Below are 144,179 nucleotides of genomic sequence, written 5' to 3'. Positions count from 1 at the left end.
GTATCATCGCCACATCTTAGTAATGTCAGTTTTTTCCCTTGGTGTCTCACAGAAATTGGCATGCAAGTGTTTATTTTTCTAGCACAAATATCGCTGGAAAAATGATTTTTCTGTTCTTTTTTGTAATTGTATTTATTTCTTATTGGAGCATTTTCTCAGTGCTGTTGTTGATGTAATTTATTTAAACTAATTTCCTTTTCTTCTTCTTCTTCAACAGTTTGTCTCATCTGTAGCAGACCCCCCCACCCACCTATTCCTCATGGTAGATAAAGCTGGTCAATATCACTTCATGGATGTAATGAATAATGCCTGGTCATTAATTTTTGAGTTTTGCAATCCAGTTTGTCAAATCGACTATGCCAGTTGTGTACCAATCACTGGTATAGTCCAAGAGTTCATTGCTTGAATTGTGTTCAACCGATTAAGTTTTGTTCTCAGAATATTCTTTCGATCTAATTTAACTGCTGCTTGTTGTTTAACCTTCAATTGGAGAATTTTATTTTTTATTTGATATATATAAAATAAAAATAAAATTCTCCACTCGAAAGTTAAACACACACGCACAACACATGTATTTCTGCCACACATGAAAGGCAGAAGAGCCTATAGTAGTAAATGCCATGTGTGGGTAGGGTAAGAAATACAATAATCTGTTGATATCTTTCTTGAACTATTGATGATTGTTGTCCTTTGGAAATGCTTCATGAGGGAAGCTGTTCAACAGAATTGAGGCAGAAGGAATGAAAGATGACTAAGAGTAACAGGTTCAGTGGGAATATCACTGGTTTCTAATATTCTTAAGTATTTATAGTGTTCATTACTTGAAATTGCTTTTATATATTTCTCCTATCAAAATTAAAATTTGCTAGTGTCATTAATTTTTCCTCATTTAATTAGTTGGGGGGGGGGGGAATTGCACATTCATCCTAACCAAATTCCATTTTCATGTTCTAAGTGAAAATACAAACTGTGTTCAGTAATGAGTATTTGCTGTGCTGATATTCCATATAACTTCAAATCATCCATGTACAGCAGATGCAAAATTTTAATATTATTTTTAGGAATATCATATCTAATTTGTGTATTTCTTCAAATCCATGTTGAAGAGTAATGGTGATAGGAATCACCTTGAAAATTTTCACATTTATTGCTAATATCTCCGAATTTATTGATAATATGTCTGTTGACTATTAAAGTTGTTTTTCACGATTTATCACAGCAGCCAGAAACTAATTCTGAATATTGACACTTTAGCAATTTATAGTTGATACCAGTAGGTGAATCCTAATATTGGATATGTCCACTTTTGGTTTTGATCACCTCCTTCCATTGAGGGAGGCTTTTCATGTGCAGCAGACTTCAGGTGGAATTTGTTTCGATTCCTCAAGAAGTTATATTGTTGAGTTAATCCTTTGTCCATGTGTAAGCAAACAAAATTTGTGTGTGAAGTATCTTCACAACTAGGCTGCTTATATATAGAGGCTGATGACTTCTTATCAATTATCCCATAATGCAAAATACATCCCCTTTCAGAAGTTTATAATGCTAACTCCTTGGAAAATATGTCAGGGGGAAGACTGTTCAACAGTACTGCAGGGATGAATGAGGAGGAGAAGAAACTTGTTCTGTGGGTTTCGAGGTGTACTGTAAAAGGTTGTTGGGTGGCAGCATTATGGGAAGTGCCACTACCTAGACTGAGGCAATGATGTGAAGTCATTAGCTTCTATATAAGTAGCCCATTCATGAAATACTTCACATGCAAACTTTGTTTGCTTACACTTAGGCAAAGGATTAAACCAAGAATATAATTTCTTTAATTTAATTCGTAATTCTGAATGTCTAGTTATTTAAGGATCCAGGTTTTTTTTTTTTTTTTATGTTGGGCCCATATACAGGAGGTTGGCTGGTAAACCTTAACCTATAGTACATTAGTACCATATATGGGTGATAGGTTGTAAAAGGAGAAACTTGTTTACATTTGATTTGAACGCCTGTATATTGTATTCCTTGGAAAATATGTCAGGGGGAAGACTGTTCCACAGTACTGCAGTAGCAGGGATGAATGAGGAGGAAAAGAAACTTGTTCTGTAGGTTTCGAGGTGTACTGTAAAAGGTTGTTGGGTGGCAGCTGTACGTGTTCCAATGGGCTTAGTACAGGGTGAGGGAATTATTGAAGCTGTTTCAGATGAACCTTTCCCATGAAAACATTTATTGAATATACAGATTGCAGAGACCAAGCGTCTATGTGAAAGTGGGGGGAGTGGGTTGGTGAGGGGATGGATCATTTATTAATCTAATTGCTCTCCTCTGTATTAAGTTGAGCATTTTGAGGGAGCTTTTTGGAGCCCCACTCCAGATGTGAGAGCAGTATTCGAGAGCTGGGCAGATTTGTGACTTGTATAGTGTTAACAGTTGTTTAGAGGTGAAGTAGCATCTTGAGCCAAAGAGAAGACCTAGTTTTTTGGAAGCTGAGGATGCAATGGTTGTGATGTGTTTATGCCAGGAGAGGCTTGATGTCAGGGTAATTCCGAGAAGAGAAATTTCATTTTGTCTGTGAATTTGAGTGTTATCGAAAAAATGCTGGGGGAACATGGTTCTTTTTTGTGAGAAATAAGACAGAACTTGGTTTTACTAGCGTTGAAGTTGACAAGGTTGTCTGAGCCCCGTCAGAGGATGGCTTGGAGGTCAGAATTAAGGGCAGTGGTGGTTGATGTTCTGTGGGTTGAAGTGAGTTGTGTAGGGTTTGTCAAATGAAAGGGAGGAATGTAGTGTGCTGTCATCTGCAAAACTGTGTATTGGGTTAGAGGTCAACTGAAGTAGGTCATTGATATATAGAAGGAAGAGGGTCGGTGAGAGAACTGAGCCTTGAAGGACCCCGGCATTAGTTGGATGGTGAGAGGATAGGGAGTCATCTACCATCACACAGTGTGCATTCAGACAGGAAGCTGGCAATCCATCTGCAGAAGTCCTGAGGCAGTCCAAATGATGGGAGTTTGCTTAGTAAACCTTTGTGCTATACTCGTTCGAAGGCTTTGGAGATATCAAGTGCAACTACTTGGGATTTGCTGAATTTCTCCATAGCGTTTGTCCAGTGATGGGTGATGTATGAGAGTAGATCGCCTGTTGAACAGCTTTGGCAGAATCCGTACTGGTGGTCGCTTAATAGCCAGGTACCTTCAAGGTAGATTAGGAGTTGAGAGTTGATGATTTTCTCCGTTACTTTAGATGGGACTGAAATGAGTGGGATAGGGCGGTACTTAGATGGCAGTGATTTGTCACCCGTTTTAGGAATGGGTTGAATATAGGCCAGTTTCCAGGTTTTGGGATATATATCAGTGGAGTAAGAGACATAGGATAGGAGTCAGTTCAGATGCACAGACCATCAGGATAATTGGAGGAATTCCGTCTGGGCCAGGAGACTTTTTTGTGTCTAATTTAGACAGCGGGTTTGTGATGTCTTTTTGGCAAAAGGATATAGGGGCATTGTGTGTTGGGCAGTTGGAATGACTGGAGGGTATTTGCCATTGTTAGTTATGTGTGCATTGGAGGCAAAGTGTGATGCCAGGAAGTTAGCTCTTTTTATAGGTAATGTTGCAAATGAGCCATCTGGGTATGATAGAGGTGGGAATAGTTTAGGGCAAAAGTTATGGCCAATTGCCTTAGCAAGGGATCAAAAGACATGGCTGCCGTTTGGACAGGCTGCAAGCTTCCTGCTTTTTGCCTGTTCAAAATCTGTTGAAGTATTGATAGTTTTCTTGCATTTGTTTCAGGTTTCAGTGTAGGCATTGAATGAGGATGGGGTTCTTGATTTTGAGCCAGTTGTGGTATGCCTGATTTTTAATTTGTACAGCCTTGGCACATTTTTTGGAGAACCAGGGTTTAGTTAGGAGACGGCAGGTCTGAGTAGTGTGGGGAATATATGCTTTCATGCTAGCGAGGATCATTTTGGTGATGCGTTCGGTGCATATGTCTGGACTTGAAGACCAGAAACAATAGTCTAACCGTTGGAATGAAGTATAGTAGTCTCGGAGACTGTCCCATTTGGCACTATTATAATGCCAAACTACTCTTGTGTGGGAGTAACTGTGTAGGCGTTGTTGCATGGGGGAGGAGATGAGCACTAAGTTGTGGTCAGAATTACCCAGGGGGCTTGCTATATTCACTGCATATTTGGAGGGGTCAGTAAGGATTTGGGGAGTGGTTTGGGTTATCTGGTATTCTGGTCGGTTTTTGAACAATTTGCGTGAGGTCATTAGTGACTGCAAATGTTTCAGCATCTCTGCCTGCATGATCTGTATGACTGGAAGAGGAAAGCCAATTGGTGTTATGGACGTTGAAATCACCCAGGAGAATGATTTTGCTGTTTGGGGAGTGGGACTGAAGAAAATCAACTTTTAAGGAGAGGAAATGAAAGAGTTCTGAGTGATTGGTGGTATTAGGAGAGCGATAGAGACAGCAGATGAATTTGACTGAGTGGGGGGGGGGGATATCTTTAGCCAAAGAAGATCAAAGTCAGGCGATTCCAAGCTAGTTGTTCTCTGGCAGGGTATATCAGAGCGGATATTCACAGACACCACCCTTGGGTCAAAAGGAGTTAAATAGTGTATAGTTAGGAAAGTTGAGATGAATAGTGCTGGGGAGGAGGTGAGATTTGAGTTTCGGTTAAAAAGAGTAGGTGGGATTTGATAGACTGCAGGTGGTAGTGGATGCTGTTGAGGTTAGAGTTGAGGCCACGGATGTTGGTGAATTGGATATGCAAGGTTCTGTGAGGCATGGATTTGACCCCAAGGGTCCTGCATGTTTCCTATGCAGTGCCTGCATGCTGGTGTTCTTGGTGGCTACTGGCGTCACTTGGTTGTTGTACTAGTTTGGATTGTTTGTAGTCTAGTACCAACTGTTGTCTTCATTTTGGCGTTTTTCTTCTAGTTGTTTTTGGAGTTAGTGTCTTTGTTCTCTCTGGGCAAAGGTTAAATCAGGTCGAGCACATGTGAGCGATTGGGAGCAAGTGTCCTTTAGCTTGTTGTTTATTTCTGTTATAAATTTGGTCGTGTTTATTGGTGAGTTGCAGGTCACTTTCACAAGACGTAGATAGTTCGTTCTGCCCCTTCTTTTGTTTATGGGTTCGATACGATGGCATTTGACTGTTTCTGGGATCGAAATTGCATTCTTCTGCAAGTTTGCTGATGTCTTCTTTTAGGGATTTACCGTTTTCTGCCGGAAAGTTCAGGATAACAGCGTTGAGTTTCCTATTTTCAGCCTCAAGCAACTCGTGTACCGATAATGTGATTAGTTCACGAAATTCGTTAGCAGGAACAGGCGCACTTCCAGTTGCGCACTGATCGTTGAGCGTCTCGAGCTTAGTTTCCAACTTTTCAATTTTGGAGGAGAAGGTATTGATCACGACATTAAGCTGCTGCTTGAGGTTTGTGACTCTTTTGCCTAGGTTTAATATCTGTTTTACAGAAGGGAGGCACATCGTACAGAAGTAGGGCTGGTTTAGATCGTTGAAAAGCTTGTGCGCCAATTTGCCTTCTTGTAGTCCATGTAGTTCATGCCATGTTTAGATAATTTTTCATCTTTTTGAATTTCTAAGGATCATTTTATCAATAAGGAGCTGGTCTTTTGTTCCTCTGACTTTTTAAAAATTTTCCCTTTTGTTCAATTGAATAAATATGATTGTCTAATAAGTAATGTATGTAGAATTTGCTATGGTTGCAGTCAGGAGCGTGCCAAGGGTATTTGCCGCCCGGGCGCAAACTTTTATCGGCTGCCCCTTAAAAAATAACTAAAAGAAATTGCATGTAGCATTTACTACAATATATAAAATATCAATGTTGCCACTCAGTTGTGGTGCACCCTTAGCACCCTCGGGTTGGCGGGACCCTGGTTGCAGTGAATAACTTGCAGTTAGCAGGCATGTTATTGGATAATAGTTACTTTGATATGTCCCTTGTACTTATCTTTCCTGAACAGAAATGTATGCCCAGATATCATCCAGTCTTCGACTTAGCCTTACTGAAACACATAATTAAACTGTTCTGCCATTTAACCATGTAAACTGGTTAGATGCTTTAATCAAAATCCATGTTATTCACCTATAATCATCTACAGGTATGCTCTAGTTTTTTAATTTTCTAGCTTATGCACTGACCATTTCTTCAGTAATGATAATTTGTGTGTGTGTGTGTGTTATTTCTGATTCTATTCCCTTAATCCATGAAGCATTTTTACTATGTTCAATAGGATTATCCCAGATTAGCTTCCAAAATTCGAGTGTTCCTTCTTTTTCTGGCAAATAATTGTTTGCACTTGTATTTCCCTGCAGAGATTGAAAGAAGTGACACTGGTTTGGTGAAAATTTAATATTTTTTGCATATTGGTTGCTTCTTGCTTCATATCTTTTAATTTTTGGTGCATTCACAATAATTATATTTTTTAATTCTTCAGTAACTTCTGCAGTTGTTTCATTGATCAAACTACATGTATTTATGTTTGTTTTTTGGTGCTATTATTTTTCAGCTGTCTTTCTTTAAGAGTTGCTAAGATCAGTTCACAATTTTTTAACTTTTCTTTCCAACTGGATTTCATTCCATGGGGCAGATTGCTTATATCTTCAGCTTTTGCTGTGGCAGTTCACAACCAAGCTTCATTTTAATCATATAGCCTATGCTGTATAAGAACTGATTTTTTTTTCTTTAAACTTTTAGTTGTGGTTGTTTCTCTAACTTCTGCAAAAACATTCAGGGATATGTTGTCAGCTTGATAACAGCTGCCTCCTGATGATTTGCTGCTACTGGATCTGTTGATTTATTACATAACTCTTGAAACTCAAGTTCAATAAATTTTTTGTCCCTTGAAACTCAAGTTCAGTAAATTTTTTGTCCATAAGTCTTTGTTCTATTACTGAAGATTCTGGGAATTTTTGTTTCCAAATCACGTGCATACACTATCTAAAGCTCTGTTTTTTTCTGGTGTGTTGATCTCTAAAAACATTCCATAACTTTCTTGTTTTCTCCTATAGTCCATTTTTTGCATTTGGTTTCTTCCAGTCGAATTTCTGCTTCCTTCCTGTCCTAGTTGCCCAGCAAGGAGAACTAGTCACTTGATGCCCAAATCCCCAGCATCAGGTGCAGTCCTTGATGACCAGGACATTAACTGATCTAGTATATATTTCTTCTTGCTTTTTACATGAAAGGGGAAACACTGTTAGTCTTGCTCCTAGAGTTGAGACCTGTCTGACTACAATGGCCCTGTTGGTTGCTATGCTACCACCAGCATAGCTCTCAACATCATTGGAGCATGCAAGCCTCCCTCCCTCGTCACCAAGACAAGGCCGTGTTCCTTATGTGGTATTATTATTATTAGCAATCTTTATGTTATAATAATAACAATATTAAAGATGTTGCATTCTTTGAGTCCCAAGGAGTCGGGGGGGGGGGGGGGCTCACCAGAGGAGGCCACATATCACCCACACCAACTATGCTACTGTTTCATGAATTCATTCCCATTACTTGTGCTCACAATTTCTTCCAAAGGCAAGCCACTCCAATCTGCACTGCTCTATGAAAGAAAAATTTAGCTCTCAGCCCTTTCTTGAATGCATTTATTCTCAACTTCCACAGATGTCCATCATATCACCCCTCTTCTTCTGTTTGCTTTTTCCTGTGTGTCTACAGCTCACAAATTCTAATGTGTTATAAGAAATCTACATTCCATGGTCCTGATATTATCTTTAACATTCACCATTTCACCCTCTCTGTTGTATCCACATCACCTCAGATACCAATAGACCAGATTGTACAATAGTGCAACTGAGGTCGTATCAAGGCATTGTACTCTCTACTAAATCTGCAAGATTCCCTAGCCTGATCCGTTTTTTCTAGGCTAATCCAGTTAACATAATATCCCATTGGGTATCTCATACCATCAAAGTTCATAACTTTACAAACATTATTAAACTGATAATCATTTACGCATGCCCACAGTTCCAGACTATTCAAATCATTCTCTAAGTGCTGCATGGTGTTAACATTCCTGATTATGCAGCCTATCTTTGCATCATCATCAGCATCCATCTGTATGTCTGTTAAATCCTTCCCATTGTCATTAATGTAAAGACTGAATAACAGTGAACAAACCTTAAATTACCTTAAATTTTTTGCAATATTGTTTGCTTACCCCCATAAGCACCCCTTTTTTTTTATATCTATAGTTAGCCATCCTCTTATTAAAGTTAATAGTTTAGAATTCAATCCCATGTCCTACAAGCAATGGCAAAAGTATTATGGCATGTCCATTCCTTGTCTAACTCAACTGTAACATTATTATAAAATGTGATCAAGTTACTCAATGATCTCATCTTAGTGAACCCATTCTGCTCATGAAATCATACCATCATTTCCAAAACTTTCACCAACACTCCAGAGATGCTGATAGGTCAATTGTTAGACACATTGGTCCTTACACTAATTCTTGTGCATTGGAATTATCGTACATTCTTTCTATTCCTGTGGAATCTTCCCTGTGTTGAGAATCAAATTATACAAACAGGTCAATGGCGCAGCCAGTTCATTCAGCTGAATGCTCTTTTAGCATCCATATTGATATCTCATCAGATCCCATTGCAAATTTTTATTCAGTTTATGCAACTGCTCTAGTACCTTCTCATATACTTGAGTTTCTTCATTCAATTTAGAGGTAGCATTGAGCACCATGTTACATACCAGGTTAATGGTTCTTAGCAAAATGAGCACTCATTAGTTGAACATTCTCTTCTAAAACTTCCACCCACATACCATCTGCACTCATTAGAGTTATTTTTTTATATTCATTCTTTCTTTAATATAACACAGGAATTCTTTTGGGTTGCTTTTAGCTTGCAGAGTTTCTTTCCATATTCAGACTTAGCTTTCCATTATAACACTTCTGGATTATGCCTAATAATTTTCATGACTGATGTCATCCTTATGCACTCAGTATTCTTTCCATATCATCTTTTACTTAAGAATCTCTGGCTTAATAACATTACATTACATATCCATTTCTCTTCTACCCTATTTATTTTTCAAACTCTAGGATCACATTCTGATATTGGATCATTTAATATTTTTTGTAATCCTTCTCACGCACTGCTGATATCCTTCCTATCCAGCAACCGATACCATGGTACCATACCTAGTATTCTCCTCAATTGATCATAATTTCTTGCTTCATAATTCAATATATAACCTTTTCTGAATGGTACATCCATATACTTATGTGCTTTCCACGTCCGTACAACATGATTACCCTCACAAACCAGATGCAGACAGTTACCTTTTTAACTGAAATTCCCTCAGCCACTATAATCAGGTCTAACTTATTAATACTGAGTTCCTTCTGTCATGGGCTGCCTGAAGAAATTATCTCTCAACAACTCACTAAATTCGGCTTCATTCTTCGCATGATTACTGACATCCATTATTGTTCAGATAATTAAAGTCACACCCATCAAGTTCATTTGGTAGTGCATTTCATCACCAGCAGTTGCAGCAACATCTCACCATGTATTTGATCGTATTAAACTCCACCTCACACCAGATAACCCCAATCTCGCTGCTACATAAATTCCAGGTAATTGTTATTAATTCATAGTTTTCTACCTTATCTGGGCTCAAATCATTTGCTGTTAGAGGAGGAGAGGATGTGAAGTACGTCCTCTCCTGTCTATCATTCCTAAAAATACTGTACCCTTTACACTTGATTTCAGTTAGTATATCTGTCTCCAAGAGCCAGGTCTCACTAATGCCTATAATCTGTAGCCACAGCATATTCACAAAGGCAATAAAATCAAGGGTTGTTGCCTTGTGAATATGTTGGGGCACAGATTATAGGCATTAGTGAGACCTGGCTCCTAACCCCTTTATTCCTAATACTGTCACAAACCAGATGCAAACAGAAAAATGATTGATTATTGAAGGAGGGAAAATTATTATTATTATTATTATTATGAGAACTGTTTGCTAGTTTAAATATGTCACTGAAAGTGATTCACCACAGCTACATTTGATCTGGGTTAAGAATTTGAAGATGTGTTCAGTTACCTGGAATTTATGTACAGACATAATAAGAATTAATTTTACTTTGTTGTAGGAAATTGATCAATACATTACTACAATAATGCACTCTAGTATTACTGTAAGGAATTATAATTTCTCCATTGCTTTCAAACCTCATCTCTGCTCCCTACACCCCCCCCCCTCTGTTTTAGGTATTTACAAGGTTCCTTGTTCTTGTAGATTATCTTATTATGGTCAAACTGAAAGATCTGCCAACATTCACCTAGAAGAACAAAAGAAATACATCTGCCACCATAACTATGGTCAGTTTGATCTAGCTAACCATGCCTTGATACCCTGCACAGAAACAAATGGCAAAAAAAAAAAAAAAAAAAAAAAAACTACTATGCTTTACCACAACAAATATAAACTTGATGGACTTTTCTTAGAATTAGCAGCAGATTTGAGAGAGAAATTTTAGCTTTTACCTCTCTCAAATGAAATTATGTATTATTATAACAAAAGCTGACAAAAGATATACTATTATAGCGGAAAATAAAATAGGAATATTTTAGAAATTCACATTCTTTTATGAGATCATTCTACTTACTACTGCATTTCCAGAGATCCTCTGAAATTAATAAACTGAATAAGCTCCTAGATAAGATCCAAAGCTGAATGAAGAGGGGGGGGGGGTATCATGCTCGAGTTCAATGACTATATGGGTTTCTCAGAATGCTTGGAAATTGTACCTCTGAAACTTGCAGTGAATTTTTATGCATTGCTACATACACAGTAACCAAAATATTTATCTACAGCACTTTCTAAGAACATCAAAAAATAAGATCTCCAGTGTTGTTTTATTACTTGCTTTCCATTTAATCGTCTTGGATGTTATTTTCCTTTTCACTAATATTTCCCTAATAGTTGCACTGAAATTATTACAAAAAGATTTCCTTCTATGAAATTGAGATCACGCATGTGATATTCAGAACTGAAAGATAAGTCATATTTTGAAAATAACTTATGATATTAAATTCGTTTTTAGTGATTTACTGTTTTTTGAGCATTTGTTTTTTTTTGTTTTTTTTTTTTTGTTTCTAAGAGTTAGCTTGTGTATTTATTAGAACAAAAAGCTCTTACTTGTATTATATATTGTTTGTTATAGTGCCAATGCAAAGTAGAACAGTGATGGGCAAACTTAACAATATGGAATTTTGTTTGCTAGAATTGTATGAGATTTATTCATTACATAGAATAAAAGATTTGTGGAAAGAGAGTGAGACTAGTGAATGCATATATAGGAAGTGTTTTGAATGTGAGTTCCAGAAGTATGGGGAAAGCAAGAGGTATGACAGTGAAGAGATGACAAAGCCATTTTTTTTTCTAACATTTCATAAATGATATTTTAACTCATTATTTATACATCTCCCAATGCTTTTCCTGATTGCTGGCAGGTGTGTGTGGGGGAGGGGGGAGGTATTGCAGAAAACAAAAAGAACCTGTTATACTGTGGTATGGCCAATACGTTATATAGTGAAATGCGTTACATACTGTTTTTTTTGCACAAGGCAAGATGGCAGGTGTAGAATGCATTCTACTAGCACATGGCCGAGATTGCTAGATCTCCAATATTAAAGTGCATTGCATTTACTAACCTTTTACTGGAGAGTGACCATATGCAATTTTCCAAGCAAGATCAGGGTATCTTTGGAAGTTCGTGGCAGAAGAGGTTAATATTTTCCTATACTAGGCTGTGCTGTTATTAATGGAAAGACTGTCAGAATAATATAACAACAGTCTTAGAGTTCTTGTTGTATTCAGGAGAAGTTGCAGGTCTTGGGCCACTTTAATCATTTATTCCAAATAGCAGGAGATGAAAACGCAGGTAGTACTGGAGAAGTGAGAATTGGTGCATTGCTTAAGTAGTAGAATTTTAATAATGGAAGCCCTGAACTTTCAATCTTTGCTAGTTGAAGAAATTCCTTTTTAATTTCCTGGTATTGGTTGGGCCAAAAAAAAATGCACAAGTTTACTATATAATTTTTTCCCAGCTTTTGTAATGCCTATAATAATTATTATGTACAACTGAGCAAGGAAAATTGTGGTTTTAAGTGCTATGGCTTTTAGAAGAAAAAGAAAGTGGCCCAATTTTCCAGTTCTAAGGCTTCAATGTGTTTGTGTACAAGTTCTTGAACTGGTAGTATTGAACAGGTGGAGAAGGAAACTCCAAGTGTGGTGAGACATTTTCTCTTAGAGGAATCTCTGTAATAATGTATTGTTAATAATGTCAGAAAGGATCTTGTAGTCAGTATTAGGTAGAAAAATTGATTTCCAGCTATTAAAGTATGAATCTCCATTCGGTTTTGGAATGAGAATGGTATGTCCAGGTACAAATTCACTTAATAATATGACCTGTAGACAGAGAGAAATTAAAGATTTTAACTGGAACGGGAAAAATAAAATCCCAGGCCTTGTGGTAAACTTCTGTCTCTAGTCAGTTTGGTCCTATGGATTTTATTTTTCTGGCATTCTTTATAGGCTGTAGTAATTTCAGCTGCCATAATGAATTGTTGAGGACATCTTGAATGGAACAGGCAAGGCCTTAATGTTCCAAGAGTCATAGTTTTTCACAATGCTAGTGTCTTCAAACAGACACTGATAGTGAACACACATCCATCGCACAGATTTAGAAGGGTGTTTTTTTCACTGACTTTGGTGAACTATCTATTGAAGATTGCATATCTGCTAAATGCGTCTGTATTCTTATTTTAAAGTTTCTATCTTCCACTTGTTTCTGTCTTTCCAGTTCTATCTCGATGCCATGTTTCTGATAATGTTACTGCATTCTATACCATTGCATCAGTTTACTACATACCAGCTTCTGTCTTGTAGTTCTTTTAACTTTTTTTTTTCCTTTTGAGGAAAGCATATTCCTTTCCACATTCCATGTTCTGTTTTACTGCTTCTTTCATTTTCAACCATATATCCCATTCCCATGTAACAGCATTCCAATTCTAACAGAAGTCTCCATGATCCAGAATTAATCTCGAATGTGTTTCATGCAGTGAAATACAAGTAGGACTGGATTATGATCTGCCATGTTGATGTGAAGATGTTTGATCTGAATTACTCTGTTTATAAGAGAAGAGGAGATATAAATTCATTTCAAGCTGGAAACCAGTGCCTTGATTCATGTACCTATTTGCATGGAGATTAAAATTGTGATTCCTCCATATGTCTACTAGTTGATCATTGTCAAGACCTACTATTAATTGCATATATCCTGCTTTTCCACTTCTTGGATTACCTCCTGTTTTGTTTTACAGTTCTAGTCTCCAGTTGCTATGATGTAGTGGGAACATATGGCTACAATTGCTGTAAAAAGAATCATCATCATCTAACTGTTCCTTTGAATAGAACATATATATTTATGAACATTATTATATATTCATGGTATTTCCAATATGTTGTCAAGATTCACCCACCTGTGCCCCATTAAACAGTATAGAAAGATCCATTGGAGGAATGGGGACAAGAATAAGAACCCCTGCTCCAGCCCTGTTAGACCTTCCATAGCTCCTATAAAACAGGAGCAGGTAATTATCCACAGATTGATACCTTTTCCTGCCAGATTGATAGACAAAAAATTAAAAACCCAAGAACCTCAACTTATGTACAATAAAAGAAGGGTTGTCGAAAAAAATTGGAGAAAGAGACACAGTATGAGTCTCCCTTGTATTACAAAGAATGCACAGTTTGGCACCAGAACTACTGAAAGTGTTCATCCACTAAAACACTCCTTTCAAGATGTGAAAAACCTGATAACCGAGGCAGACATACTTTGCACTTCTGCAGACATTATTGATGTTAGTTACTTTTCCCTTCTTTAGTATTTTCCCAAGATGGTATTTGATTTCATTGATCAGAAAGATGTAAATCCTGTGTTTTGCTCAGATCAGGAATTGAAGATAGAGGACTTCACCTAATAAACTGGAATTTATAGCTTATTCCCCACTTTTAACTATAACCAATAGTGTGGACAGGAGCTAAATAGGTGTTCAGTTGTTTCCATGCAATTGCATGCATGACCCTCCAAGCCAAGTCCCTACACATTGGATATCTATTACTGTTGCTGAGATTTTTGAAGGCAGTTTGAGTATTGTTATGTTTGGAAAAATTTGATAAAAGAGGTCAAATAAAAACTGATAATCTTTTGTGGTTCTTATGTTTGCACTATGGATATTCCATTACTGTGTAGTTGCCTGATGCATTGTTGTACAGTAGACTAAATTTTAAGTGTAGTCTTTTTCTGGTTAATGGACAAGCGAGGATGTTGTTAAATTCTTCTGATAATTTGAAGATATAGTATACAGAGCTGGATCTCATCAGTGGAAATCCATGGAAGATCCCCCAATCATATATTTTCTATATATAAGTTGTAAAATGGAGTATTTCCATATTATTAAATACTTTAAATTGGAGATAGTTGTAAAAGTTTAACTAGTAGGTTAAAAAAGTGTATTGTTCTTAACAAAAAATTATATTTATATTCTGTTTCAATTCTTTACAACTATCTCTGATTCAGTATTTAATAGCATGGTAATATACCATTATATTACTTGTATATAGCAAATATATGACTTATGCATTGATTTAACCTTGGTATCTCCCTAGTTCCATGTAGCAACAGTTCAGTTTTTGCATTATGGACACTAAGGCAATTCATGCAAAGTCTGCAACCTCTAAACACTTGTAGTGAAGATACTTCATGTACAGACTTTTTTTTCCTTATTCTTGGTAAAGGATTAACACAAGAATATTTTTGTCATGTGTAATATACTCCATGACCTAGTAGAAAAACTTTCTAAAAATAGCCATGGTGTTTACAGATTTTTATTATTTTTATTATTATTTATCACTGACTCTTTTTTTTTTCCAAAAAAAATGACATTAATGCAATTGCAATTAATAATACAACTGCACTAGGATTTTTCATATTACATCATTCATATTATATTATTATTATATTGCAAGGGCACCTTCATGGAGTCCTAAAACTCATCGTGGGAGACCCAAACTATTAACACAATATCTGTCTTACCACTCCTTAATGCCATTAACAAAGCACATACAACTGACTCAGGCAACCCATTCCATTCATTCACCATTCTCCAAGCAAAAAATCTAGTCCTCACACCTTTGCTAACCTCTTGTTGGATGAACTCTTGTTCTGCTCCCTCTAGCCAAGTGTTGAAACATTTCCCCATCAATCAATCATATAAATATGCATGAATCCTTTAAGCAACTCATGTGTTTCTATCATATTCCCTCCCCTCCCTTTTTTTTCACCTGTCAACCAACTTATGCAGTCCACAAACCCTCAACCCATCCTCATAAAGAGCATTCCACAGACCACTCACCTTTGGATCCTCTCTGCCACTTCCTCATCCACAAGAAACCCAGGTGATCAGACTTGAGCACAGTAAACCAGATGTGGTCGTATCGAGGCTTTAAAAAGAGGATTGATAACTCCCTTATCTCTATGCATTTTTGAAAATTATGGAGACAACTACCGTGTTTGAATAAAAACTGTAGTTTAATATAACTAAAATCTACATTCGATGTTTCGACCTTTATGTCAAGGTCATCTTCTGGAGCATACAACTATACACAGAAAACAAGCTACACTGCAATCAAACTGGTTTGTTAAAGATACTGACCAACCGCTGCAACAATTGTTGGCCTGACCTCTGGTGAAAAAAAAAATAAAAATTATACATCAATGCTACAGTCCTATTATTAGTGTTATCTGTTGGTTGTAGAAATACATTGGGCGTAACAAGTATCTATCTATATACATATATTAACATCATGATTATACTTGTACATTCCAGCCAGTTGGTATGGAATGGTTTCTAATACTAGCTTAAGATTGGCTAGAGTCCTGACTTATGCTGGATCTTATATATTAGGTAGGCTGAAGGTGTGCCATCCAGATCCTTGGAATTTTCATGCCATCTTTGTTGTTGATACTTGGTTGGTTTATCAGCATTTTGCAGGCTTCCTTAAATTTCCTTTCATACCAGGATTTTGTGTGGTGTAAAGAGCGGGTGCTTTTACAGTTGATTTGGTGTAAGGTGTTGAGCGCGTGGTCTGAGAGGCCTGCTTCACCATAATGGTTAAATTTAATGTGTTTAATGTGTTCTTTCTTGCGATATAGGGATTGTCTGTCCTGTTTCACCAATGTACGGTAAGTTACAGGTGCAGCGGATGCAATAGACTCCAGGATGTGCTAATGGGAGGAGAGTATCCTTAGAGGAGTTGAATATGGTTTTAAGTTTAGCGGGTGGTTTAAAGGTGGCATTGGGGTTATAATGTTGTAGAATTCTGTCGATTTTTTCTGATAACCCTTTAATGTATGGGATGGCTATGGTTTTACTGTAATCTAGATTCGTTTTTGTTATTTTATGGAGTATTTTATTAATAGTATTTTTGTTATAGTCATTATTGATGAATGTGTCGGTAGTGATTTTTAGTTCTTGTTTCAGGGCTTGCTGGTTAGAGCAAATTGTTGTAGCTCTGTTTTTAAGGGTTTTAATAACTCCATATTTTTGTGATGGATGGTGGTATGAATTAGCATGTATGTATTGGCCAGTGTGTGTCGGTTTTCGGTAGACGGTCTGATAGACTACCTGAAGGAAGGCGTGTGTCTAGGAACGGGAGCGAATTTTGGTTTTCGATTTCGATGGCGAATTGTATGCGTTCGTGTTGTTTGTTTAGGTGGCTAAGGAATGTGTTTAGCGTTTGTCGCCCGTGCGGCCAGATCGCGAACACGTCGTCAACGTATCTAAGCCAGATGGTCGGCCTTAGCGTGGCTAAATCAAGAGCCCTTTGCTCAAAGGTTTCCATGTAGAAGTTAGCGATTGTGGGGGGGGGATAGTGGTGAGCTCATGGCTGTACCGTCTTTCTGTAGGTAAAATTTGTTTTGCTACACGAAGTAACCGGACTGTAGTACGTGGGCAAAGAGGGCTGTAATGTCGGGTGGAAATTTATTCTGTAGTAGGAGAATTGTGTCATTGATGGGGACATTAGTGAAAAGGACAGAAACGTTGAAACTGACTAATAAGTCGTCTTTGTCGAGTGTTATGTTTTTAATTTTGTTTATGAAGTATTGTGTGTTTTTTATGTAGGAGGGGGAATGACCTACCAACTCTTGAGTGTTGCCGCTAATTTCTTGGCTAAGTGGTAATTGGGACTGTCTATTCCTTCTACGATGTTGAAGGGGCACATTTTGTTTGTGTATTTTCGGGACCCCATATATTCTGGGGGGGGGGGGCGTAGTGGGGTGGTTTGAGTTTTTTAACTGTGTCTGGTGTCCAAGAAGTGATGGACTTGAGTAGTTTCTCTGTTTTATCCTTTATCCTTTTTGTTGAGTTATAATTTACCAGCTTATATGTGTTGTTATCAGCTACTAGTTGATTCATTTGAAGTACGTATGTTGACCTATCAAGGATGACAGTGGCATTTCCTTTATCTGATTTCATTATTATTATGTTTTGTTTGGCTTTTAATGACTTAATTGCTGCTAGTTCTGTTTTTGTGAGATTGTTCTGTATGGTTTTCTCAGTGTTCAGGACATTACTAGTTTCTAGTCGTATTTTATCTGCTATATTGTTAGGTAGGGACCTGATGCCTCTTTCTATGTGGTAGATAAAATCCAATTTGTTTACCTTTTTTTTTTAGGTGCTATTGCGTAGTTAAGTCCTTTATTCAGGCGTAAGTTCGCTGTTGTTCAGGGTGTGGCTTGATAGGTTGATCATATGGTTCTTGCTTGCCGGTGGTTGGTCGCTCCTTGTCTCCCTTGTTTGTTGTTCATTGTTGGTGTTTATTGGGGAGGAGGTCTTCTGATTGGATGGATTCCTGTGATTGGTCACCATATTTTTCCGTTGTTTCAAACTGTGGAATTTGGTCTTGAGTTTTTCTTTATTCTTTTCCATGGTATATTTGGCCGAATTGTCAGTAATTCTTTCAAGTACTTGTAGAATGTCTGGATTAATATAGTTTGATAGTTCGGATTGCAATTTTGAAACCAGATTTTGTATTGTTGCTAGCTTTTGGCAGGCTGCTTGGATCTGTTCTCTGAGCATTGCTTTTTCTGTGCTGTCATAAATATGGAGTGCCTTAGCGGACATAATCAGCCTGATGCAGATAGGAATAAGGTTATTGTCTCTGCATCTGTTTAAAAAGGCCAGCCGATTGATCAAGAGAGAAATACGAATCTTTAACTTACCATAGCGATTGCAGCGCTTGTGTTTATCATTTCCATGGATGATCTGAATCCTTTCTTTTAAGCTTACACGGTTTTTTTTTCACCAGAGGTCAAGCCAACAATTGTTGCAGCGGTTGGTCAGTATCTTTAACAAACCAGTTTGATTGTAGTGTAGCTTGTTGTCTGTGTATAGTGTATGCTCCAGAAGATGACCTTGACATAAAGGTCGAAACATCGAATGTAGATTTTAGTTATATTAAACTAAAGTTTTTATTCAAACACGGTAGTTGTCTCCATAATTTTCAAAAATGCATTCGGATCACTGTGTAAGCTTAAAAGAAAGGATCCCTTATTTCTACTTGTTAGTGTGTGTTCTTCAATAACTAAGCAATCCTGTGAGTCCGCATCACCTTTGACATACAATATCTTCACTTGGATAATATGCGCTTGCAAAATGGTCACTTTTGATGGTTGCTCAACAATTTTGTCCACCTCTGTTACTTCTTTACCATGTGCACTCATTAAAGTTATCCTTCCATAGTTATTCTTCCTCTTACTTGCCACGTAACAAAAAAACTCTTTGGGATTCCCTTTCGCCTCTTTGGCTAATTTGTTATCATGACCTCATTTTTGCCTTCCTTACCATCTGGTCACCTTTCTTGCCTGATCCTTGTAGTTCATGAAGCAATACCCTACCCCCCATCCTATCTACTCTATCCTCCCTGAAAATACTAAATCCATCACATTCTATTCCCATAACCATGTCATTTGCTGTTAGCCAAGTTTCACTAATGCCTATAACTTTTGCCAAAGTTGAACTAACCAATATCTAAAATTCCTTCTTGTTCCTGATACTTTTGGCATTAGTATTTAGAAACTGCAGCATCCCTTTAAGCCCCAAATCACCTTTAGTTCCTGAATTGACTAACCTATTCAGTATTATTGTGTGAGAGACTAGACTCTGCACTTGTTTCAATGTTACATTCAGTCACCTCATGGATACCTTCAAACACACAAGCTCCTCTGCATCCACCCTAATTGCTTTAGTTTTCTTGGATTTCTACTACCACAGTCTCATGAATAAAGCTCCTTCCAGACATCTAACTCCAAATTCATTTAAATGCATTCCATCAGCATTGTGCAAATCTTTCTATCCGTCAAACTCTGACCATCGGTCCACAAACTCTACATCATTCCTTCTGTGCAACCCATGTACTGATTTATTAGCTATCATCGCTCTCCTGCTCAGTTTGCCTATATTGTAGTGTGGCAGCAGCTCATAAACTTAACCCTGTTGCTCTTCATTTTTGCTTCTTCTAACAACTCTTTTACATCCTCCCTCATACAATATCTCTCACGTCTCAGGTCATTGATTCAGCCAAAACAAATTAATTCTTTCAATTTCCCTTTCTGCATTCTGACAGCATTACTAATATTTATTTATTTTTTTATTTTATTTATTGTACATACGTATTCACAAGAATATAATAATTTTATTACTGCAAATATTCAACCAGAAACTAACTGGTCATCATCAGTGCATCAGCATGATCACAAGGTGAAGCTAGAACAAAGAATGCCAATCCTATTTACAGAGCTGAGCCATGTTCCACAAATTTTGTAGTTTTGAATTTGTACTTCTACACAAATTCATTCACTCCCCTTATCATAGAATTGTCATAAATAACTATTTGCTTACCCTCATTCTCTCAATTATTCTTACAATTTTCTTTTAGCTTTGGACTTCTTATTTTTTTTCTGATTTCAGTTCAACTAATCGCTTGCCATTTCTGCAGCCTTTCAGTCTCGTGCTTTGTTCTTTGTGAGTGTGCAATTTCCTTATTTAGGCCTTATATGTTCTCCTGAACTTCCGTCACCACACTTTCAGTATTAGCACTGATATTTACATTTTCTGGTCTTGTTTCAGTGCTCTCCAATCTACTATCACATAATTTATTCTCTCCATATTCACTTTCAAAGCATTTATTACACATTCTCTCACAACTTTTGCTCACCTTCTGCAGTTCTTTCAACTTTCACAAGTGCATCTCACAAATTTTACACTGCACAAAATCACACAAATTTAGCTCACTCGATATATATATTTTTATAAAGAGATTTAATGACCAAAACCGAGAATAATTGTAGGGCTTTAATGATATAAAACACTGCTAGTTTTGGCTTTTGACAGCCTTTTTCAGGTGTCATCTAAAAATAGTAAACAGCAATAAAAACACTGAAGTTTAAAACTGAGAAGCACAGGAAAATTGCAGTACATAATTGACATGAAAAAACATTGTGTTTACGTTTAAGTTGTTCTTTCAAACGTGGCATTGTTTGTTGAGTGCGTGCTTGCAGACTCTCGTGAACACCAGTACTGAACAACAGCAGAGTGGTTATCAGGGATGTTGTAGCTCAAATTGTTATTTAAATGTTTTCACGATTAAGGATGATTTCTCTGGACTCCACAATTTTTCTTTCAAACTCATCATGGCAACGAAAGATGTTTTCGGATCTATCCCAGCAGACTGAATGACCATGGTGTTCATCATCAGGATTGTTCGAGAAAAGAACATGACTAGACAAGGCACTGGCATGTGTTCTTTTGTAAGAGATGTCTCTCTTGTGTTTCCTCCATATGTAATTCAATAGATTTATTTGTTTGACCAAAATAAGGAATATTACAATCACACCATATCTTATATACGCCAGGATATTTCAGATTATGATGATGAGGCTTTGGATGGCTTACTAGCAAGCGAATAAGGGCCTGATGTTGTACTTCTTAAGAAATTTAGCTAATTTTTTGGAAACTGAACTGATGTATAGGATGGAGATGTTACCCTTAAAGTGGTTATTTCTTCAGTGCGGTGGGTAGGAGGATTTAGAAGAAATTTTTTAATGGTTTTATCAGAATATCCATTTTGTCTAAAGACATGTGAGAGGTAATTAATTTCTTTTTGAAGTTCATCTGGGTCATTCAGAAGAGAGCATGCCCTACGTCCCAAGGTAGAAATAGTTCCACGTTTTTGTGGAGGAAAATGATTGGGCTGACTGTGAAGATATCAATTAGTTTGCGTAGGTTTTCTATACATTGAGATTCTAAATTTTTATTGGACAACCCTTTATCTCCCATTCTTGCGAACATTTACTTGGAGGATTTTGAAACAAAAGCTATATCATCCTTCTCATTTAAACCAAAACTTTGGAAACGCTATGTAGATGACATTTTTATTATTTGGAGTCACGGCCACAACTCTCTCATGGATTTTCTTAATCATCTCAATAATCAGCATCCTAATATAAAATTCACGGTCAAACTTGAGTATGACAATTCCCTACCATTCCTGGATATAAAACTTTCACGCTGCTCTGGAAAATTTAGAATCTCAATGTATAGAAAACCTACGCAAACTAATAGATATCTTAACAGTCAGTCCCATCATTTTCCTCCACAAAAACTTGGAACTATTTCTACCTTGGGACATAGAGCACACTCTCTTCTGAATGACCCAGATGAACTTCAAAAAGAAATTAATTATCTCTCACATGTCTTTAGACAAAATGGATATGCTGATAAAACCATTAAAAAATTTCTTCTAAATCCTCCTACCCACCACACTGAAGAAATAACCACTTTAAGGGTAACATCTCCATCCTATACATCAGTTCAGTTTCCAAAAAATTAGCTAAAGTTCTTAAGAAGTACAACATCAGGCCCTTATTTGCTCGCTAGTAAGCCATCCAAAGCCTCATCATCATAATCTGAAATATCCTGGCGTATATAAGATATGGTGTGATTGTAATATCCCTTATTTTGGTCAAACAAATAAATCTATTGAATTACATATGGAGGAAACACAAGAGAGACATCTCTTACAAAAGAACACATGCCAGTGCCTTGTCTAGTCATGTTCTTTTCTCGAACAATCCTGATGATGAACACCAGGGTCATTCAGTCTGCTGGGATAGATCCGAAAACATCTTTCGTTGCCATGATGAGTTTGAAAGAAAAATTGTGGAGTCCAGAGAAATCATCCTTAATCGTGAAAACATTTAAATAACAATTTGAGCTACAACATCCCTGATAGCCACTCTGCTGTTTTTCAGTATTGGCGTTCACGAGATTCTGCAAGCACACACTCAACAAACAATGCCACGTTTGAAAGAACAACTTAAATGTAATTACAACATTTCATCTCAGTTTTAAACTTCAGCGTTTTTATTGCTGTTTCCTATTTTTAGAAGACACCTGAAGAAGGCTGTCAAAAGCCAAAACCAGTAGTGTTTTATATCATTAAAGCCTTACAATTATTCTCGGTTTTAGCCATTAAATCTCTTTATAAAAATGTATCAAAACAACCGAGTCAATGTTCCTGAACACATATATATATATATAATTTAAGGAAATATGTTTTACTTACATCTAAATAACTCAGTCTATCTTGCACAGTTCTAAAATGATAAATACAATAAATTCACTTAGTATTATAAGCAAAAATTAGAAAAAATTACTTATCTTTCTGCAACTTTACAAATCAGTGACATTCACCAAATATCCTCAAACTCCCCCCCCCCCCAAATAATTAAAGTTCATTCCTGTTTAATTTAGTGACTTAACTTTTTTCTTGAGAAACACGTATCCTCTCTGTGTTTAAATTTCAGTAATGTCTCAAAAATGTATAAATAGTGCTGACTTGTTTTATTGTGTGTGTGCGTGTGCACACGCACCATCACCTAAAGGGTATACTGCAACTGAAAGAGTATATTATAGACAAGTTTGTATTTCTGGAGTGATTGCTTAAGGATTGGAAAGTTATGGGTACCAAAATTCAAAAGCAGATGAAAGTGATGTGAAACTTTATATATTTATTTATTGTGATGGGGGGGGGTGAATTTGTTAAGGAAAAAATCATGTCTTAGTAAACTTACATTTTATAATAAAGGGACAATAGATTGGTTAAAGGCATTGCCACTACACATTGAAATTACTGAATTTCAATGTGTAGTGCCATTGATAGAATACTTCACTGTAAGTTATTGTGTAAATTAAAGGTATGATTGATAATAAAGTGAAGATCTGACATGGATAAGAGAGTGGCTCTCTGACGAATAACAAAAATTGGTGTGCAAAATAACAGTCAAAAAGAATCAAAGGGGTGGCTTATAGGACACTGTCTACAGGTCACTGCTATTTAATTATATTTATACTGGGGGGGGGGGGGGGGGGCTAAGCCCTCCTGGCACCTACACCCTCCCCCCATGTACCGGGCTGGTAGGCCAGTTCTCCTTAAATTCTGATGACTCGAAAGGGGTTCTCCCAGCGTCCATGCCCCCCCCCCCCCAAGTTCCGGACTAGTAGACCGGTTCTCCTTGAATTGTGAAGACTCGAAAGGCCCCCCCCGGGAGTCCTGGACTGGTAGGCCGGTTCTCCTTGAATTCTGATGACTCAAATTTTGAAGACTCAACACTCAGGGTAGCCCTGAGTTTCAAAACATGACATAAAAAGGCTTATCATTTTATATATATAAGGTAGATTAATTGTATTTTTATATTTTTTTGATGCCTTTATCAACCTCTTAATTCTGTTCATCCCTGCTAGCATACCATTCATGATTTTGGCTCACCATCTGAATTCTAATTCATGTTAATCTTGTACATTCATTTGCAAGAAAAACTGTTTATTTTTGTATATTAAATATACAAAGGAAGTCTTTCATTTAATATTCTTTTCACTTCCATGTATTTTGCAACCAAGATAAGTTTACATCTGACTGTCCACAAAATGTCATTATTCTTTTCATTCCCTGTTGTTCTGCTGTAATGTTTAAATTATATACTGTCCTTAGTTATTTTTTATTATTTGATATATACAAGGCATGTTCAAAAAAAAAAGACCTAACTTTTGCTATAAAGATTTTATTGCTCATTTTACAACATTTTAAGCACTGTCCCCTTTAAAGTAGGCCCCTCTACTGGCGATACACTGTTCTCAACGTTTCTTCCATTGTTGGAATTCTTCCTGGAATGCACTTTCTTTGATGGCATGCAGTTCTCTTATTGCATTTTCCTGAATCTCCTCTATAGTTTAAAAATGACATCCTTTCAAAGTGGTTTTATGAGAAACAGGAAAAAGTCTGCTGGAGCTAAGGCCAGAGAATACAGTGGATGGGGCAGTTCCTGACTGATTCAGGATCTGCCCCATCATGGTTCAACATGGTTCTCTTTATAATCGTCAGTCGACAAACACGGGCTGAATTTTGCACTGACGCAGTACATCTGAAGTTTTTCAGTTCAGATATTTAAACAATGATTTCCACAAACACAACACAAACTCTGTTGATGTGTCCAAGCCTGGGATCTTCACCAACCAACGTTCTGCCCTTTTTAAAACACTTAAACCACTCACAGCACTGTGTTCAGCTCATACAGTCCTTCCCGTATGCTTGGTTAAGCATTTGAAATGTCTCTGTAAAATATTTACCAAGTTTTGCAGCAAAATTTCACACACACACATACACATTATTCTTCAATCTCTTTCACTGTCACTTTGTCACTGATCCAATGAACAGCTTGTGCACATGCTCACTTCAGCACGCACACAAGTTTCGATGACTAATACTTATAGCAGAAAGGGACAAATGGTAGTTTGTTGTCAAACCTGCTGCTAGGTGTGCTCGGTAGCCTCAGCATGCTCTCTGTGCCGGTTGGCATGCTATTTAAAAAGTTCGGTCTTTTTTGAACATGCCTCATATGTGAATAAAAAGTATCTGAAATATAATCTGCCATTCTCAATTTGCCTTAACGGTAGTGAATGTATTTCTTATGTTCTCTGTGATAGGAGATTGCATTCACTATCTTCTTTATGGCAAATTGGGACTGGATGCCTTTTCTTTATTGTGCATTTTTATAAATAACATGTCATTAATTGTATGTTCTTTACACAAAATGTTTATTGTGAAGATCCTTTATCTTTGTTATTTCTTATATATTATATTTTTACATAATAACTTTTCTCAATTGAGACTTGTTATCTAATAACTGATTATCTTCTTTTGTACATGTGCCAGTGCTCTGCCATCCCTCATATCCTACTTCTCTAGGGAGGGAGATTTTTTTTTATTCATTCTGAATGGTCAGTTTAGGGAATAAGAAAATAAAAAATAATAACAACAGGATGGAAGTCTTTGTTTTTGACTGTCTCATATAATTACATTTTATAATATATTTTCACTGTATTTTGCTACTTTTTTACGCTGCAATAAATGCTTTTGACATATTTTAGAACTGAAAATTAACTAAAAAATTGTAATTATTTCACACAAAATTTTCATTTTCAGTTGACACCTCATCGCCCATTACGATCAGAAGCTGAAAAGCGTTTGAGCAGACCATCTAGTGGACACTTTAAACATAGAGCCACACCATCACCAACAAGGCAGTGTAAGTTTTGTCTTTTTTTATGACATTTTGCATCAGTTAACATTAAATACTAAGCTGATTTTAAACATCCTGTAGCATCATGCATTTAATTATTGACTATTAATTCTTGTAGATATGCTTATACATTGGTAACACGTGACTATTAAATTATTTAAGGAATTTATAACATATACTGGAATATTAATTAAAAGAAACTTTAATAAATACCTCCTATATTTCGGCAATGTCATATTGCCATCTTCATGGGAACATACAACAATGACCCATGCACATAGGCACTACACAAAGCAAATGAAGCAGAAGAGAGAAAACTACTGTTGTTCCTAGAGTCCTAAAGGTGCTCCCTAGCAGGCTGTATTGGGTTATCTTGGTTGTTGGACGGAAGTTCTCAAGATGTAAGCTTCCCAAATTTGGAGCAGTCTCATGCACCCAAATTTGTTGAGGTTTGGAAAGTTTTTTAGAGCTGAGGCTGATTCCATGAACAATCTTTCATATTTAAATTTGCTGCGGTGCATTAACGTGACTTTCTTCCAACATATTCTGCAGCAGGTATCCAGATCACGCATTTAAATTACTCTGCGTTGATGAATGGTAAATCGTTTACATTCGTGTTCCATAGTGGTATACACTAAATGATTTGATGTTTACAGCAAAACCAAATGGCTTGATGTAAGAAGGTCATAATAGTTTAGAAATAAGAAAACATTGTTCGTATCTGCTTCTAACGTAATGAGGAATGCGATTAGTTTTGGGGGCTAAAATACAACTCTCAAATGCATTATCAATGTATTTCAGACTTAGAAATGGAAGAAAATTCATGTTAAAACTTATGTATTTGTAGAATTTTTGCCTAAGTTTCATAGGCATTTTCAATACAAAAAAAAAAAAAGTCAGTTAAACAATAGCAGATAACTCTAAGAAGCAGCACATCTTAGTAGCTAATTATGACAACTAAAGCAATAAATATTTTCTAACTAAAAAAAAAAAAAAAGTAATAATAATAATAAATAAATATATATATATAAATATATATATACTACACCTCACGGTTAGCCTAGTGGTTATGCCTTTGCAACCATATGCCTGGGGAAGGAGTGTCCTAGGTTTGATTCCCGTTGATGATGGGAGGAGTTTAAGAATCTTTCTCAGCCATAGCTAAGTTAGCCAGTCTTGGGCATGGACAGCAGAGTTTTTCCCCCAGTTTATCTGGGGTTTTTTCATCCCACAAGCAGGCAAATCGGCCCCATGAACACACACACACGAATTACAGTCATGAACATTGCCCTTAGGAGATGCAGCAGAGGAGTAGCAAACCGGCTACATTAATATGCCAGTAACCCCTCATTAGGAGGGGGACTCAACCCGTCCTAGATATATATATATATATATATAAAAAGTTAGAAAAGATTAGCAGATTTAAAAAGTACTATCGCCCATAAAGGGGATATCTGTTTCAATGATGCTGCTTTGCCAGTGAACTCACCTACCTTTCTCATTCATTTTTAGTTAATGACTATAATCCCAAAAAATAGATGAAATGTTAAATGCTTACCCCCCCCAATCCACAGGACCACAGAAAAACTATTCCCATCCCTTATATCCAGCACATCTGAAAAGATAATCAGAGTGCCTAATAAATATAAGCTACACACCACATTCAGACTATGTATCAAACTAGAATTTGTTCACCAATGGATAAACTCCATCCTTTGCCACATCCAGCAGTGTGTGAAATGCCCTGAACTTGTTAACTTGCTTATTATGGATAGGCAGATCTATTGTTATCTACCTCAGGGAACATCTTTATGGTGGTGAATGTATTTCTTGTTTTCTTACTATGTGCCAAGTCACACTGTCAGATCATGCTTTAGACATCTCTTCACACAGGATTAGATGGAGGAAGACTAAAATGTTACATAGATGTCATTACAAGTAGGGGAGACTGTTTATGGAATAGCAGCAACTTTGAAACATTCCCCAAGCCTCAATAAGTATGACTGTATTAATGTACCAAAAAACTGAGATACAGGCATTTTAAGATCACCTTAATACTTTGTAAACTTCTCATTATCTGCAATCTGTAGTACCAAATTAGTACCTGTCCATTATAACTTTTAAAGGTTATAATGGACTGTTCTCTCTAATAACTGATGGTGTTTGCATTGTGTGTGACAAACTGTTTGTGCTCTAAAGATGCTGGGTATAAAAACAGCAAAATATTCACAGCTACATAAATAAATATTGTATTTATTTTGTTCCTGTAGTGTTGTGAATTAAACTACAAAATTGCAAATGAATAGAAGGTAGAGCACCTTTGTAGGGCAATCACCAAAAAATAAATGTCGTGCATTTCTCCTTTGGTTGGAAAAACCTGGGTTTGAATATTGTGTAGAATGTGAGGAATTTTTCTAAAGGATTTTTGAATGAAGTTGAGTTAGTCTCATATGGAGGTGGCAGAACTTTTCCTTTCAGAAAGTTAGTATTTCATCCAACAAAATAGGCAAACCAGCTGGATAACACATGCAATTAACAGATACAGATAATACACTTACATCATAGCTTAATTCCTTCAACTATAATGTCATCCAGCAGTATAAGATGGGATCAAAATAGGAAATCATGCATAATAGAAAAAGATTTGCTCATTCATAAATTCTAAAATAAATAATTCTAGGATCACCTCAACAGTAACTTATCCACTAAGAGTAGTCTCATATCAAGTTCTTTTTAGTGATTAGTTAGAAAATATGTGGGTGGTCTGAAAACTTCTCAGCCTCGACAATATATGGCAACACTATTGGCAAGATTTTTTTTTTCTAATTTGTTACATCTGTCATAAGCATCCATGTGAAATTGCAAGTCATTCTATCAGGTAGTTTGTTTTATACAGCTGTCTGAAGCAAAAATATTGTCTGTATTCCTGGATTATAAATTATGTTTTTCTGGATAAATTTCAGGATTAACTCAATTTTATCCATTTCTGGATAAAATTGAGTATCGTACAGTTATAAAATTCTTTGTAAAAGAAGGTTTAACGCCAAAAGAAATTCAGAAGTTCATAAAAGTTTATGGGCACTCTTCTCCTTCGTTTTCGACAAATTAAGAAATGAACTGCCGAGTTTAAATGTGACCGTACCATCCTTGAAGATGATCCATGTGAAAGATGTCCAAAAAGTGTAACACCAGAAATCATTGATCAAGTGCACGATATGGTATTGGATGACCAAAGAGTCAAAGTGTGTGAAATTGCTGAGACTATAGGCATTTCAAAAGAACATGTAGGATATATTTTGCATGAAGAATTGCAAATGAAAAAGCTTTCTGAAAAATGGGTGCCACGCTTGTTCACAGCAGATCAAAAATATACTCACATGAAAATCTCTGAACAGTGATTGGAGCATTTTAACAAGAATAAAAGTGGTTTTGTGCATCAATTTATTACTATGGATGAGATTTGGATTCACCATTATACACCAGAATCCAAACAGGTCAAAACAGTGGACAGAAGCCGGTCAGCAGAAAAGGTCATAGCATTGGTGTTTTGGGATGCTAAAGGCATTTTGTTTATTAATTATCTTAAAAAGGGTAAAACAACCAGGTAATATTATTCTGATCTTATAACCAGACTAGACGAAAAAATTCATGAAAAAAAGACCCGATTTGCAGGAAAAAAAATCATCTTTTATCAGGAGAAGAACGCAACCTGCCCACAAAGGTGTTTTGGCAATGGGAAAATTAAGGGATCTGCACTATGAATTGTTGAAACATTCACCCTATTCCCCAGATTTGGCTCCCTCTGACTTCTGTCTCTTCCCAAAACTAAAACTCTTCCTCGCTGGTCAGTGTTTTTCTTCGAATCAAGAGGTGATTGCAGCTGTAGAGGGCTATTTTGCAGAGCTTACTGAGGACCACTACAGAAACGGGATAATGGTGCTGGAGCATTGCTAGAATAAATTAGTCTTAAGGGAGATTGTTGAAAAATAAAAATTATTTTTGGCTGAGAACTTTTCAGACCACCCTCATACTTATTATATCAGAAATATAAATAATTAATACTTCTTTTATGGTAATGAAAGTATTTCTATTCACACCTGTTCTTTTCCTCCCTTGTATTTGCCATTCTCACATGGCTCATTAATAATGGTTCACATATTTACACCTTTTAGTAATTCAGATATATTCTCCTTAATTCTTGTTTTCTAATATATCCTAAAACAAACACATTAGTTCCTCCTCCCCATGCAGAGTTAGTTACGATCAAAGAATTGTCACGATATGTGGCGCACCTTCCAAAGTGCACAGAATTGCCACAGGACACTGTTTTCTCTCACCCCATCTGATTGTCCCAACATGAACATGTTAAAGCCCATAGAAAAATTACTCAAAATCTTGTAGACCTGGTATGTTGATGATATTTTTGCTCTTTGGAAGCATACACATCAAGACTTTCAAGTACTTCTACAAATCACTCAATCTTCTTTACCCTTGATGTTGTTGAAATTGCAAGGAGTGTCATCCTTTCTGAATGTTCATCTCTAGCATTAAACTGATGGTTCTTTCTACATTAGTCTATACCCCTGTATAGGCTAATGTGAGGACTATACCCCTGTCCTCCAGACATCATCCATTTAAGACATACAGAGTAATTATTCTCTGTTGACAACAACTCATGACATTCTTCACCTTGACATTTTGTCCATAAAGCAAACTTTGTATCTCAATGTCTACAATCCAGAAAGGACTGAAAGGTCACGTTTGGATTTCATTTGTTCAAAATGGAAGTTGCAAATTTCATTCTGATTTAGTAAAATTATTTCTTGCCACATCAAAATGAAATGTTTAAAATTCCTATTCCATATGTGAGAATTGCCTTCAAATATGTTATAAGGACTCTCCGGAAGTTTCAGCTGTGCTGTTTCAAACCTATGGGGGGGGGAGAGAATAAAAATTGCTGGCTATCGCTTACCCTTAAAAGTAAGCTTGCATCCTTGTTACTACCAGATGTTTATCATATCCAACATTATAACTTATCTTACTTTGATAAAAAGACCGTTCAGGGGACCCTGTAACCCCTAGAGAGCGCGTCCCCTGGGTGGCGGATAGGGGAGCCCACCATGTGTGTGAGTGTGTACATGCACGTGCGTGTGTGTGTATATATATATATATATGGTGGGGTGGTCCGAATATACTGAATAAGGACTTGTGGACCAACAGGGCCATAAGGGGCAATCATCTTGATTGTAAGGGAAGCGGCACTCCCATGGACCCCTAGCTGGATCTATCCTCTCCTTCTTCTACTTTGAGGAAGACCCACTTACTTTAATCTTTCCTATAAGGCCTTATCTTCTTACTTTATGACCCTTGTGCTATTAGAGTACTCGAGGGCCATGGGGTCTTTTCATTTCTGGCCTTACAACTATGTCCTCTCTATAAACCTTACTATATTTCTTCTATAATCTACCCTTTCCCCTTCAATATACCCTATTCCTCCTATGGGTTTAAATTTGGAAGAAGGCGAGTTCAGAAGCCTTAAGTTAGCAACCCTACCACTGAACTATTCCATCGTCAGGCTAGTCCCCTGACATGGAGAACATAACCATACTTGTAAGCTGACAGAAAAAGATAATCGGATTGAATCTATGGGAAACAACCCTGGAATGGAAAAGGGAAAACGAAAATGGAAACGACAAAATATAATACACATAGCAAACTGGAATGTAAGAGGAATAGCATATAAAGAAATAGAATTAGACCAGTTATTAAATGAAAGAAACTTTAAAATAGCAGTAATCACTGAAACAAAAAAGAAATTAAAAGGAACTATGAGAACTGAAAATTTTAATGTGATATACAGTGGAGTCGACAGAGACCAAAGAGCACAAGCAGGAGTCATGATTTGGATTCATAACTCCCTTTCAAAACAGTTAAAACATTATAAATTATGGAATGAAAGAATAATAGAAGCTAGAATAAAAATAGATAGAGGCTATTTAACAATAATTGGTTTATATGCCCCAGAAGAAGGAAGAGAACAGGATAATATTGATTTTTATAATCAGCTACAAAACATATATAATAAAATAAATAAAAATTATTACATAATTTTAGCAGGAGACTTAAATGCAAGAATTGGAAACACAAAAATTAATAATAATATAGGAATACATGGAGAACACACTCTAAACAGAAATGGTAAAAAATTGATTGACTTTGTAATTTATAATAACCTAAAAATAATGAATTCCTTCTATAAACATAAAGACATACATAAATATACTTGGGCAGCAAGAGGATGGAAATCAATATTAGATTACTTCATATTAAATGAAAAGACATCAAAATTTTCTCTAGATGTTAGAGTTCACAGAGGATATGAAATAAGCAGTGACCACTTCCTTGTTAAAATAAAATTAAGATTACCACCTAAATGGCTACAAGTAACAAGAACAGAAAGAAAAATTGAAACATTTGTTTATAAAACTAGACTATTGAATGACACAAATATACAATGGCTATATGAACAAAGAATTAACCAGTATCTAGATAAAATAAAATAAAATGAAGAAATAGAAATAGAATGGCTTAATATAAAAACGATACTAAATACAGCAGCAAATGAAAGCTTAGGAAAGACCAAAAAATTCAATAAAAGAAAAAAACTGAAGATCTGGGATGATACAATCAAAGAAATAATCAAAAAGAAAAAAGAAGCTTATCACAAATGGTTAAGCAGTAAAAGATTAGAAGATGAAATAGAATATAAAAGAATAAGAGCCATAGCTAAAAGAGAAGTCAGAAAAAGACATAGAGAATCATGGAATAAATTTGTTTCTAATTTAGAACATGATTTATATAAAATAAGACCCAATGTATATAAGATTTTGATACACTTAAATGCAGATACCAAAGAAAACATAAAATTAAACACTGAATTGAAATTAGAAGAATTTCTAAATTACTACACAGAACTGTGGACAGACAAATATTTTAAAAAAGACAACTGGCAAACAATTAACGAAAATGGAAAGGAAATAACTGAAGAAGAATTAGAAATCAGCCAGAAAGAAACAAGAAATGGAAAATCACCTGGAGAAGATAAGCTAGATTCAGAACTATATAAATACACAGGAACAAGATTCAAAGAAAGACTCTTATTATTTTTAAATAAAATTCACTCAACTGGTATCCCCCCAATAAAATGGAAAAAAGCAATTGTGATTCCTATCTTTAAGAAAGGTAATAGAGATGACCCTAAAAACTATAGAGGTATCAGTATACTAAATTCATGTTACAAAATATACAGCAGAATCTTAAATAACAAACTAATGAAATATTCCGAAAACTTTATTCTAGAGGTATAAAATGGATTTAGAAAAGGACGATCATGTATAGACCCAGCCTTCTGCCTAAAATTAATAATAGAGAAAAGAAGAGAATATAATTTAGAAACACATATTGCATTTATTGACTTTGAAAAAGCATTTGACAAAGTTAAAACAAACATATTATTTAACATATTAAAAGAAAGACAAATACCAAATAATATCCTAAATGCTGTCACAAGCATATATGAAAATAATCAAATACAAATAAGATTAAATCATGAGCTATCATATACAAGAGAGATAAACCAAGGGGTCCGACAGGGATGTCCCCTCTCAGCAACTCTTTTTAATATCTACTTAAATGAAATAATAATAAAATGGAGTAAAAATTTACATCAAGGAATTAAACTTTCACCTACAGTTAACTTAAACACTCTCCTCTTTGCAGACGACCAAATAATAATTACAAATTCTGAAGATAACTTACAGAAAGCTGTTTTAAATCTAAATGAGATATCCAAAGATTATGGTATGATAATATCAACGGAAAAATCAAAAACTATGGCCTTTAAAGGACAAGATCCAGCAAGAACTAAAATAGTATTAGATAACAAGATCTTAGAACAGGTGAATTCATTTAACTACCTAGGATGTATGATCACTTATGAAAATGAAAAAGATATAAACATAAAAATTGCAAAATATTTAAAAATAACAGGAGTAATTAACTCTATATTTAAACCAAACCTAGTTCAAAAACAAACCAGGCTAAAAGTATACAATACATTAGCCCTACCGGTCTTAATGTATGGAAGCGAAATCTGGACAATAAAACAAAAAGACAAACAAAGATTAACAACAGAAGAAATGAAGTTTATGAGAAAAACTGCAATGTATACCCTATTTGATCACAAAAGAAACGAAAATATTATGAAAGAGTTAAACCAAGAACCAGTAATTGAAAAAATTAAAAAATATAAACATAGATGGATGGAACACGTTCAAAGAATGAAAACAGAAAGATTACCAAAACAAGCCTTAAAGTACAAGCCATTAGGAAAAAGAAAACCAGGACGTCCTCTTAAATGATTCAACGATGACTTCTAAGGCCGGAACAGGCCATACTAGGCCTAAATCCTTGATACGTATGATGATGATGACCGTTCAGCTGAGAAGTAATTCACTGTACATCAGTGCTATATTAAACTGATTAAATCTTAACAGATTGGCTCAGCATGGAGTTGTGGTTAGCCAGGGATCTTTTGTGGTAATACCAAATTGCTTCATTGAAGCCTTTTTAAATATGAACATCCATTCAAAGAAAGCTTGGAAGTTCAGAATCATCAATCTTAACTGCATCAATGGATTTTCTATTCTGAAATTTTAGGAAATTAGAATTTCTAATTATGCAAAATTATGCAAAATTTCATGCCATCTGGGACATAGCCCAGTTAAACAAGGCCTCCATTGTTTTCGTCATGCAACCAGGGCAAACAGTCGGCCACTGGAACAAATCCCAGAACACATCCCAACTCAGCATTAGCAGAATTCAAAATTGGTTCTATCAACATAAGAAGCATCAGTAGAAAAGAGATGGAACTAGCAAAAGAATTGGATAAGTACCAAATTGGCCTAATAGGCATTACTAAAACAAAGAAGACAAAAACAGGTGAGATGATCTTCATCATCATCATCAAATTCCTGACATTTACCTTAAGGGTGTACAGGATATGATATTACTACATGAAAAATTTACTTCATTACTAACTTCCTATCTATAATTTACTGCCAAATCAATCTTTTACCTGTCAAGGATCGAACATTGTCAGATCTTACATTTCTCTCTTCTAAGGCACTTTTTACCGTATCAATCCACCTATATCTTGGTTTTTTTCTGGGTCTTTTTCCTGCCAATCTGGCAGAGAAAAGAACACTTCTTTTGCTAATCTTTCCTCTCCCATTCTGTTTACATGACCATTCCACCTGAGATTAGCTCTGCTAACACATTCCTGGATGCTGACAATGTCGAGTTCTTTCCTAATATCCTCATTTTTAATATGATATTGCCATTGATGCCATCTGTTCATGCTCCTAATCTTTATCAGGACTCTCGTATCTGCAGTCTCTAGTCTTTGGTTTGGATAAGTATTTTACTTCTGACCCAGCTCTCAGATTCATAAGTTAATATTGGTTTGAACACTGTCTTGTATACAGCTAATTTAGTGTTTTGACTAATTTTCTCTTATTCCATATAGATTTATTCAGTTGACTTCCTGCCATACCAGCTTTGTTGATTCTGTTGTTTATTTCCATATTTAATTTACCATCTTCACTAAAAATCGTGCCTAAGTAGCTGAAATGTTTTACTTGTTCTATAGGTTCTCCATTCACAATGCAGCTGATATTTTCAATGCTTCTGCTTATTTTCATTATCTTTGTCTTGTTATTGCTGATCTTCATACCATATCTATTACAACAGTTATTCAATTTAGTCAGTGAATCTTGCAGACTTGTACTGGATTTATTTAGAAGTATAACATCATCTGCATAGAGTAAAGAGCTGACATTAACATCTCCAATTTTGATATCAGGTTTAATACCCCTTTCCTTCACAATGTGATCCGTACAGAGGGAATAATGTACATCCTTGTCTGACACCAGATTTAACATTAAACCTTCCTTCGATTCTAACTGCTGACTTACAACTGAAATAAAGACTAAGTATTGCTTGATATAATGGTCTAATGACACCACAATATCAAATGATGGTACAACCTGACAAGTGAGATCTTTCTAAGCAATAAATACAAAGTGTTATATTTGGACAATAACAATCGAGGAAAAGAGGGAGTAGCTATAGTATTCAACACTGAATATGAGGATAGTCTTTAGATATTATTTTTCTGAAATTTTTCATGCTACTCCTCTAAGTAGACATCATTACCTATATACTATTTGTTTATTTTCTAGGGATACTCCTTTAGAAAATAAGCAAAATGGGCTATAAGTATTGATGAAGATAATCTTCTTGAATGACAGGCAATATCAAGTAGAGTAATGTTGGTAAAAATCAGAATGGGGAACTAGACAATGAGACTTATTTGTGCTTATGGTCCCACAGAAGGTTCTGCCAAGGAAGAAGTAGAGCAACTTTTTGAATCATTAGAGAAGGCAGCTGACGCAATGAAAAAGGAAAAGTTGGTCCATGTTGGAGATCTAAACAGTAGAGTAGGAAATGATTACCAGACATTATAGAAATGTTCTGGGAAAATTTGGAGAAAAAAAGCAAAGCTAATAATAATGACATTGATCCTGGATTTCTGTTCAGGACATGAACTAGTTATTACTAACGCTATGTTCCAACATAAAAATGTGCAGAAAGAAGATACAAACCTGGAGGAAATAATAATAGACATAGAAATACTGACAATGCATCGATGTTTTTATAAAAATGCCAGAAGTATTAAGAGTGAAGGAAATTAATTGGTGGCCTTAGCCTGTCCAAAGATTATTGGAATCACTGAAACTTAATACACGAAAGATATTTCCTGACAGGAATAAAAGTTGAAGGGTATAAACATATTTTGGCAGGACAAGAAGAGTAAATGCAGTAGTGGCGATAAGTGATTTCTCAAAGTGGAGAATTTGGAGGGAAATGGTATCAATGGTTTTTGAGAGCATATGGTATGAGGTGGGCAAGACAAGATATTTAGTGTGATATTGCTATTCACCAGGAAACACAGAAGGTGAAGAGCAGATGTTTAGGCAGTGAATTTGGTAAGTGCAAAATGAGTGATCATTATGGGAGATTTTACTTACAGGGGAAGAGGGAAACAGCATGTAGTAGTAAGAGAATGAAAATTCTGGAATTCTGAAAGAACAAATGTCTTGGCCTACATATAGTAGAGGAACATGAAGTCAGAGGCTTTGGATCTGGTCCTGGCATCAGAGAATCTGATTATAACTGAGACATCATCCTTTTGCCTCGGTTGGAGAGAGAATGACCATATTCTCTTGATTTGGAAGATGAATAGACATGCAAAAGTATCAAGGAGAAAGGAATTTATATGGAATTTATAATAATCTTGGAAAGTACCTTGGGACAGTTCCATTGATGGAAGAATTAACAGATGTTACCAATGCATGGGAACTAGTGAAGAAATATTTATTAGCAGCTGTGGCAAGTTGTATAACTTAAGTGAAAAGATGACACAATTATGAAGTGGATGACCATTAAAATTAAACAGGAACTGCACATGAAAAAAGGTGCTTTAATTATAAAGAGAGAGTGGTGGAGAGTACTTGCATAAGGAATATAACACTCAGACTAGGAAAGTGACTAGCATAGTAAGAAAGACAAAACTGGAATGTGAGATTAGCCCTGATATCCAAGGAAAATTTTAAGGAAATCTTTTGTTATATGGCCAGTAGGAAGAATGATTGTGGAAGAATGGCATAGTTAGGTGAAAATGGGAGAAGAGTGATTGATGGAGATGGCATAGTGGATTTGTTTAATGATTACCTTATAGTATTTCATCCTCAATAAGTAGGTTTTATTACTGGGGGGGGGGGGGGGATTCAAAGTTTCAAATACTAGTACTCTGGATATCAGTATGGGACTGGACATTTGGACAGTTCTCTAGCACATTCTCTAAAATGTGGTAGAGAACTGACAGCTTCATTGACCTGATTTTTCATTGAAAGTCTGGTTACAGGAAAGGTGTCTAAGGATTGGAAGGAGAGTAAAATAGTGCCATCCAATAAGGGTAGTTGTAGAATGTGGGTGGCTAACTGTAGACTAGTTTGTATTTCTTCTGTAGTGTTGAGATTCCTAAACAGTTGGTGAGAGATCATGTACAACAGGAAAACGAGGATAATGTTATATGTGAGGGTGTCAACATAAATTTGTTAAGGGGCATTCTTGTTTTAATGATCTGATTGTCTTCTATTATAAAATAAGAACAGCTGTTGATGAAAGAAATGCATTTTCTGCTCTTTTTTACAAAATCATTTGACAGTTACCACAACATTGTCATACAAGGGAGCAATAAGGAATCAGAATGTCACAAGTAGGGTTCCACGGGGCTTAGTATTCTGGGCCTCTGTTATTTAACCTTTATGTTAGTGACAACACTGTCAGTGGATTGCAAGAGGATATTCAGTTTGCAGATGATGTGAAGCTGGGAAGGATTATTAGTGATAATGTCAATGTTGTTACCCTTCAGCAGGAGTTGAATAAGCTAGGCAGGAAGGGTAACAACACTGACACTATCACTAATAATCCTTCCCAGCTTCACATCACTGACAAAAAGGTTAAACATCAGAGGCCCAGAATACTAAGCCTTGTGGAACCCTACTTGTGACATTCTGCTTCCCTACTGCTCCCTTGTACAACTGTGCTGTGGTAACTGTCAAATGATTTTGTAAAAAAGAGCAGGAAATGCATTTCCTTCATCAACAACTCTTCTTACTTTATAATAGAAGACAATCAGATCATTAAAACAAGAACGTCCCTTAACAAATTCATGTTGACCCTCACAGATAACATTATCCTCGTTTGCCTGCTGTATATGATCTCTCACTAACTGTTTAGGAATCTCAACAACTACAGAAGAAATACAAACTAGTCTACAGTTAGCCACCCACATTCTACAACTACCCTTATTCGATGAATCAGGATGTCACTTTAATACAACTAAATGTAAGGTCTTCAAATTCGTGATCCACCAATGGAAAGAAATGGGGGTAACAAAGGAATCTTGGGATGATGATTGATAGAAATTTGAAGTTTAGGGAACATATTGCAAAGATGATTAAAGTAACCCAGATTGCAGCAATAAAGAGGATGTTGACCAACAGAAATGGAAGAATGGTAATTCCATCGTATAAAGCCCCGATAAAAACTCCCAAATTCTCAGATCTGGTCACCAGGATTTGTAGGGGATAAATTAACCTTGGAGAGAATGCTGAGGCAAATAAAAATTGATATTAGTAATTATAATGAAGAGCCAAAGGCTTCAATTCGGCAACATGAACTTATTTAAGTTAAGGAATATTATATCCCATATTGTTTCTTAGCCAAATAAGAAACTCAAAGAGTTTCATGCCGAATATAGAAACTATATAAAGTTCGGCAATTCCAAGCTTAAGCAAATACCTGGATAATGCAGCACCTGACCCTTGAAGATAGTGCAAGCAGGCAACTCATATAAAGGGTGGAGCAAGCTCTGATCACTATTCTTGATATTTACCCCTATATTTGGCTAAGAAACAATATGGGATATAATATCCCTTAACTTAAATGATATTAGAATTGCATAGTGGTAGTTATGAGGATTGACTGAGGGCATATGGACTGCAGAATTTGATTGATAGAAGACAAAGCGGTGATGTCATTGAGATATTTAAACTGTTGAGAAATAGTTACAGGTAGAAGTGTCTTCTTTGCATGGAGGGTGGTTGGATCATTGAAAGCATTACCTATGGTGGTTAGAGTATGAACAGTGAAGGATTTTAAGTAGTGGTATGATAGACTTTGTGCTGTCTAAGATGGCTCATGACTCCGTGGAGATCCTGAATAATAATAATAAATTCAGCAGTAGGAGTGAAATAGAAACATTGAAATGAATATTGAAATTAAGTCCATTTTATGGAAAAAGGAGTTCATTTGAAAGATGTGTGTAAGATGATATGCAGTGGAACAAAAAAGTGAGAGGACATTGGCTGGTCAAGTCAAAGGAAATTAAAGGGAGTTCTTTTACTGGGTGGAAAATAGGAATAATGATTATGGAAGAGAAATAATACAATTTGTCATGCCATAGTGACCACAGTAAAGGATGTAGTGGAATCATTCAGTGAGAATATTTTACTGGTGAGAGTGCTGTTTTGAATGCCAATAAATTAAACTGGATGAAGTGACAAAAATTATTTAGGGCAAAATTTTTAAATAAGTATTGGGTCTATCTTCAGACAAAATCTCCAAGTGGTATAAAAGATTGAACAAAGTAAAGACCAAAAAAATAAAATTAAACAATAATTATGCAGTGTAGTATCATTGCACTTATTGTTATATGAGAGACATGGGATCTAAACTGAAATCCATACATTAGAAACTAAGCAGAAATAAGGGTACACGACAACTGGGCGACGGAATAAAAGATCAAATATGCAATTCTATTCTATTGATCTATTACCAGGTGAATTTAAATAATATTTTTTTGAGAAATTAGTTAAAAGAATGGTATACATTAAATTTGAAAAATCTCGCTTATAATTTATTTTATTTTTATTGTATAGAAGTTATATTGAAATTTTCCATACAAAAAATGAGTCAGCTAGTTAATAAATATTTATATTATATATTTTCGTTTACATCATATATCAAAATTTGTAGGATCATTTAAGAAAGAGATGGTTAAAAAGAGTGGTCCGAAAATGATTTAAAAATGAAAAGGTATAATTGCACAATATTAAAATAAAGAAAAAATACAGTTTTCTAATTCATTTAATAATTTTATTTTGTGATTAACAAACATAATTTGTAGTTTAATTTCCAGTAACCTAACCTAACTTAATCGAACTACACAATAAAAATAAACTTAAATAAACTTAATTATACGATAAAGAATCAAGAGGCTATTTTTCCGGCAGCATAAATTAAGTTAAGGGGATAATAAATCACTCATTATTTTAAAGCCAGATACAAAACTCAGAGATCAAAATCTAAGAGTTTCATGCCGAAGAACTATCGGCGAGTCCAAGCATAAGTCAACACTTGGGTGGTATGACACTAGGGCAACTCGGAGCAAAGGTGGAGCAAGCTCCATCACTATCTTTAATATTTTCTCATAATGTAAAATGCAGCTCCTAGGAGATGTATTACTGTTTTACATTATGAGGAAAGGTCACTGCCCAGACCAGTTTCAACCTTTATTAAGGTCTCATCAGTGAGTAGGTAGCCAAACTTAATTATAAGTGAGATTTTTCAAATAACCCAACCTAACTACACAATAAAAATAAACTTAAACTTAATTATAAGTGAAATTTTTCAAATAACTTAACCTAACCTTAAACTTAATTATAAGTGAGATTTTTCAAATTTTATGTTTATACCATTCTTTTAACTCATTTTTACCTGGTAATAGATCAACAGAATAGAATTGCATATTTGATCTTTTATTCCGTCGCCCATTGACCATGTCCCAGAAATAATACACTAGTGGCCAAAATTGTGGAAAAAACCTTTTGGAAAAAGTATTTTTGAGGTTTGATGGCTCATAACACTACTTTTTTTTTTTGGTGTAATACCATAAAATTATATATTAATGGAAAGATAATTTAATCAAGAATGTGATGCAATAAAGTTTGTTAAAGTTTGTTCAATTATCTGTATTCTGAAAAGTTATAACCAAATAACCAGAAAAAAGAAGCACAACTTGCTTAGGTTGATATGAAGTAGCTTTCCTTCATTTGAATGTAGCCAATGAGCATGAGTGTTTAGAGAGCCAATCAGGTGTCATCTTGTTTTGGCAATGAGCCAATAAGGTCACAGTAGGATTCAGCTATTGATGTCATGTATTGGAGCTGAGAGGAGGACATTTGTCAGTGTGTTATGTGATTGCTATCAAGTTGGTTGGGGTTTTTCCTTTCATTTAGTGAGCTTGTAAAACATAATAAAATTAAAGAAATGGTGCAAAGAGTTGACTGGTCACCCAGAAAGTGATATAAAATAGTACTATTAAGTGAACAAGGCTACAGTTATGCAGAAATTAGAAGAAAAATTGGTGGAAACTTAACGAAAGGTGGCATTTCTAAATTTTTGAAGAGGTATAAGGAGACTCAGTCACTACAAAACCAGACTTGTTGGGGCCGGTTTTATCATTAGACGAACCTAGGCAGTCATCTAGGGGCACTAACACATGATAATTCTAGACATATTGACGGAACATTTATATAGTGGATTACAAATAACAGCAAGGCGAATTCCAGAAAATACTTCCTCATTAGATGTCCTGTCATTCATGTGCAAAATTTATTTAGAAAATAGTGTTCCAAATGTGTTTATTACTCTGAGAATTTTTTCAACATTGCCAGTATCGGTAGCAAGTTCAGAAAGGAGTTTCTCGAAATTAAAACTTACAAAAACTTACACTCGCTCTACGATGGTTCAGGAAAGACTCACTGGTCTAGCAATAATATCTATAGAGCATGAAATTGCATCTACAATCAATAAAGATGGATTAATTTTTCATAATTTTTGTATTTAAGATGTAATAGTTTTCTTGCTATACAGATATTTGGAGTAATCGTATATGTATACAAATGTATTGGTTTTTTATTAATAAATTTACACAAGCACACGTACACCTACATGTGTAGGTGTACATGTGCTTGTGTGAGTATGACAAAATATATAGAGAGAGACAATGTATAGGGGCGCCTAAATTTTCTTTGCCTAGGGCATCAGATACCCTCGGACTTACCCTAAGACTGGTAAAGGCAGGAAAAGGTGCACAACAGCACGTGATGATAGAAGAATTGAGAGACTGTGCCTACGTGACAGAAGAAAATCATCTGGGTGTATACAAGATGAAATGGCGTGATGTAATGTGAAGTTGAGTGCAAAGACTGTTCGGCGCAGACTGCAGGAATTTGGTCTAAATGCTAGAATTCCATGAAAAAAGCCATTTTTATCTCTCAAACAAAGTTTGAAAAGGTTAAACTGGGCTAAAACCCATGTTAACTAAACAGCAGAACAATGGGACAGTGTTATTTGGAATGATGAGACCAAAATCTCACTGTTTGGTAGTGATGGCATAAAATACGTAAGTAGAAGAATCGGAGAAGATTTGCATCCTGATTGTATTACACCTACGTGAAACACGCACTTAGTGTTATGATCTGGGTTGTATGACATCAAAAGGTGTGGGCAGAATTTCGCGATTAATGGGAATATAAATGCCCAAAAATATGTAAAAGAAATACTTGAGCCCAAACTGAAGCCTTCCACACATGATTTTTTCCAAGATAATGAAGCATTTATATTTCAACATGATTCAGCTCCATGTCATGCTGCTGTGTGCAAAAAATGGTTTCAAGATAATCATATTCCACTACTGGAATGGCCTGTGTGTATGTATATATATATATATATAAAGTTTTTTTACCTTGGGAATAATGTATATTAGATATACATATACATTATTCCCAAGGTAAAAAAAACTTATTTACATCTATATCTCCTCCAGAGATTATTCAAAATAAAAACACCTTGTAGCAACTTATATAGGTAAAGTTGATAAGGCTCTGTATTACTAAAACCTTGGTATTTAGGGTCTAGCTATTCACTGAGGAGACCTCAAAAAAGGTTGAAACCAGTCTGGGTAGTGACTCCACTCATAATGTATTGCGGTAAAAGAAATTCTTGAGCAAAATAGTGTTCCAAATGTGTTTATTACTCTGAGAATTTTTTCAACATTGCCAGTATCGGTAGCAAGTTCAGAAAGGAGTTTCTCAAAATTAAAACTTACAAAAACTTACACTCGCTCTACGATGGTTCAGGAAAGACTCGCTGGTCTAGCAATAATATCTATAGAGCATGAAATTGCATCTACAATCAATAAAGATGGATTAATTTTTCATAATTTTTGTATTTAAGATGTAATAGTTTTCTTGCTATACAGATATTTGGAGTAATCGTATATGTATACAAATGTATTGGTTTTGATTAATAAATTTACACAATTTACATCTCTTAGTGAGATGTGCTTTACATTATGGAAAATACTAAGAATAGTGATCAGAGCTTTACCCACCTTTATAATTAGTTGCCATGGTGTTGCACCACCTTTAGACTTGAACTACGTTTCAGGTGTAAACTTAACTGTTTGCTTACTTGGGATTAGGAGTAAAATAACCAAGTTTATAAAATTACTTGGTAACCCTAATGTATATATATGTATATATATATACAGGTAACCCTCGTATAACGTGGTACTTACACAACGTTTCGCTATAACACTGTCTACAAATTGTAGTAACCCTTTATCTTTTCATATATTTTTCATTGCGTGACTGAAAAATCAAATTTTATCTTCTTTAAATTTGCATTAGGGGAAATACCCTTTAGCATGCATTTATGTTAATTGTTTATCGTATAAAGTGTTTATTGTTGAAAAGTGTCTTCGTTTCTGCCAGGAAAGCACATTAAAAATCATAAGTGCATTAATTTCTAGCCGAGCACTTTATTTTCTGCTGAGTTACATACATATGTAATGTTTTTTACATAAAAATTTATTTTTATAGTAATGGCCACTTAGAGGATTTTGCGATATAGTTGAAAACGAAATTAATGAATTAATTGATGAGGAAACAGATTTAAATGAGGAGGAACTGGTACAATTAATAGATGACGTTGAACCAAATGATAGGGAAAGTTTTGCCGAAAATTCTGATTGTGATGAATCCGTTAAAGAATTCAATTTAAAGAAATTAGCAGAAGGATTGAACTTGGCAAGGAAGTTATTTTACGGATAATGAACCCACAATGGAGCGCTCTAGAAAATTCATGAGACAATTGCATATTTGTTTAGCTCCATATTATGAATTTAATAAAAAAATTGCAGCATAGTGGTAAGCAAGATTCTTATTACTGACTTCTTGATAACTAAAGCAACCAAAGTGTACAATGAGAATTATGCAAATGATGTCCAAGAGAGTTCAAGTGATGACAACGTCTGGCCACTCGTAAATAAAGAACATCTACAAAATGTTAGTTTTGAAGACAGTGATAATGATTAAAATATTCAGTTTATTTTATTTTGCTTAAAACATTTATGCATTATGTGCAATATCTGTTATCTTAATATGTTATCTTAACTTACATGAATTACCTGAATGAAATAAAAATATATTTTTGCTGGATATGTCGTTGTTTATATAATTTAAAAAAAAAATGATTTCGGAACATAACCTTACTTTTTCTATGTGATCTGAGTCTCGCATAACGCGATTTATATAATGCGGCATTTCTATAACAGGTAACCCGCTTTATACGAGGGTTACCTGTATGTGTATATACTGTGTATTTGTTTCATAGTTTATACGTTATCTTAACTTACATGAATTACCTGAATGAAATAAAAATGTATTTTTGTTGGATATGTCGTTGTTTATATAATTTAAAAAAAAAAAACGATTTCCGAACATAACCTTACTTTTTCTATGTGATCTGAGTCTCGCATAACGCGATTTATATAATGCGGCATTTCTATAACAGGTAACCCCCTTTATACAAGGGTTACCTGTGTGTGTGTGTGTGTGTGTGTGTGTGTGTGTGTGTGTGTGTGTGTGTGTGTGTGTGTGTGTGTGTGTGTGTGTGTGTGTGTGTGTGAGTGAGAGAGAGAGAGAGAGAGAGAAAAGTTTTTTACCTTGGGGATAATATATATTAAGGATACCAAGTAATTTTATAAACTTGGTTTTTTTACTCCTTCTCCCAAGTAAGCAAAACAGTTAAGTTTGCGCCTGAACGTAGTTCAAGTCTAAAGGTAGTGCAACACCAGGGCAACTCGTCGTAAAGGTGGGTAAAGCTCTGATCACTATTCTTAATATTTCCCATAATGTAAAACACATCTCACTAAGAGATGTATACTATTATACATTATGAGTGGGGGGGGGGTCGTTACCCAGACCAGTTTCAACCTTTTTTGAGGTCTTCTCAGTGAGTAGCTAGACCCTGAAATACCAAGGTTTTTAGTAATACAGAGCCTTATCAACTTTGCCTATACAAGTTGCTACAAGGTGCTTTTACTTTGAATAAGAAACTCTGGATGAGATAAAGATGTGAAAAGTTTTTTACCTTGGGAATAATATATATTAAGGATACCAAGTAATTTTATAAACTTGGTTTTTTTACTCCTTCTCCCAAGTAAGAAAAACAGTTAAGTTTAACTTAACTGTTTTGTAAAGGGCAACTCATTGTAAAGGTGAGTAAAGCTCTGATCATTATTCTTAGTATTTCCCATAATGTAAAACACATCTCACTAAGAGATGTATACTGTTATACATTATGGGTGGGTGGTCACTACCCAGACCGGTTTCATAAGGCTCTGTATTACTAAAAACCTTGGTATTTCAGGGTCTAGCTAATCACTGAGGAGACCTCAAAAAAGGTTGAAACCAGTCTAGGTAGTGACCCCCCCCCACACACACACCCATAATGTATAATGTATAACTGTTTACCATTTCTTGACACGTTAGTCACCCGCCTTTCAGATGGATCACTATCTTTTTCTATTTACAGAAAGCCTACACACACACACACACACACACAGGAAGATACCTACATAAACAATCACATCATCATCCAGTCCAACAGTACGGCATTTTAAAAACACTTACACACAGAGCCAGAGTCATTTGTTCTAACGATACAGCTCTGACCACTGAATTCCAATATCTGCGCTATACGTTCTTAGCCAACGGCTACAATCCCTACAAAATAGATAAAATACTACATAGGCCCATTACTCTGGCCTCCCCTAATACACAAGAATACAACATGACCATTTCTATTACCTATATCAGAGGTACATCGGAAAAGATAGCCAAAGTATTGTTGAAACATGGCTTTCGCACCACTTTCAAACCTCATGTCAAGCTGGTGACTCTGATCCGCTCGCCTAAGGATAAACTTCACCCTTTAGCACATCCAGGAGTGTATGAAGTGCCTTGTGACTGTGACTTGTCCTATTATGGGCAAACAGGAAGATCAGTGAACATCCGCCTGGAAGAACATGAAAGATACATTCGCTACTATTACTATGGCAAGTCAGGACTGGCAGACCATGTTTGGACACTCCTTCACACAGGATTAGATGGAGGAAAATGAATGTGCTATTTAGGAGTCGTTATAGATCTGAAAGATTATTTTTTGAGTCAGCAATGGCTTTGAAGAATTCTCCCAACTTTAACAAATATGGTTGTATTAATTTGCCAAAAATTTGGGAGACGGTTATCGTAAAAAAAAATGGATAGCTGCTGTTTTTTTTTTTTTTTTTTTTTTTTCCCGTTATAGGGTGCCAAAAAAATAGGACTTTAGATCTTTTGTCTTTTACAATTATATTGTTTCACTCACTCACTGTCGCGTTTACAAGGTGTTGTGCTCTGATGATGGTGAGTTGAAAATGAGCGAAATATAAGCATTAAAAAAAACATCTTTGCGATAAAAGTGTGTGTGGTGTTGTTAAATACCGTGAAAAATAAGTCATGAATACATTGAATGAGTTTAAGGCATGGTTTGATGCGCTTTGTGTATAACATTGTTTGCCTCCCACATTGAGTCTTTTGACTCCATGTCAAAAGACTCAATGTGGTTTGTTGTTGTGTTGATAATAATAATCCAAGGCTTCTGTGGTTTTAATTTTGTAAATACTATCAATTTGTTTGATGATCTTTTAATTATTTCCTTAGTGGCCATGCAGTGTTTCTCACTGTTCATCTCAACCATGCAATCTGCTTCTTTTTTAAAATTAAATCTTAGGTTTCAGTACTTCAATATTCCATTTTGTTTTCCTTATTCTATGTATTGTCTTATATTTTATTTTACATTTTGCAATAACAAGTGAGTGGCCACTCTATTTCAGCTCCTGGTTAGCTGTATCCTTGAGTTGGTTTCTGTATCTTTTTCTGGACTAATATGTAATCAATCAATCAATCAATCATTCATGCAACATCTCCTGATGATTTCTCTGTATAGCATCTTTATTTTGGTATTTCAAAAAGCATGTTATGACTATAAGGCCATGTTGTTTATAGAAGTCTAACATCTTTCTCCTCTTGCATTCTTCCTTTCTAGTCCAAATGGTCCAATTTCTTCACATTCACTGTCCTCTTCAGGTACTGCATTAAAGTCACTCATTATAATTAAATTATCTTTAACTGATTATTAGTTCCTCTAGTTGTATGAACAACTAGAGACACTAATAACATCAGTTAAAGATAATGCCTCTTCAGTCTTATGTTCTTCCGAATTTGTTGTTGCCATGTATATTTGAATTGTGGCAACATTGCCTGGGGTTGCCATTAGTGTTTTGTCCTTCAGTGATAAGTATTTTTTTGCTTTCTTTCTTCAATCTTTCCTTATTAACAAATCAACACCATTTTGTCCTTTCTCTCCTGCACAATAGATGATTCTGCAGCTTTCACTCCAGTTGCCACTACCCTTTCATCAGGTTTCACTAACTTCTAGAATTCCTGCATCTTTTTTCCTTGTTTGTTCTTTCAGTTCTTCTAATTTTTCTGCTTTTAATATTATTCTCACATTCCAAGTTCCAATTTGCATTGGTATTTCTTTACATTCCCAACATATTTTTTCTCTTGCTAGGTAGTTTACTGTATTTATTCAGAAATAATGAAGTTTACCATATTTATTCATTATTTCTTCATCTTCATTAATATTTCAATGTTAATTCGAAAAAAGTAGCAAGAAAATAGTCTTATGCACATTGCTTGGGGGGGGGGGCATTTTTAATAAAATATAAAATTTGGCTCTGTGAAGATGTTGTCCCGCGAAGAAGTAAATAATGCATATTTGATGAGAAATACATTCACTGCTAATTTTGATATTATGTAGATTTTTGAAGTAGATGTGCTCATAGTATTGTTTTACATTTAAAATGTATAGATACATGCTACAAAAGTGAGATAAACTATGATCTTGAAAGATCTGTAGTTTGAATAGGTGGTTGAATGACATATGGCTGCACTTTTTTTTAAAATCATTCTTTCCCACCAGATAATTGTATTCAATCGTTTATACTTTTTCGACAACAAAACTGAAGCTGTGGTATTATAAATTAAAAAATTATATGATCTTGGGATGTAATATTAGGCAGAAATAATTTTCACAAAAATACTGTGCCTACAAAAAAATATAATTATTCTTGTTTAGAATGTTGAGTAGTCAATCAAAAGGATAAAAAAAATAAGAGATTTTTGATATATATATATATATATATACACACACATACACACATACGAGGTGGTATCAAAAGGTTTCGAGACTAGCTCTGTTTACGAGAAATTACTTTATTTATCTACGTTTACACACTATCACCTTCAAAATAGTCCCCTTGCATATCAATACAGCACTCCCAGTGTTCTTGCCACTTCTGGAATGTGTCCTGGAAGTCTTCTTTTTGAAGCATGTAAAGCACCTTCTGCGATTTGCACTGGATCTCCGCAATGGTGTCAAAACGGTGACCTTTAAGCTGGATCTTCATCGTCGGGAAGAGGGCGAAGTCTGCAGGAGCCAAATCTGGCGAGTAGGGTGGGTGCAGAAGTGAGATCATGTTGTTTCTGGCGAGAAACTCGTGTGGGACAGCTCAGTGACAGGGTGCATTGTCATCGTAGAGCATCCAGTTTTTCGCATGCCACAGATCTGGTCACTTTCGCCGAATTGTCCTCCCTCAGACGCCTTAAAACCTGGCAGTAGAACTTACTATTGATGGTCTGGCTCCTGAGGACGAATTCTCGATGCACAATGCCTCGAATATCGAAAAAGAAGATGAGCATGCACTCGGTCGAGCTGTGGACCTGCCTCTCCTTTTTCGGTTGTGGAGATGATGGGCTCTTCCACTGTGAAGACTGTTGCTTCGTCTCAGGGTCGTACCCGTACACCCAAGTTTTGTCACCGGTAATGATCCTCGAATTTCACGTTTTTTCAAACATGAATTTCACGTTTGCTCTTTGTTTTAACTTGCTGTCCATGATGAAATCGCAGATGTGGTCAGAATAGCATCAGTTGCACAGCTCCCGATGTACACAGGACAATGTCTTTGGGCACACTGACTTATGAAGGTAGATGCTCCCTGTGACTGTGCATGCAACCTTGTGCTGCCATCTGTTGGCATGTTACAAACCTAGTCTCAAAACTTTTTGATACTACTTCGTATACATACTCACTCACACACACAGGTATACTGCTTTGGGCTCTGTAGTGTGACTTCTGGGATGTGTTCTTTCTTTTCATTCTTAATAGTAATAATAGGTAATCTCATTTAGCTTTCAGCCTGTTGCAAGAGCAGAGAGGATTATTAGCTAGTTTTCTAAGACAGCTTATGACAACCAGCAGCAGGTATAGTCTATAGTGTAGATATGAACTACCTACACTACCAATAAGCAATAGATGCATCATGCATGCAAATCACTGTTAACTCTAAAAATTACATGGGTCAAAAAAACATTTAACTGTTATTCTTTTCAGGTTGCTAGGTATTTTGACATTTTATTTTTTCTAGTTGCTATATTGATTCACTCTAGTGATGTTGTCAGGGGCAGAAAAAAAGCAATGAAACATGTAGGTGTTTTAGATGAAAAGCCGAATGGCTATTTTTTTCTGGCGAGGTTGATAAGTTAAGGGGATAAAAATCCCTTATTGTTTTTCAGCCAGTAAGCGAAAAAATATCAAGAACAGTGAGGGATCTTGCTCCACCTTTGCAACGAGTTGCCGTGGTGTGGCACTACCAAGTGGTCACTTACACTTGGATACGCCAACAGTTCGTCGGCATGAAACGTTCAGATCGTAGTTTTCAATCTTAGTTTCGCTTACTGGCTGAAAAACAATAAGGGATTTTTATCCCCTTAACTTATGTAGGTGTTTTGTTTAAATAAATTAATAAGAGCATTCCTGGTGTCATAATATATTGGTTTCCCCATAATATAATTAATTCAAAATAAAGACTTCTATTTGTTTTAGCAGGAATAATTCAGGATGTATAAAATGATCTGTTGTTCACATCTCTATATTGGTTACATACATATTTAGATGCTTTTTGTATTATGTAGATGAATTTTTGTATTAGCATTTTATGTTAGATTGCTTTTGATTTCTTTTGCAAAACATAGTTGTACTCAGGAGTTTTTAGATAGCAAACAAAAAAGATTGCAGTCCTTTAAATAATTAAGATGGGAATGACTTGAAAAAAAGACTTAATTTTATTTTAAAACAAGCAGATATATAAAACACATTAATTTTATTAAATAATCTGGATTTCTGATCCAATCTCCATGCTGATTAAGATTTTTAAAAATTGCTTGTAACTTTTAAGTTTCTTTATTTGAATAAGCTAATTAGTATGTATTTTATTGTTGTAATATAGCATATAAGGAAACATTAGTTTCTCTTATAATTGAATAAACAATTTAACTCTAGTTTTTCATTGATTTTTAATCTTGATTATTTTCAGTGTATTAAAGAAATAAGAGTCAGTGTGTTTCATTTCTGATAATTTAAATTCTGATATTTAAACATTTAAATAAAAACTTCATATCTGTGGTCTCTAGTCTAGAAATTTAAATTTCTAGACTAGAGATCACAGATATGAGGGTTCTGAGAAAATTTCTGGGATTGAACTGATAGCATCAGTGGTAGAATCGTATTAAAAATGAAGATATTAGAAAGGAACTTGACATTATTAGTATTCAAGAATGTGTCCGAAGAGCTAATCTAAGGTGGTACGGCCAATTAAATAGAATGGGTGAAAGAAGGTTAACAAAACAGGTGTTTGATGCCAAAATGCAGGAATGAGACCAAGATAAAGACCAAGGTCTAGGTGAATTGATTTAGTCAGAAGTGCCTTAGAAGCACAAAATGAAAGGTATGACAATATTGGAGTGCTCACCAGTGATAGATTGATTTAGAGGAAAATTGTTGATAGGAGATTAATAATAATCTAAACTTAATTGTGTATTGCTGTCATAGTAACCTGAGCACTCCTTGGGGATACATATCAGGAAACATGATGATGATGCAGAAATTTCTTTTTAATTGAATATTTTATTATTATTTAAAACTCACTTGTTCTACCACTTAATTATTTTGATCATTTTATTAAATCATCTTTATTTTCATGTTATAGCATCTTCAAATTCATTCACATCTCTTTCTGCCCCATCGACACCAGGATTTTTATCACCTTCTCCAAGCCTTGATACTGGGATTGAGAAACCTCCACCTCTTCCTCAGAAGCAAGCATATGCAGATTATAGCAATATCACAGATGATGTGCAGTTCAGCACAATGAGAAAAAGTTCTATTCCATTGACACCACGTACAAAAAATAAGGTTTGTTGTGAAAAGCATTATAAATGTCTCTGTATAATTATATATACACATAAAGAATCAAAGAGTGTAGTGGTAGATCTCGTGCTAGAGACTCAAGTTTTTCATTAACACACTGGCCTCATAACCATAATCACCATTATCAAATTCTTGACATGTACCCCAGGGATGGGAGGGGCACAGGGTATGATAGTACTACATGAAAAAGTTACCTCATTACTAACTTCCTGTCAACAATTTTCATTATCATTTCCTGATATGTACCCTCAAGGGGGTGTTGAGGCTGCTATGACAACACTACATGATTAAGTTTACATTACTATTAATCACCTATCAACAAATTATTCTATTACTTGTCAGAACTCCATTATTTCTGTATCATTTCGTTCCTCTAAGGCATTTCTGACTGAATCAATCCATCCACCTAGACGTGGCGAACCTATGGCATGCGTGCCAGAGGTGGCACGTCCAAAAATTTTGCTGGCATGCCAACGATTTACAGGTAATATCCTTTTATACGCTTATAAATTATTGAACCTTTATTTTTTAAATTGTTACAATACATACAAGTTAAATTTTGTTTTACACGAAAGAAACTAACCAACAAACACAAAGCCTACTGTAGGAACAACGCCCAGCAGCTGAAAACTACAACTGATGTTAAGAACATCTAGCCAATGGCTGAGGGGCATAATGACATGACTCAGCTGATAGAAAACAACTGTGTTTAGTTGCCAAAACTTTTCATTATTTAAAAGCTTATTAATTAACTCAAGTTTATTATCTTTAATATTTTTAGCATATGAAAAGTCACCAGCTGCAACTTTGTTAAAACAAATGGCTTCTAAACATATGATATTAAGAGTAACATGGCAGTCATATCTCTCATATCTGACAGGTCTTCTTCCTACAGTGGGCTGTGAACAAACACAATTTTTATTTGTGTCAGTTGACTCATTGTAGATCAGGGTTTTTCAACCGCCAGGCATTTTTCATGAATAAATATCATTTAGTCATGAAAATATTCTGAGGGAAATTTCCCTCAGAATATTTCACAAAGAGAAATATTTTGAGGGAAATAATATTCATTAATGTATCAAATTCTCAGACCCAGAACGCCTAAATAACATCAATGTAGGAAATTTCAGTGACGAAGCCATGTATTTTTAAACATGGAAGTATTCATGAGTGATTGGGAATTTTCAGACATCGAAATCTTTCAACATTCAGAAGTTTGTTGGCTGTTCTGCAGTGAAGTTCTCGAGAGGTTATATGAACTCCGAAAGGATGTTGAGCTGTTTCTAATTGATAATTAATTAATTCTAATTAATTGATTGACTTGTCCCATTATTTCCAGGATAAGAAATGAGTAGCCAGGCTGGCATATCTCAGCGATATATTTTCTTACATAAACAAGTTGAATTTAAAACTTCAAGGTCCAGATTCAACAAAATTTAATGCTTGGAACAAGATCGAATCATTCAAAAAGAAACTCAAACTCTGGTTTAATATGATTGCAGAAAGAAATAATGAAATGTTTCAGTCATACTCAGATTATATTATGGAAGCAGGTGATTTCTATTCACGGAATTCAGTTTCAGATATTATTGCAGCCCACTTGAAGATGTTGTCATTTGAAAAGTGTTATCCCGAACATGAGGATCCCTGGAGGCAAAGTATGTGAACCCCCTTTGTTGAACACAAAGAGACAGCCCTTTCCCATGAAGAAACCCTTCAACGTATTAAATTATCATCAGACAAAGATTGGAAAGTAATTTTAATTCTACGAGTAATTCAAAATTCTGGATAAGAATGAAAAATGAATATCCAAATTTACATGAAATATCAATGAGATTTCTTTGTTTTTCCACCACATATCTTTGTGAAACTGCATTTTCTGTCATGACTGTGCTTATAACGAAACATAGGTCCTGCAATATATATACAACCTGCAACTTTTGGCTGTCACTTCAATTCATCCCAGAATTAATAAGCTAACAGACAAAAAACAGCAGCAAAAGTCTCACTAGTCTAACTAAAACCTTCAAAAACTCAGTTGTAATAAAAGAAACTAAGTTTATCTTTTTCAATAACTTTTAATTGCTGCATTAAAGTGCTGTGTTTTTAAATTCAAAATATTAATTAGTGTTGGAACTAGTGTTTAGAATTGAGAGATTCATTCATTTTTATTTATTAAATTACATACTTTGCATATATAAATGTTTGGCGTGTGTATGTGATAATAGTGATAATACCCTATTTATTCGAATATAATTCTTACTTTTTTTCCCCATAATTAAAGCTAAAAATTGTGTGAGACTCGTATATGCGGGGATTTTCAGAAGCCCAAACAGCATCATTTTTTTTCCCATTATTCCAAGCAAAAATTATTAGTAATTTACAAGACTTGAGATTTAAGAAATGACTTGGAAATAATTGAAAATGATCGATTCTTTAGTGTAATTAAAAAGAACGCAGAAGAGGAAATAATGAGAACTTGGAATGCCATTCCTTTAACCTTTAGCTGTTTAAAAAAAAAATTAGCGATGGCTTTATTATCAATTTTCTCCTCTACATATAGGTGAGTCATTATGTTCCAAAATGAATTTTATAAAAGACAGTTTAAGAAATGGACTGATGAATCTAGTTTGGCATGTATACTACTAAAAGTGACAAAATATGAACCCGATATAAAGCATTTGGCATCTAATGTACAACAGCAAAAATCTCATTAATAAATTGATAATAGATTGATATTGATTTGTATACAACAGTTTGTATGTCAAATTGAGTTCATTTTTATGAAATTCTATGTTAATTTTTTAACTTGTCTCAATAAAATTCTGCAATTAATTTTCCCACCTATTAAAAATTGCCTGGCATGTCAGAAACTCAATAAATATTATTTGTAAATTTTTGAAATATGCACATAAAAAGGTTTGCCACCACTGGCAAACCTTTTTATGTGGAGGACCTTGGTCCTCCTCTGGGCGTTGCTGTGTATTTCCTATCGTCCTTGTCATCAAACACCTGTTTTGCTCACACATTCTTGACTGTCTTCAATTTTAATATGATTCTGCTATTGATGTCATCTGTTCAGGCCCATAATTTTTCTCGGTGCTCTCATATCTGTGGTCTCTAATCTTTGATCAAGTGTTTTATTTCTAACCAAACTCTTACTGTCTTATATACTGCTAGTTTGGTGGCTTTTGCTAATTTCTCTCATACTCCATATGAATTTATTCAACTGGCTCCCCACCATACCAGCTTTGCCTATTTGTTATCTGTTTCCAAATTATTTTGCCATCTTCACTAAAAACTGGCTAAATAGCTGAAATATTTTACTTATTCTATAGGTTCTTCATTCAGCATGCAACTGAAGTTTTCTATGTTTCTGCTTATTTTCATAGTTTTGTTCTTTTTATTGCTGATTTTCATGCCAAATTTCATACTGCTGTAATTCAGCATTATGAAATAGTTTGAGAATCTTGGTGACTTGCACTGCATGTGTATTTAGGAGTACATCATCCTGCATAAAGTAGAGAACTAAGGTTCACATCTTTAATTCTAATATCAGGCCTAATGGTGAATAAGAGTATAGATAATGTACATCCTTGTTTTACCTCTGATTTTACATCAAACCATCTTCCTGTATTTCCTTCAATTCTAACTGCTGACTTACATCTTAAATATAGACTATCAATGAGTATTTCTCTGTATATTCCATTTAACCCATATAATTGTATAATTGTAGTATTTTGAAAAGGATTTCTCTGGGCACATTGTCATATGCTTTTTCAGATCTGCAAAACTAAGTACAGATCCTTGTTACATTCCCATGATTTCTCAACTACTTGTCATAAAGTGAAAATCTGATCCTTACAACCTCTATTTGGTGGGAACTCAGCTTGCTCTTTTCAAGTATGCTTGCATAAATCTTACCTAGAACACTTAGTAGAGAAATTCCTATGTAATTCTCACATCCAGCTTTATACCCTTTTGTATACAGCCCTTCCCATAATGCACAGCATTATACATGTCCGTAAAGATGTGCATTGCTGTTGAAAGTTTTTTCACTTGGTTATACTATAAATTAAAGATACCAAGAAATTATATTCTTGGTTTTAATCCTTTATCCAATATAAGAAATATAATATAATAAAGTTTGCGCCTGAAGTATTTTCAGGACAGGGGAAACTCGTGGTAAAGGTGGTGTAAAATCGCGTATAAAAGGAATTTTATTTAAAAACACCTTATATTCCGATTTTACTGGTTAACTAAATTCCACTGAAAATACTTGTGTTTTAATAGAAATTTTTGATGTTAATTAAATTGTAAATAATGTTTTTTTGAGTTATTGAATATTGTAATCTCAAAACGTTTTGTATAAGAACAAAGGAAAATATGTGTAAGGTAAATTGTGTCTAAGTATACCTCTAGTTAACTAAAATTCCAGACAGATTAAGGGATTAAGTCATGCCCTGAGGCCACTCCAAATGCGAAGGTCGACATTACACAGGGGTTTCCCGTCTGAGTGCACCGATCGATGAGGGTGATGGGTGCAGAACATCAAGGGTCCCAGGGGATTACTACATAAGAAAGGATGAAGGTCATCGGAACCAAATAAATAGCAGTGTGCTATGTCGAGACGGGGCCTTTTTCTTGGAGTTCGAGTTTGAGTCGATCCGGTGTGCAGTTCCCGTTCGTGGGTCAGCGTGGAGCTTCGATGAGAGAGTTCGGACTCATGACGGTATCAAGGTCAACGTAAGCCAAGGAGTTTGGAAGAAAGTACGATGATCGTTAACGGCAGCTGAGCTTCAGTAGAATCGTGGGTGATGAATCACTATCCTACTCGAGACTTTCATTCAAGAAGCAAAGGTCAGGAGAACGATGCAGCTGAAGCAAGTCGTATTAGGAGGAACCAGATGCCGAATGTCCAAGCTGTAGGAATTAATTTGTCCACTGATAACAAGGAAGAAGTCTCACAATTTTCGAAAGGGATGTCCTAGTGCAGTGACAAGGTCTAATCAACTGCTCGAATCAACCTGAGAGGACCAAATTTCGTGAAAAGTAAGAACTTTCCATTATTTAGTCAGAAACCAACTTAGATTGTGATAGTGGTTTGAATTGATGAAATTGGTGTAAAATTAATGTTGCAGGACTTTAGACCTTGAGCTAATATCTGTATTAATTAACTCTATGTAAGAAAAAGCCTAGCTCGAATTATTGTGAAACTGTTTGGTTTTATTAATGTAGAAATTCCTTAAGCGTATTTTTATTATATGTTGATGATTGGAATGTATGTACAGTTAAGAGGTGGGTAAAATTCTAGACACATGGTCCTAAATAGAAATGTTCAGATGGTTGTGGGATTTGAGTGGATAACTTTAGAGAGTTGTTAGTTAGAGCTTACTTACAAAAATTAAGTGAATTTAATATCTGTAAATTGTGTATCTTTACTTAGTGATGCCAGTGTAGCTCAGTGGATGTGGCGTTTGCACACCATCGCGCTAGGCCGCACGAAGGAAGTCTTGGTTTCGAGTCTAGTCGGCGACTAGAGGAAATTTTTCTAAGCCTTTTTTCGACCGGTTCCCGAGTTAGTCGATCTCTGGCACGGGCAAGCAGGTTTTTCCTCCCGGAAACTCGGGTTTTTCGTCCTGTAAACTCAAGAAAATCGACCGTAGAACCCACATTATTTCAGACATTAAATATATTGTGTTAGGGTTAGTCACCACGAGATGGCGGCACATTTGAGCCGTCTCTCTTCACTGCGTACCGCTTAATTAGTGATAGGCTTGGGCCATCTGTCTCTGATTGGGTACCAGTGGAGATTGAACTGCCCACTCAGTCTCCAAAAGTTAGATAGGGCTAAATGGCCTCGCCTACTCCCGTATATACGGGAATAAAAAAAAAAAAAAGGCGTTAGCTGATTTTTTTTTTTTTTTTTTTTTTTTTTTTTTTTTTTTTTTTTTTTTTACTTAGTGATGAATAAACTGTTTTATTGTCAAAATAACTTGCCTGATCTCTAAGTCCAATGCACTACTCATAAAATCGAACCTATGTGTCTTGAAGTAGATATTGCCACGACTGCAGAGTAAGAATTATATACAGGTAATTTGGTATATAGATTAGTTGAAGAGAGAGAGAGAGAGGAGCCGTGTGTCATACTGGGCATTCTATTCTACAGAGGGAGATATTTATCCTTAATTTTGGTGGTGCAGCTGACTTACAAACAAATTTTCCAAAATTTAAAATTAGATATAACACTAATAAATCAGACAAAGAATTTGGCTCCAGCCCGAAGCACTTTCTTTGTTCTTGACATCTTGCACACATGATCCTTATTATTTGTGGCCATAAGATAGAAGTAACTTAATTTACAATAAAGCAACAAGGAAGTTCAGTTGGTAATCATACAAGACAAATTAAGGTATAGGTATTAAGCAAAAATTAAAGTAAGAGAACACACACACACACATGGATTTTTACAGTGGTATGACTTCACGTCACTTGCCTTAGCATCCCATAATGCAAAGCACATCTCCTTGCAGACATGCATTACGGGAAGGGTCACTACCTAGACCAGTTTCGACCTTTATTTAGGTCTCTTCAGTGGGAGCCAGAGGTGAAACTAAGGTTGAAGTAATACAGAAGTCATATTTTCATATACGAGTCCAAAAGGTGTCACACTTTATTACTAAATTACTCTGGATTAGTGGAAGGTTGTTGGAAGTTTTTTCACTTGTCCTGAAAATACTTCAGGCTCAAACTTTGTTTGCTTACACTTGGATAAAGGGTTAAACCAAGAATATAATTTCTTGGTATCTTTAATTTATTGATGTACATTGCATTGTGGGATACTAAGGCAGTTGGTGTGAAGTCATCAGCCTCTACATGCAAGTAGCCCAGTCGTGAAGTTACTTCACACACAAACTTTGTTTGCTTACACTTGGATAAAGGATGAAACCAATAATATAATTTCTTGATATCTTTAATTCATGTTTTGATGGGCTTTGTGTGCAATAGAGTACCTCCCATGATGAGTCTTTTGACTCGGTGAAGGTCTGATATTAATAATAATAATGCTGTTCAGCAGTAATTGCAAGCTTTGGTTGTGACCACTTATAAAGTTAACTAGCTGCTAATGGTTTCAGATTATTTTTGATTTTAATGGCAAACTGCATTTATTGAGTTTATTATGAAGGTTTCAGGTAAGTGACATTCATTTAAGCTAAAGTAACATTTCATGAATTTTTATTGTTATATTTTCATACTTTTCTGGTCTCTTTTTTATTGCATGTCTCCCATTTTATTGTTTATTTGCATTTGTAGTCATCAACTTGCAATATGAAATTGAGTCAGTAGTGCATTACTCTATTTCTTTGTTCATTTGTTTTATGTGTATGTGTTAGCCGTTTTTGGATGAAACATAATTTTCCTTGACATGCAGGAGAATATCTTCCTGATTTTAGACAAAAGTGCTACAGAATTTTTGAAATGAAATGAAAATGAAATGAATTATGAAAACAAAATGCATGAGGTAACCATACAAAAAAAAAGGAAAATTGCATTTCTGATACCCATGTAATGCAAGTGTGGTTTCCAGATGCACTAAATGAAAACTGACTGCCCTCATTAAAAATTTTCAAGTTTAATTTTTTTAAAAAAAACTTCATTTGTTTTATGTTTAAAATTTAATTAAATATTTAAATAAGTTAGAAATATTTCAATTTTAATAATACTGAGTCTTTGTAAAAAAAAAAAAAAAAAAGAGTGCCTTTCTTTGATATCATGGATATACTTACTACTTTTTCCTTGTTTATATAGCCTCCTCCTCCACTACCCATAAAGGAAGGTACACCAACACCAATGCCAAAAAAGCCTCAACGACCCACAATGGAGAGTGTAGATACCCCTCCACTTCTTCCAAAAAAGCCACACAGGACAGCATCAGAAATGACAGGAAGTTGACCGGAAGTTTCCTATGATACAAAGTGCCTTTTTATGTTGCCTAAAATATTGATATATATATATATATATATATATATATATATATATGCAGATAGAAGGACATCTGTATTTATAATTCCTTTTCCTAGAAAGAAATGCATAACTGAGACAAATGTGTCTAAAATGTATAGAAACTAATTGCATAAAATAAGGAACAGTGCAGTTATATTTTCAAATGCAATACCAGATTGTACATTTTCAAAGAGGACTGTTTTGTAGATATTTCTCCTCTTTGCTCACTAGCTCAAATGACTTTATGCATTTATTTGTGTGTGTGTGTGTGTGTGTGTGTGTGTGTGTGTGTGTGTGTGTGTGTGTGTGTGTGTGTGTGTGGAGAGAGAGAGAAATATAAATACAGATATAAGTATGTGGATATAGATGTTTATATGAACACTAAAAATACAGTAGATGTTCACTATAGCAAATCCCTTGGGACCAGAGAAATCGTTTGTTGTGCTGCATGGTTTGCTATAATGAATTCAGATAAAAAAAGTTTAATCTCCATTCCCATAACACAAAGGAAACAGAATAGAAGGGTGGGAAATTCTACACTGATGACAAACAATTATATATTGCAGGAACTAAACATGAATTCTGCATTTTCATTTTTGTAATTTCATGCTCATCTAGTTCTTTCTTATATGTCTCCCATAACTCTTTGCATTTGCACTTTTTCATGTTTTGTTTTTTGTTCTTTATGTGTGGTTCTTGAAAATCTTTTGTGTTCTGGCATCAATCTGTAATTTCCTCTGTTTACTGATTGTGATGTAATTTTCTAGGAAGGAAATTTAGTTCACTTTTATGAAGGTTTGAGCTTTTACTGTTTGTAATAGCAAGCTTAAATAGCACTGGTTCTGTGGGATAAAGCCGGGACTTTTACATAGTTCATTATAGTGTACATCTACAGTATTGACATCTTCAGTTTCACTTGAGCTCGATTGCCATTATCTCAGGTTTGAACATTACTTTCTTTGATTCTTGAGGAAGATTTTTCTTGTTTCTTCACGACAAGAAATTTCTTATTAAGATTGGCTTCTTTTCATAATTTATTTTGTCAATTAAAAAAAATAAAAGATTTTTTTGTCCCTTTTAATAATGAAGGAACTTAATTTCTAATATATGATTATTTTTTTTTACTATACAGAGCTGTTTCACTGAAATATAACTTTTTCTGTTTTTGTTTTATCCATTTTACTTACAACTATTGTTTTTAACATACTATAAAATTTAACATACTATAAAATATTCAGAATCTGCATTATTTCAAAATCGTTAATACAGTTGACTATAGTGAGTATCCTTTAAAACGTCATTTATGCTTAGGAGACTTTGATCATGACTTTTTTTTGGTAGTTTGTTATAGTAGTATTTACTGAAATGAATATCAGTTGTATAATTTTATATATATATATATATATATATATATTCCCCCCCCCTCTTTTGGTGAAAATGCATATTTGCACAAGTAAATCAGTTTCTTTATTATGAAGGTGAATTACAAATTTGAAGCACTGCCATCAATATCACATCAATTTTTTATTTAAAATAACACTTTTTCAGTGATATGATACATAACTCTTGATTTACTGTTTTGAAAATAGAGTAAGTCACATTGTTATTCATCTGCTGTCTTGCAACTTAGTTTCTGCCTAATATTTAAAACCAGTAATCTTTGAGAATGGTCACTAGCTGTATAATTTTAATGTTAGTATATTATGTTTGATTAGTCTCAGGGATAAATAGTTTTTAATTCAAGCCAGATACTAATTTGCAATTAGGCAAATAATGTTTGATTTACTGTATATACTGTTTCTGATAAAACATTTAAAAAAAAAAGATTACAGTTGTTTCAACCTTTTTTTGCTGCTTCTTGCTATAATAATAACTGACACATTCTATTCTTTGTATTGTTATAAGAGGTTAAAAAAAATCCTTCCTAAAGACCTACACATTTACAAAATATCAAATTTAGTTAACTGAAAATACAGTACGGTGTTAGGTGGGCTTGAATCCAGGAGACCATAAACCACAACTGAACAAAAAATCAAAATTAATTATTTAAAAAAAAAAAAAACTATTTTTAAAATGGAGATTTCCATAAAAAATAAATAAATTATTTTTTTTAGAAATCACAATACTTTGAGAGAATAACTTTATATTTAAATTATAAATGTACAACAAAGTGTGTTTAATTCAATGGTTTCATCATCCATGTCATTGATATCAAAAGTTACAAACTTAACAAGCAATGATTGTTACTACTGAGCAGAAGAACAATACTAAACTGGACTAACTGTCATCATCAAAATAGCAGGACTATTTTTTTTTACCATTGTGTTAATTGCTTAAATTTAAAAATTCACATAGTCATAAAAAAAATTGTTTAAACAAAATACCGTTAAAAGAAAATGTAAGATAGTAACAGAGACTCTAATACATCAAACTGGTGTTAAATAAAATTAATGACTTCTTAAAAATATCAAGAATAACGACACGTCTCTGTTTGGACAGATTCCAGGAAGCCATTTGGAAAGATATGACATAATAAGCATAGAACCTCTGGAACTTACTGCAACAAAGGATGATGGATCACACAGACATCACCTTGCTTGATATCAGGACTCTTAGAGTACTTCTCCTCATGAAACTTCCATGAAAGCTCCCATGTTCTCTTCCCACCTTCCATACAATGAAAAATTTCATTAGATGATATCCTATAATTCAAAAGTTTATAGACCTTCATCATATCACCACTATTTCTCCTGTTAACCAGAATCTGTAATCCACATACTCACAATCTGTCCACATAATCTAGATATTCCTGCACCCTTTTCACAGCTTTTTTTATCTCCTTAGAACACGGGAAACCAAATCTGCATACAATAATCCACGTGCAGTCTTATGAAGACCTTATAAAGAGGCAAAATGACTTCCTTATCTTTACATGTCACAGTTCACTTCAACATCGCAATTATCCTCCAAGTTGTATTTGCAACTTTTGCTATGTGACTTTTAAACTTTAAATTCCTATCCCATTATGCCAAGATTCCTAGCCTCATCATTTTCTTGTAGCATAAATCTGATAATATAATGTGTCACTTGAAATCTCATCACACCAAAGTGTACACTTACTAACATTAAACTGAAGCCATTTTCGTTTGCCCAAATTTCCAACCTATTCAGATCATTTTGTAAGTGCTGGATATAAGAAGCCTGATGTCCCGTGTATTTTAGCATCATTGGCAAACAATTGTACATCTCCTCTTAGACCCTTCCTAATGTCATAAAGTATGTTAAAAGTTATGCAACAGCTCTTTAATGTTGCATAACTGTTGCAAAAAGGATTGCTTTTAGCCTGCATAGCCAGTTTCTTTTCATACCCAGATTTAGCTTTCCACACAAGACTCTACTTTTCGCACTGCATTTTATATATTTCATAATTCCTCTCACTCTTATTCTCACAATATTTTTTCCACATCATCCTCTCCTTGTTGATCACTTGCTTAGAGATTGCATATCCATTTCATTTCCAACCTATTTATTCTATGAACACTAGGGATACTGCCTCATTTAAGCACTTTTTCAAAGGTTCCCATGCAATACTGACATTTTTCTCATTCAGTAACTGATACCATGGGACCGAAGGTAGTATTCTCTTAAGTTGATCATAACTTCCAGCTTTGTAATTCAGCACGTAACTTGTTCTAATGGGAATATCCATATAATTAGATAATTCCCAAGAAGTATCTTTTCTCCATGCATGTTCAGTGCTTTCCTGTCTCTTATTGTTCGAATCCTTTTTCTTATCCTGGTTTTGTTAAACGTTTTTTCACTTTTTCTAATTCTCTGGTCAATTTTCTAATAATTTCTTTTAATTGGGATATTTCCAATGTCAGATTATCCTCGGATATATTATCATCATTACTGCAGCAACGATTCTGCTCATCAGAATAAAGGTTTTCCTCAGTAGTAACAACTTTGACTTGTGCTTTAGACACTGTCCTGTTCTGGCAAGCTTTCAGCCTATTCTTAAGAGTAGTAAAAGCTAATAATATTTCTACAGTTATGTTATTAAATGCTGTAGTACAATAAATACCCCAGTAAATCTAAGAACATACTCAATAAATCGACAAAAATCGCCAATCTTTCAGGAGCTTCCTTACAGCATTTTTTCACCAGATATCCTCAAACCCACATATTATCATCAACAGTAGCTCCACTGAATCATAACTGCAATGTTTTCTTACAACAGTCACTAAGAATATTTCTTGCATTCTAAATGAAACATTGATATACAGATCTGTGGATTATTATTATTATTTGACACCTCCAGGGAGTCCAAAGGACTCATCAAGGGAGGACACCTGCTCTGCAACTTCGTCTCCACCATTCAATCACCAACCGGCTGCAACTACACCAACACCATCTACCGCCAACCACCACTGATATTTCCAGAGACAGTCACCTACTTCTATGCCCACACCGGGATTTGAACCCGCAGCCTTTTGGCTGGAGAGCAGATACGCTATCCACTCGACCAACCATGCCGGCATTTTACACAAATAAAAAATACTGGTGACAAATTTGGCTACCAGAAATTAAAACATACTAATTCTAGACTTGTAGGTTCTTTATCCATTAATAATTGGCATCCAGTGTGATTATTTGTTCAGATACCAACCTGAATTAACTTTAATTAATTAATGCAGGGAGCTATGTGAATCTTGCTATTTTCAGGACTGTTGTCATCCAAGATGAGTATTGTTCTTTTATTTACTGGTAATAATAATGATTTATTGATGTTATCAACATGGATTGATAAAGATATTTTTTAAATTAATCAAGTAATATTTTTTTTCCTAAGCTAAGCCATTGTGCACTGCTTCCAGAATTCAAAAATTATGAATCATCTCTGTTTAATACATGTTTAAAAAAAAAGCAAATAGTCCAATGGGAGGCGTTGAAAAGGATGCACAATGTTTATGCTATATTATTATCAAACTTGCCTCTCTCTCTCTCTCTCTCTCACACACACACACACACACACACACTGGGAACAAGGAATTTTATGTGCATTTTGATGTGCTGCTATATGAATCAGTTTATAAAGTAAATGTTTTGTTCATAAATAGTGATAAGAGAGTAAAATAACTTAAAAAAAAAAATCCATTACCATAGATACAAATGAACTTAACGAAAAAGGGATGCAGTTGAAAGGATATTCACTATTACCAGACTTCTTTCTAGGTAACATTTCATTTACGATACGCTTCTGAAATAGCCTACAGTTGCAGCATTTCTGTCTCATAGAATTCATTGCATACTTATGATCACTAACTGAATCCATCAAAATGATGGATGCATCTGTAGCCAATCTAAGGAAACTTGCAAATGAAGCATCACTGGGTATGATACAATTTCCCTGAGAGTATGGTACCAGCCACATCATGGTTACCATTGATTATGTAAATGACTTTATTTTTTGCATGATTTTTTGAATTTATCAAAAAAAAAAAATTTTGATGCAGCCCATGTTTTTACCAGACCATGAAGGTCACATTGCCTTTACAAACAGTGATTTGAGAAAAGATTTCAATTCATACTTCTACATTCAGTATTTTTGCTATGAGAAAAGTTAGTTAAAATATAATGATTTCAACATTTGAACATTGTCAAGATTATTAGCATTATTTCTAGACCCTCCATAGAGTCAAAAGACTCATAGTGGGAGGCCACATTGTCCATCCATCCATCGACTCATGGGATATCATCAGTAACCATATGGACACTCTGTTCTTCAGTGATGTGCCACACCAGTCCTTGCCAGGTGGTCCTATATCCAAATTTTCACAGACCAAACTACACATCATGCTTTGAAAATATTCAACATTGGAGTATTCACTATAGTAATGCATTCCACTCATTCAATACTTGCTTCCTACTTCCTTACTGACACTCTTATACATTTTCCAGGGATGACCTCTTTGATGTTTTCTTTTCATGTAAGTCTCAATAATATCACCTCTTATCTTCCAGGCTCTACAGAGCATATGCCCTTAATTTTTCCTGATATTCAACATTTCAGTCTTGAGATAGTCACTCACCTCTGCACTCTCTGTAATATTTACTTATTACACAGATGTCTAAGTGACCAGATCTTTGCACAGCAATCCAGATGTGACCTGATTAGTGCTTTATACATTAGAACTACTATTTCCTTATCCCATACTTGTCAGTGTCCTCATTATTGTGACAGTAGTTTTTCTAAGTCGCTTTTACAACTTTTGTTAGTGATCCCTGAACTTCAGCTCCCTATCAATCAACAATCCCAAATGCCTCATCTTCCCAATCTTGCAAAAAGTTAGTTAGGGCTAAATGAGCTGAACCTACTCCCTTTGGGAATAAAAGGCATTGGAGAAGAGGCTTATATTGATCTTCTGTCATTATTTTGATTGTCATTAATTAAATTTCATGTTCATAGACATTGTAGTCTTAAAAAGAAAAAAAAAAGGCATTTAGGTGGGTGCAATATTATAAACTGATAATTTCTGAATATATTAATAATAATCTCTTAATTATAATCAAAGAAATAATTTATTATTTTAATAAGTTGGGACATACCAAATTTATTTTATTATGTTTATTTATTTATTTTATTTTTTATTTATTTATTATTATTATTATTTTTTTTTGTAACTGCCTCACCAACTGAAGAGTAGAAACCTATTAATACCTTGGGTGGGATAAGTTAGACATGCAGGAAATTTTGTTGATCTGAAGACCAGACATGAGTTCTTTTTAGAGTACTGTAGGCCAAGCATTTCTTTAATGCCACTCTATGCTGTCAGTGAACAAAGTCATTGTTCACTGGCAGATGATTATGAAACTTAAGAGTTTCATAATCATCTGTACTATAATAGGATTTTAACCCAGTAAGCACAATAACTAGGATATCAAAACTCAAATAGCACTATTTAAATGTCATGTTACTGCTACATACTCACCTGAGAAACATATGATACTGTTATCAAAAGTTTCAGTTTTTTTTAATTTTTCATCATACTTGCCTGAAGGGAGATAAATTGTTACAGAATAATTCTGATTAAAAATAATCAGCAGTAGCTTCAAATACCACTGAGACTTTAGGACTTGGATGTTTACAGAATTTTTTAACATATAACAGGATTGGAAGAAAAAACAACAGTCCTAGAAATTGATTACAGGTTTGAGAATACACTTTTCACTTTGAAAGTAGTGAATAAGTGGCATGTAGAGTAGCGTAAGCCTTTTGTGATGAGATTTGGGATTCCATGAAGATATCCAGTTAATAATAATATCAGCAAAAATACTATACTGTTGGAGACCTGAAGAGTCTCCAATAGTATAGTAGTACTTTATTGACACGTTAGTAATATACATCATATTGTACTAATGTGTTCTAGGTTTCTAACCATTCTTATGGTGTATTGTCATTAACAAAAAACAAAAAAAAGTGAATGTGTTCATTCCAATAATACACTAATTGTAAACTTCCTGCATTTTTTACCTAGTATGTTATTTTTTATGTAACTCCCATGCACAGAAGGCTCTAGACGTATAGTACATTAGCACCAAGGATGGCTTAAGGATTTTTTCTATTTTTATAAATTTTTGTGTTTTTTTATTCATTTTTATCTGGTTCAGAAACCCTGTTCTGGATACCAAACATGGAACTTTTGGTGTTGGTCCCACACAGGGCAGTGAAATTCTTCTCCCACCTAAAGACAAAACATTCATGCCTGCAATGGGATTCAAGCCTGTAGCCTGCTAGTTGAAGAGTGGATATGCTAGCTTCGCTAAACAGGCCAGCAGTTTGCTCCTGAATTAATACTGAGTGGCTACTTTCTGTCATTTGTGAAATATGAAAGGTGTGGATCAGTACACCTTAATGTACAACCATTTGTCATGTTCAGTGGGATTCATATCAGCTCAGTAAAGCAGATGGAATCATTCTTATAATCCTGGAACCATGTGTGATGTGAGTCCATTAACATAATGTTACAGTCAGGCAGTTGACTAGTATTCCTTCAGGAACCAAGTATCTTCCAGGGAATGAACACCTTTGATCTTTTAGTGGACAAGTGGAATCTCAGGATTCAATGTATAAGGCTACTCTTTTTTTTTTTTTTTCCCTAATCTATAAATGACCATTCTTAGTATTCCTTGCCCACTATAGGTGCAATTTTCTGCTGGCATAACTGCCACATGACAGAATCATCTGCTTTTACAAAATCTAAATGAATAAGAGTACAAATGAATAAATGTTATACTCTTGTCTGCAGCTGGCTATACTGAAATGTTATTTGGACCACTGACATATTTGCACAGTTATATAATTTTTTTAACTTTTCTTTAACCTCATACTTCAATTAATATTTTCTGACCACATGCATTTTACTGGCTACTTTGGAGATGCCTAAGGCTCTTGTGTGCCATTCTTTTAAGTGCTTAAATGTTAGTTAATGCCTGACCAGAACTGGTGTTAGCAGAATACTAGTATATCCACAACCATACCAAACTAAAAATATATTAAAGCACTTCTTCATATGAATATCTCTCTTAAACTATTACTACTTGTTTATGATACAAAAGTAGTCTTCATAGTCTTTTAAATGTTGTGATAACCAATATGCAGTGTGATATCACAAAGCAGCAATATTCAATATAAATCATTCTTGATTAAGTGACCACTGGGTATATCTGTATCTAGCCCATTAGCTATTCATATAATAAAATATGAATTATTGTGTTGCCTGGAAATTAGATTTCTTATTTGTAATAACGTTTCCAAAAAATAAACATACATATAAAAAGAACAGCTAATATACTTACAACATTTAATATTTGTCATCACCATTTCTTCTTATTTCTGCTCTAAGAAAAATGCCTAATATCATATTGTATATTTCATATCAGTTGCAATTCAAATCTTACTGCATCTTTAGAAAAGTTATTGAATTGCTCACCCACTTCTTGAACATAGCAGTAACTTACACTAGATACTTATTTGTTTAAATCCAGTACTAGTCATCAGAAAGCAATGAAATCTAGATCAGAACTATTTTTGCCTAATCTGTAGCATTAGAAAAGTTGAGAATTGGAAATGTAAATTAAATTAAAATCATAATCCAAAAACTAATAAGATTTACAGAATATTTTGTATATAACTAAGTGCAGTTAAGACTGCTACACTCCAAGTGCAATGTTAAAAAATAAAATAAAATAATCAAAATTGAACTGTATGTCCATGTAGAACAAAGTCAAGGTCTATCTCAATAAACGTTGTATTTCTGTAAATATTGTAAATATATTTTTATAGTAAATTGCAAATTGTTTAAAAAAAAGCTAATTAAAACTATGTTTGTGTAATTTTATATTCAAATATATATATATATATATATATATATATATATATGAGTGAAAAAAAAAGGTTGCACATCTGCATTTTATAAGTTTTGTTTGTATAATGTCGTATATAATAGCCAGCAATGTTTTTTTTTTTTATCTGTAAATATAAAATTCTGTATGTTTCTTGTGTAAAGTTTCATGGATTCATATCATTCCATTGCAACTCAAAAGGTCTTTTAACACAAATACTATATGTGTATTATCTGCAGTGTATTGATTTTGAGGAATTTATTAAAGAAAAAAAAAGCTATAAAATTAAAAGAATATATGAAATACTACCTCATTTTTATGTTGTCTTTTAAGAAAGATGTTAAATATATATATATATTACTTTGTGAAATAATTCAACATTGTACATTAATTTCAAAATTAATTTTCAATGGTTATGTTGCAATGATATGACAATGATAAAGATTAAAATTTACATTTTATTATACATCCTTCTTTTGTAGTTACCTTACCAAAGAAAAGTATATTACTCTGACCAGAAAATGCTAGTTAATATTCAAAAATGGATTTTAGTTCAGATGTATTTTGTTACTTTGCACAAATTTTTTACATTCGGAATCATGTACATTATAATTAATGTTTTTTCTAGAAATAAAACAAAAATATATGTTTGCTAAATAAAGGTTTACTGTCTTCATTTTTGGTCACTTGGGTTCCATGGGGATGAGAAGAAGGTTCAGCACAAAGAGAATCAGACTTGTGGTATGGAATATTGCATATGAGTACACATTGGGAGCATGCACATCAAAGTTTGATGCTACAGGAGAGGAAAAAAGATATAAGAGAAACATAATGTAAAGGCAAATTTTATTGTATAAATTAAACAGATTTTTCATTTCATAGCAAGTGGAGTAGAGAACAATGGGCATCCTTCCTTGGAAACTGGGTAAAGGATGTAGAATTTTTTTTTTTTTCCATTTAGTTACATACTAAATTATACTTACCAAGAAATTATATTCTTGTTTAATCCTTTGACTATGTGTAAGCAAACAAAGTTTGCACACAAAGAATGAAGAAGGAAGAGTGATTGTGGTAAGATGCTGTAATAAAGAGGAGGTTTATTTATATATATATATATATATATATATATATATATATATATATATATATCTTTAATTTCTCTTTATGAATCTCCTTATGCTATATATGATTCTTATTACAGTATATATCTTTTATATATCTCTCCTTTTTCTTATACATTAATTTGCTTTCCTTATCTCACTTTAATCTCATATATATGTTTAATGCAACTTTTGTTATGTGCTTCTAACTATTCTTCCTTATCACTCTTTGGTTTATCTTTAATATCTCCTTATGCTAAACTGCCTTCTGCACTTGCCTTCTTATTCTTCGAACACCAGAAAATTTATTTGTTTAAAACTGCGCCACTGATGTTCGTTTTCTATTAACAAGAAATGTAACATGCATCCAGTAGTTTTCTATTTACCCTCAGGATATCTCCAATTTAATTAGTATCTGCAGTCGTGTCTACTATCTATTCTTTGCTATCCTTTCTCTTGGGTTCCCGCTAATAGGCTCTAATATTTTTTCGGAACAGTGCATCAAATAATTAAGGATCAGGTGACACTTATCTAATATTTAAACAACAAAAATTTAATTCACATAAGACAAATTTACACTGCATTTGCAATAATAAAAAAAAAATCTCAATTCAAATCTGCATAAATAAATTAGTTAAGTTCCTGCATTTTACTCACACAAATCATACCACATATTTAACTAATTTTCTTAATTAGTTAAATATGTTTTAACTAACTTCTAATGATTTATACTGAACAATGGTACTTATTACTTAATTGTTAACTCTTATTCATCGAAAAGATAAACCATATCTTTTATACACAATTGCTCTTTCCTTTCTATGCTGGGAATATTCTATAGGCAAGTTTCACCATTTCAGCAAACAGTTACACTATGACTTATTTCAACTACAAATTCCTGACAATTAATTACTTTATAATCTTCAACTGTTAAATATGCCTATTTAGATCAGCCTCTGCTTTACAGTCCACTAATAAAAGGTCTCTTAAAAGCTCAAGAAAATTTAACAACCAGGTCAACTCACTTTATAGCTGCTACCCACTGTGCACTTGGTTTCAAACTGGACTTCTGTTCCCTTTTTCTTCTGTGTCAGGTTTTTCTCTCCCTCCTTCGGTGATAGATTTACTGACACTTCTGAGATGCTGTACTCGCCACACTTCGGACGAAGATTATCTGCTTGTGGAATGCACATTGGACTAATGGAGCAATTTCTTCCCTCTGGTTAGCAGCTCCTGGTAAGATTCGTCAGTTCGTCATCAAATATCTGCTTTGCCTGATGGATCGGCTCCTCGTCATCTTTCTTTTAGATCACTGGCATGATTTCTCCTGAAGTCATGAAGTCCTGAAGTTCCCGATGATGCACATCTGATGGATAACTGCCGATGACTTCTTGACGACTGACCAACGACCTCTGGATCACTGATGAAAATTTCTGGAACCAATGTTGCAATCTTTTCGCCAATGCCTTTTGTTCGGTCACTTGCGAATCCTTGCACGGAGATATGTGACCCCGAACATTTCGGTGAAATCCCTTGATCCTTTTCTCAGACTGACCCTTCCTTTGTTTTTCTCCAACACTCCCTAAATCCTATTCGTTCTGGCAGGCGACATTCATTTGAAGCTTTTGTCAGTCCACCTAGCACTGACCTTGAGTGTTTCCATGTAGAACACACAAAATTTGACATCTTTACAAAGAGCTAAAAATATACTGTTTACTAGTGGCAAGATATTGCCTTAATACTACACCTTCTAGAATATTCCCTTATTTGGTAGAGAGCATATACAATTCCCATTGGGATTATTTACATTTAAACAAGCATCTATGTACAAGTCACAATTCTTACTGGGCTTGACCTTGGTAAAATTTATGTAAAAATATTTAGACTTTTTGGAGCTACATAAATATTTTTACAATGCTATTAATGGATGAAAGTGAGAGATTGGTAACTGCTGCAGAGGACATAGTTGAGGTGTTCAGTGAGCAGTTTGTTAGTGTGTTTCATCCTCAGTGTGAAATCAGAAGCTCAATTGTAGATACTGAAATGAGAGAAAACAATGGTAAACTTGCAAGAGGTATGTTAGGAGTTAAGTAAGCTAGATGTCATCAAGGCAATTAGGACTTGATGACATATCCACTATTCTTAAGAGAATGTTCCAAATTGTTCATTCCCCTTCAAAGGCAGGCAAAAAATTACAGGCAGATCTGTATATCTGGAGTTGTAGTTAAAGTATTGGAGAGGTTGGTGTGATATAAGATACAAAAAGTGGGTTGATAATAGTGGTATTCTTTATGCTTGTCAGCATGGATTTGTTAGAGGGATGTTGTGTTTTACCAACTTGCTTATGTACTATAACAAGGTGATGAACGTATTGAACAAGAAAATGCATATACAGTAATATACTCAGATTTTTTCAAAGGCAAATAGATAGATCACAACACTACCATTTAGTCACTAAATTTAAGCAGATGGAATTGGATAATAGACTAGTGAGTTGGGTAGATGAATTGGCTATCGGATAGGTATCAGCAAGTTGTGTATGGGTGGGGCATTATCTCGAAAGAGGTAAAGCACTAGTGGTGTCTCCCGCAAGAGTCAGTTTTGGAACATTGTTATTTAATTTGTATATTAATGAAAGTGGGATAGATTTAACTGGTGATATTCAACTGATTGCAGATGATCCAATATTGGGGAGAGTGATTAGGAATTAAGTAGATGTGGCCTTAAAGGAGGACTTGAATAGATTGTATGAGTGCAGAACAGTATGGAACTGTTAATTCAATGTTGCAACGTTTTAAGTTCTGAAATTTGATAGAGACATGGGATGCAAAGTATACACTTTGCAGGAAATTTTGGAAGAAGTTGAGTAGATAAGAGACACTGAAATATTGGCAGACAAGGATCTGAAGTTCAGAGGTCACATTGCACAAGTTGTGAAGACATCGCATCTGATTATGGCAATGATGTGGAGGACCTTAACTTGAAAAAATAAAGAGATTATCATCATCATCATGCATATCAAGGATTTAGGCCTAGCATAGCCTGTTCCGGCCTTAGAAGTCATCATTTAAGAGGATTTCCTGGTTTTCTTTTTCCATAAAGAGATTATGGTTCTATTATATAAGGCTTTGATCAGGCCTTATATGGATTATTGTGCACCGATTTCGTCCTCAGGTTTTCGTGGTGATGAGGATATATTGGAGTGAAAAAGAGTACGGAGAAGACTGACTTGGATCAGCAGTTTTGGGGATGTGGAATATGAAGACATATTGGGAAAATTGTAAATCCTTATGAATAGGAGGAAGAGAGGGGATATGATGAAGACATTTAAGTTGGTAAACAGTTGTTACTGGGTCAATGTGGAAGAAATTTTTTGTGGAATGTGGGAAAGGGAGTAAAACAAGGGGGACCTATCTGGAATTTGTATAAGGAGTTGGTTCTTTTCATTAAGAGTGATTGGTCAGTTGAATCAGTTTAAATCAAGTTTGATGGGCTTTTAGTATAATTGTTTTTGCCTCCCATAATGAATCTTTTGACTCCATGGAGGTCTGGTGTTAATAATAATAATGTAAACTCAACAGCTTCTATATACAAATAGCCTAGTCATCAACAAAATTTGTTTACACCTGAGTAAAGGATTAAACAAGAGTATAATTTCTTGGCAAACATAATTTACTGAGTAAAGAATACGAGGGTGATCTGAAAGGTTCTCGGCCTCTACCATAGATGGCAACACTATCGGCAAGATTTTTTTTTCTAAGTTGGTACATCTGTCATAAGTGTCCATGTGAGATTGCAAGTCATTCTATCAAGTAATTTGTTTTATACAGCTGTCTGAAGCAAAAGTGTCCCTTGAAATGGATAAAATTGAGTATCGTGCGGTTATAAAATTTTTTGTAAAAGAGGATTTAACGCCAAAAGAAATTCATTTGAAGTTCATAAAATTTTATAGGCACTTTTCTCCTTCATTTTCGACAATTAAGAAATGGGCTGCAAAGTTTAAACGCTACCATGCTAGCCTTGAAGATTATTCAAGTGAAGGACGTCCAAAAAGTGCAATAACACCAGAAATCATTGATCAAGTGCATGATATGGTATTGGATGACTGGCGAGTCAAAGTGCATGAAATTGCTGAGAATATAGGTATTTCAAAAGAATGTGTAAGAATAAAATTGATTTTGTGCGTCAATTTATTACTATGGATGAGACTTGGATTCATCATTACACACAAGAATCCAAACAGCAGTCAAAACAGGTCACAGAAGCGGTTGTTCAGTGCCAAAGAAGACAAAGTCAGTTCCATCAGCAGGAAAGGTCATGGCATCGGTGTTTTGGAATGCTAAAGGTTTATTGTTTTGAAAAGGGTAAAACAATAACCAGGGAATATTATTCCAATCTTTTAACCAGACTAGATGAAAAAAATTCATGAGAAAAGACCTGATTTGCAGAAGAAAAAAATCATCTTTCATCAGGACAATGCACTTTCCCACAAAAATGTTTTAGCAATGGGAAAATGAAGGGATCTGCACTATGAATTGTTGGAACATCCACCCTATTCCCCAGATTTGGCTCCCTCTGACTTCTGTCTTTTCCCAAAACTAAAACTCTTCCTTGCTTGTCAGTGTTTTTCTTCAAATCAAGAGGTGATTGCAGCCATAGAGGGGTAATAACACTGGAGCATTGCTGGAATAAATGTATTAGTCTTAAGGGAGATTATGTTGAAAAATGAAAATAATTTTGAAATTATAAATTCGTTTTTTCATTGTTAGGCTGAGAACTTTTCAGACCACCCTTGTATGTGGTCAACTAATATGTGAGATCTAAGCTTTTCTCATAGAATGTGATAAGAAATATAAATTACCAAAAGCTGTGAGTGCTTCCGTGAATCTGTTTGGAGAGAAGCATGTGTTTAGGGTTGAGGATGGCTCGCACACTGAATCATAGCATTTCCCTGTTTTAAATAAAAATTTAAATATTTAAAATATAATATTTAGTATGTATATATATTATTGAGTTCTTAGATGTAGAAATAAGTGTGCACCCAGAGATGTTGGGCAGGCCAGTATAGTTTGGTTTGTCATTTCAGAAATATATTGGACTTGAACAAGAAATATTAACAAATATTTCTTGTGAGTGGAATGGATTGTCATTTGCATGGAGACCTGTTTCTCACTCTACAGCAATTGATTGATTAAAGAATTGTGGAGAATTTGAACTCAGTACCAACTTAGCACTTAGTGAGAAGGCACATGCGGTAAACATAAATGAATGTTTTTTTCTTGCATAGCAGGACGTGGTTGAAAGGATCCAGAGATGAGTGACCAAGGTGGTAACAAGTCTGTGGAATATACTCCCTGCAAAGATAGGTTGAAGGTTTGTGGGTTACAAAGTTTAGTTGATAGGCAGAAAAGAGGGGATGAAATAAACTTTTAACATTTTCAACTATTAAGATATTAAAGGGGTTTTATAAAATTGATGCAAGTGAAAATTTTCAGTATATGACAAATTGTCAGTGTTGGGGCCATCCAAAGTTGTGTAAGGATGTGGTTAGTAGGGTTGTGCAGACGAGATTTTTTGCATGGAGAGTGGTGAGTGAGTGGAATGGATTGCCAGAATTGGTTGTAAGTTTCCTGATGGTAAATGGATTTAGATTGGAGGTAAAGTTCCAAGCATGGTGGTTTTCTTTAGAATGTACTCTTTCTCTGTGTGTGAGAGAGAATAATAAGTGGCATATTTTATTTAAATTCATTGAAAGGTTGGATAAATTTACAACCTTTTGTGGGTGAAACTTTCATTTTAAAAAAATATGGTAAGGAAAGAGATGCTTATTGAGAAGCCAAATGTGCTAAGAAATATAATAAAAAGTTCTTTCATCTGCTGAGCTGTTAGAAAAATAAAAATAATAGTAATCATAATTACATTAGGAAGAATCTGTCTGATAAATATGGTGGTTCAATGATAACAGCAGATAATACAGTGTATTATTTGGTGATTCATATTGAGGTTTTCAAGCTGTTATTGTGGATTCACCTTGTATATAGTTCTTTCACTTCAACAGTTTGAAAAATCTCAATGAAATACAAAAAAAAAACTCAAAATTACAGAATGTCCCAATAAACATAGGACAGGAAACTTCTGGGGAATTTCTGAAAAACATCCATTTGCTGCATCATGAATACTGACATCTGAAATGATGATAGAAGGCAAAATATTGAGAAATAAGCATAAATCTTTGGTAAGTAAAAGAAAACACTATAAGATAAATTAACCTCACAGCAGGTGTTTCAGATTGACCTCTGTTACTACCTATAGAGTCATTGAAATGTCTCATCATTGATAGTCTCATATACTGTGCTAGAAAGCTCTTGGTTGATATCCAATGGTATACATAGTTAGCATTCCTGTAGTTCATCAGCATCCCCCAGTTGTGTGATCTACATCACTGGGGAATTCAAAACATCATCAGTGGTTCTACCAACCTCTTAATCACCCACAACCATCTAAGTTGGGAAGTCAAATGGTCCCCACAAATAAAAATCCACAGGTCTAGTGTCAAGTGACTGGGAAGAAGGGCAGCTCAACTACTACATCTTTAAAGAAACCTTTTGATCAAGATATCTCCTGACCTCAGATGATGTGGTGGAACTCCATCCTGCATGAATCGCATATTTCTCATCTCTACCAAGGGAATATCATTGAGCACATCATGAAAGATATTTTCTATCTTTTGCAGGAAATCACAGTACAAAGATTCTGTTAACCTCTTTGACAAAGCATCATCTTAATCTATCTCCAAAGTTATCTATATGCAATGCTTTTTTTTTTTTTTTTTTTTGTAAAACAAAAGGTGCCAGTACTCATCCTTTGCTTGCATGAAAGGTTGAAAATTAAAACCATATGGCATCAATCTGCCACTGTTAATGAAAATGCCTGGCATCCAGTATTCAGCACTGTTGTGTAGCATTTCAAAAAAAAAGCACTTTGTATATTGATAAAGAATTGCTGCTGATGACAAGACTGAATAATGACACCGAATTTTCCCATGTAAGATTATTGTGGTAATTGAATACACTGTCTCAAGTTAGCATTGCCTTGTCTGAAATGCTTATGCAAAAGAGAAACCATAGATTCCTTGCTTACACTGTTATATAAGCCACAAGTAAAAGAAAGAATGTATATGGCAAAATGATTTTAATAGTTGCCGATAGTAGAGAGGTAACTGAATCAGTCAAAATAGTAGAATTATTAAGTGAACACTTTGCAAGAGTATATCATCCAGATGGTGATTTTACAGGAACAAGAGAGCCATAGTCTTATACAGGCACTGAGGTAAATGAAATGGAGGTACATAATATTACACAACCTTAATGTGAATACAGCTGTGAGATTGGAAGGTATACCAGCATGAGTTTTACATGAAGCGGTGAGAGAATTGTCAGTGCCCTTGACCATATTGTTTAATCAAGTCTCAGCTTTGGGTTAGTACTGAGGGAGGTGGAAAGAGGGGAAAACAATATGCAATGTTCCAAGACTGATGTAGCAAATTACCAACCAATCGGCATATCATGAGTTATCAAAGTATTGGAGAAGTTGGTCAAGAGCAAAATACAGGAATGGATAGATGAAAATGGGATCCTGTATGGGGGACAGCATGGTTTTGTGAAGGATAGATCATGCCTCAGTAACTTGCTGACATTTTATAATACAGTGACAGCCGAGTTGGATAAAGGTAATGGGTTTACAGTGATACTGCTGGACTTTGTAAAAGCCTTTGACGGGATACCACATGTAACATGTAATCTAATCAGTAAACTGCAGCACATGAAGTCGAAATGAAGGCCTGTGACTGACTATTGGTGTGCCACAGGGTTCTGTTTTTGTACCACTATGGTTTAATTTATTTATTAATGATATAGGAAAGGATATGAGAGGAACTCTTCAGTTACTTTCCAATGATTCAAAGTGAGGTAGAGCAATAGTTAATTCACATGATATCAAAATTTTGCAGTGTGATTTGGACAGATTGGCAAAGGAGAATGGATGTCAGTTTAATGTAGCAAAGTGTAAGGTTATGCATTTTGGAGTGAAAAGATTACCAGCTATATATATATATATATATATATATATATATATATATATACACACACAGTGCTGAGCTATAAGGGACTCGTCCGAGCCCTTTGTTAAATTTTTCTCAAATTTGAGAGCTTCTTGTTTACTTTTTTATTTTATTTATTAAAAATATAATTTTTTGAAATATATTAAGCGACAAACTCATATGGTAACCTAACAAAGTGATTTTATTAAATAAAATATAGTTACTGTTACTATCATTTTACAAATAAGAATTCACTTTTGGTAATTCTCGATGAGTCTGTCGACTCCTTGGAGTTTCCCGAAACAACAACAATAATAATTGCATATAAATAAATAGGACTATAAAATAATGCCCCTTGATTGGTACCGTTGATTATCACATGAAGTATAAAAACAAAAGAGAAATATAATGTACTTCAATATTATTGTGTTAAGATAATATTTATTTATTTATTATTTATAGATTGTTTGTTGTAAAAACTTCTATCGCAAAAAAAGAAATTTATTTTGTTTATAAAAAATATGGACTATTTCATATGTGCCAATTATAAAAGATTTTATTCTTATTATATTTTAATAGTTAAAAAATGTTGTTCTTATGTAAGATAAATTAGCACAGACGATTGTGTGCAAATATTTCATGATCTAAACATGAAATATTTGCACACAATCATCTGTGTTAATTTATTGTTAATTGTTTAAAAATGATAGCCTTTACAGGTTCATTGTCCCCTCATACTTTTCGATTGGCATTTGTACACAAGCTGTATTAATAAAAGTTTTTGTGTGAAATACGGCTTTTTTTTTTTTTTTTTTTTTTTGCTTGATGATGCGAGCCCTTTGTTAAAATTTCCATAGCTCACCACTATACACACACACGCACACACACCACATTGGTGGAACTGTACTCCAGGAAACTGACCAAGGGTGATGGTGTTAGAACTAGGGTTTTTGTTTGGAGAGTAGTGAATGAGAGGAATAGGTTTCCAGAGTCTGTTGTGGGTGCAATGACTGTGAATGAGTTCAAAGCAAAGTATGATTGATACTGCACCAATGTTGGACAGTTCTTGACATGATGTTTAGAGCCTACCTTGATGAGTCTAAAGACTTTGGAGTTGCCCGTAATAATAATAATAATTATTATTTTACACATGTTTGGGCTTACTGTACTAAGTTTAACCTGTAGTTTGAAGTGGGTATGCAGACACCCAGACATAAGAAAATAACTAGTAAATAAACACCACTAGAAGATAAAAATTTAGACGAATGCTGTTTCATATTTGTTTTAAAAGCATGAATAGTAGTCAATTTGAAAGTGCGATTTAAAATTATAATGCTTGTGTCTGAGAGGTGGAAATGTATTGTTTATGAAATCTTTGATTATACGAGGGTGGTCTGAAAAGTTCTTGGCTTCGACCATAGACGGCAACACTATCGGCAAGATTTTTTTTTTCTAAGTTGGTACATCTGTCATAAGCATCCATGTGAAATTGCAAGTCGTTCTATCAAGTAGTTTGTTTTATACAGCTGTCTGAAGCAAAAGTGTTTATCCCTAGCAATGGATAAAATTGAGTATCATGCAGTTATAAAATTCTTTGTAAAAGAAGGTTTAACGACAAAAGAAACTCATCCGAAGTTCATAAAAGTTTATAGGCATTCTTCTCCTTCGTTTCTGACAATTAAGAAATGGACTGCCGAGTTTAAACGTGGTTGTATCAGCCTTGAAGATGATCCACGTGAAGGATGTCCAAAAAGTGTAACCACCAGTGGTGAGCTATAAGGGGCACACGAGCCCTTTGTTAAATTTTTCTCAAATTTGCAAGCCCTTTGTTGTTCTTGTTTACTTTTTTATTTTTTCAGAAACAAATTTTTTTTAAACGTATTAAGCGATAAACTCACAGTAACCAAAAAAAATTAGTCTATTCGGCATATGTAGCTCAGTAGAAGGAGCGTTTGCACTCTACAGCGCTTGACCGCACGACAAAAAGAGTTCGACTCTAGTCGCCGACCAGAGGAATTTTTTTAAGCCTTTTCTCGACTGGTTCCAGAGTTAGTCGATCTCTGGCATGGGCTAGCGGGTTTTTTATCCCTCAAACTCAAGAAAATCGACTGTCGAACCCACACTATTTTCAGACACTAAATATATTGTGTTAGGGACCACCAGATGGCGACACATACTAGCCGCCGCCCTCACTGTGTGCCGATTAATTAGTGATAGCCTTGGGCCAGCTATCTCTGATTGGCTATCAGTGGAGATTGAACTACCCACTCAGTCTCTAAAAAAAAGTTAGATAGGGCTTAAAAATGGCCTCGCCTACTCCCCTATATGGGAACAAAAAAGGCGTTAGCTGATTGTTTCAACTCTATAACGAATGCGCCCAAGTTTTTGAAAATAAAATAAGCGCATGCTCTATCTTTACCCTTCTCGTAGCCAATCGTATGGTGAAACCAGTAGCCAATCAAATGTTTTGTAAAAGATTTCATTCTTATTATATTTTGATGGTTAAAAAAAGCTTTTTTTATGTAAGATAAATTAACACAGTTGATTGTGTGCAAATATTTCATGTTTAGATCATGAAATATTTGTTTAAAAATGATAGCCTTTAGAGGTTGATTGTCCTCTCATACTTTTTGATTGGAATTTGTACACAAGCTGTATTAATAAAAGTTTTTGTGTGAAATACGTTTTTTTTTGTTCTTTTTTTTGCTGTACAGTGGGAGCCCTTTGTTAAAATTTCCATAGCTCACCACTGGATGTGACCTTTATGCATATGCATGGTTTTATTTCTCTACATAAAGGTCTATTGCTGTTTGAGATCAAAGATTGCATCAGCTTCCACGCATGCTTCAGCTTTCTTTACTGTGCTTGCTGGCTCAGCGTCCATTTTGTGTTCCTGCATCTTCTTGGTTCATGCAGTATTGGATTTATCTATATGTATACGAAGATGAAAAGCAACCGACACCCTTTTGCTGCAAATTGTGGATGGTTTGGCTGCTATAAGAGTAGTCGCTATACTCAACATGACTGTCCAGGCTGCAGCTGTAGACTACGTTGTCATCGAAGAATTTCATGATTGCCTCAGACCAAAGATACCAGAAGGAAGTTACACAGAGAAGAATGTATTTAACCTGGATGAAACTGGCCTGTTTGGAAGCATAGGACTAGTCGTAGCCAGGGCCGTCGACATTTAGATCGCGTCCTGAGGCAAACAATTAAATATCGCCCCTGATGGATTATAAGACAAAAATATAAGAAAATCTCCAATTGCTATTTTGTTTTTATTACAAGAGAAACATCAATTCAAAACGATTACATAATAATATTAATTAAATGTTTGCTCTACATGGGTATCGTACAATAAACTGATACTGCTGGACCTGGCAAAGGCGTTTGACAGGATACCACATGGAATACTAATCCATAAATTACAACATATGGGAATGGATATAGGGTTGGTGAGATGGATATGTGGTTGGTTGATGGAGAGATATCAAAGAGTAGTTTATTCAGGAGTAGAGTCCAAAAGACGGCCTGTGACTAGTGGTGTGCCACAGGGTTCTGTTCTTGGACCACTGCTGTTTAATCTGTTCATTAACGATATAGGGAAGGATCTAAGTGGAACAATTCATTTGTTCGCTGATGATGCAAAGTTGGGTAGGGCAATAGTGAATGCAGAAGATGTCAGAGTCTTGCAGGATGACAGATAGATTGGAGTTCTGGGCTAAGGAGAATGGATGGCAATTTAATGTGACAAAATGTAAGGTTATGCATTTTGGGATGAAAAGATTAGCAGCAGTATACCACATTGGTGGAACTGTACTCCATGAGATTGATGAGGCAAGGGACTTGGAAGTGTTGGTGGATAGGGAGATGAAGTTTAGGGGGCACATTGCAAAAGTAGCTAAATCAGCTCATCAACTCATTTGGTTGTTGAAAAATACCTTGACGAGCAGAGACAAGCAAGTTATTGTACCTCTGTACCGAGCCTTGATAAGACCTCATCTCGACTACTGTGCCCAGATTTGGTCACCTCGGTTCCTTCTTGATGGGGAGGAGGTGGAGAGCATCCAGAAGCGAGTGACTAAGATGATAACAGGTCTATGGAATGAACCATATGAGAACAGGTTGAAGATTTGTGGGTTGCAGAAACTAGTTGATAGGCGGAAAAGGGAAGATATGATTGAGACATTCAAATTGCTAAAGGGATTCTATAGGATTAATTCAGAGGATATTTTTGAGATCAGGACTGGTGGTGAGAGAACTAGGGGACACCTATGGAAGCTGGGCAAGAGTGTGGTTAGCAGGGGTGTTAGAGCTGGGTTCTTTACTTTTAGAGTGGTAAATGAGTGGAATAAGCTGCCAGAGTCTGTTGTGGGTGCTATGACGGTGAACGAGTTCAAGGCAAGGTATGATAGATACTGTGAGAATGTAATCGCATAGTTGTGTGGACATGATGTTTAGGGCCTCTCTCGATGAGTCTAAGGACTCCTGGAGTCGCCCGAAATAATAATAATAATAATAATAATAAAACTGTTTAGAAGCTCTTCTAAATTTAAATTATAACCCATGTCCGCCTCTATCGATATAGTTGCTAGACCAACCAATCTTTCTTGGGTCATTGCTGTTAGCAAATAATTTTTAATCAGTTTAAGCTTGGAAAAACTCCTTTCCACACTTCCTACGCTAACATGTAAATCGCTTGCAAGCGAAATGCTCAAAAGAGATGGAAATCAACAAGCATAAGTTAAGGCAGTTGTGTACTAAATGTGATTAAGTACAGAACTGCCTATTTATGGCACCGGAATCATACAGCACCGCCACCTGGTACGTTACTAATTACTTCACAAGATCCCAAAAGGTTTGTAATAAAGGAAAATGTCTCTCAGTTTAATGCAGGTTTTCTCTCGTTAAGGTATCTGCAAAACAATCATGGCATTGTGGTGAGTGTTCAGTCTTTGGTGTCTTCAACATCTGCAGTGTCAATACAAAGGCATATGTAACCCAAACTTTTCCATGATATGTGCTCCATACGCATTTACCAGCCATTTATGGCGTGATAAATCTTTACTACAGCTTTTCAAGTGAAGATGAATTAGTCGATCTTATGCAGATATGATACGGTGCGTTGTGTTGCTCCAGGAAATTCGGATGTTTCATCTCGCAAAACAGATAAAGCAGCCAGAGAAGACATGTTTTGTCGTACATATACACTTTACAGATGGGATGAAGAGGCCTACCGTTATAATTATTACATATCTATGTTATTGGCCCATGACAAGGCCACTGAACTTAATGCAATATGTTTTCCAAGGTAAGATTCTTTTCATAAAGGTTATTATTTCTTAATTATATAAATGTTTATATAATTAGCAAACAATAACGTTGAAAATCACATTGGTGGAACTGTACTCCAGGAGGTTGATGAAGCCAGAGATTTGGGGGTGTTGGTGGTTAGGGAGTTGAAGTTTAGGGGGACACATAGCAAAAGTAGCTAAATCAGCTCATCAGATCACTTGGTTACTGAAGAATACTTGACGAGCAGAGATACTGTGCGAATGCCCAGTATCTATCAAGGAGTCTAAGGACTCCTTGGAATTGCCTGTAATAATAATAATAATAATAAACATGTCATCTTACTTTGCGTATTAGGCCCAACGTTCCTCTAGACGCTGACCAGAATCGAAAGATGATCTTTCTGCAACAAACTGTTACATGTAAGTTACCACGATCGACATAGGCCCAATAAAATATCTATTGGGTAAATGGCTAGCGTAATGAGACAGTGCAGAAAGATTATGAATTGAAATTAGATATAATTAAGAGCGAGAAACCCTGTTTTGCCAAACAAATCATTTTTTCTCATCTCAAATTTGGTAATTTATACACGGTAAGCAAAGAAGAAAGTCTTTTAAAAAATTCTGTACAATAAGCGCCTCAGTACCGCAATTGGAAGAACGACGGTACATTGCGCCCTTCGATTGGAATAGGCCTATGTTCGATTCTCGTCGCGAAGGGAGGAATCTTTCTCTTGATGATTTTCAATCGAAGGTGAGTTACCCGATCTCATACGGAGGTAGCAGGGTTTTTTCTCCCGGAAACTCGGGTTTTTCATCCCGCATACAGACAAATCGGCCCTTCAGAACACATGCAATTTACAGACATAGAATACCGGTGGTGGTGGAAATGGGCGGTAGATGGCGTTGATGGAGACGATTCGTAGTAGAGGTTTGGTGTAGTGGTTGTGACAGTTGTAGGTGTTCTCCCGCGATGAGTCCTCGGACTCCTTGGAGATGTCAGGAATAATAATAATAACATTGATAATAGTGTGTGTGATTTAATTTTAGTGTTGCAAATCGTATTATAAATAATATTAACTCAATATTCATTAGGTTATGATTATTAAATATTATTCACCTACCTCCTGTAGGTCAGTAATATTTTTCATTTGTTCAAGATTCTCTCTCTCTCTCTCTCTCTCTCTCTCTCTCTCTCTCTCTCTCTCTCTCTCTTACTCCCTCTCTCCATTACAACATTCGCTCCTGCGGAAAAATGAACCTCTGAAATTTAATTTAACCTATTTATCCAAGGACGTATCTTGGTTAAATGGCGTGAAAATATCAACAGAATTTATTTGAATGAAGGCTATAATATATGAAACTAAAGCATGGATGTTTAGTATAAAAATAAATCTCAGGAAGTATGTTATATCCTGTGGTTTCCTATTTTGCCAATGTCCTCACGAAATGTGATTATTTATTTATTTATCAGCAGTGTTCACATTCATAGTGCCATGCCACTCAAAGAAAAAAACGTTCTAAATTTAAGTCTGGTCGCCAACTAGAGGAATTTTTTCTAAGCCTTTCTTCAGCCGGTTAAGCGATCTCTGGCACTGCAAGTAAAGTATTTTTTGTCCTCCCAGAATCTTTTGTTCTTTAATTCCACAAGTGAAGAAAATCTACCGCAGACATTACTCGATTTCAGACAATAATATATTCTATTAGTGTTAGGGACCACGAGATGGTAGTTTCTTGAGATTGAATTGTCCCTTCAGTCTAAAAAAAGTTAGATAGTGCTAAAATGTCACCTACTCCCTTTGGGAAATAAGACGTGCATTTACTTGTTTTGTTTTGTTTTTATTTTTAGTACAACGGAAGAAGATGAAAAATGCATTTTGCTAATTTTTACTAATAATGAAAATGCATATAGTTTTGAAAAAATGGCCCAGTTAACATTTAGGCAACTAAAAAAAAATTAACATTGATTCTAAATTATCAACTTTCATTAATATCCATTCAGTCATTTGCGTTTCCATAGTGCACTCGCATGAACAACTTGCTAAATTAATGTTCTTCTGTCAGAAAGTTATGTTTTAAAAAAATAAATAACTCCAGGCTGTGAGGTGTGTATTATAACTCTAAGTTATGAATGTTTTTCTTGGAGATTTTCTTTTTAGAGAATTCCCCGTCAGTAGAAAAATCCTTATTAAAGGCTACCTATTCGAAGCCAGCTCATCTACATAGTAACTGATAAAAATCTCAGCGCTTCAAATACCTTCACGACAAAAGACATTCATAATTATTACTTTGTTAGTAGGTGAGATGGAATGGCTTCAATTATGGCTAAGAAACTAAGGCTAGGAGAGACCAATATATGTTTTATCTGCATGTGTTTGTTTGGCCAGTTTTCCCCTGCTTGAAGGTATGAAAAAAAAAACGTTTTCATGGAGAATACTCTAATCGATTCCATGATCTTCTAAGTCAGTTAAAAACCCTTTATTCCTGGCGTTCTAGACAGAATTTGTAACACTCCATTCATGCGCAAACCATGGATATTGGTTTGAAAGATGTTTGGTCGTATAAATAAAATTGAAGATGAATATATCAGCAAATTGAATAATTCGTTGATTCAGGCTTTATTGTTTTTCGAAATTTCATGCAACTTATTGTTTTTTCATATATCCGAGAATGTATGTGTCATTTGTAACTGATTGAAACACAATATTATAATGAAAACACTATTTATTTATTTTATTTTAATATGGAACTCCCATATCACATTTTAAACAAACAAGTGAGCCTTCGTAGCTCAGTCGGTATAGACGAAGCCCTTTGGTCGGAAAGACCTGGGTTGGATTCTCGTCCGTGACGCGAGGAACCTTTATCTGGTCTCTTTCAATGAAAGGTGAGTTAGCCGGTCTCATACGGAGGTAGGGGATTTTTCACCCGGAAACTCGGGTTTTTCGTCCCTCAGAACAGGCAAACTGTCCCCCATGAAGACACACGGTTACAGTCAGGAATACTTAAGAAACGGCCCCTCCTAGCCATAGGCTTTATTCTTCAGCTATGCCGGTCTCGAACCCTGATAAAATAGGGGGGAGGGATTGAGATGATGCCGTACCCCCGAAAAAGGGGTTCATGGCCGTTGTATCATCATACGAAATTAAAAAAAAAGTTGAGGTTCGGAATTAACACAATATATTATGTTAAAAAAATTGTTATTCAGAATTTTTAAGATACTTATATTATTTATGGGTAAATTCTTCACTGCAGTATGATATCACCTGTTTGGGAGTGGAGTTTACTACAATAATCTGCTTCCTTTGATTTGAATAAAAATAGAATAATCAAAGATCTACACTCTTACTAACTTATTTGCATATTCAACTAATGAACTGTTTGCTATTCTTGACATTTTGCCTTTACAGAAACTTCATCTGTATACAGATGAAGTTTCTTATACAGAAAAATTTAAAATGTTATTTTTTACAATATGTAAAAAATAACATTGTAACATTTTCTTTATATAATATAGACTATAGTTTATGTTCTGGCCAGAACTTGCTGTTAGTTCTCAAGGTAAACAAATAAATTTTTCACAAAACTTTAGAGCATTTAGCAACAAGTAGCTACAATAAGTTGCCTAATGATATAAAGTGTAACATCAGGATACCCTTTTAGAAAAATATTGAGAGACTACCTCATGTGATTAAATAATGTTGACTTTTATTTTAAAGTGCTTAAGGGTCAAAGCTGTATAACTGAGAGGAGACCTCCACATAGCCTTTAAAGGAATGCGGAGAGCCGACCAGGGCTTCTGACCTAATGTCCAATCCTCACCTTCTCGTGGTGCACCCTGCTGGGTATCTACTTTGATACTGAACGAACGAGGATGGGCTGGCAATTTGGGATTTAGCCGACCAAATTGTATTCTTATTGGTTAAACCAAAATAAAAAATGATGGTACAACATGACAAAATTTCATGCCGGCTGGGGCGTCGCCCGGTTAAACAAGGCCCCCGTTGTTTTCGCCAGGGAACCAGGGCGAACAGCGAAAAGTCAGCTACTGGAACAAATCTGAAAACAAACCCCAACTCAACATCACCAGAGTTAAAGATCGGTACTATCAACGTAAGAAGCCTGAATGGCAAAGAAATGGAGCTAGCTGAGGAATTAGATAAGTACCAGATCGACATAATAGGGGTGACTGAAACAAAAAAGACCAAAACTGGTGAGATCTTTCTGAGCAATAAATACAAAATGTTATATTCAGGCAATGACAATCAAGGAAAAGAAGGAGTAGCCATAGTATTCAACACAAAATACGAGGCTAATCTTCTTGAATGGCAGTCAGTCTCAAGTAGAGTAATGTGGGCAAATATGAGAATGGGGAACTGGACAATGAGACTTATTTGTGCCTATGGTCCCACAGAAGGTTCTACTAAGGTAGAAGTGGAGGAATTTTTTGACGCTTTAGAAAAAGCAACTGACACAATGAAAAAGGAAAAGTTGGTCCTTGTTGGGGATCTAAATAGTAGAGTAGGAAATGATTGTGAGACATACAAAAATATTTTGGGAAAATTTGGAGAAAAGAGCAAAGCTAATAATAATGGCAAATATCTGTTGGATTTCTGCTCAGGACATGGACTGGTTATTACTAACACCATGTTCCAACATAAAAATGTGCACAAATTCACATGGAGAGAAGAGGCTAGAAATAAGAAAAGTCTCATTGACTATGTTATTGTTGATAGTGATGTTTTCTCCCTGGTGCAGGACACCAGAGTGTACAGAGGATTTGAAATTGGAAGTGATCACTATTTAGTCTTGAGCAGGATAAAATTGAATTTCATATTGAAAAGAATAACATGTAAGAAAGTTTTAAAGCGAATAAAAGTTGAGCAGCTCTCAGATGTGAACTGTAGACTAAAATACAGAAATATTATTGAAAAGAAAATGAAAGAGTTTGAGAACAGGAATCGAACCTTGGAGATTCAGTGGCAAACTCTGAAGGAAACATTGATTGATTCTGCCAGAGAGGCATGTGGTGAGGTTGTGTGCAAGGATAAAAAAATCAGAACTCCCTGGTGGACACAGGAAGTTAAAGAGGCAGTGAAGGAAAAGAAGAAAGCATATCAAAAGTTCCTGGCAAATAAGTCAGCTTTTACTCTTACAGAATACAGAGACAAATGTAAGAACGCTAAACAGTGTGTAAAACTAGCTAAACAAAAGTCATGGGAGGACTTTGGCAAGAATATAGAAAATAAATATCAAGAAGGTGGCAAAATATTCTGGAGGTTGTTGAAGAAGCTTAGGAATGGAGGAAAGAGTGTTGTAAAAGGAATTAGAGATGATAAAGGTGAAATGAAAACAGGAGAAAAAGATATCCTTGAAGTATGGAGTAATTACTTTGAAAAACTGCTAAATGAAACAAGCAGTGATGACAGCACAGTGATAAAAAAACACTGACCAGGCATACAGTCAGGAATACATATCCATACTTGAAGTAGAAAAAGCCATCAAAGGCTTGAAATGTGGAAAGGTAGCAGGAGTAGATGATATTCGACCAGAAATGCTGAAGTATGGTGGTATAAAAGTCTTACAGTGGCTGCACTGCATAGTTCAGAAAGCCTGGACGGAAGGACGAATTCCCGATGATTGGAGTAGAGCTCTCATAGTACCCATATATAAAAAGGGAAATAAAACTGAATGTGAGAATTACAGAGGTATTTCCCTACTGAGTGTTCCTGGCAAGATCTATGCAAGTATACTTGAGAAACGGTTGAGAAGAATTGTGGAAGAAAAGCTTGGTGAAGAACAAGCTGGATTCAGGCCAAATAGAGGCTGTCAGGATCAGATCTTCACTTTACGACAAATAGTCGAGAAAGCATGGGAATATAACAAAGATCTGTATTTAAGTTTCGTCGATTTGGGAAAGGCATATGACAAGGTACCAAGAGAGAAGCTATTCAATACGCTGCAGTTATATGGTGTCAATGGGGCATTATATCAAGCAATACTTAGTCTTTATTTGAGTTGTAAGTCAGCAGTTAGAATTGAAGGAAGTACAGGAAGATGGTTTAATGTTAAATCTGGTGTGAGACAAGGATGTACATTATCCCATCTGTTATTCATTATCTATATGGATCACATTATGAAGGAAACTGGTATTAAACCTGATATCAAAATTGGAGATGTTAATGTCAGCTCTTTGCTTTATGTGGATGATGTTATACTTCTAAATAAATTCGCTGCAAGTCTGCAAGATTCTCTGACTAAATTGAATAACTGTTGTAATAGATATGGTATGAAGGTCAGCGATAAAAAGACAAAGACAATGAAAATATTTAGAATCATTGAAAATGTCAACTTTGTTGTGAATAGAAAACCTGTGGAACAGGTAAAACATTTCAGCTACTTAGGCACAATTTTTAGTGAAGATGGTAAACTAAATATAGAAATAGACAACAGAATCAGCAAAGCTGGTATGGTGGGAAGTCAATTGAATAAATTCATATGGAATAAGAAAGAAATTAGTCGGAACACTAAATTAGCTGTATACAAGACTGTGTTCAAACCAATTTTAACTTATGGATCTGAGAGCTGGGTCAGAAGTAAAACACTTGACCAAAGACTGGAGACCGCAGATATGAGAGTCCTGAGAAAGATTAGAGGCGTGAACAGATGGCATCAATGGCAATATCATATTAAAAATGAAGATATTAGGAAAGAACTTGACATTGTCAGCATCCAGGAATGCGTTAGTAGAGCTAATCTCAGATGGTATGGTCACTTAAATAGAATGGGAGAGGAAAGATTAGCAAAACAAGTGTTCTCTGCCAAGTTGGCAGGAAAACGACCCAGAGGAAGACCAAGATATAGGTGGATTGATACGGTACAAAGTGCCTTAGATGATAGAAATATAAGATCTGATAATGTTGGAGTCTTGACAAGTAACAGACTGATTTGGAGGAAAATTGTAGATAGGAAGTTAGTAATGATGTAATTTTTTCATGTAGTACTGTCATATCCTGTACACCCCTTGAGGGTACATGGCAGGAATTTGATGATGATGATGATGATGATGACTTATATTTTAAACGCATATTATAGAAATTACTCTAAATGTTTTATACTATGTCTCAGTTACATTCTGTATGTATACATGTGCCCTCATAGATAGTCGTTTAATTTTTTAGTGACTGTATCTCCTACATTTGTATTTTTATAGTAACTAGTACGGCTATGTCCCCTGGTTACATACATACAGCTCCTTCTAATCTATTTCCATTTTCTCTTCTTTCTTCTTGTATTTTCTTTAACTATCAATCTCTGTGTTACCACTTGAAAAATAACTGTAGGATAATTTTTTATAACATATGCAGTATTACTTTTTTTACTATCTATTATTTTCAATTGTGTTGCAATAAATACTTATTGCATCTAAGTAAAATTAATAAATAATGAGCGGACGCCTTTTATTCCCTTATAGGCAGGAGGCAACGCCATTTTACCCTATCTAGCTTTTGGAGGCTGAGTGAGCAGTTCAATTTCCAAGGGTAGCTAATCACAGATAGCAGCCCCAAGACTATCACTTATTATAAGCGACAACCGATGAAGAGAAGAGCAAAGAAGTGTAGCTATCTCTTGGTACCTAACCTTAACAGGATATTTTATTGTCTTAAATAATGTGGGTTATATGGTCGATTTTCTTGAGTTTACGGGACGAAAAATCCGAGTTTCCGAGAGAAAAAAAAAAAAAAAACTGCTGCCCATTCCAGCAGGTTTTCTCTTGTATCTATTGTAATATATTTTCATTTGTACTACTTTTTTGGTGTTAATAAATTTCAATTTTAATTTTTCAAATATTAATGAATGAGAGAGTGCAATGATTGTGGTAGCAATCATTGCCTTACGTTTAACATGGTTTCTTATTAATTGGTAATTCTGGATCAGCTGGCAACCATGCTGTTTCTGTATATACATCCTGGCTTCTCTGCTTATTATACAATTATAATAATTTGCAAAGAGATGGTATCTAAAAAAAAAAAAAATGCATCCCGCGAGGTTAATGAAAAGTGTAAAGTTATTATTGTTATTTATTTTATTCATGTTCCTTTCCTTTTCCTGATTTCCATGTACGGGAGCAACTACTGCTTTTCTTGAAATTCTTAGCTTATCGGGAAAAAAAAAAGTTTAAAAATGAAATCATGAGATGTCTCATGTGATTAATGGGTCGATAGTCTTCACTCTTCGTCCTGCCGTTCATAAATTCGAATCATTGTGGTCAGCGAATGTGTTTCGGTGGAAAGCAATTTTCAACGCCTGCTATAAGATCATTGCTCTTCTATTATTGCATGCCTGTTGAGGATGCCTCAAGTCGTCCAGAAAAAAAATCTAGATTTGACTCCTAAAGCAAGGTTGTTGCAGATTATGGAACCTTTAGCACTCCTGCCCGATTAATTAATGATTATCATTTATTAATAATTCATTAATAAAATATTTTCAATGTGATTCCCACCCAAGAAAGGCTGTAAATCTATTTCACATTTAGTGAGATAGATATACATAGACGAAGACATTTCTTATTAGAAATGTCTTCATGCTTAATGGCCTCACATTCAGACTTCCAAAACATCCAGGCTGTACGTTAAGTTACAGTTTAAAAGCCATGCTATTATCAATATATATATATATATATATATATATATATATATGAAAACCTAGAGTATATATATATGAAATATATATGTGTGATTATTATTACTATTTATTTTTATATTTATTATTACGTGACACCTCCAGGGAGTCCAAAGACTCATCGAGGGAAGACACCTACTCTACATCTCTCTATCTCCACCACTAAATTCACCAACTACAACTAACCGCAACCACACCAACGCGATCTACCCCCCGCACCACCACTAGTATTTCCACTGATAATCACAAACATCCATGACCATGCGGGATTCGAACCCGCAGCCTTTTGGCTGGAGAGCGAATACGCTAACTAGACCTCATAATTATACAAATATAATTTGTATTATTATGAGGTCGAGAGTATGCAAGATAAAATAAACCAGAAATGGCAAGCTAGTGAGTACGTATATTTTTAATGCTACTTCATGCTTTCAATACGAGAATTAGTGATGATGTAAAAATAAAAGAAAGATTAAACATGAAAAAAAAAAAAGATTAGAAACAATAAAAAAAGTAGTTTGCAATGACATCAAAAGATAAATGACAGCTCATTAGCTATTTATGATATTTCCTGGACTGTGCAATATTTAATGCCTCAACTAAACCAGATAAACAAAGGTCTCTCTTTTTATATGAATAAGAGAAGAGACCTTTGACTATCTGGTTCTTTATTCAGTCCAAAAAAAAGTAAAATATTTACATTATGTTTACAGTTTAATGCTGAAATATGCAGTCTAAATAATCAAACCGACATTCGAATTAACTCCATTTATTTTATAATTACTTCACTTTTCTTCAACAAACACTCATCCAGAAAGAATACTTTTCTAGATTTCAGTATTTCTGAGTTACAGTTCCGTTTTAAAATTCAGCTTTTCTCAGTCAGGTTATGTACAAAGGCCATTGAAGTGTTCCTTCTATTAACTGACTAGTGCTTACAGTCATCTTTCAGTTGTATGTATGTATACGCAGCGAATACACGGCCAACTTTAGGAACCACTCTTAGCTCTCTTATTAAATATCACTGAAGTTTGTGATCAAGGTGTGCAGATACTATTTCCTCCCATAATGTTAGCCTATTCGCTAAACCCAGCTGGCCAGATATATGAGAAAACAAATATTCTCCTTTAATGATCTTTTTCTTCTTGTCTCCATCATCTCCAAAAACATAATGCTTTGCAATTGACTTTCGGCCAATTTTTGCTTGACTAGCTAAAAGACCAGTAACATAGACATCATCAACCCAGAAGAATGGTATTGAGAATGATGCATTGTAAAGGAGTTCAATAATTGATGATGGTAGTATATATACTGATCCTGAGCAGTAAGGTGGATAGACCTCTCCTTTAAACTGTTCCTCACTTACGTACCATTTGGAATTTTTGTCCCGTATGATTTTCATTCCAATCCATTCCAAGCATAGAAAATTATTTCCCAGATCTTGAGAGAGAGGGGAATTGTTAAGTAAAGGATTAATTCCAAATACGTTGACCAGCATGTCATCATCAGTTTTTATAACAAAAGTATAATTAGAACAGTGACTAAGTATCCATTTAAAAGCCCCAAGGGCCTTATAGGACAGATTACGGTAAGAATCGATAAAATCGCATTGAACAATATCACCAAAAGTTTTCTTTTCCTGGTCGATTGATTTTTGTATTCCAAGATCGTTCGTTAAGCCTATTATGAAGACTGTCACGAAGTTTAATTTCTGCATCAATTCTGGGTGGCCCCAAGTGTATCGAATAATTCTTCTGTGAACAAAATGATCTGGAGAAGTATGAACATATATGATAACATTCGGAGAAATGTTGTTACGTCGACAGGTTTCAGAAATATTGAAGAATGTCATGTTGACAGGTGTAGATAATGTATACTGGACTACTGAACTTCCATAACGTATCACAGTATTTTCCCAATATAAAATATAAATAAGAACAGCAGACATCGAGCAGAATAAGAGTGCTTGTCGAATATTAAGATTCATGTTCCGTTCCACTTTCCTGAAATAAATAAATAATATATATAATATAGCGTAGATAATTAGAATTAAATATAATCATACACAACACAAAATATAAATATAAAACATTATATAAATAAATTAAAGTTGTCTGGGAGTAATTTTCATCAATTTCATTCTTCTACTTTCCAGAATAAAAAAGTTATACATTCACGTCAGATCGCCAACTTTTAACTTTTTTAGGCTTTTTTTTTTTCATATATTTCTCGATTTAACCAACTTTGGACGCATGCAAGTATTTTATTTTTCTTTCGAAGATTCGGGTTTTGAATCTCACAACTCAGAAAAATTAGATGCTAATAGTAGTTGGAGTTAGGAACAGAAGATGGTGACAGTTGTTTATCGTATACTTCGTGACTCATAAGTCTAGATATAGTCGGTAGCATTAGTTTTATTGCCGGTGACAATTAAAAGTAGCGACCAACTTTCTCCAACTTAATCGTCATTGTTTTTCCTTTCGTTTTAACTTCCAAAAATTAAAACGAAAATAATTCGCCCTGCTACCGGAAAATTTGGGGAATGAAAGAGGATACAGGGTTTATTTCTTTCTAAAATCAACACACAAAATGTTTATTATGAGGATTGCTTAAATAAATTGAAGAAACATTTATTATTATCTGAGACTTCCAGAAAGTCAAAGACTCATCATTGAGGGAGGACATACATCACCCACACCAGATGTCTAACCTTCTCTTAAACTTGTTCACTCTAGATGCACTCACCACTTCAATAAGCAAGCAAAGTGTTGCACTCACCCACTGCTCTGTAAGAAAAAATCTAGCTCCCTTTTCATAAGCGAGAACAAACTTGAATTCCATTGATGCCCCTGTTCTTTTCCCACTTCACTACAACGAAAATCTGCATCAAGCGATATCCTATAACATCGATTCAGAAGTTATAGACTTGTATCATATCATCCTTCTTTCTTCTCTTTATCAGAGTCTGAAGTCCATATATTCTCAATCGGTTTCCCTTTTGTCCTCTAACCTCACAGATCAATGTACGTTTCGTCGTCGTAATTATCTTCTGAACTGTATTTGCAATTTTTGTTATGTGACCTTTGAACATCAAATTTCTGTCCAAGATCCTTAATCTCATCAGTTTCTCGAAGCATAATCCCAACAATACAATATGCAGTCGGAATTTCATTATGCAGAAGTGCATACTGGAACTGGCTGCCATTATCATTTGCCCACATTTCCAGTTTGTTGAAATCATTCTGTAAGGCTGGATATCAATAGCATTCCTCATTACCCAATCCCAATTTGAATCATCATCGAACAACTGAACATCTCCTGTTAGGCCCTCCCCAATATCATTAATGTATAGATTGAGAAACAATGGCCCAGAGACTGATCCCTGGAGTACACTACTGATCACCTTAAATCTGGCAGGTTCCCACCACCACATACCACTTTCTGATACCTGTCCATCATCTACTGTCTTATTGAAGTCAATAATTTATATTTCAATCATAAATTCTCCAGTTTACGCAACAGCCTTTCGTGTGGCATTCTATCAAATGCCTGAGCAACATCTAAACAGCATTCCTTCTATCAAACTCAGCTGTAACATTGTTATAAAATAAGAACAAATTGCAGAGATACTGACAGGTCGGTAGTTAGGTTCATTGCACAACGGAACTATCACACTTTCTTTCCATTCCTGCGGGAATCTTTCCTGAGCTGAGACTCAACTCAAGTTATAGAAATATATCGAGGGCCTAGCCAATTCGGCTGAACATTACTTTAGAAAACGTGCTATTATTACATCTGTCCCTTTTGCCGAATTCTTATTCAGGTTATGTAACAACTCTTCAACCTCATTTACAGGCACCTTTATTCTCTTCGTCCAGTGTAGTAACAATAGTAGCACTGTGCACTTGCATACACCTGGTTGGTAGAGGTTAGCAAAGCGAGCATTTGTTATTTTAAGAATCTCATCAGTTTATGACACGAGGGCTATCTCATTCAGTAAGGTTATTCTTCCACATTCCTTCTTTCTTTTTTATTTGCGCATAACAATAAAATTCCTGTATATTGCCTTTAGTCTGCACAGTCCATTTCTTGTCTTACTCTAATTTGTGACACTTATTCTTACGATATTATCGCCATCTTCTTCTTCTGAATCTCTTGGTAAATAAGGTTGCGCATCCATTTCACATCCACCATATTTGTTCTTCTAAATCCTTTACAAGGCTTCATAGATTGCGGATATCTTTCCAATTCAGTAATTGATACTATGAGATCATAGAGAGTATTCTCCTTTAATTTTAACTCACCGGTAGCTCGAAGCAGTCAGGGACGCCAGGTGCATATGAGCTACCTTGGTGCAAACTTTAAAAAACCGTTCCACTTGAAAGACAATGAAAGTAATTAAAAAGGAAACCTTTTTATAATTATAATATATATTTATTAGAGTAATAAGTAAAAGAGTAACCACACAAAACAAGACAAGGAAATCACATAGGAAAAGTAAAGAATATAATTACATGTATAACAAAATAATTTTGGATCATATATACATAAGTTTATAAATATAATCACATCACGAATGATATCGTATACCGTTTAAAATCACAAAATTTGTACCCTTCGTGTTGTTAATGCCACAAAATCTTAATTAATTCACCGAAGTCTGAACTATCCATAATATCGTTTTCTATAGATATTATAGACAAATCTGTTAAACGTTCTTGGGTTATGGTTGATCATAAATAATTTTTAATTATTTTGAGCCACTGATACTGGCCATGTTAGATAAATTCTACAACCTTTTTTCAATATAATAAATATCACTTACCCTTAAGAGTATATTCGCAGGCTCCTCTAGAAAAACAGTCAATTCAAATATACGTAAATTCACGCAAGATACAATAACACAATGAACAATACCAGACGCGTGCAACCACAACTATACTATGTCTAAATGAATACAGGACTGATGCATCGTACGGACATTGTATATATAATTCTGGGATTCCTTAAATGGTGTCATAAAGATAATTTCATTATACATATAATCAATCAAAATGATGCCCCCAGTGATTAGCCGCCCTTGTGCAGTGAACAACCTGCACACTACACGTGGCAGCCCTGGAAGCAGTGACTCCGTCGGTAAGCGCAAATTTCGTAACTGAATTGCCATATGACTTCCTTTTTCTTATATTCTAATTGTTGTAAATATTAATAAGCTAACACATTTTATTCCGTTATAGGGAGTAGGTGAAGTCTTTTAACCCTAGCTAGCTTTTGGAGACTGAGTGGGCAGTTCAATCTCCACTGGTAGCTAATCAGAGATAGCTGGCCCATCTCTATCGCTAATTATAGGTGGCCACCGATGAAGAGACCGGCACACAAGTGCTACCATCTCTTGATACCTAACCCTAACATAATGTGGGTTTTGTCAATTTCCTTGAATTTACGGGACGAAAAACCCGAGTTTACAGGATAAAAAAACCGCTATGATGGTTGTTGTTGTTATTATTAATACCAACTTAGTGCTTTCTTGCTCTGATTATTTTTCTTATCCTATCTAGTTTTATTTAAAAGTTTCCGCACTTTTCTAATTCTCTGGTTGATTTCTAATAATTTCCTTTAACCCTTTAACGTACCAATTAAAAATCAGAAGAGGTCGTTTTTCTGCCAATTTTTTGGGCTAGGGTGATTTGCTGGATCAAATTCATCATTATTTGAAAAATAATGATGAATTTGTGCAAATGCAAACGAAATAGCCGATACACGCCGTTGGCAACTTTTCTCGGCTGAAAGGAAATAAGCACAAGATTGTCTAGCGTCTATATTCGGTTGTATTTATATGTAAAACCAAAATTCAAAATCAGTTTTGGTGCAATAAACAAAAGACGTGTCACAGACGTCTTTGTATGTTATGGGGTTAATGGATTTTTCAAATATCGTATTAAGCTCGCTTATATTATCAATATCGAGCTGTCACTGTTCTGCTCAGCGCGGCAAAGGCACCAAAGTTGCACTTGTGCGTTTTAGCGCTAATTTTGAATTTTGGAATAATATGGTAAAAATACACGAATTAATCGACGAAAACACTCAATAAATAAATAAATAAATAAATAAATAAAAACACAAACTCTTACAGAAGCTTGGTAACCACGTTTATACCAAAGACAGCCTCAAACCAGACTTGTTAACACCTTCGCTGCCAACTACGAGTATACTCGTAGTTGGTAAACCAGCCACACAAGCCAGCTACGAGTATACTCGTATGACGCTTACCGCCGGCAACGAGATTACTGTGCTGACTTGAAGAAGTGAAAATGCTTGGCTTGTGGAGCTAGCATCAAAACTGTGTATTCTCATGGATGGTATATGCTCTGCACAAGCCAACCGCCGGCAACGAGATTACCGTACTGACCTTGAAGAATTGAAATTGCTCTGCGTACGGGAACAGGCTATACCGAAATAGCGTGGCAGCGAACGTGTTAATAATAATAATAATAATACCTGTACCGATATGACATCGGCGATATCTATGCCTTTCGAGTAATATATACATCAATCAAGGTTGTTGTAGTCCCTGAGCTATAAATTTAAAAGCCTTTCCCCCCCACCTCGACTAGTTGATAAATTTTAGATTATCTATAACTGAGGTTGAGGCTCCTTGTAACGTGAAGCCTTAAGCTGTAGCTTGTCTAGCTTATGCGTGAATCCAGCTCTGGTCACAACATGAAGTTAACACGTGATAGCGTTTGAATTTTGACCATTGAACAAAGAATGACTTTGCTAGCTGCGTCTCTTAGTCCAAATTAAACTGTCTTCTTTTCTTTGGCGAAAAAGTGAGTATTGTTTGTGTAGACCAGCATGCATTACTGTTTTACTTAAACAATAACCCTCGCCATATTCTCTCCCCCCTCCACACACACACACATCTTATATGAGCATATAAGCACCAGGTGAGGAGTGTTTTTACTTCCAATAAATTAATCAAATCAAATAAAAACGAATTACAGTTTACTTCTCAACTCCGGGTGCTCAGGAGTATTCAGACAGGAATTCACAAATACATAAGGTCAGCTGAAATTTGTACATGGTACCATTATATTATTCAAAGGAATAAGCAGCCACCTGTTAAATTATTATAAACTGTTATAAATTATTGTTAATTTATTTCACATTCAAACATCTTCATGTAAGTTAAACAATTGGTTTCGACAGTTGTCCGTATATTCGATATCAATTATTTCTACCTCTAACATTTATCATTATCGTGTATTATATGTAATATAATTGTATAAGTATAATTTTATAATAATATGAAAATGTATTCAGCATTTTGTTCTGAATTGTAACAAAAAATACGATATTGCTTAATTATATATAAATAAATATTCTATAACGTTTAACATTGTCAAATAAATAAATAATACAGTATCTCAGTTACGAAAGCGATACATAGATCCTAGGCTCAGTTCACTAGCGCCTCATCACATTTATTTAAACGCTTCCATATATGATTACGTTATTACGTAATCATATTTACGTATTTATAATTTAATCATATTTACGGATTACGGTATGTTGCCAACGTCAGTTATCTACTCTTTAGTAGTTTATAATATTATAGACTACTAAAGAGTAAATAACTAACCAGTTAAATGAATAATTAGTTAGTGGTTTTATCAGGACTAAAACAAAAGTATGCTGCGGTGCAAAAGGAAAGGATAGCTCTAGAATAGCTTATAATCATCTGTGGATGTGTGTGTGTGTGTGTGTGTGTGCGCGCGCGCGCTTGCGAAACTGTATTTGCTAGGTCAAACACAACACAATATGCATCTCTGATACATCACCATTAATTCAGCAAACGACTTTTGTTTATGAAATATATATACTACTATTAGTTTTAGATGTAATCATAATTATTTTTATTAAAGAACACTGCATATGGTTATCAATGCTGTAACTGAGTGACTAAAATTATGGTATGATTAGTAATATTGCTACTTATTAAATTGAGATGATTTGAACGTTAGGTTGCATGTTGCAATCCTATTATAGTTACATACTAATTAACTTTTTTATACACTGAAAAAATGTAGTTTCATTCCCATATATTATTCATCGTCATCAAATTTCTGATACATATATATATATATATATATATAGTAAAAAAATTGCATCATTTATTTCAATTTATTGTTATGAACATTATTTAATTTAATTTAATTTATTATTATAAACAACTTTTTTAATAAGCAACAACAAAAAATTTATTTTAAAACTTGTCTAGTGTTGTCTTTGAATATAGTAGTTCATGAATAAATTGCTCCTACTCATGATGCCTTTCGAAGTTAGTCGCTCTGTGTTGCACACCGCGACGAAGTATTCGTCGAGCTATTTGCATCTGGGCATTGGTTGGAGGAGCTTCTGAAATCTAAAATTTGTTCTTCTATACTTGTATTAGGTTCACTTTCTTCTATTAGTTTAAAGTTCTCATTGGAAGCAGTTTGACATATTTCCGACACTGTCATCGTAACCACCACTTTAACGTTATCAATATCCAACCAATTTTCAAATTCTTCTTTTGACATACCGTCTGGGGTTTTATAAAAATTTTCATTTGTAAGATATTCGAATTCTTCGGAAGGAGTTTCAGAGTTCGTCTTACAAAATCCACCTTTTTGGAAGCAGTTTTCAATAGTCCTTTCTAAGACATGACAATGCTACTAAATGCAATGCATCAAGAAGGTAAATCTTTTGTTTGCAATTGCATTTGCATCAGATTGGTCTTTTATATAATCAAGTTCAGCTATAATTCTCGTATGAACTTCCATGCGATAGGATGCCTTGGTCACATGGTTGAATTAATGATGTAGTGTTCGAAGGCAAGAAAATTACTTTGATGTTCTTTAACGATAAATTGTTTGTGTGTGCAATGCAGTTATCAAATAACAAGACAATTTTTCGCTTTAATTTAAGATCCCACTTACGCCATGAATACGCTTGTACACAATATTCTCTCGTCTTTTCCACCTATTAAATCATCCATCAGTTGCGGTGAAACTTTCCTTGCCCATTGTTTTTCCAAGTTCTTCTGCTTTTTGACGCATCAAAGGACCATTAATCGAAGCATTCTTTTCACGAAGATTACTATATTTGGTTATTTTATAAACCAAATTTTTAATGCTGATTCAACTTGAGTGTCTTTGCCAGATCGGGTCTCTTCCGATCCATGTTCTCATTAGTAAAAGCTGAAGTTTCAATAAAAAATGCTTGATCTATTTTTTAAGATCTTACACAAGAGTGGTTTATGAAATTTTTAAATGTACAGCCGTACTACGCTGGCTCATTTTGGGCAACTTATCATAGCACTCCAAAATTCTTTGCTTTTCTTGAAAATATAAATCTTTACGTTTTTCACTTCCTTTTGCCACAATGCTAAGGGATGTTTTAACGAGCACTTAAATCAAATCCACTTACTGAAAGAGAGCACGAAAACAAACTCGAAAATAGCATAGCATCACCGGCCAGAAGGGTGAAGCTAGGTGCTTTTTTATTCCCCGCTGTCTGATAGAGGCGAATTGAAGAGGAAACATTTATGAGCTATAAGTTCGCCATGGGGGGGGGGAGGCAGAGATTACTCGTCGTTGCTTGTATTTAGGATGGTTTTGGTCTCTTGTATTTGAAGAGGAGGTCTGTTTCGTCATAGCTTGCAGCATGTTTCACTAGTTCGATGGGGGTGTGTAGAGATATTTAAGAAGAATTTTGCCACTGTAGATTGCAGGAAGGAGTAGATGTAAGGGATGTTTGTATCAGTATGCAGTTGGACGTTTCTAACAAACCATGGTGCTTTTAGTATCATGCGCAAACATTTGTTTTGCACTCTCTGTAGCTTGAGAATGTTAGTGCTGGGTGTGTGGCTCCAGGCTGGAGATGCGTATGTAATTATTGGGCGGATCATCAGCTGGTAGAGGAGTAGTTTGATTCTAGTATTTAGCTTGCTGTTCCTGTTTATTAGAAGGTAGAGTTGTGCGATGGCACAAACTCGAAAAATCACAATTAGACTGTATTTATACCCCCCCCCTTGCATTTTCCTGGAAGATTTGAGGGAAATGCAAGGTTTTGAAAAGTTTACATTATTACGTTATTACCCTACACGAAAAGTTTACGTTATTACTGACTTCTCAACAATATTCCTTTGTTATCTGTCAGAAATCCAGTACAGTATTTGTCAGATCTTATATTTTGGTTTCCTAAGGCGCTTCTAACTGCATTAATCAACGTATATCGTCTCCTCCTCTGAGCTTTTTTCCCTACCATCCTCGCATAAAAACACTTCTTTGCTAACCTTTCTCTTTTGTTCTGTTTAAGTGACCATGCCATGCCGCCTTCGATTAGCTCTGCTCACACACAGTTTGCCATCTTCACTAAAAATTGTAGAGATGGCAAATTATAAATTAGTATGTAAGCTAAAGTATTTGTTCTATAGGTTCTCCATCATTGAGAATGCAGCTGATATTTCACAGTCTTCATCTTTTGATTGCTTTTTTTTTTATTATTAAAATTGTTATAGAAGCTATTCAGTTTAGTTTAAGGATACCAGGAATTTGTTAATATGTTATTTTGTTTCTTAATTTTTTTTTAAATAAAAAAAAGGTAATGTAGTATATGAGATAAAATCGCAAAGCTGTATGAACTCTTCAAGTTTCCTTTGGCATACACTGAAACTATCCTGAGCAATTAAGTTTTTCCTTTTTTTTTTTTTTTTAACTTTTCTTATGAATACCAATTCCAGTGCACTTTTGAACTTGTCTAATTCATGTCATTATAATTTCTGTTTAAAACTAAATAAAGGAGAATAATATTGTTTAGGCGTTTGTTTTCCCAATAGGTATTGGGGGAATTTCACATTCTACTTATTTCTTTATTGATTAGTCTAGTTTATTAGTTTATATTTAAACATGAATCACTTGAATACGTCTCACACTAGCCAACCTAAACTGTTCAGAGCTCAAACATTTCATGCGAAAACAATAAAAGTATATATATATATATATATATATATATATATATATATATATATATATATATATATATATATATATATATATATATAACTTACCCAATACGAATAGCTAAGATGGCTCCATTTTATTTCCTTGGGTTTGCCGAAAGTCTACGAACAGTAAACCAGCAGTCCAAAGCATGTCTTGTAATTTCTTAAGTAGATCTAGAAAAGAATACGAGGCCTCGTAAAGGACTTTATTTGTTTATTTATTTTTCTATATATATATACAACGCAAGTTTTATATTTGATACTTAGTTTTAAAGCTGTAAATTTCTTCAGTTTGATCGGGGGCATGACTAAAATGACATCAAAAGCATTCTGTACCCTTCCAGTTCTCAAATCAGAGTGATCCTTCCGACATTATCTAAATATTGTAACTTTGTGTGTTACAAGGAGGGGAAATGATTACGTTATTAGCTGGAAGTAACCTAATGAAACATATTTGCGATGAGCCACTGGCTATGATCTATAACTGACCGTTATCCAACCTGAAGGTTCAAACTTCAGGTTGGATGAGACCAGGTAGCGATATTAATCCGGCGCGCAAGAAAATATTGGAAGAACGACAGTACATTGCGCCCGTTTATTGGAATAGGCCTAAGTTCGATTCTTGTCGCGATGGGAGGAATCTTTATCTGGACGATTTCAATCGATCGGCTAATTCAAAGTGAATTAGCCGATCTCATACGGAGGTAGCAAGGTTTTTCCTTCCGGAAACTCGGGTTTTTCGTCCCGCATACAGAAAAATCGGCCCTTCAGAAACACGAAATTTACGGACAAAAAAATACTAGTTGTGGTGGTGGTGGTGGGCGGTAGATGGCGTTGATTCGTAGTAGAGGTTCGGTGTAGTGGTTGAGACATTTGTAGGCGTCCTCCCGCAATGAGTCTTCGGACTCCTTGGAGGTATCAGGAATAATAATAATATAGAAAAATTGGTTATGTAGCCATTTATAGACAAGAACACTAGTGGTGGCGGTGGGCAGCAGATGGCGTTGGGGTATATGATGATGGTAATTGCGGTTCGCTGTAATTGGTGAATTAAGTAGTGGAGACAGAGAGCTGTAGAGTAGTGCCCTCCCTCGATGAGTTTTTGGACTCCTTGGAGGTGTCACGTAATATAATAATAATAATTACTTCTCACCCCACCCATCCATATGCATTGATTATGGATTTGTTCGTTACCAATGCAGTACCCCCAAGCAGCCTTTATTATTATTTTTTTTTCAGTATATTTTTTTCATGTGTTTTAATTTTTGGAGTAGTCTGGGTATGAGATGTGATCTCACAATAGAATCATCTGAGTTGTTGAAGGGGCTAGTGATGTGTGGTGTGTCGTGTTAGTTTAGTGTTTGCCGATTTACAGTATATAAATTTAAGAGTGTTTACAGGCCAGGCCCGAAAATAATACAATATGTTTGCTATTTGTTTGTTTGTTTGTTTTTCTTCTTAAGGACAGGCCTTATAAACACGAAAAGTTATACAAGATTGTTCAGAGCAGGCTTTTACAAACATCCATGTGTCTTACGCCTCCAATCGCCTTGGTTGTAAACAAGCAGACCAAACTTTTAGTTAAGTAAACACCGAGTAGCCAATTTTTTAGAAGCATGATTCCATAGATTATTTTTTTGTTGTTTGTTTGTTTTTCAGTCAAGACTATGATATGTGAAGAGGGAGGGATTTCAACGCGATGACCAAATGATTTCTGAACAATGTAGATGTAAGCGCGGATAGTCAGCACTGCGATCGGAGACAGTTTGTTGATACGATAGGACGAAGAGAGAAATCTGACAGACACTCACTGATGAAATGATAGCGCAATTCGGCTAAATTTTTTCAGGCTACTATCAATAGTAGCCTGAAAAAGAATCTATCTGAACGCACAATGTTAGATCCTATCACGATATGGCATAGCTGATGACCACAGTCAGGGCTGGTTTTATCGTTAAGCGAACCTAGGCAATCGCCTAGGGGCGCTAAGACTTCGGAGCTTATGTTTGTATGACAATATATATATATATATATATATATATATATATATATATTGAGAGAGAAACAGTGTATAGGGGGCGCCTAAATTTTCTTTGCCTAGGGGCATTAGATACTCTCGGATCGGTCCTGACCTCAGTGAGGTTATCAAACACTTAAGGAGTAAAAAAAATCGTCTAATCGTGAATCATGGTTTCAGTTGTTGTCACCTAGTGATCGAAACGGGGTATGGTAACAACATGTAGTACATGTTGTTACCATGTACTACATGTAGTACATGTAGCACTATTAACTTCGTATTTTTGCTCCACCGGTTCCAATTAAACTGTAACTGAAGAATGTCTCAATTTTTAATCTTTATTTAGTGATCGTAACATATTACGAATACACTAATAGAATAAACATCAGTGCATAAAAATGTTTATTTATTTTTATATATTGTTTTGCCCCTGACTTGCTGTGCTATACTAAGAGTGAGTACTCAGGAGTGGGACAGCACACTATAAGCATGAAACAATGCATTCTTGTGAAATGTTGCTACCAGATTAAAGAAATCTAGGTGATGAGTAACATTTCAGGCAGGTGGCATTGAGAAGAACGTCTTCTTGGCTTACCTTAACATTATTGCCGACCAGGTGCAACCCTTTATCCATCTCGTAATGATTACACCTGTTAGACCGTACAGTTGAGGTGAATACCCATTATTTTATTGTATTTATCTTACTATGTCGATACTTAGTAGCGTAAGTGAAGGAAATAGAAATGTTTATGTTTTTGAAATTTTTTTTTCTTTTCAGATGTATTATGGTTAAGCTGGCAAATTATGGATTCGCATTTTCTCGAATTCGTATGTAAGATATCAGTATTATGATAATATATTGGCTTAGCCATTAGTTCAGGGTGACTTCCCCCCACCCACCCAAAAAAACTGCCAGGAAGTCACATGACTTTTTTGATAGCGACATTTCACGAATTAGGTTCATAAAAAGCATTATTAAAACATAGACGCTAAGTTAATGTTTTAACAATAATCCAGCATTAACTGCCACACATTATCCTTATTATTTCTTCGCACAGTAGTAACGTTCCATGAGGTTTTGATAACACGCATAATCCACGCAAAGTTGCTGATATGACGTCATCAAGTAAGTTAAGCAATGAATACATTAAAGTACCTCTACTGATCTACATTATCAATACCGCAGTGTTATTTTTTGTTAAATTCGTCATATAATAAAGCAATCTATTAAGCGATCATATAATAAAATATGACCGCTTAGTTCAACGTCAGTTCAGCACGTGAGAAAGAGAAAGGCTGAACGTTAGGCAGATCATTTCTCGACGACTTGGCTGGCTAGCTCTAGCACAGAATTTTTCTCGAATGTTTGCAAGTCCATGACGACTTCGAGTTAGGGGCGCAAAAGCTGGCGATTGTCATGTCAGCTTTATTTTAACCATTATTATTTTTAGCTACTCGTCAACTAAAATTATATGCAAATATCATAGGTAATAACTTTTGTTGATGCCTTCATGGACCGCCAGTATGAAACCCGTTGGTTCCAATCCCGTCAAGGAGTGGAACCAACACGTTTCAATTTATATGTATTATTTCTGGGAAAATTCCCAAACCCCTTTCCTTTAACAGCTTAACAGCAGATGAATGCATATCGCCGGGATAAGGAGACAGCCAACAACATCCAAAAAGCTATGTCCGAATTTTCCTCCTATATTATTCTTCATGTATCGGTTTTTATAACACATCAGTAATGCCCTAAGATTTTGAGCAAAAAAGGGGTACTCCTAAACGAAAGTAGGCTATATAGCCAAAAAAATAAACGTTCCAATTTGGTTGAAACGACCTGGAAAAAGAGCATTTACTTGGTCGTTTCAACCAAAATTTAATTAGCTGGTATCAGTTGGAGTGTAACCATTTTTCTCCTGAATGTCTATTTTGCACACACAAAATAGACAAACCGACCAGTAAAAACAGTCCTCAAACGACTATAAAACCAAAATATCTCAAACTTTTTAAGACTACAGAACCTTACATAATTTTTTTTCTCAGAATCCCCATGAAAAGTTTTATAAAAAATCATCGGAAAGGAATGAACTATTATCTGCAAAATATTTTAATCAAGAAACCATGTGATAATAACATTGCGAGTAATAAAGTAACATAACAGTTCTAAAAATAAGACAATTTAATAAAAAATGTTATTTCCCTCCACTGTACATCGAATACAAGCTATAAAAATCCGCATGCTCTTGGCAACTCCCTACAAGTTTTCACGAAACCCTGTGCTTCTGCGAAACAGTTTATGAAACACCGCTCTAAAGGACCAGTGCGATTTACACCTTTCTCTTTTGATAAATAATAAAGAATTATTATTGAAAATATCAATAAGAATTATTGATAAAGAATAAAGAATTATGAATATAATTCTTTATTCTTTTCCTTGAGTCTCTTAACCAAAACTTTGGGATAATAATCTGTTTTTGGCAAGTTTAATACAATTTTGAAAGTCTAACTAAACGAATTCCCGATCTAATCGAATCTCTATAGGGTAGCATTGAACATGGCATAGAAAGGACACCCGTATTTGTGTATAAGTTTTTTAACATCACTAGATTTTTTTTTATTAGTCATGAAAAGAAACAACATCATGTAAGTATCTTCTATTATCAGCTTCATTGTTATTTAAGATGGGTCCTTTCTACTGAGTGTTCCATGATTTATACGCCACCCTGTGACTTATGGACCACCCTGTATAAACACCTTCTATGTTAGAGATATGTACACAACTACATAATTCATTTCCATTGCTGAGCGCTAGAAAGGTGCATCCTTCCTTGTGTGTGTATGCGTGCGTGCGCATGCACACACACACACACACACACATACACACACACACACGGGCGCGTAAGGCCAGTGTGTCAAAAACAGACTTATCCAAAAGTATTACACAGAATTAATTAATCTTATATATAAAAATATAAATATAAATATGAATGTCATGGTCGGACATATGGATGTAAAACTATAAATGTAAATATGAATATTGATCCAAAAATATAAATATGAATGTTAATCAGTACTTGGAAGCTACATGTAATGTATGCATTGTGTGCAATGGAGCATGTAGGAAATAAATTACCTCATGGTAGGGTTACTGTTGGGAGGAACACACACACACATACACACACACACACGGGCGCGTGAGGCCAGTGTGTCAAAAACAGACTTATCCAAAAGTATTACACAGAATTAATTAATCTTATATATAAAAATATAAATATAAATATGAATGTCATGGTCGGATACGTACATATGGATGTAAAACTATAAATGTAAATATGAATATTGATCCAAAAATATAAATATGAATGTTAATCAGTACTTGGAAGCTATATGTAATGTATGCATTGTGTGCAATGGAGCATGTAGGAAATAAATTACCTCCTGGTAGGGTTACTGTTGGGAGGAACACACACACACACACACACACACACACACACACACACACACACACACACACACAAAATATTTCTTGGTTGAGATTGGTTATTGGATAAAATTTAAAAAAAATAATAGAAATAGTCGAAATCACTTTAATGTTGTTCTGTAATTAGTGACTCTCCCAAGCTATCGATTTCATTTTTTTTTTTTTCCTATTAAAAACACTCCCACCATTTGGACTGTTTCTGGAGCGATGCGTTCTGGTATAAAGCTTCTAATTTGTTGTTGTTGTTAACATTTCCATTTATGATTAACCTTTAATCCATTCACTATCTTTACCCATTTTATTTCTTAAGGTCATATCAGAAAACAAAACCTGAAGATATTTATGTTTGTCGCCCATTTGATCTGTTTGAAAAGTTCTATATCATAATCATATTGTCCTGTTTGTTTGTAAAAAAAAAAAAAAAATCCGTTCTTAAAGTTCAGTTGTTAAGTATCACACCAAATGGACTTAATAATGTAATAGAAATCATCAATAAACAGCCGTTTGGATATTTTAAAACTAATCAGTATTGCAACCTCACAGCAATGTGAGGTTGCAGTACTGATCTATGAAGAGCCATATTCAAATTCAGTCATTCTGATATTTGCATGATATCAGAATGACATTCAAAAATGTCATTCTGAAAGTTATTTGTGCCACCCTGTAAACATCCATGGAAGTATTGCTGCTGAATTTAAACTGAAGTTTTTGTTCCAGTCACTGAATATATTATCACAGCCTATTTAATTTTGGATTATTAGCCTTCACTAATAATTATCATTTATATGAGCCAATCTCATAGAAAGAACACTCCCGGAAACTCAGATTTTGATTTTTCATCGCAAAGCAGATAAATAGCACATGGCCTCGGAGCCTTAGTTGCTTTGTTTGGCCATAATTCCAAACAACAACCATCTTGCCAAGTGCTGTGTTCCCTAGTACTTAAACATATTTTACAATCACAAACAGATATATATTATACTTAACAAGAAATTATATTCTTGTTTTAATCCTTCAACTGTATATAATATACAGTTGACCATTGAAGAACGCAGATTTGAACCTCGCGGGTCCACTTATACGCGATTTTTTTTAAAATAAATACCGTATTATTCGGACGACAAGACACACCCAAATTTATGAGACGATTTTAAGAAAAAAATATTTTATTATATAAAGATATTTACAAATTCTTACTTAATTTTTATTTATTGTTACAATTATTTGTATTAGCAATATTCAGTTCATCTTCACTCTCGGTACTATTACTCGTCTCGTTAATGTCACCGTTCGTATTACTTTCATCTGAACTATTGTTGTCACTCCCTTCAAAAACTGCGTCATCTTCGGTACCATCCATCGCATTACTTATCCCGCATTTCTTAAATGACTTTATAATCGTCTCTTCTTTCACAGCTTCCCATGAATTTTTCACCCAGGTACATATTTCTGAAATTGTTGGCCGTTTCATACGTCCTGTTGCTGTAACATCATGATTTGGCTTTGCCATCCATTTGTTCCACTTTTCCCGCATAAAATTTTTGAATGGTTTATTAGTAGATCCATCCAAGGGTTGTAATTGATTTGTAAGGCCTCCAGGAATGATAGCTAATTCTGTATTCATTTCTTTTAGAAGCTTCTTTGTTGATTCTGTTTTATGCGCTCTGAATTGATCCCACACTAACATCGCAGGCTTTATAAACAACGCACCTGGACGTTTTGCCCATATCTTTTGTATCCATAATTTCATTCCTGTTTCGTCCATCCAGCCTTTATCTTGAACGTGGATAATAATGCCACGAGGAATTTCATCTCTCGGTAACGTTTTTCTCTTGAAGATTAGCATGGGGGGTAGTTTTGTTCTGTCCGCGCAACAAGCTAAAACTACAGTGTAGTGAACTCTGGCGGGAAAAAAAAAAAATTTATACATCAAGACTAGAGTCCTATTATTAGTGTTATCTGTTGGTTGTAGAAATACATTGGGCATAACAACAAGTATCTATCTATATTATTAGTGTTATCTGTTGGTTGTAGAAATACATTGGGCATAACAACAAGTATCTATCTATATACAACATATATTAACATCATGATTATACTTGTACATTCCAGCCAAGGTGGTATGGAATGGTTTCTAATACTAGCTGAAGATTGGCTAGAGTCCTGACTTATGCTGGATCTTATATATTAGGTAGGCTGAATGTGTGCCACCCAAATCCTTGGAATTTTCATGCCATCTTTGTTGATATTTGGGTGGTTTATCAGGATTTCGCTGGCTTCCTTAAATTTCCTTTCATACCAGGTTTTTGTGTGGTGTAAAGAGCAGGTGCTTTTCCAGTTGATTTGGTGTAAGGTGTTGAGCGCGTGGTCTGAGAGGCCTGCTTCACCATAATGGTTATATTTAATGTGTCTAATGTGTGTTCTTTCTTGCGTATAGGGATTGTGCGTCCTGTTTCACCAATGTACGATAAGTTACAGGTGCAGCGGATGCACTAATGGGAGGGGAGGATCTTTAGAGGAGTTGAATATGGTTTTAAGTTTAGTGGGTGGTTTGAAGGTGGGATTGAGGTTATAATGTAGGATTCTGTTGATTTTTTTCTAATAACCCTTTAATGTATAGGATGGCTATGGTTTTACTGTAATCTAGATTCATTTTTGTTGTTCTATGGAGTATTTTATTAATAGTATTTTTGTTATAGCCATTATTTATGAATGTGTCGCTGATGATTTTTAGTTCTTGTTGGCCTGACCCCTGGTGAAAAAAAAAAAATTATACATCAACGCTAGAGTTCTATTATTAGTGTTATCTGTTGGTTTGTAGAAAAACATTGGCCGTAACAACAAGTATCTATAAATGTAGATTTTATGATATCTAAGAATGTAGATTTTAGTTATATTAAACTAAAGTTTTTATTCAAACATGGTAGTTGTCTCCATAATTTTCAAAAATGCCAACATTATCACATCTTATACTTCTCTCTTTTAACACACTTTTTACTATATCAATCCACCTACATCTTAGTGTTCTTCTGGGTCATTTTCATGCGAATGTGGCAAAGAACACTTGTTTTGCTAATCTTTCCTCTGCCATTCTGTTTAGATGACCATATCACCGGACACACATTCCTGATTGCTAACGATGGCAAGTTCTTGAATAATATCCTCATTTTAAATATGATACCTGATGCCACTTGTTCACACCCTTAATCTTTCTCAGAACTCTCATATCTATAGTTACTAGTCTATGATCAAGTGTTTTATTTCTAACCCAGGTCTCAGATCCATAAGTTAAAATTGGTTTGAACATTGGCATATATATATATATATATAGCTAATTTAGTGGTTTGACTAATTTCTCAATTATTCCATATACCGTATTTTTCGGACGATAAGACGCACCCCAAATTTATGAGACGATTTTTAGAAAAAAATATTATATTATATAAAGATATTTACAAATTCTTACTTAATTTTTATTTATTGTTACAATCATTTATATTAGCAATATTCAGTTTATCTTCACTCTCGGCACAATCACTGGTCTCGTTAATGTCACCGTTCGTATTACTTTCATCTGAACTATTGTTGTCACTCCCTTCAAAAACTGCGTCATCTTCGGTACCATCCATCGCATTACTTATCCCCCATTTCTTAAATGACTTTATAATCGTCTCTTCTTTCACTGCTTCCCATGAATTTTTTCACCCAGGTACATACTTCTGAAATTGTTGGCCGTTTCATACGTCCTGTTGCTGTAACATCGGGATTTGGCTTTGCCATCCATTTGTTCCACTCTTCCCACATAAAATTTTTGAATGGCTTATTAATAGATCCATCCAAGGGTTGTAATTGACTTGTAAGGCCTCCAGGAATGACAGCTAATTCTGTATTCATTTCTTTTAGAAGCTTCCTGGTTGATTCTGTTTTATGCGCTCTGAATTAATCCCACACTAACATCGCAGGCTTTTTAAACAATGCACCTGGACGTTTTGCCCATATCTTTTTTATCCATAATTTCATTCCTGTTTCGTCCATCCAGCCTTTATCTTGAACGTGGATAATAATGCCATGAGGAATTTCATCTCTCGGTAACGTTTTTCTCTTGAAGATTAGCATGGGGGGGGGGGTAGTTTTGTTCTCTAAAACTGCAGTGTAGTGAGTTTTTTCGTGACCTGTTGTTTTGATCACTATTGATTTGGTGCCTTTTGAATCTACTGTCCGATTTGAAGGAACATCAAAAGTTAGAGGCACTTCATCCATGTTCGCAATTTGATTAAGCTCAAAGTTACATTTCCTTCTCGCTGATATGATAAAATGTCTTTCTTCTGCTCTGTTTCCATATTGTTTTGCGTAATTTATCACATTAATTTATAACTCACGTTATATGAAAGTCTTTTTTTGTTTTACACTCATTTTTTCTAATTTTAAGATAAAAATTTTAACGACTTATAAAAAATAATTCAAATGAACCGTACAAAAGGGCATATGTTTGCACACTAATGGCTATCGACGCTCTAAATCTGTGATTCACCCACATGCAGTACGCCACTGAAGTACCTACCTTCAATGGCGTACTTACTAATTTTATTAACGTATTACGCCAGTAATTGAACTTCGTTAACAGCTTCGGTACACTGTAAAGATTCGTATTTTAATGTTAACTTTGGACCATAAGACGCACCCCAATTTTAAGTTGATTTTTCTATGTAAAAAGGTACGTCTTATGTTCCGAAAACTACGGTATATTGGAAAATTTTTTGAGATGCGATAATTTGAAAAAAAAAAAACTCGCAGACGAACGCGTAGCTTAGAAATATCGAAACAATTAAGAAAAAGTTAGATATGCTATTAATGCATAAAATATATGTAGATACTAGTCTATTTTATCATTTACTGCCATAAAATATACACAAATATATATATATATATATATATATATATATATTTAACTTTAGCTAAATAATTTTAACTTTCATAAAGTTAAAATTTATCAATACTTATACATATAGAAACACTTACAAACCGTACATGGCGCAATTCGCAGTCGAGAGGAATGTAAACAAACGTAAAGTGCAGTATTAAATCATAACTGCATAAAATTATTTAATACTGCACTTTACGTTTGTTTACATTTTAACTAATTAATAACAGCATAAAATAAAAATTTTGTAACGATTCATTCATTAGCGTATAAGTTGGGCTACCGCGAAGCAATCGGTTCCTAGGTGAGAAGTAAGCTGTAAAAAAAGTTCAGAGGCGAATAGCAAAAGCAATATTCGAATTGTGGAAAAAGTTCAGAGGCGAATAGCAAAAGCAATATTCGAGTTGTGGAATACTGAATATGAAGACAGGTTGAGAGAATGTAGATTACAGATGCTAGTCAGTAGACGGAGGAGGGCTGATATGATTGAAACATATAAATTGCTAAGGGGTGCTTGTCAAATAGATACCGAAGATATTTCAAAGGGTTGAAGAAAGGAAAAGGACGGAGACAGGAGGTCATTCTTGGAAGTTGTATAAAGGCGTTGTGCGTAAGAGAGTGCGCATGACATTTTTGCATGGAGAGCGGTTGGTGAATGGAATTTATTGCCAAATGAGATGTTCAGTGCGGAAACATTGAACCAATTTAAGATGAGGTATGATAACATTATCTCTGCTAGAATGCATCTTACTATAGCCTCCCTTGATGAGTCTTGACTCCAGGAGGTATAATAATAATAATAATAATAATAATAATAATAATAATAATAATAATAATAATAATAATAATAATAACAACAACAACAATAATAATAATAAGAAGAAGATTGTGGTTGCTTCGTTATCAATGCATGAATCGTTATACCTGTAAATAAATATTAATAATTTCTTTTTCATTTTTGATGTCTAGTGTTAGTAATACGTATAACATCTGCAATGTTTTGTATCATATATAGGACAAAATTGATGTAAGTACTGACAAACATGCGATTCATCTTGTAACCAGATGAGGTAAACTTATGGTATCGATAAATACAGTCCAGTATAGTACTGTAAATGTATTTTCTCTTCTTCCTTATGAATTTCTTAATAACATTTTCTATTCTCTAGTTTACTTTATTGTAAGCATATAGCATGTAATGCATACATACCATACAAAATATGTGTTAATCGATTATTTATGTTTATCGGTAGGTTTCCGGTTAACAGTAGGCTATTAGTAGTTAAGTTTTTGTGGAGTCAAAAGTTATACGCAGATTTTCGAACAACGCGGAGGATCGGTTGCCCCTATCCCCCGCATTGTTCACGGTTCAAATATATATATATATATATATATATATATATATATATATATATATATATATATATATATATATATATATATATATATATATACAGGGTGTTCGGGATAAATTTGACAGTTTCGTAAGGAAAAAGAAAATCTTCTTTGTATCTATTAAATTTAATGAATTGACAAAAAAACATTACAGGCAGAGTTAATTACAATACTATCAACAAGATTTACTCAAAATAACCACCATTAGCATCGATCACAGCTTCAATTCTGCTTCGGAACCTCGAACAAGCTGATGCTACAGTCTCCCTGGGAAGGGCCGCAAAAACTGTTTTAATTTTATCCATTAACTGGGCTTTTGTATTACTGGAAGTGCGATTGGTGTCTTTTTCAACTGCGCCCCATACAAAATAATCCATGGGGTTAAGGTCTGGGGAGTTTGGAGGCCAAACATTTGGACTGGTGAAGTCGTAGAAATTTTCAGACAACCATTTTTGACTTTTCCCAGAGGTGTGGCAAGGGGCCGAATCCTGCTGCCATACATACGGCCTACCATTGGCTACCCTTGTTATCCAGGGCTTGACTACAGTTAGCAACTCCACGAACAAAGCCCGAATTCCAATGCCAGGGTTCTTCAACACCTGTTCCTGCAGATTTGCGAGGAATTCTGCTGTACGAACGCAATCAGATCGTCTGCTAGGGATCTTTCTTCTTGCTACATCCTCGTAGTCACCATTGCAAGTCTCTAGTTCATGCCTGATTGTTTTTACTGTATTCAGGGAGCATTGGGCAGCAGTCGTAATATCCTTATTTTGATGGCGGGCACGAATCATCATGATACAAGTTATTCTCTTCCATGATTCAGGTGGGTTCCATCTATCCATCCTTTCTGACATCTTGTATATGAATGAAGAAGGGTCCAAACTTTTAAATGAAGAGAAGTGTGTGTTAATACATATAACTTACGGAAAAATATAACTAATTATAAATATGTCAAATTTATCCCGAACACCCTGTATATGATCATTTTGAATAACTCAGTGCGATTTAGAGTTTTTTGGAGATGAGCCCTGCACTGTAATAGGAGGTCGAAGCGTATGGGTATGGGGGATACATATGAGACAACGAATGTAAAGTCAACTGCCTCTCTATATAAGCAGACTAGTCGTAAAGATACTTCAACAAACTTTGCTTTCGCTTTGATAATGGGTTAAAACAAGAACATAATTTCTTGTCAAGTACTACATTGTATTTATACCCGCGTTCCACCCTTCACTAGCTTAGTGTCTGCTGTGAAAGCTTATTTTATTTCCAAATTCACCCTTTTCTTCTCAAATGTAGCTCATCCTCACTAAACAGCTTACGTCCTAGATAAAAATGAGAATAAAAAAATAATAATAAAAATAATTCTACCTTATATTTAAGAATGGATTTTTCTGGTGATGAATTGACAGAGCTCATATCTGCAATATAATGATAAACAGAATAGCATAAAAAACGGGGGGAAAAGTCATTAAAATTAATTCTGATAACACGAACATTGTTTCAAATCAGAGTAACATTGGAAACGAGCTGATTTCAAATGTAAAAATAACAACTTTAATTTAAAATATCTCAGAAGTCGTTTAAAAAGAACTCGATATTTGCAAGCAAGCGTCGTTTAATTTATTTTCATTTTCTACAAAAAAAAAAAAAAAAAAAAATTAAATGGACAGCTAGAGTCTGTAATTACAGACTACAACAAAAACGTAAAAAAAGCAATTTAATAAATACCTCCAAATAAGAAGGTATATAAGACATAAAAATAAAGAATGGAATTCTTCTGAAAAACTCCTCAATATTGAAAATGAATAAAATGATATGAAATACTTTAAATGAGCTATTTCAATTTTTATAATACACAATAAAATATGAATCTCTGATACTTTTTTCATACTTGCTCATAAGGTAGCTAGTCTCATACGGTCATGAAAGGATTTTTCTCTTTCTGAAAGTTGGGTTTTTTTTTCATCCCTCAAACCTATCAGAAGGACACACGCAATTAACAACACAATACATTTGCCTCAGCCTTAGTTCATTCGGCCATTATTCTGAATAACAATAACATGTTTCTTTCGCGCTTTTGCATATTCCTGGTTTCTCTCGTATTTTAATTAACATTGTTTTGTTTCCTTTATTCTAAACCACAATCTAAAAAACCATATGATATAACTATTTACGAAAGTGTTAACTACAAATTAGCTACTTCATAAACGATAAAAGACTGCATGCAGCATCTAAAACTCACTCTAAGTGTAAACATTTAATATAAAACGTCATATATTTAATATTTAATTTAAACAAAAACTCAGTGAAAGGGAGTTCTACATCTTATTAAGGTGGGCATCGTGGTTGTTTTTTGTTCCTCACAGTATGATGTCCTTTGACTTCTATATCATATGTTGATGACAAATATTTTCTTGTCACCTCTCAAATATAATCCGATTTTAACTATTATCCTGTTATTAATTTAAAAATACAATGCTCACCTGTTTTATCCTTTCGTTTAACTTTAAATATGAAAACCTTTTTTAATACATGCTTCACTTCAATATTAAATATTTCATTTCGTCTCCCTCCTTCCAGATGCAATACAGGTGTGGTTATCATAGGTACCGCTTAAGAAGAGATATGTCAAAAGATAATGTACATGTATGTTTTTATGTGCGCAAGTACTATCTCAAAAAGTCACAGGTTTAGAAAAATGCCAACAGGATGTATTTTCGCATTATTTATATATACAAACATCCACACGTGATATGAAACAGAAACTAGATGAATGTTAAGCACGTTCAGAAGAAAGCAGGACTTACACCAACTGTAATTAGGAAAAGCAAATTAGATTGGTTAATATTTTTATTTATTGATAAATCTATTAATAAATAATTTATCAGTGGATTGATGCACGCAGTATAGTTGGTATTGCATACTTTCAGGTAAGCAGATACCCAGAGACATCCGAGATAAGATGATATATGTGAAATTATAAGAGATTCGCTTGATTGAGATTGATAACGAGTGAGTACGAGTTAAGAAATAATTCATAATGGCGTACCTAGATCTAAAAGGATAAATAAACAGATTAGGAGTCAGTTCGATGAAGAGAAAAATTAAGCATTCTCTTCTTCAAAAATTACATAAGAAGATTGTGGCAAAGGCATAAAATGGAAGACGTGAACAGAAGAGTTACGTGAAGCTATTAAGTGCAAACTAGAAAATGAGCAAGCATAATAATAAGTTAGACAATGGAGGAGTCTAGCGAAACTAAGAAAAAAATTTAAAGCGTTTTTTTCGATGTGTATCTAGAAAGAATGATGAATGAAAGAATGGCGAAATTACTCTGTTGAATAGAATTGATGAAAGTTAAGAAATATGACCAAGGCAGAAGTTATAATGGAACTATTTTATTATTTTGTTAAGATATTTCATGCTGATGAAAACGATCTGGTTACAAGAGAATAGACTACTGCTGGAGTGCAAGGTAAAATGAGCTTCATGTACCTAAGTTGTCAAGTAACCTTGATGTGAATATATGAATAAAGCATGTAGCCTGATGAAATGTTGCCACGGGGTGTCAAGGAATATGCTGAGTAACTGACAATACCTTTGAATTGGTTATTTATGAGAGCCTTGCTTCTTGAAAGATCTCAAGGAAAGTAAGATTGTAGCACTGCATAGGTTTATATTAAATTACAGGACAAGTTGTCATTTCTGAAATGGTATTTAAGGTTTTGGAGATATTGGTTAGGAATGGGATACAGAACTGAATTAGTTGAAACTAAAGCCGAAGCAACTAAGGTATGAGAACAGTATATTATTATGCTTGATTGTGCGTTCTCTGGACAGTTTATCAGTTTGAAGGGGAAAAAAGAACAAACAGAGAAAACAACTGAATTTCCAGGTTTATTCGAACCCTCAAACAGGCAGGGTAAACCTTTGCCACCGCTTTCTAACTCATCTTCGTCTTAAACGTCTTGTATAAACATTCTTCATATCTTAGGTGGAAAATGTCCACATTGGACCTCCCTAGTTTCAACGTGTTACTACTATTTAAGCCTATGGACAGTGGTGTCGAAATCACCAAGTTTTTGTAAAAAAATTCTAGATGAAACTTGTAGAGTCTCTGGAACGTTTGAACAATCTAAGCCTTACATATTTCCACATTTCGATTTTTTACCGTCTTTGAAACTAGGGAGGTCCAATGTGGACGCCTTGTATAATCAAGAAATCCTGCTCTAGAGACCAAACATGAAACTTATTTTCTTTCTGAGGCATCCCAGTTCAACAATCAGTGATGCCATACTTAGATGGAAGTGCAGGAATTAAACTGCAGGTGCTATCCGCAATGGACGACCCACCACACTCACTGAACATGACCGTAGGGTGCTACGAAGGATAATATGTAAAACCAACCCTTTGTCGGCTTACATGTTAAATGCGGACTTCCCGGCTTCATTCGAATGGAACACGAATTTGCACAGAAACATTCAGAACCGATGCTCACAACATGGATTTCCATAGTAGGACCATTATATGCAACCCCCACATTACCCGAACCAACATGCATTTTACAGTGGTGCAAAGATCGTGAACATTTGCAACGTGGAAGTTGGAAAGTTGTGTTATGTAGCGACGAATCACGCTACACCCTCTACCGAACAAATGGATGGGTGTGGCGGATGCCCGATGAACGTCTCCTACCAGAGTGCTTCATCCCAATTATAAAATTCGGAGGTGGCAGTGTGATGGTATGGCTCTGTTTTTCCTGGATTGGCTTCGGACCTCTGTTTGTGGTGCCACGAGTTTTCAGATTCCCGAGAGGAATCTGAACACTTGTAACTGCGTGGTTTGTGGACATGACCGAATATCACACTTGACTGGCCTCCACTGAGCCCTGATCTCAACCCTATTGAACATTTGTGGGATGAACTGGAGCTTCGGGTGAGGTGAAGGGATGTCCGCCAAACAACAGTCCTGGACTTCATTACATGCCTACAGGAAGAATGATCCAAATTCCCATCGATCGCTATTGTACGCTGGTGGAAAGTATGCCTGTTATAGCTGCAGTCATCGCAGTTAATAGGGATCCTACATCTTATTAAGGTGGGCACCATTGCCGTTTTTCTCACACTATGGTGTCTGTTGACTTTTTTTTTTCAAAGCAATGTGTGTGTGTGTGTGTGTGTGTGTGTGTGTGTGTGTGTGTGTGTGTGTGTGTGTGTGTGTGTGTGTGTGTGTGTGTGTGTGTGTGTGTGTGTGTGTGCATACTAGTATGATGAACCGCTGTTACGTATATTTTCTACAACTAATTATTTTATTTGTTAATGTAATAAAGCATTGCTTTAAGAAAAGCAATGGTGCTGGGAGAAGGGGAGAAGCAATACGTATTGATTAGAAAGAATGATTTACGTGTATATTCGAATTCTCAAAATTCATTCAGCTGGCAGTTATTTTATATACCGTTGCTGAATATTACTGTTTACATAACACACATAACGTCTATTCTTATTCCCTCCATTCATTTCATGATACTGTATATTTAAGATATATAGGAAACCACAATCGTGTTTCCTTTCTTATAAATAATGAGATGCTTTCTATTTTTATATATTATTTACAGCAGAAAATTAAAAATCTTGTAATATGATATTGTTCATATATTTAAATCTCATATAGTCTAAAATACAGGAACAGTTTTAAAAATACAGAATTTGCATAAAGCTTCACAATTCTTTACTTCACCTTTATTACCACAGGCGATCGACATAAACAAGTTAAGCCTTGCTAATATTTTAGGATTAGCCAGTCTTTCCTTGGATTTCTTGCTTGTCAACCAACTCCGAAAACTCTGTTTTCTTTCTTGGAGTTTGAAGAAATAGATGAGACAGATATGAGATCATCGGAAATTCCTCGAAAAAAATCCGTTTTTTATCCATTATTTTGAAATGAGTTTTAGGGTATTTTACTGTATGTCCTGCCACAGTAAAACTTTTACTTTAAAATGAAATATATATTGATCTTTAATTGACCATGATTTATAAACATCTAATACCAACAAGTTTCGCCGACGAGGTTGTCCGGCTTCTTCGGGTCTTATAAAGGTAAGAGAAAAAAAACTCAAAGTGGCTAGTGTTTTGCTCTCGTCTGTGGTAACGTGTGTCGATTTATTCATTATATTACTGTATTTATTCACAAATCTTTCTACAGACCTTTTGTTGTTTTTTTAAACTTTAACTCTTCCCTACCATAGTAATTCATTGCACCACCCATAACACTACAGTTGTAAATGATTGAATATTTGTCTGTAACAAATCTATTTGTATTCTTTTCTTAAGACGTGCCTCGTTCGCAAATGATTCATATCTGATTAATGCAGGTTGAAGTATAATTATCTACTGCACATTTTAGAAATTTAAACATACTAACTAAATATTATTTTATTTAATTATTGGCTACTTCTATATCCTGAAAAAAAAAAAATCGTTTCCCTTCGTTACTGCTTTCTCTGCAAAACAGAGGTAGATTGTTAACGATTTGTCAAGTGTTTGCCGGATACTGAAATTGGGACGCAACGATTTGTCACATCCCTCCATCCCCATGGGCAAGTACGACACGGTACATTTTGCGTACTTGGCGCGTGCACATGGGGGTGGTTAGCTGGTTCATTAGATACGTCTCAGCGTTTCCCAAACTTTTCCTACGACGGAACACTTCACAAATCATGAAATTTTCACCGAACACCTTGGTTATTTTGTAATGTATTAATTAATAATTAAGTGTTAATTTACCTGATTTTTTATTATTAATTAATAATATATCATTAATTATTAATTAATAGTTAATTAAACATCAACATTTAAATTAATTTGTGCTTATTTTAATTGACATATCCCATTCTGATCACCAAAAATTTATAATATTATAAGTGCTTACGAATGAATGCAGACTTTTGCTCCTGTGTGCTGGTAGTTTTCCCCTCTTTTTGCACATCCTGGAGATCGCTTTGTAGGCTAGTGGTGGATGACTCACTATCTGTTGCGTCACAAAAACATCTTCAATAAGAGATTTCTTAATACCAAAATTAAACAAAGTCCCTTGTCTCTTATTCATATTAAAATTTAAATCTGCAGGCCTATTACTTTTAAAAAATCACGGCACTACGGTTTCGAAACTTTCACCTTACAATACGAACTTGCGAAGAAAGTATTCAGTATTACTAAATTTGAGAACCAAATACAGACTACCTCGATCTTCAATTTTAGTGGAAAAATTTTCTTTATACTTCCTTGCTGATTGGTCACTAACATTTGCAACACAGGTGTTATTTAGTTCAGTTTTGAGATCAGAGGATACGCCACCCATTGCTGTAATCGCTTGCAGGCAGTTTTTATGATCGGTCATAAACAGCGGTATTCTCTTTCCCGATTGTTGAAAGATTTTGATGTGTGAAAATTAACGATACTTCATGAATATTTCCATGTTTAAAAATATGCCGCTTGGTCACTGATAGTTGCAACACAGATGTTATTTCTTTCAGTTTTGAGAACAGAGGATATGCCGCCCATGTTCCCTTTCCCAAATGCTGAAAGGTTTCGATGTGTGAAAATTAACGATAATTCATGAATACTTCCACGTTTAAATTACACGTCTTGGTCACTAACATTTGCTGCACAGATGTTATTAGGCGTTCTGGGTCTGAGCTTTTCGACATATTCACGAATATTATTCTCTTCAGAATATTTCCACTATAAAATATTTATTCATGATTCCAGGAGAACTTCTCGCGGAACACTTATTCACCTTCCGCGGAACACAGTTTGGGGAAACCCTGAGATGCGAGATGTATGTATAGAGACAAAATATCTCTCAGTGGAAGGGAGTTAGTAGTTACTCCTTAGTAACTCCACTAGCTACGAATTTAACTGTGACCACTATTATGTAAGTTGCATTATTAATCGTGATTGATTTCTAGGGGAAGATTTTCACTGTTGTTTTCAGATAATGCAAATTATCTGAAAACAGTTGGGATGATTTAATTCATAACTTGTATTTATATGGATCTTGAATGCATTGATGATAATAATGTATCTAATAAACCAGCCACTAAATGCAGAATACATTCAACTTCTGTTATACTGGAGTTTGTGTTATCTTCAGCAAATCAAATGCTGAGAAATCTTCCATAAATAAACACAATGAAGAATATAGACTTTCTTAACATTTTATAGATAAAATGTTTTCACAGAATCACTTCCTAAATCACCTGTTATATAGGAATAAAACTCATACATGTCATCTGTTAATTTAGCCCGTGATTTTATTTTATATTTATTTATTTTGTTCATGTAGCTGCTCCTATGAATTTTAGTGTTTTTATTTTAATTAAATTCATTATTATTATTACTATTATTGTCTGAGATCTCCAAGGAATCAAGGACTCATCGAGGGAGGCTATAGATCACCCAAACCAGCTGTCATACCTTCTCTAAAATGAATTTACAATACATGCACTTACTACCCATAAAAGCAAACTATTCCATCCAATCACTGCTCTGGGGAAGAAAAACCAAGCTCTTACTCCTCTCTTTACTGAGAACAAACTTAACTTCCATGGATGCCCCCGTGATCTCTCCCTACCGTTCATATAACGAAAAATTTCATCACACAATATCCTATAACACCCATTCAAAAGTTTATAGATCTCTATCACATCACCTCCCTTTCTCCTGTTAAACAGAGTCTGTAATCCACATACTCGCGATTTGTCCTCATAATCTCAATCCCATAATCCAGATATAATCTTTGTAACTCTTCTTTACACGCTTTCCAGTTTATTTATTTCCTTGGAACCCGGGAAACCAAATCTGCGCACAATAATCCAGGTGCTCTCTTATTAAGGCCTTATAAAGAGTAAAAATTACTTCCTTATCCTTACACGTCAAAGTTTGCTTCAACATTGCAATTATCTCCTGAGTTGTATTTGCAACTTTTGCTATGTGACCTTTGAACTTCAAATTCCTCTCCACCATTACGCCAAAATTCCTACCCTCATCAGTTTCTTGTGGCATAACCCCGCTAATATAAGATGCCGCTGGAAATCTCATCAGGCCAAAATGCATAACTTTATGCTTACTCGCATAACCGTTTTCTTTTGCCCAAATTCACAACCTATTCAAATAATTTTGTAAGTGCTGGATATCAGTAGCATCCCTGATTGTCCTACCTATCTTCGAATCATCGGCAACCAGTTGCACATCTCCTGTTAGACCTTCCTAATGTCATTAATGTATAGATTGAGCAATGGCCCAAGGACCCTGAGGTACACCACTGATCACCTTAAATTTGGCAGATTCACACCCACTGTCTACCACTTTTTGATATCTGTATGTCAGCTATCCACTGATTCAAGGCAAGAGTTTATATTCCAATCCCATATTCTCCAGTTTATGAAACAGCCCTTCGTGTGTTATCCTATCAAATGTCTTAACAAAATCCAGCATTATCATAGTATATCCATTTCCTTTATCCAACCCAGCCGATAACACTGTTAGGAAATGTGAGCAAATTGCTAAAACATGACCTTCCCTTAGTAAACTCATGCTGCTGTCTAACCATTTTTGATTGCGAGTTCTTACCAGCTTTTCTCTAAAATCTTCACTATCCCACCAGAGATAGGTCGGTAGTTAGTGACTCAGTTATTGCACCACCGTTGTACAATAGAACTCTCATAAATTCCTTTCATTCTCGTGGTATCATTCCTGAACTGAGACTCAAGTTATACAAACATGTGAAAGGCCTAGAAAATTCCTATGAACATTCCTTTAGCAAACGTGCTGATTTTCCATCTGTCCCTATGAAAAATACTTATCCAGGTTATGCAACAGATCTTCTACCTCGTTTTTATGCACCTCTAATTTTTCATCCAATGTAGCAGTAGCACTATGCACCATTTTACATACACCGGTTGATATATCTTAGCAAAGTGAGCACTCATTAACTGAGCAATCTGATTAGCTTCCGACACTCGAGTACCATGCACATTAAATAAAGTTATTCTTTCACATTCATTCTATTTTTTGTTTGCGGGATAACGATAAAATTCTTTTGGATTGCCTTTAAGCTTGCATGGCCAATTTGTTTTCATACTCCGATTTAGCTTTTCGCAATACTCGTTATTTTTCTGGCTCTCACTCTTATTCTCACGATATTCTTACCACATCATATTTTTCTTGTGGATCTCTTGTTTAATAAGGTTGAACATCCATTTCACTCCTAGCTCATTTATTCTTCGAACACTAAAGATTCATTCAAATACCGCCTCATTTAAACATTTTTCAAAGATTCTCATGCATTGATGACATTTTTCACATTCAGTAACGGATATTTGGATACCAAAGATAGTATTCTCCTAAGTTGATCATAATTTCCAGCTTTGTAATTCAGCACGTGACCTGTTTTAATTGGAGCATCAATAAAATTAGATACTTCCCAAGAAAGCACAGCATGATCACTGTCACCAACTAGTGGTAAAAGACTTATATTCTTAACGGAGACCACCTTCTGACGCTATGAACAAATCTAACACTCTTTGAGCTCAAGTTCCCTCTTTAATGCTGCTTGAGAAAGTCTCTCAAGAATTCAGTAAATTTTGCTTCATTCTTAGCATGAGATTTCTCCTCAAACCAATCAATGTTTTAAAAATTAAAGCCACCAATAATGATCATTCGTTTAGTACCCATAAGACTAAATTGGCAATGTATTTCTTCGTCCCCTACAACTGAGCCACAAGGTCTGTATCAACTCCCTACCATATATCTCATTTTGTTAGCCTCCACTCCACACCAGATAGCTTCAAACTCACCGCTACATGGGACATTGTTACCATCATTGTTTCCTTGCGTTTCTATCCCAACTGAACTTACAAGGGTGGTCTGAAAAGTCCTTGGTCAAACAATGAAAAAACAAATTTATAATTTCAAAATTTTTTGTTTTTCAACATAATCTCCCTTAATCTGCAATCACCTCTTGATTCGAAGAAAACCGCTGACCAGCGAGGAAGATTTTTAGTTTTGGGAAGAGATAGAAGTCAGAGGGAGCCAAATCTGGGAATAGGGAGGATGTTCCAACAATTCATAGTTCAAATCCCTTAATTTTCCCATTGACAAAATACTTTTTTGGGCAGGTGCATTGTCCTGATGAAAGATTTTTTTTTCTTCTGCAAACCGGGTCTCGTGAATTTTTTCGTCTGGTCTGGTTAAAAGATCGGAATAATATTCCACGGTTATTATTTTACCCTTTTCAAGAAAATTAATAAACAAAATACCTTTACCATCCCAAAACACCGATTCCATGACCTTTCCTACTGATGCAACCGACTTTGTCTTCTTTGGCGCTGAACAACCAGCTTCTATCCACTGTTTTGACTGCTATTTGGATTCTGGTGTGTAATGGTGAATCCAAGTCTCATCCATAGTAATAAATCGATGCCAATGAAATGCAAATGAAATGAAATGCCGCGAATGAAATCGCAAAAGCTTCTTGCTTTTCCATTTGCAATTCTTCATGCAAAATATAACGTACACGTTCTTTTGAAATGCCTATAGTCTCAGCAATTTCACACACTTTGATTCGCCGGTCATCCAATACCATATCGTGCACTTGATCAATGATTTCTGGTGTTGTTACACTTTTTGAAGTCCTTCACGTGGATCATCTTCAAGGCTGCTACAGCCATGTTTAAACTCGGCAGCGAATTTCTTAATTGTCGAAAATGAAAAGGAAGAGTGCCGTAAACTTTTATGAACTTAATGAATTTCTTTTGGCGTTAAATTTTCTTTTACAAAGAATTTTATAACCGCACGATACTCAATTATATCTATTTCAAGAGATACAGACAACGCTTTTGCTTCAATCAGCTGTATAAAACGAACTACTTGATAGAATGACTTGCAATTTCACATGGATGCTTATGACAGATGTACCAGCTGAGAACAAAAATCTTGCCGATAGTGTTGCTATCTATGGTTGAAGCCATGAACCTTTCAGACCACCCTCGTAAGTAGTCTGATATCATTAGTAGTACTCCCCCCCTTCGATCTCCTCTGTCATTCCTAAAAATAGTATACCCATTAAACTCGATCCCAGTTACCATATCTGATTCTGATAGGCAGGTTTCACTAATGTCATTATTGAAATAGCATTAGTGCCATTTTACTAAAGCTAATCATTAACTGTTTTTTTTTTTACTAGTTTAATTTAATCCATTTAGGTTTATTTCGTCTAAGTTTGTTTTATTTTATCTTAATTTGTTTGTTTGTTTATTTCATCTAGGATTATTTTATCCATAGTAATTCTTTTTCTAGAAAATTTAAACTTTTTTTTTTTTTTTTTATTGCTTTTGAGAACTCGAGTCTTTTGGCTTTTTTTTTTTTTTTTTTGGACTGAAAGTCCCATATCACACGTTTCAGCTTAAAAGTGAAAAAATCTAAAGGTGGTCATCAGAGGTCTGGCTGAAACCATACCAGCTGAAGAAATAGCTACTGACCTCAGATCATAAGGCCTGGAGCCGATTAAGATATCGCGCATGTACCAAACAGACAAGCGCCCCATGCCTTTGGTCTTGGTCAAGATCAGTAAAGACCATAGAGAGAGAGATTTACGACCTTAAAATAGTCTGCAGCTTAGTCATTAAGACCGAACTTCTCAGAAGAAAGGATTCAGCTGGTCAGTGCCATCGCTGCCAAAAGTATGGGCATGCACAAAAACTATGTAAAGCAGATTACAAGTGCGGTGACAACCATCCCTAGCACACTTCCGTCAAACCACGAACCACACCCGCTAAGTGTGCGAACTGTGGAGGCCCACACCCAGCCAACTACAAGGGACGTTCACTCCACCCATCCAACCTGCAGAAGGCTAGAGAGGCACTACCCCTGCCCAATCAGAAGCGAACTACACCAGAAATCAGAACGCGGGCTGTTACTCCTGAGAAATCATATGCATCTGTGGTCTCTACTAGTAACAAGCCGGCATCTTGCAACCAAACCTCTGCAGCAATCCTAGCTGCTACTCTAGGAGAGAGATGTTAACGGCCTTTAGCAAAACAAATCCCAATCAGGCCAATAAATTCCTCAAAAACACACAAGTCATCTTCTCCATGATTAATGGATAACACGGTCACCACAGCTAACCCAATACAGATTGCTTATTGGAATGCTAATGGGCTAAACAACAACCTCCTAGAACTAAAAGAATTTGCTGAAAGATATAAGATAGACATCCTTTTAGTCAACGAGACACATCTTCGGCCTTGCGACACCCCAAAATAAGGTACTACACACTACTTAGGACAGATAGACTCAATGCTAGAGGGGGGGGGGGAACGGCTATATTTGTTTAAAAAAAGCATAAGATACAATGAGATCAAGAAAACAACTACAAACCTGGAAGAAACTGGAATTGAAATACATACCAACAACACAGGTAGTCTAAAACTATATTCAGTCTACAACCTCCAGGCAAACCACTTCTATCCTCAGACCTCTTCCAGCTCCTTGACACAAACGAAGGAACAATAGTAGCAGGAGACCTAAATGCAAAACATCCTGTGTGGAACAGTAGAAACACCAATAATAATGGGAAGGGCCTACACAAATTCGCTATGACAAGAAACATCGCCATAGCAGGTCGTGTTGAACCAACACACTACAGACCAGAGGAAAACCTGACATACTGGATATAGCCATTTTCAGAAATATCCCACACCAATTCCAGTTACAGGTTATTAATGATCTAGGCTCCGACTACAATCCAGTTCTGCTTAGCCTAGGTGGAGAAGCAGAAACCATCTACGGACAATCCTACACAAATCTCAAGAAGCTCAACGCAACTCTCTGCAACATTACAGGCCCTGTCCCAACCATCTCATCCAAAGAAGTAGACACAGCAAATCAGTAAACTGGAAAGCACAATCCAAACTGGCCTAGCAACAGCCTCCACCGTTACCACTCCCGCTCAAACTAACCTGCTTCCAGAAGAGATTCTAAAGCTTATCCACAACAAAAACAGGATTAGACATCGATGCCATGCAACACTATCACCCCAGGATAAACAAGAGCTTAATAGGGCAACAAACAAACCTAGTCCGATATGCAATCAAAGACCATAAGAATCAACTATGGGAGAGGAAACTAAGCTCCTTAAACACTGTAGATAACTCATTATGGAAAATGACTAAAGCCCATCGCAACGATCACCCCAACATACAACCAATCCATGGAGAAAGAGGTATAATCTACCGAGATGATGAAAAAGCAGAAACTTTTGCAGACTCCCTGGAGCTGCAATTTCAAACAAACTACAGTCATGCAGACTTGCGCTTCATTGAAAAAATCCACAGGCAAGTACTTCATGCACTTCATCATACCACCAGCCATGACAACACAAGCTATACTACACCAAATGAAATATACTAAATCATCAAGAACCTCAATAACAGAAAAGCACCAGGTCCTGATCAGATTTCAAACAAAATTATAAAAGCACTCCCTCACAAAACAATAATGCATCTAGTGGCTAGCATCAATGCGATGCTAAGACTCAACTTCTTCCCCACTCGCTGGAAACAGGCAGATATAATCCTCATCCACAAACCGGGGAAAGCACCTCGGTTCCCCCAGAATTACAGGCCTATCAGCCTCTTGTCAGGCCTAGGGAAAATAGTTGAAAAAGTAATAATAAAACGCCTACAAAACGAAATGGACAATCTAGACCTAATCCCAAAAGAGCAATTTGGTTTTCGAACTGGTCACTGCACAACAAATCCACAGACTTATAGAATACATAACTATCGGATTTAATTGGAAAAAACATACAGGTACAATTTTCCTGGATGTGGCAGAAGCCTTCGATCAAGTGTGGCACAAAGGCCTCATCTACAAACTAATAACTGCAAAATACTCACTAAACCTCATCCAAATCTTAGACTCTTACCTGAAAGACCGAAAATTTCAAGTGAAACTCCGTGGGCTCAGATCCACTACAAGAAGTATCACAGCAGGTGTCCCGCAAGGCTCCCTATTATCGCCACTGCTATTCAACATTTTTATATCAGACGTCCCAAGCACAGCATCAACCACCATGGCTTTCTATGCAGATGGCATGGCGATACTGACCAGATCGCTCAGACCATACCTAGCCACACAACTTCTACAAAACGCAGCAATGAATCTTGAAAAATGGTTTCGGATATAGAGAATTAATGTCAATGCAAACAAAAGCATGGCCATATTATTTACAAGGAAGAAAGCAGACCATCATGGAGCATTCACGATGTTCAAGACTGATATCCCATGGCAAAAAGAAGTAAAATATCTGGTAATCAAACTAGATAACCATCTCAGCTTCAACTCCCACATCTCCTACAACAAAGCAAACTCAGCAATAGCTCAACTCTACCCTCTACTCAACCATAGAAGCAAAGTCAGTCCAGAAAACAAACTAAGAATATACAAAGCAATCATTAGACCCATACTGACTTATGGTTCACCAGCGTGGAGCCACACCTCCCCTAACAACATTAAAAGATTACAAATAATCCAAACGAAATGCCTCCGAATGATCTTCGATGCCCCGTGGTTTGTAAGGAACACTATCCTCCATCAAGACGGAAACTTGCCAGACATACCTACGTTTCTCCTCCAGATAGCAACCAAGTACTTTGCTCAGGCATCACTCCATCCCAACCTACTCATTCGTGAGTCATCAGATTATGATGAAAAAGACCGATGGAAACATAAACGACCAAAGGCAGCACTAATCACAGATTGAAATCTTTCTACACAGCGCTAATTAGGGCGAGCCAAGTGCTCAAAACTTTCTTTCTTTAAACAATTAAAAAAAAATACCGATTACGGGATAAAAATCCAAGGGGTTGATGTCCATCCAGCCATAGAAGTTAGAAGTTAGAACAAGAGAGAAAGCTTAAGGACAGCAAGGAGTGAAGTAAGGGGTGGCAGTAATGGGGATTTGGAAATGCCTTAAATAGATTATGAAAAGACCAGGAAATTAATAGGTAATTCAGAATATTTCTACGGAATTCTAAAATTACGACGAATTGCAGTTGTTTTGAAGAACAGTGCAAGACTGAATTTAATGCATAGTAATAAATAAGGAATAAGTAGATTACCTAATACGAGTGCGTCATGACTTATGAAGCTCTATGTTTAACATTTCAGTTATTATAGTGAAGATTTCTTTTGAATAGTGTTGCTTCAGAGTGATAGTTAACTACAGTTTTAAGTGTGCCTATAGTGAATACAATGTGTAAAAGATGTAACCCGGTAAGAGCAGTCCATTTTTCTTATATTTCAGCGTGAAGATATAAGAGTTAGCTCCGCCTGATATATATTAACATTACCTGTGGCGTTCTACTAAAAAATAGCCGAAGTATGGAGCTTTAAAGTGTTTCCCCCTTGAAGTGATAACTGCCTCATAATTAAATTAAGTGTTAGTTGACTAAGAGAGAATTAGAGAATTCTACTTTAAGAATAATTACTGTAAGATTCTGTAACATTGAACTCTGCGGACCATCTTCAATTATTCGGATGAATGTAGTATTGACAGCTGAATGTGCGATGCCTAATGTTTTATGTTTGTTATGCGTATTTGGACTAAGCTGATTTGCATTATCTTGTTTTTAAAGTTTTACTTAAATGTACATGTTCTATAACCCTGTATTAAATGTTTATTTTATTGTATTCAATTTGTTGTTTGCCTGATTTTTCTTCATTACACCGCTCATAAAGTTTATCGGACCTTGCGGAAACCTTAAATATTAATTTTAAACTCGGCCTGTAGAAAAGTGAGATTGCTAAAGTTAGTTGATGATTGATTCCACTATATTATATAGACTAATCTGAATATAGGGTGGTTCAGGATAATATAAATTTCTCTATATTTGGATTAGTAATCAACCAACAATTAATTCAGATAATAAAAAACAGATAATTTAAATAAGAACTACGTTCTAACAAGATGGCGGATTCAGAGCCAGGATGTACGATCCAACAATCTTTCTGATTTCTAGAAAGGGCTTATTGTGGCTGCCCGTCTGAAGCCACGATTTTGAAAACAGCAGATTGGTTTCTCAAAAGGTGAGATGTTAGATGTTTAATCAGTGGAAAAATAACCCACATTGATTCTCTAAGAAGCTTATTGTGGTCCTAAGACAGTCTGCCAAGAATGAGATCGCCATCAATCCGAGAAGGCTTGTACGGAAACAGAACTTTCTATGTTCAGCAATTGACTGGCATATTTAATGAAAGCTGTCCCGACACCCATATCACACCGAACTATGCGCAGGGAATCGAACAGAATTGGTATTGGGAGTTGCATGCCTATACGGAAACTATTGATTTCTGGGAAGAACCAGAAAATTCTTCTACAGCGATGGCAGGAACACAGTGACTGGGCACTGGAAGAGTGGAAAAAAGTCATGTGGTCCGACAAGTCATGGCGCACCTTGTTCTGTGCCGATGGCAGGCAGAGAGTTTGGCGGCAGCCCCATGAACAGTGAACCCAGTTTTTCTTGTAAACACAGCTCAAGGTTCTGGAGGGCGGGGTGTCGTTGTGTGAAGCATGTTCTGTTGGTATGGAACTGGTCCCCTGACATTGCTGGAAGGTCAGGTGTCCTCAAAGGAATATCTGAACATTGTTGCCGATCAAGTCGATCCTGCAATGTTGACTTTTATCCAGCAGGTGATAGTTGTTTCATGGACGACAATCTATCCTACTCTCCATCGTACAAGAATTCAGCAGTTGTTCAGTGACTTCCACCATCCTCCCTGATCAACACAAATCCTGGATTTTCATCCCATTGAGAATCAGTGGTCTGGGTGTGACTATTAATAATACTACTGCTACCAATAACAATAATAATAACTTTTTCTTTTTCTTTCTTTTTTTTCTTTCTTTTTTTTTTTTTTTAATTCCAGAAGTTTTTTTCTCTCGGGAAGAATATATAGAGTTTATTACTTCTCATTTTCTTGGTCTAATGTCAGTGTGTAGGGTTTATGGCAATATTGAACTAGCTATTAAACGTATGGCAACGACTGATCAGACCAGTGGCGGCTCGTGGCTTGAAATCGTGGGGGGGAAGGGTGTTGCAACTTTCGAAATATACATACACTGTAAGCACGGTGTATACGTGTTTGGATAAAATATCAAAATTATGGTAAAAAAAAAAATTAAACATGAAAAAATATTGTTTATTATCGATAAAATTATAAAGTTTAGTATAATTCAAAATTACTTAAAAATAAAATCCATTCCTTTAATTGTAATTAAAGGAATGTATTTACAATTTTTGGACATTACAATTTAAACAAAAAAAAAAGGCATTTGACACTGTTGAGCGTAACACAGTATTCCAAGCTTTAATAAAATAAGGCGTAGAAAAAGCATACATCCAACTCATAAAAGATATCTACAAAGAAAGCACAACAAATATCACCCTTTTCAATCACCCGATTAAAATTAACTTAAGTAGAGGAGTACGTCAGGGTGATGTCTTATCACCTAATCTCTTCACATCTACTTTGGACAGCATCATCCGAAAAATTGGCATGAAAGATGGAATAAACATTGATGGTGAAATATTAAATATCCTGTTATTCGCCGATGATGTGGTATTAATATCTCACTCACCCAAACTCTTAGAATCAATGCTGAATAACATAAGCCAAAACTGCCAAAAAATCGGATTGGAAATATACCCTGACAAAACAAAATGGATGAAAAACAAATACTGTAAAGATCATACAATCACTCTAGAATTTCACATCATCGAAAAAGTTGAAGAATACATCTACCTCGGCCAGTCCATAAAAATGAATAATGATATATCAAATGAAATAGCAAGGAGAAAAAGAGCTGCTTGGATAGCCTTCAACAAAATAAAATCAACAATTACCAACCAAAACATTGATATAGACATAAGAGCCCATCTTTTCAATAGTCACATCTTACCAGCATTAACTTATGGCAGTGAAACATGGAACACAACTTTAAAAGAAGAACAAAGCTTAATAACAACTCAACGTGCAATAGAAAGAAGAATATGCAATATAAACAAAATAGACCACGTAAGACACACAGAAATCAGGAAGAAGTTTGGACTCACAGATATAATAAAAACAATCTACAACAGCAAAAGAAGATGGGCCGGATATCTCGCCAGATTGAGAGACAACAGATGGACAGTCAGAGTTACAAACTGGTATCCGAGAGATACCAAAAGAAAACCTGGAAGACCAGCCTTAAGGTGGGAAGACCCAATGATTAAGAAAGTTGGAAGAAAATGGAGAAGAAAGACCCAAGACAGGAATAGCTGGACTCTTTACGACCTGCAGTCATGTAGAAATTCTGACTGAAACTACAGGTCCATCAAGGTAATCAAGGTAATTGTAATGTCCAAATATTTAAAGAGACGGAGTAAACACCATAAGCACTACGAACACTGTACTACTGGCGCAAACTGCATATAAACAATAGTGGGACTGCGCGACGGACAGTGCCGCATTATGCTAATAGCTCGCATCTCACTATGATGTGCATATGCTTGCGCGCGTAGCAATATGGCACTGTGGTAAACACAGTGCTGCTAGCGTCCTTCGCCCTCCTAAGTGCTACAAGATGGATTTTTATTATTTTTTATACAAAATAAGAGAATTGTATAGGATCGTTGATGATAAAATTAAATATTACAAGCAAATATTAAATAAATTAATAAATATATTTATATATGGAGAAAAATTGCGGATGCAGCAGTTCCGCAGTGCCTATGCACTGCGGAACTGCAACTCCCCACCCTGGATCAGCCCCCTGGATAAAATTATTAGTTTTCTTAAAGATTTTCTTGTAATACCATGAACACAGTTCTCCCTCCCTTCTGCTCTGATTTTGATTTTTCGCTTAGGATAGATTTATCGTTTATTATGTTCCAGAAGAACAAAATAAAACAAACAAACAAACAAAAAAAAAACATTGAAAAGGTGTCCCCCCCATTCCTTATTTCAACTGTTTTAATAAATACCTTAGCTGCCATCAGGTACCATCAAATATCGCAAAATAGACTGCAACTCTATTTTTATTTATTTTTTTATTATTTTCCAAGAGCAAAACGTAAACATAGTAAGTAATAAATAGACAGATGGATCCATTCCGCAAGAGGGAGGAGGAAATCAGCTACAATAAATAACCCGTGTTAGCTCTGATAACAACAGGAACTCTTCGAAAAGGCAAAACACAGGTGACACACACACACACACACACACACACACACACACACACACACACACACACACACACACACACACACACACACACACACACACACACACACACAAAGTAATTCTCTTTCACTGTAACCAAGCAAAACTTAACGAAGTGAAAACAGTGTGCTAAGGAAATGCAAAATAACAAATACTGAAATAAAACGAGAGAATCATTTTAAATTCTACATCATAATAACATTCTTGTATGAGAAAGTTTTTGTTATCACGACAACCGGACCTGAATATGTTTATCTAATCTCCTGTAGATAGACTCATCTGTTGTCATTTGTAACATCTAATTTTTGAATAGTTTCAATCATTTTGCTTATTCTTCTTTCTTTAAGATGGTTCTTTAAATTAAATGATATTATCTCAGCAAAATTTTTGTATCAAGTGTAAATGTCAAATTTCTTTCACTTCTCTCCATCATGAGAATGCAGCTAAAATGATTCGATTTAAATGAAACTTGAACTCACTTAATAAACTGTTTAAAGCATTGTTTGAAAACCTATATAAAAACAAATTACTGGAAATTTTTATGGAAATTACTGGAAATTCTTCTTCTTCTTATTATTATTATTGAATGGAATTGAATAAGCTTTAAAATAAGCATATTTGTTAGGTGGTTGTTTGTTTTTACGATCACAAGTCCAAAAAATGGTAGACAGACCAGTGAAACAAAAAACAAAACAAATATATATATATATATATATATATATATATATATATATATATTAATTATAAATGAATATTAATTATATATATATATATATATATATATAATTAATATTCATTATATATCACTTATATATTTAAGTTTCATCATTTGAGATATATATGATCATTATTTTTGTACTAATATCCCTTGTGCTGATTTGGTCTCATACGAAGGTGGCTGGGCTTCTCGGAAATTTGCCTTTTAATAGGAAAGACCTGGACTCCATCAGGTAAACCGGCCAAAAAACGTAATTAAACATGATACAATGGTCTTATAACTTTAGCTGCTTCGGCCCTAATCCCAAATAACAATAATAACATATAGGAAAATCTAATTTTTTATCTCTCTAAACAGACAGATGTGGCTGAAGACAACGCGCAACTTACTGACATCACACACTACTTTCATAGCTTAGTTGATACGGCTGTAATTCCGACTCTTGTACAGACTATTTATTATTATTATTATTATTATTATTATTATTATTATTATTATTATTATTATTATTATTATTATTATTATTATATAATATACCTTTCTCTCTTTCCTTTAATATTGCTTGCAGAATTTTCACTTCAGTTTCCAATTTTAGTGGAGCCCTCTTCTACCCCTTTACCCTTAATTAAATAAATGACAGATCATAACAATATAACAAGAACCGGTTCAAAAGAGTAAAAATTATTGAACAATAGTTTGATTACCTTGTTCACCATCTGTATATATGAAGTGTTAAGATTATACTTGAAACGGACGTCTGTTGAGTGAAGGAGACACCTATAGCATTATCAGCAGTTGCTATAGATTTCTCTACTATTGTTCATTCTACCATAGAGATAACCAGTACGAACTTTGGCACTTTATCGTTCTGCGATATAACTTTTGATATTCATGTCTGCTTAACTTAAACAATTCTAAAATATAGTTCATTATATATATCGTATGATCTGTGTTAACCTTATTTATTTGAATAAATATCATGGTTCACAACAGAATACAGATTATAAACTCCGGTTGTACAGTAATTGGCATTTATTAAATTAGAACTACTTAACACGATGAGGTTAGCGTTTATAGAATTACGCAGCTCATTCATCGACCAATTTGGTGCTCAGAATCAAACTCTTAGCAAATTACTTTCGAATTTTCAGCAGCTCAGTGGAAAGAGCAAGCTTGGCACCTAGTTGAAAAAATCTCGGTCCAAATTCCGTCTTGGACACGAGAGGCATAAACGGTAGGTGTGTTACGTAGGTTCTTTCTTCTAGAAACTTTTTTTTTCTCCCTACAAAACATACAGACCGGACAGAGAACACAAAGATATTATAACACATATCGGGAGAGCATTAACAGGCCATTGAACCTAATGCATTAATAGAAGACAGGATGGAATGAATTATCTTCAAAAAAAAAAAAAAGTCGAAAGTGAAACTATAGCTCATAAGGCTTAAATTCAAATTACCTTTTGCATTCTGTATCTCGCAGGTGTTCGAGAGCACTCAGGGTAGGGATCGGTATGTATTTTTATCAGGTGCTGAATTAACATTTTCATTGCCAAGCTGAAAATTGGAATTTCGTGTGGTGGGCAATTTTTTTTTTTAACTTAGTTAGCGACGTCCACGCGATAACGCGTGATCGGCCGTTTGGTGGGAACTCGCATCACGTGTATCGTTCATTGCCAAGCTGAAAATTGGAATTTCGTGTAGTAGCCAAATTTTTTTTATTTTTTTATTTAGTTAGCGACGTCAACGCGATAACGCGTGGTCGGCCGTTTGGTGAGAATTCGCATCGCGCGATATCGCGTGATTGGCAATGAACATGTTGAAAGATGTTGGTTTGCAAAAATTAATTTTTACCCTTTGGAAAGTAAAGCAGTATATACGTATACGTCACTATATCGCATAATCAATATCGACGTATATACACGTTCATCAAATTTTAACTTCTGTAGTAAAGTCATAAATTAACATTGGATTTTGGGTTTTTGCAGAAAAGCAATCCAATCTCTTAGCAACATTCCCAATCTTTTTTTCATGTATTCATACACTATAGAAGGTGATATATGTATTTTTAACTCACCGCACAAAGAGTTAAAATGCTAATTAATTGATGTAATTTTTATGTCCTGGGGGAGATCTGACTCCTACCAGGCGCGTCCCTCGGGTGGCGGATGAGGGACACTCCAACGGGCTGCTCCGAATAAAGAATAAGGAGTCGTGGACCAAAGGATGCAGCAGAGGAGTGGCAAGCCGGCTGCATTATTCTGCCATTCAACCCTATGAATCAGGAGTCTCCACTGTGTCAAGAGAATATTACTGCGTCCCAGGAAAAAACCGACGCGACTGATCCTAGATCACAGGGAAAAGCCGAGAAGTTTAGTATGTGGTCAGCCAATAGAGTTTCACACCTCTTAACCTTAAATATGAGGACACCGTTAAAACCTGGGAAAATAAATTTGATGGGAAAAAAACTTGCTAGGATTACATGGGATATTGTAAGCTTAGCTGAAACCCATTGGACAGGAGAAGGAGTTATAAACCTAAATTCAGGAAAACTATTCTACTCGGGCAGAGAGGACAATATACATAGAGAAGGAGTCGCCATTTTAGTGAACAATAGGCTACAAAATGCAGTCATGGCTATAGAACCAAGAATGCAGTCATGGCTATAGAAAGAGGCTAAAGAAGAAGAATTCAAGAAAGCGCAGAATTAATATTTCTCCTGTCTACCCGTTAGAAACTTTAGAAATAGCCCTGAATTTACTTGTAGAGAATAATTCTAAATTGGTTTGTTGTACACTGCTGATGTGTGTCAGGAGTGTATAACACTCCTATGAAGCCCTGACTACCTAGCCGCTAGGTAGATGGTCATAATATTTTCTCTCATGATTTTGGTCTCCTCTGGCTGAAATAACCGCTCACACCTGTCACTAGAACAATTTTCCTTATTTGAATGAGATTCAAATGAGGAAAATTAGGCAGTGAGGGCATTAACTGGTCCAAAAAAAATCTCCAGGTGAGAACTAGAGGTAATATGATGTCCACCGATTTGAGGAACTTTTTTCTAAGTCTTTTTTCGACTAGTTTCCGAATTAATCGATCTCTGGCACGGGAAAGTGGGTTTTCTCCAGGAAACTCGTGTTTTCGTTCCGTGAATGCAAGAAAATCGACCACTGAACCCACACTATTTCAGACATCAAAAATATTGTATTAGCGTCAGTGACCACGACATGACGGCACTTGTCTCTTCACTGCTTGCCATTTAAATTAGTGATAGCCTTGGGCCAACTATCTCTGATTGGCTACCAGTGGAGACTGAGCTGTTCACTTAGTCCCAAAAGTTTTATGGGACTAAAACGGCCTCGCCTATTTCCTATAAGGGAATAAAAGGCATTAGCTGATTTTTTGGAGGTGGGGTGTAAAATGCGAATGAGAGGATCACGTTATGTCCATGAGAACAATCATAATGCCTGAATACCGCTATCACTAGCCTCTTTTCATCCAACTGTGCAGTTTGGTCTAATTTTATTTTCATATCTTAATATTTTCTTAAAAAACATGCGACATTTTGGTCTCTGCAGTGAGAAACCGACTTATCTGTCCTTAGTCTACCCATTGTACTAAATCTCATATAAGTTTACCATGTTTGGGAATGGGATGCAGGTTAATAATGAGAGGTTTCATAAGTAACATAATGCTATACAATCAGAAGAAAAGTCGGTTATGTATTCAATTCTAGTCACCGACTAGAGGAGCATTTTCTAGGCTTTTTATCAGCTGGTTCCCAAGATATCTAAAAAAATGGATTGTAGCACTCACTCTATTTCAGATAACAGTTTAAGTATTAGGTTTCAGAAACACGAGATTATGAAGGCTGTCTGCTATTTTCTTGTCCTGTTGCTTCTAAAATCACTGGTAGCCATGGGTCACTTCCTCTTACTTCCTTTAGGATAAAATTTCTAATTGAATTTTTGTGCCAAATTATTGGCCTAAGACAGGTTTGTTCCATGTATGGTTACCTCCAATCACTATGCCCCTCCAATGAAGACGTGTATGTTCTAAACAAAATAGTCGTTATTATTATTTTATGTTTGATGCCATGTGCTCATCGGCTGTTAGTTTTAAATAAAAAAAATCAGCTAACGTCTTTTTATTCCAGTATATTGGGAGTAGGCGATGCCGTTTAGCTCCATCTAACTTTTGGAGAGTGAGTGGGCAGTTGAATCTCCACTGGTACCCAATCAGAGATAGCTGGCCCAAGACTATCATTAATTAAGCGGCATGCAGTGAAGAGAGAGAGAGAGAGAGAGGGAGGGAGGGAGGGAGAGAGAGAGAGAGAGAGAGAGGGAGGGAGGGAGGGAGAGAGAGAGAGAGAGAGAGAGGGAGGGAGGGAGGGAGAGAGAGAGAGAGAGAGATGGGTCAACAAGTGTCGCCATCTCGTGGTCCCTAACCCTAACACAATATATTTAATGTCTGAAATAATGTGAGTTCTACGGTCGATTTTCTTGAGTTTACAGGACAAAAAACCAGCGCTTCCTGGAGAAAAAACCCACTTGCCCGTGTCAGAGATCGACTAACTAGGGAACCGGTCGAAAAAAGGCTTAGGAAAATTTACTCTAGTCGACGACTTGATTCGAAACAAAGTCTTCCTTTGTGCGGTCAGGCGCAGTGGTGTGCAAACGCCGCATCCACTGAGCTACACAGGCTCTTGTTGCTTTTATTCTATTGTTATTTTTTGACATTCAAATGTTATATCTGGCGTCACTAATTCCAATCCGATATTCGAGCAGAACGGAGAAGTGTGAGGCGGTAGTGGTATTAGTAGGGATGCCTGATTGATCACAGTTCATTAAAAACCTTGAATGTTCTTTCTAAAAGGACTCTTTCGAAGCGGTAAAAGGTCAAGGAGGCAAGCTGTGGGTTTCTGAGCATCTCAGTGACTACTGGATGGATGAATGGACTAACGCCGTTTATTCTCTATAGGGATTAGGCGTTGTTTATTATTATTATTATTATTATTATTATTCACATAATTGATATAAATAAATAAATCAACTAATGCCTTTTATTCCCTTATAGGAAGTAGACAAGCCCTTCATACCCTCTCTAGTTTTTGGAGACTGAGTGGGCAGTTCAATCTCTACCGGTATCCAATCAAAGATAGCTGGCCTATGTCTATCACTAATTATAGGCAGCCACCGATGAAAACGCTGGCAAACTAGTGCTGGTTTCGCAGCACTTGGTACCATCTCTTGGTACCTAACCCTAACAGCATGGCCCAACAAGGGTGGGGATGACAAGGCTCTAGCCTGGTGGCCTGGAATTAGGGGGCCCAGGTTGTTGGATGGCCGGTTAATTGAGACTAACAAAAGACAAAAAGAAACTTTATAAAATATGAAGGAAAATGTGCCGAGAGGGACTACTAGTATTTGCAATGTTTCCAACCCATTATCCATTTTTTCAGACTTATGGTTACTCTTCTGAACTTCCCATTCGAAAGGATTTATTTTAGTTTTCGATTTTTGTTGGCCCGTCTCGCTTTCTCCTTCAACAGTGAACACAATTAAAGGTTTGAAAAAATATTTCAGATCTTATAAAGGTATGCTAATGACAATGTTTCGCCACAAAATATTAACAAATATTGACAATAAAAACATTATTATACAAAGTAAAGGAATATCTCTTGAGGTCGAGTCCGCTCTTATAAGAGAATTATTGCAAGGGTAAGCAATTGGTGTGCAACCTCAATTTTGCGAAAATCGAGAAACTACTGTAGAACCCGAACAAGATTTCAAAATTTTCGTAATTTATCCAGTATTGAAGTTCATTATGAATTATGATTTAAAAACAAGGTTTGAAGCAGCAGATAATATATGTGAATTATTCTCACCTATTTTATATTTTTACAACTTGAACGATGTTCAACTTATCGGAAAAGCAGCAAAACGTCTGAATATGTATGTATGAAAAATATCTGTCAAAAGAGTTATTGAATGAAATTCTTCACCTTAGAAGTATTCATAAGATAGTTTTTGGCACAGAATCAAGTCCGGTGAGACTTCTGAACGCAATTTATGACAAAAACCTGCAAGGTATATTTGCCCATATCTGCTTCGTCATTAAACTATTTTGCACAATACCGGTTACTGTTTCTTCAGCAGAGAGATCATTCAGCAGATTGGCCAATTGATTGAAAACATTACAAAGAATTAGAAGTAGCCAAGAACGACTTAATCACCTAGCAATTTTGTGCATCGAAAATTATTTGGCTAAGCGAGTTGATTTAACTGACATTATTGATAAATTTGCTCGACAAAAGCTAGAAAATACACTTTGAAGTAATTTTGAATATTATTATTAGTTTGTATTATGTAGATGTTAGTTATTAAATAAATATTACTTTTGTGTTATCATTCAAACTAATCGTTCCTAAACCTTGTAAACTGTATAGCAATGTGTTTTCCTTAACCTCAGCGACAGGTAGGGGCCCGCCAAAAATCCTGGCCTGTGGTCCCGCTTCAGGATGTGGAGGCCATGCCTAACAGGATATGTTACTGTCTGAAATAATGTGGGTACTACGGTCGATTTTCTTCAGTTAACGGAACTAAAAACACATAATTGATACACAGTCAAAACATGATATCATTTAAACAATAATGTGACTGGTGATACAGGACAATTCAGATTCTACCCGAGAATCTAAGAATAGTCTGTCATGTAGCGTCGTAAAATATGGACTGTTCCAAGTAATGCTGTTTTTTGTAGATCACATGGGGCCACTTCGTTGGTGTTTAATTGCTATAAATAGTTGATAGCTTCTTTGAAATTGCACCAAGTGCACTGATAATTATTGGAATGACTGTTATGATTTTAAGCCACAGCCAGCCAACTTCAATTGCCAGATCTCGATATTTATTAATTTTTTCCAGTTCTTTGTTGTTAATTTTATTATCACTGGGTACAGCGATATCAAATACCGATCAGATTGCATCCTAAAGGCCTGGAGAATTTTTGCTGTTTCGTTTTCCAATACTGTCTCTATTTTATGCTGCCACCAGTTCTCAGAAGTAGGAAAGTCATATTTTTTGCAAACATGCCAATGAAATATTTTGGCCACTTGATCATGGCGGTATTTATAGTCAGTTTGAGCTATCTTGCTGAAGGCACTGATTAGATGTTCTACAGTCTTATCTTTCTGATCGCATAATCTGTCATTTTCTGTTATTATTGATGTTCTATTATTTTTTCATTGCATTAGTTTGTAATGCCTGTTCTTGAGCTGCTAGAATAAATCCTTCTGTTACTTTTTTAGTATATCCATATTGCAGCCATTGCCACGTTTTGTGCATGTCAATTTTCTCCTCAGTAAGTATCTCGAAGAAATTGGTGATGCAAGGGTTCATTTTCCCAGCGCACATATCGGTTATTTTGCTGTTCCTTTCTGTAATCGGATTTGTTTCCTATTGCTTTTAG

General features: G+C 35.2%; 2 protein-coding genes across 5 annotated transcripts in view; one reads left to right on the top strand and one right to left on the bottom strand.

The window, feature by feature from the left end:
• Positions 1–60,175, top strand: part of mbc (dedicator of cytokinesis protein myoblast city) — a 643,249-nt gene extending 583,074 nt beyond the window's left edge. For both annotated transcript variants that reach the window (XM_090391142.1, XM_090391141.1), the window contains exons 39-41: positions 25,650–25,752; positions 51,995–52,200; positions 60,025–60,175. In XM_090391142.1, the coding sequence (XP_090247268.1) occupies positions 25,650–25,752; positions 51,995–52,200; positions 60,025–60,168 (453 nt within the window). In that variant the 3' untranslated portion in view covers positions 60,169–60,175. The remainder of the gene's footprint in view (positions 1–25,649; positions 25,753–51,994; positions 52,201–60,024) is intronic.
• A 33,376-nt stretch (positions 60,176–93,551) lies between these two features.
• On the bottom strand, positions 93,552–137,529 carry LOC150107292 (beta-1,3-galactosyltransferase 5-like). 3 transcript variants are annotated; one of them, XM_090391798.1, is made up of 3 exons: positions 137,415–137,529; positions 103,915–104,022; positions 93,552–94,801 (listed from the first exon to the last, which is right to left on the bottom strand). In XM_090391798.1, exon 3 carries the CDS (start codon positions 94,783–94,785, stop codon positions 93,820–93,822), a length of 966 nt encoding a protein of 321 aa, XP_090247924.1. In that variant the 5' UTR covers positions 94,786–94,801; positions 103,915–104,022; positions 137,415–137,529; the 3' UTR covers positions 93,552–93,819. The 3 variants fall into 3 exon arrangements, with proteins under 3 accessions (XP_090247924.1, XP_090247925.1, XP_090247926.1); XM_090391799.1 differs by lacking the exon at positions 137,415–137,529 and adding an exon at positions 137,248–137,386; XM_090391800.1 differs by lacking the exon at positions 137,415–137,529 and adding an exon at positions 118,152–118,270.
• Between the last annotated feature and the right edge of the window lie 6,650 nt (positions 137,530–144,179).

The sequence above is a fragment of the Typopeltis vanoorti genome, chromosome 4 (genome assembly GCF_054136105.1).
Source record: "Typopeltis vanoorti isolate ZY-2024b chromosome 4, IOZ_Tvanoo_1.0, whole genome shotgun sequence".
Lineage (NCBI taxonomy): Eukaryota > Metazoa > Arthropoda > Arachnida > Uropygi > Thelyphonidae > Typopeltis > Typopeltis vanoorti.
This window is presented reverse-complemented; position numbering and strand designations above follow the sequence as displayed.

Excerpts from the sequence above, each read along its gene's own strand:
- LOC150107292 (XM_090391798.1), bottom strand. The coding sequence starts at position 94,785 with ATGAATCTTAATATTCGACAAGCACTCTTATTCTGCTCGATGTCTGCT.